General features: G+C 46.5%; 2 protein-coding genes across 5 annotated transcripts; one reads left to right on the top strand and one right to left on the bottom strand.

Annotated features, from left to right (window-relative positions):
• Window positions 1-54,732: 54,732 nt before the first annotated feature.
• On the top strand, window positions 54,733-83,094 carry SLC41A3 (solute carrier family 41 member 3). Of its 4 annotated transcripts, XM_009821379.2 has the most exons (11): window positions 59,020-60,041; window positions 65,606-65,713; window positions 66,540-66,611; window positions 67,423-67,567; window positions 69,694-69,840; window positions 71,186-71,194; window positions 71,954-72,098; window positions 72,818-72,897; window positions 74,712-74,846; window positions 75,658-75,806; window positions 78,225-79,149. In XM_009821379.2, exons 1-11 carry the CDS (start codon window positions 59,847-59,849, stop codon window positions 78,408-78,410), a joined length of 1,371 nt encoding a protein of 456 aa, XP_009819681.1. In that variant the 5' UTR covers window positions 59,020-59,846; the 3' UTR covers window positions 78,411-79,149. The 4 variants fall into 4 exon arrangements, with proteins under 4 accessions (XP_009819679.1, XP_009819681.1, XP_059679105.1 ...); XM_009821377.2 differs by lacking the exons at window positions 59,020-60,041; window positions 71,186-71,194 and adding an exon at window positions 54,733-55,035; XM_059823122.1 differs by lacking the exons at window positions 71,186-71,194; window positions 78,225-79,149 and adding an exon at window positions 82,695-83,094.
• Window positions 83,095-87,004: 3,910 nt separating this feature from the next.
• Window positions 87,005-119,420, bottom strand: CHST13 (carbohydrate sulfotransferase 13). The gene is made up of 3 exons (XM_059823348.1): window positions 119,327-119,420; window positions 91,414-91,496; window positions 87,005-87,863 (listed from the first exon to the last, which is right to left on the bottom strand). Exons 1-3 carry the CDS (start codon window positions 119,418-119,420, stop codon window positions 87,018-87,020), a joined length of 1,023 nt encoding a protein of 340 aa, XP_059679331.1. The 3' UTR covers window positions 87,005-87,017.
• Window positions 119,421-143,171: the final 23,751 nt, after the last annotated feature.

Raw genomic sequence — 143,171 nt, 5'->3', positions numbered from 1 at the left:
ACCAAGTTCGATTCACACAAGCAACTTTGCCGCTGCAGTATAACATTGTTTTGTTTTTTGGAGGAGAAAAACTTCCCACCTGTTTATTGGTGAACATAGCAGAAAGCTTGTATTTTCCATGTCCAGTGCAGCAAGTGCATATCTGAAGGCAGTACCCACAGGGACTGGTCAAGTACCTGGTCCCAGCACTGTTCACTGGCAGCTGTAAAAGAGGTCTGCTGAAGTATGTGGGTCAAACATGCCCTCTTGAGTTTGGAAGCCTAATGAGGAGAGCTTGGGACTGTTAGAGCTAAGGGACATCTGCATCAGAGGACTGTGATTTGGGAGGCTGAAGTCTAAGGTTCAGACTGTGGTGCTGGGTTTGTGTAGCTAAATCTTGGTTTTTTGTAAAAAAAAAAAAAAAAAAAAAAAAAAAAAACAACACAAAAAAAAAACAAAAAAAACCCCAAACAACCCACATATATATATATTTGGTCTTCATCTTTATTTAGGTACTGATCTCCAAGAAACGCCATAGTTATCTGCTGACTGGGAACTCTTGGTCCCACAACTGAAAGCTCCTCTTACCTAGGGGAAAAAATGATGCCTGATTAGCTCTTTTAACTTGGGTTGTTATGCCCAGACTGCCAAGAAATGTACTTGTGAGGGAGGCCTACTGCATGCTCCCTGGTTGCAGCCTCAGGCTACAGCCTCCTGTTATATCATCCCCAAACACTAGGCATTTGCCTCTCCCGTGGAGACCTCATGTGTGGGTTTGCATCTGTTGCAGGTCAGACATGCACCTCTCTCGCATGACGGTACATTCAGGGTTAGTATCAGTGTCAGAGGGAGGAAATTCAGGGAAACGTGCATTGGCAGAACTCATCTGGACTGCCCAGAGCGAAGTGGAGATTGAGGCTGCAGGCTGTGACTAAGAAGTGGCTGCATCCAATAGAAAGGGGAAAATCTAAAATGTTATCCCCCATCTTCCTGTTCACGGCCTTTCCTAAAGCTGGCACAATCTTAAAGATAACTCCAAATTTTACTCTAGCCCTTAAACCAGAAACCCCTTATGTTAGAAGGGCCATAACAGAACACTCAGGCGGTTGTTCCACATCTGCTTTGCTCTTGTACAAACCCTTTCCACTGCAAAGTTTGATTTATGATCTATGCAGAAATCCTCATTTGAATCCTACTCTAGCATTTAACCATGCAGTACTTATTTGTTTGTAGCTCTTTCTAGGAAGGATCAGTCTCATTTAGCCTTCAACAGTCTGTCTTTGTTAGCAAAGTACTCAAGTCATCTGGATTTCAGCTGTTGCTCTTTTTTTTTCAAATTATTGGAGACATAGCTATCTCCAGAAAAACAGAACATATTGGCTGTACAGAGAGCCCATTGTACTGCCCAATCAAAGAGAAACTGCCACCATGTGAAATGAAACATGGCCTGGGGCAAGCATGAATCTGGTATATGCTGGTGTTAGCAAACTTGCTCTTAATCTTCCGGAGCAGAAGCAGTCCATAAGTCAGCTAATGATGAGTTAGGGTCAGCAGCTCACTAACACATTTTGAAATAAGATAATAGCATTTTGGAAGGATAGTGTGATTTGATTTGTGACAAACAGTACAGGTATTACTTTATTGATTTTTTTTTTGGGGGGGGGGCATCCCCTCTGAATAGGTAGTATGCATCTATGAGTTTGTAACTGATTACTGTGTACTTACAGAGTTCAAAAGAAATCAGGAAGGAAATGTAAAACAATAGATGACATAAGCAGCATCGTTGCTTGCGTACAGTAACTGCATTAAATAGCTGGGAAGAAGAAACTTCTTAGCTTTAGTCCTGGTAAAATTGGTTTGCCTAAACTGAAAAGCATGAAATGAAGCACTAAACTCTTTTATAACCTGGCCTAGAAAAGGAAGGGGGTAGTGCAGCGAGTCCAGCTGTTGGTAAGGCTGACAGACTTACACATCCTCTCACAAAAACACCAGAAAAACATGTGTTCACACACCCTCTGAGTGCACGTAAGGCAGGCTGGCGGTGGTGTTCATGACTGCAAAGGTGAGATTGTGAGAGACCAAAGAGTAAAACCTGAGTGTTAGGGTTTTTACTGTTTTCACTTATTGATCTAAACGCTCAATACCATTGGGGGAAAGGATAAATGCTTCTGCCGAGGGAAAAGTCTGGTTTTGAGACAACTTATTCTTCCTGTGTGTCAAAGGGCCAGAGGCCTTATGGCTACCACACCTATGGATCCATAGTACCTGTGCGTTCAAAAATGGTGGACGCAGCAGCCTCCAGGGTCTTTTCTAATAGTGAGGTGCAGAAAGTTTGGTGTGTTGTCTAGGAGGGTCACTGAGGGGGCTAAAATAGGTCTGAGGCACTGTTTGGTTTCTCTTGAAGACAACCTCTGAGAAGCAAGTGTAGTGTATAGAAGAAAGCCCCTATGATGGATATGGTTACCAAAGGTTACAGTGAGGTGGCTGACTCGGTGTGGTTGCGTAGGAAGAAAAAATGGACCAAGAAGCGAGCTTTGACGTCGTTCAGGAAAAATCTCTTGTCCTGTACAGCAGTGAAATCTGATGGATATGGAAGGTGCAAAATGGAACTGGGTAGGAACAGCTTGAGTGTTAGGAGTTTCATCATGGAGCTCTGAGCTGCATGTCTTCTGGTGTGCTGCTGCTTTCGTGTGGAATAGGCTCTCTTTTGGGGCCCCTTCACTTAATTAATGGCATTCAGAACCAAGTTGTCAAAAAAAGCTACAGCCAACAGAATGTATCTGTTCAGACTGTTTTCCTGGAATGTCCCTAAACAAAAGCTAATTCCCTGGAGGGAAATACTTTAGTGTCCTTTTGCTCAGAAATCATCAGATTTCAGTCCGTTCTGAAAACCCGTAATTGTAATAAAATTATTTGTTCCAAAAGATACTTGGGTTGTTTTCCACCCTGCTCAATGAGATCCATATTCCATGGCACTGACTGTAAGTGAATGGTTTGAAGATAAATGAATGTCATGTCATGAATGTGTTTTTACTTTGTCACGGGAAGACACCAGCCAATTAAATTCTGAAACAAGGGATTTTTTTGTTTATTTTTTTATTTAAAAAAAAAATATATAGCCATATATGATAATCCTATGGAAAAAATGTCATTTCTAACCATGCTTTGATTATTACTAGAGTAGTCTGAGGTAGGAAAGGAAGTTAGGGACAGAACGGTTTTATTTCCAACTGAGACTTTCAAGAGTCTAAGTTTCTATCAGTTTATTCATAAGTTAGCAACAATTTGGATTCATTTAATAAGATGCTTAAATTACTTGCAAAGAAGTGTGAATATTTCTTTAAATAAGATGGTGGGGGGGTGTGTATGTGTGAATGTTTAGTTTCTAATTTGTGCATCCCACCCCAGTCTCTGTAAACTGGGATGGAGATTTGAGATTATTAGTTACAATGCTCCTTGCTAGTGTACTGAAGGGCCACTTTACAAGATGCTGTCCCTGTCATCTGAAAGAGAGGAAGTGGAGAGCAGAGGTAGAACTCATTCAGAGCCAAATAAATATCGCTGTAAAATGTTTAAGTCATACGCTTCCTGTGGGCACTGCAGAGGCAGTGAGCCTGGACGGAGAGTGCTGAAAGAGATGTCTTTGTTCGAGAGTGCTGATATGTGGGAAACATTAGATTAAAGGGGAACAACAGAACAAAACCACTTGAGAAATGTCTGCTGAACAAGGAAGAAAGAGTCCCCAAGGTAGGTTGTGGGCTTGTTCTCAGTGCTCGTCTCAAGCTGCGATGGGCGTCCACGTAACTTGCTTGAGTCAAGTTGCCTGACTGATGGTAGCAGCAGCTGCACTGGAAGCTGGAGGGAGACTGAAAAACCACATAGCTGCTATCACATGACAAAGACTGACGTGTTAATTAGCAGGCAGGGGCTTGGGAATGAGCTATGGCCTCCCCCAAGGTTCCCCTCCCTCATACCTGGCCTGACCCAATTTCCTTTTTGCCTGACCTGTAGCGTAGAGGGGAAGAGTGGAGAGGAAGAGGAGACCTTGTCCCTCCTCTCTCAACTCTAGGGTATGTTCAAGGGCCTTGTAGAATCAAGGTCTTGAAACAATATTTAAGTTCAGCTCCAGGAGACCTACCTACTGCACCTTTTTTCTTTACCCACAGTAGATTGCTGTGGGATGTGAGTAATGTGAACCCTGTGTAAGTGTGATGGCCAGTGGTTCTGAGATAATCCAGAGGGGCAAGGATATAAACTGGAGGCAATTTAAAACCGTAAGATTAAATCCCCTGTTCCTCTCTGAAAAGTGGAACTTTTATATATTTGGCTTTCCTATTCCCCTTTGCCCTCACAGATCCAGCCTTGCTAAGGCACCCGCAGGATGAGGACAATTCCCTACTCTGGCTTCAGTTCAGCTCAAAGTAGAAGTCCCGAATGAGGTGGCTTTTTGTTCCATTTCTTCTAACCTGAATCAGTCACGAATACTCGGAGCGACCACTTAATCAGGGCTCCTTTGTGGTTTCAAAGGATAGTCTTCCAGATTTAGCATGTTTCCAAATTGTTTTCTACTCTTCTATTCTTGGTGCCAGATCATCTGCCAGCTTTGTCAGCCAGGATGAAATGTGGATAGTGGACTCTAGGCATTTTCATCCGAAACTTTCAGATAATTACAAAGTAATAAGTAGATAATTTTCACCATCCTTGGAGAGTTAAGTTTTTACAGTTGCTGGCCAGGCTTTTTGATGCAACAAATTCAGAAAAGAAAAACAAGTTTCCTCATGCTGAGGAAGGAGAATCTCTCTCTAGTTTTTGATGGCTAACCAGTCTTGAATAAGAACCGTGTCTGACAAGCATTCAGATACAGCAGTCGTGTACAAGCTACATGTTGTTCAGTTTGTAACTCTACAAATCAGGACTCTGAAGAAACTGCTAACAGCAGCTGCCCAGATTTCATTCGGCAGCAAAGTTGGAAGATGAGGAGGTAATTTAATGGCAAACCTCTTTCTTAGCAGCTTGAGGGGCTCCCTTTTGAATTGGATCCTGGAAATAATTATTCTGGCCTTGGTAATGCTTAAAGATAGATCAAAATATAAGGAAATAAAAACGAAGGGATTGAATTGAACTCAAATCTTAGATCCAAGCTCCCTGAATTTGGGGATTGTTTGGATCTGAATCTAAACTGTATGTCTTGAATCCACTGGTGATGGAAAAAACCAATAAATGGTCCTAACAGCCACTAGTTACTTGTAACAGAGAACAACCCTGTTTGTTAAATGTCTGAGTTCTGAGTACACTGAGAAACCATTGTTTTACATGAATTTATCCAAGTTATTAAAACATAGTTTTGAGTATTCTGCATTGACCTTCGAAGCAACATACTCTAATTTACCTATTACCACGGTGGTTCAATATCTACTTTATTAGTTGATTTTTTTAATACTTAATTTTTATTCTTGAGTTATGATCTGAAAGTGTTAAATCCATGAAGGAAGTGGAGAGAGCTCGACAGTGGTCTGCCAGCATGGCATCACTTAGTGAGTACTGAATGAAGGTGGGTTAAGGACTTGATTCAAAGTCCCTTTACAAGGCTTTTAATCAACTTCAAAGGACTTTGGGTTAGTCCCTTTTTTCCCAGTGAACTATCTAAAACTACAGAGCCATTAACAGCATAAGGTGCTGCTGCACTTAAGTGACAGAAATGGGCCTTAAGGAAAATGAGATTGTGTATATAGATGGGCAGGGTGCTCTGACAGCTTCTGTGAAGTTTTGCTTCTTTTCCTGTTTGAAGAACTCTCTTTCTGATACCCCTCAGTGAAGGAAAACCAGAAGAAAGTACACCCAATGCAGGCTACCAACAAAGCTCGTCAACCTGCTAGTGCAGAGGTGCCTCTGTTCTGGTTTCTGAGATAAGGTTGCCCAGCTCTGGTTCAGTAAGCGTGCCAGAGGGAAATGAAACTGTCACTGTGTTTTCATGCTGAATTTGGAGTTGTTCCCTTATGTGGGGATACTGTGGTAATCTGGTTTCTCTCATTTGAAAACCGCTACTCTACCAGGCTGGGAGGAAAGGAACGAGGACCTCCCAGGACTATTCTCATGCAGATTCTTGGTACAAGCCAGTGTGTTTTGCAGTTTTCTGTAGACTGCCTCAGCACTCGAGTGCTGAGGCACAGAGGGGATCCCTTGTGCAGGGGAAGGTGTGTGAGAAGGTCTGCAAGGCCTTACAGAAGACAAGCTCCTAACACCCACCCCTTCGCACTCTCTCAAAGGAATGGGAAATGAAACAAAACAAAGAAAAGGCCATCTCAGACAAGGCTGTCAAGTGAACTTTGTTCTTCGCAGGCAAGTGTGGGCTGGCAGGAAGGAGAAAAAGCAAGTTAAAAAGATTTTCCTGATGTCAGGATCTGTTGGCTGAAGCTGGTGGAGCAGAACTACCTTGGCCTCCCCCAGAGCTTGTTCCTCAGGTAGGTTAGGGTCTTCACAGAAAACTGGTGGGAGAGTAGGTTCTTATTTTAAACCCTTGTGGGTATAGAGAGATGAGTCCTAGGATAACTTTGACATTTCCAAGGTCTGCAGGTGTGGAGAGGGTTGCCATGGGAGTGTGGAAGATAAGAGGAAGTCCTTTTTCTTGTGCTTCAACCTCCTTCACACACTGTGATTGCTACTGTTGGTGATGGTTCCCAAGGGAAAAGCATCTGCCTTCAGGGCAAGGGCTTTCCTTGAAGGGAGAGATCCGTCTATGGGCTGGGGTTTCAGACAAGCAGGGCCTCTCCAGCTAATCCTGACTGAGTTTAACATTGAAAAATGGTTTAATGACAGTGAAAGCTTGCCCCTCTCTCATTAACCATATGCTTGTAACAGGAGGCATGAAGTAGATTAGCAAAAGGGCTTTAACATGCTAGAGGAGGAAGAGACAGGCATTTGCTGCTGTGGCTAGAAAAGCTATGATATCTGCATGTTTCAAGGGTAAAAGTGACTGATTTCAGAAATGTCTGTTCACTTTCTTTTCATTAGTTTTCTTGCCTTGCCCTGAAGATCTGCTCCAATAAAACGGAGCATCTTAGGGCTTATAAACATAAGGAGGTCAGAAGAGCATGAATAAGAAACTGCAGAGAAACAGAATGGGGAGGGAGGGAGGCAAGAACATTGCTTTGCGACTCTGTGGAGAGTTTGACTTCAGGAAGGAGGAAGCCAGAGGAGGTTCAGACCCTGAGGTGCGGCTCAAAGTTGGTATCATTGTGTGGATGGTATCCTGATGTAGCTGCTTGGAAACATACTGTTTTGAAGGTTGGTGCTGTAAGAGCTTAAAAACTGTGGTCCTGTCAGCTGTCTCGCTTTTGGAACCAAATTGTCAAGAATGGTATTTGCTTTCCAGCTGTGAGGCTTTAGGCTATAGATCAGTGTTGAGCCAAAGAGGAGGGTGATATTGACCTGAAATGTGGCCACTGCATCTAGTCTTTCCTTGAGTATATTGTCATTTTAAAAACATAAAAATGACTGTGCTGAGGACATGCCAAGGGTCCCATCTCTAATGGTGTCCAAGTGCATATTCAGGGAAGATCAGGAACAGGACAAACATACATGATAGTCTTCCCAAGGTAGTCTTACAACATTCAACTATTTTCACTGAGAAGGTCTTATGAGCCTTCTGTGGATAGTCTAATAAGTAACCCTCAGTAAATCTTTTTCCTAAGTAAACTACTTCCATTGAGCCTGTGTAAACTTTTTACACTCAAAACATGCTTTGGCAGGGAATCACATAGGTCAGTTACCTGTTGTGTGAGGAGCCACATCCCCGCTGTGTGGAATTGGTCTGTCTTCTTCAGAGATAAGATATTTATGCTATGTCAGGTTGGAGTTGTCTTTTCTGTGATGCTGTTAGGAAAACAGTCTGATCACTTCCTCACTGATTTCACTTTTACAGATGAAGGAAAGATGTGATACAGCTCCAAACTCAAAAGCACTCTCAGTTCAGGGGGCTTACACCAGTGGGTTACGTGCAGCTTGTATGAAGAGTGAGTCTGTTAGACATAATGGATGATCTGGGGAGTGAAATGAATTGAAGGGGATGGGTTCTGGCAATACAAAAACTTTGCATCGGGTTTTTAATTGCTTTCCTTGTGTTTTCCAACTCTTTCCATTTCTATTCATAAGACTCCTTAAAAATGAAATCATAAATTTTCTACTTGCCACAGCCAATATCAGATGTGTGCAATGGCACTGAAGACTGGACCCAGATCTACTGGTAGATAATTAGATGCTAATAAGAAAGTGACTTTTACCTACCTTGGCGGCTTCATTTTTATAATTGCTCTGGTTGGAGCTGCTGACACAGCAGAGCTTGGAAAACAATAAACCATGTGTCCTCTTAGCGGGAAGGAGTGGTCCTGTTTTTATAGTGCATCTTAAATGGCCAATTTTAATTTCCTACAAGGCTTAGGAGGGAGAGCAGGATATGAATAATTGAGAGCGGAAAAAAACTAAAGCCAGGAGGAGATGATGTCCGAGAGAGACACAGATGATGCATGCAAAGACTTACATTGTGAAATTAAGCACTGGTAGGTTTAAATGAGAAATTCTGAAAAGCATTTTAACTCTATGATCAATTAGACGAGAATTGTTTGTCAAGGAGGTCGCTGAGGGCTTGTCAGAGAAGTGTTCAAGTAGAAAAATGTGGAAAACCACTTCTCTGCTCATCTGCATCCTCCTGGTGTGTCTTGCTATGGCTAAGGAGATACTTGCTGCAAGTAAAAGATAACATATGGAATACATAAAAAGGAATATTATACAAACCACCTATAAGCTACCTGGAGAATTCCCTGCCGCCTCATCCCATTTAGGGTTCATTCAAAGAAAGGAGTAGAATCTATTTGTCGCCACTGGCAATACTTGTAGAAGAGGACACACACTACTCAGCGGAGTGTGTGCTGTCAGTGTTGGGTACTGACGTCCATACAGAAGCTGACATGTTGTTATTCTTGATGTTCATGATCTGATCTGTAGAAGGTGTCTGTCATCTCCAGGGACTCAAAGGTTCACCCTTGTCTAAATGTTCTTACTGCACAAATAAGCACATTTAGGTCCATCCTGGATATTTTTCAAATTTTGGGCTGGATTCTCTGCTAATGTAAGTTGTCAGTGTTCAACAAAGCCAGGAGGATTTACAGCAGCTGCGGATTTGACACTTCTCCCTAGTGACTGCCTTGGGGTTCAGTTCTGAGCTTGACAGATTGAGTGGTGACTCCTGTGCTCTTGGGCCCTTCTGTGGAGAGGTATTTTAAATTCTCCAATTCATCATCTTCCTTAGAGCTAGACAAGAAACCAAAGGCTGACTTTCAGCCAGGAGGCTGACTGAAACTATGGCACTAGTAAGCCAGAAAAAAAAAAAAGGAACAATCAAAACAGACTTCTGGATAATGTAGAAAAAGAATAATTATGAAAACTGAAAACTTGTGTACTAAAATGTGTTTGCATGTTGAACTTTTTTCACCTGTATGCTCAAAAGCACGCAGCTGTTCACCTCCACAAGAAGGTGTGAAAATCAGAAGGGCTGGAGTTGACAGTTACCATATGCAGATGTAAATAACAATGCACAGTGGAAAGCAGAGAAGAATCAGGCCTTGTCAGTTAAAATATTTCTCTGGCCCAGATCATGGGAGTTGCCAGCAAAGGAATTTGTGCCAAATTCAGTAAGCCTCTCTAAGAATGTGATGACTGTACTCTTCAACCACTTACACTCCTGTAAATCACCAACATCTGATTAAAAGACAATGAACTTACTGCAGTGTCAGCTCAATTGAAATAAGAGGATTAGAATATTTTTCAGTTTTCATGGGTATCATTTCTGCAAAGAAAATTCTGAAATAGATGATGCAGGGGAGGAAGACACTGTTGCAGACAAGAAAAGATCTTATTGCAATTTCTTTATTATTATTAATTGCACCTTATCTAGCCTGAATGCGTTTTTAATTCATTAGCCTCAGTCAATCTTCAAGTACATTTTTATTATTAGAATGTATTTCAAAACTGTCCTGTATGTAATTTTGTGTGTTTGGTTTGAGTCAGCAGTTTACAGTTTGTACAGAAGTAACATTTGCAATACCAAGTCCTAGAGGAATTTTTCAAGACAACAAGGTTGTTTCATATGAGCAGTTAAAAAAAAAATCAAAAAAATTACAAACATCTGTATTTTCTCGAGGGAGACGTAGATTATTGCTTACAATGGTGTGGGCTGGAATGTGCCTCTTTCAGCTGGATGAATCCGTGTGCCTTTGCCAAGAAAGTTTTACATTTCCCTTTTTCCTCGGCTGCTGTATCCAGCCTTGGCACTGTATCTACTTATTATATTTATTTCTTGGATGTACTGGTTCCAGCTTTGGCATTTACCACATTTCTGTATTTGTCTCCCTACCCCCCTGTCTGACATCATTCAAGTGAGATCAGGGTGGGAAAAAACCCACAGCTTGGAGAGTCTAGTCAGGTATAATAGTAAAAATAGGAGCTTATGTAGTGAGAAAAATGACAGACAGTTGGCTATTATGAGCAGGCTTGTTCTCCAGGAGTTTTGCCATTGTTTTCAATGAGATCAGGACTGGGCACTTGGCTGCAATGAGAAGTGGACCTGGGCCATGTGGTTTTTCATCCAGACCTTCCCAAAACTCAGGAGTGTTTAAATCTGGCCTCCCCTTGGTGAGAACATGCAATGCTTGGATGTACATGTGCATGAGTTGATTTTGAACGTGCCATGTAGGCAGAGCTCTGGCGTTAACATTCCCAAGCAGAAGCTTGCAGAGGGATTGCAATCGTCTTTGGACTTTGAACAAGATGCATAATAGTGTAATCTCGTTGTGTCTTCCTTTTTCCTAGCCATGCTTGTCCCATGTAAGGGCCAGAGACAGTGTGGCTCACTGTAGTGTCTTTCCAAAGCTGTAAATATCCAGCTGTTATATAAAAAAGTTGGTGCTTAATACATTTTCAGGAAGACAATTCTCTATTTGTGCTCATTTCTTGAACCCTGCTCCTGTATAGCTTGTATTCAAAGAGTCAAGACACAAGGCTATTTTGTTAGTCGCTCCGGATTCAATACAATGTTCTTTAATGCAATAGTTATTCTTGGTCTTGGCCCTTCATAATCTTGATTCCATTTATTTAAACCACTGTGAAAAATCTGGGAGGCTGGCAAATTGTGTTTCTTAATTCCCTGATTCATTTTCTTTAATTTTTTAATAGAGAAAATGAAAAGAAAACAAGCCTGAGAATTGATATATGGTGTATACCACAGCCTCTTTGGATGGGTAACATGAACCTGTCATACACGCCTCAGATATAAATCACTCTGCACCACAGGGACATTAAGACTCTTAGTACAAATGTACGTGTTGGGAAATTGTTCTGCAAATGTTACATGTACATGTGCAGTAGGTAATTTGCAAATCTGAAAAACTTGGCTTGTTTACATCCTCTCTGAAGTAACCCAGGGTGCATGATCCATTTTGGGAAATGGGCTGCTCTGCCAAATGAAGCTTTCAATTAAAAAAAAAAAGTCAGTTGGTTGGTATTGTAGCACAAAATGTCCCAACCTGGTAAACTTTTTGTTTAATTTGGAGTTTATTTTTAGCACTCATGAATTAATGAGACATCTTTTTCTCTCTGAGGGTGGAGCAGGGGATTCTCTATGTGGGCAGGGGGGGCGAGTCCTGGCACCGCTTCAGTCACCAGTACAGGGCATGGGGGAGCATGTGTCACCTGCTGAGCACGTAGTGTAGAGATCTCTGTTCAGCCTCTAGAGACTGACTGCTACAGGCCCAGCTCAACGAAACTGGACTTCCAGCTTGAGTTATAGTGACGAATGACTTAAACTCTAAAGATCTTGCTTTGATCCGTGATATGTTGGTCAAACTGAATGTTTTTCTAGTCTTTTCACCTAAGATTTATGTAGAGGTGTCTGCTTCTGTGCAGTTCAAATCTGCCTCCAGCCTGAAGCCCTGAATGCTAAGCTTCATTTTGGTGTGATTCCCCCCTAAATCAGATAGTTTTATTTGAGAAAAAAATAGGAGGAGAATGATTTTGTGAGGGTTTCCTTGCCCGGAGGTGCCAGTAACTAGTAGCCTGTAAATTATGGTGCCTGTGGACCAGCTGAAAGCCTGGTTTCTTATTTCTGAGGGAACTGCTAGAGCCAAAGGCTGTATCTCTGGGTAGACTTCCTGGGATATGAATTTATCCTTATTTGATGTGTACACAGTTGAACATGCTATCTGCAAAGAAGAATAGCATATGTAATAATTATAAGGGAACATGTCTAAAAAAGAAGTCCAGATCCAAGGATGCAATGAATGAAGGAGTGGTTAAAGTGCTTCTGAAGTATTTGGATGATTTAATGGGAGAGTAGTTTAAAAATGGTTTTATCTATTCATTGCTATCTACTTATTTACCTGTAAAACAAGTATGTACCAACCAGTAGTAACAACATGATTGCTTATATGGTACCTTTATGCTCAGCTAACATGCCTATAGGTTGAATTGTTCAGCGCACCCCAAATCATGGGGAAGTCAGAGAGTTTAAATGAATGTCTTGAGTTTAACCTCTTGTGTGATTGCAGGCAAGGGCAAGGAAGCCAAATTGCGATGTGAGTACCAAAGGTGTTATGTGGTTTTTAAATGCAGTCCAAAGCCATATTTTCTGTTTTATGGCTAAGTGAGGACTAAGTTGGTGGCTCAGAGGTTTTAGATGTTGATAAGTTCAGCCAGCAAACAATGCTTTACATGCAAAAAACCCTCTTGTGTGGTCATAGATGTTCATAAGTAGATCAGAGTTTTACTTGGCATGGCTTTAAGTTCAGGCTAAAGCAGTGTGTAATGTGATATTAGGAGGAAAAATGGGGTTTTGAGAGAGATTAGATTTCAGTGAGATTTAAAATACTTCATCCAGTGATTTTAAGAACCAAAGGCTTTTGAATACTCTTTTGCATGCTTTAACCTTGAGTGATGCATGTAGACTGTAGTGTTTGCCTAAGAAAATGTTGTGTGGGGTTGAAGTAGTTCCCCTTTTAGATGTGTAGTCATAAAGACTTACTCTGTTTGATAATGGAAGTTTAATAATATCCAAACATGAATAACATGCTGGATTATTTGCATCAAGGGACTATAATAAAATTACAATTCAGTACCTGTCATTACAAAGACTGAGCATGAACTGATGTTGTGATAATAAAAAGACAAAGATTTTGGTTGCAGCAGAAATGGGGCAAATTCTGGCAGGCTTTATGGTTTCTAGAAGATGGACATGTCATGAGAGGCTGGTGTCCTTTGTCTGAGTAAGTGCTGCCTATCTCTATCAATCTACTCAAATGCCTACAAGTTAAAAAATAAAAGCAATTCGATTTGTCTGTGATTATAAGGAAATCGCATACAGATAGCATTGAAATTATGATTATTCAAAATACCCATAATGCCCCAGTGGGGACCTGTGCAAGGAGTTGGACTTTAAACCAACAGAAAATGTTGAAGATGAGGGAGAACGGTGCTGCTTTTGAGTGAAGTAGGAAGAGGAAGGGAACCTGCATAAGAGTTGTTGGTTCAAGGTTTCCTTATGTCCTTGCCCACAGAGGCGATCCCCGGCTCTCTCAGTATAGTCACTGTTTTTGCATAACCCAGCCCTTGTCCATGCACAGCCATAGTGACTCCAAACTGTTAATTATGTTTTACACACCCAGTAAAATGCAGCTAAGCTCCCCTCCATTCCCCCTAGCACTGCAGATCCGGTCTCTCATCCTTCGTGCTCCCCACACCACCTCACCCTGGTTACACAAGTCAGCCAGCGAGCCAAGAGAAACCTCTGAGCTCTCTGGCTGTAACAACAGTTGGTGGGAGCCAGGTTTCTGCTGTATCGACCCTCCAAGGGATTGGGCAGGCGGGAGAAAGGGCCAGGGTTGGGGCTCACAGGGGCTGCTCAGTTCCTGGAGCTGAGAGGGACGCCCTCTCCCCAAACCCTCCTGTCGGAGGAGGCTGCGTTGGCAGCCTTTGCAACACGAGGCCACGGGAACGTGCTCTGAGTAGAATCTGTCATTTGGGACCTTGATGGTGAGGATCATGGTATGTGAAAGGGGAGTATTGAGGGTTTTCGGATGTGTGAGTAATACCCGTTCACCAGCTCTGGACTGGTCTGTATCTCATTTTAGCTGGTTTGTATCCCCAGGTTTTCCGTCATGCTCCAAGTCTCTATTAACAAGTGTTTGTTTATGTAGTACTTGCTCTAGGCCACTATCCGCCTAGCAAAACATAATGCACAACATCTAAACAAAGAGAGTATGGAGGCTAATTCATTCCTGATTCAGGGAAACAAAAGATAAATTCTTAAGTAAACTAAGTTTTCCTGAAGCTAAATAACTCTTCCCACCTACTTTCTCTCCTCTTGTGCTCCTCCCTGCATACAATAAAATAGCCACCCATGAAACATGCAGCCCCATTGAAAACATAATGGGCTCAGTCAGGGTTTGGAGAAGCACCAAGAGGTGATCTTCAGGCCCTGCTGAGGAGGATTTTGCTGGATGCTACGGTAACACCATCTCTAGAAGGGAATGCTGTAATGACACAGGCCAAGTTGGCCACTGTCCACTGGGAGATGGTGCTTTGCTTGTCCTATTAGCTGAGCTGGGGCATTTGGGCTGGTGTGTTCTCAGAGGTGAGCTCAAGCCCTAGGACTCAGGTCTCCCTGGTCTCTCTAGCCTTCTGCTCTCAGTGGATGGAGAGGCTCCTTCAGTGGATAATTCAGACTATATAAATCACTGTCCTCTATTGACTTTCCTATCAGAGGGGCATATGAAAAGCAGTTTCCTTAGCTGCCTCAGTGAGTATCTTCCCTCAGGATCAGTCTTCGCTATTGTAGGAGCCCAGGACAGGGGATGCACTCAACTCTAGCATGTGCTATGTGTCAGATGTCTGTGGCTACCTGTGTCCATGCTATGTAAAGAAATGCCTGTAACTCTAACCTCTTCTTTCAGCAGCAGCTGACACTGGGATTTTTCAGAGAAGGATTTTGCCTGCCTGACACTAGCCAGAGAGTAGAGAGTAGGCTGACACTAGCCAGAGAGCAGGCTGGTCACACCATGCTCGACGTCTTCAGTGTGGGGTCAAGTGCACATCCCTTCCCTCTGCTTTACCCCACAGTTCCCCTTAACGCTATGCTTGAGTATGGATTTATATCCCCAAAGTATTTCTTCAGCTCTCTGAGAAAGGCCCGTTGGGTAATCTTTACTGGTGACTGTAAACTGGATAGAGCTGGGCCTCCTGGGCTCTTTCCATTTGATTCCCTATGGGGCAAACCCTGAAGGCCTTTCTTCCAGTTTCAGTCAATCCCATAACTGAGATTTCTCTTTCCCAGATTTGCTAGTATCACTGTTGCTGGAGGGTATTCATTAGCTGAACACAAGATATTGGGGCTGGTCCAGGGATGGCTGGGTGAAATTATATGGGCTGTTTTATACTGGGGCTCAGAGAAGAGAATTTGTTTTTTAAAACGGGTTCAGTGGGAATATCACCTGTCAGCATCTGGCATGTCTGCCATGTCAGTTTGTTGGCAGAAACTACGAACAGGACTAAAAGTGCCTCTGATTTACACCACTCAAAACTGATACTGTTTTTTTAGCATTACAGGATACACAGGCGGAGCTAAAAAGCCATTCTGGAAAAAAAGTTGAAGTTAGATATTTTCTTCCTACTCATGGGAGCTGAAAACTCAAGCTTACTGTAAACAACCTTGGAAAACATTTTATGTTTCCAGAGTTCTGAATCCAAACACTTCCATGAAGCAGTGACACAGTTTGAGTGTAACACACTTCTTTTCATTAGTATATTTTTTGTAATAGATGTACAAGTTTTAAAAATTCTCCTCTTGCTTTTAGGGACAAACATCTCCCTTCTCAGAGCAGATTTCGGTCAGAAGTGGGGAAAGGGAAATGTGTACTTCCTTAAATAAATACCTATATGTGTTTTTAGTATTTCTGGGTATTTTATTTTTCAAGCAGAAGCTTGACTTTTTTTATAACCATCGTTTAGTACTACGGAAAATGTACAGAGTTGTTTTGGCTGGATGGAGCAAAGCAGCGGGTTAAATTTTAGCACATTTAGTAGCACAGAGATCTCTCTTCTGTGAAAGACAGGATTGTATTATGTAACAGCCTGGCTGCCAAATACTTCTGTTGGCAGCGGTCAGCCTTCTATGCACCATTGACATCAAAACCTAATGAGGTTTGATCCAGAGAAGGGATTTGAAAGGACGTCTTGTTTTTCTTCAATCTTCACAAACTGAACTTGTTTAAAAAGGGGGAGGAAAAAAAAAAAGAAGATACAGAGTCTTGTTTGATAAACGAGGAAAAATAGTGTGTTTTCTCTGAAGTTTTGGATGTTTATTGGTTTAACAGCTATTGCTCAGAACAAGTCGTTTCTATTTATGGTGTTTATCATATCAGCTAACCTTGTGTGATGGATTGAGGGGGCTGGAGGTCAGGCCTGCATGTTCCCTCCACAGGGGCTTTCTGACAGCTTACCTTAGTATCTCCTGTGCCTAATATTTACATATATAAATAGTCATATTGACCATTCAATAAATATGGGACCGAACAAGTGTCCCACTCCCTATAATGTGCATGCTAAATAAAATATATCAGGAAGTAAGTGGGGACAAGAAATACAGGAACATAACAAGACAGCATGCAGGGGTAGCGAGCTCCATGAAGGCTGCCACAGTGCTAGAAGCAATATAGCATGACACTGTGCCACAGGTAATAATCTCTTGCTGAAAATCAGGTCTTACTAGCTTACCTAAAAACATAAGGGATATCCTACTGCGTGAGAGCAAAGGTTTATCTAGACTGACATCCTCTCTGACAATGACTGGTAACAAAGGCTGGAAGGAGGAGATCAGGGAGCAGGGCACGTGTTGAGTGGTCTGTCCCCTGGTACAACACTGACCAACAGGTTAGCCATATACCAAGTTGGAGATTTAATAGACTGTGACTCTATGAATGTGTTTAATCCCATTTTGAACTCATATCATGTGGTCACAAGCTCCGCAGTTTGTGTTGCGTGGAAAACTTTTTCCTCTGTTCTGTTTCAAATCTGCTCTCGGCTTACTTGGACCCAGGCTACTTTCTCCAGATTGCTGTGTGCAGGAACATGGGAACACACCAGTTCATGCGAATGTGGAGCAGCTTTAGATCAGATATCTCCTTTTCATGTTTCTATTGCAGTGCAGACATAGCCAGTTTTGGCATAATATGAGAAGGTTTCAGCTTATGAGCTTGCCTCGTCATTGTCATGTTTTAGGGTGATTTTGTGGCAGAGTTGGTTTTAAGTAAGGATTTATGTCAAGAATGAGGTAGATTTAGAGATGTTTATTAGAAGCAGCTTCCTATGAGGTGTAGTATAGTTTGTGCATCCATGGAAAAAGGAAAATGAAGCTTCTAATTTGAAATAAATTGCAGAGTTGTTGCCACTAGCAAAATGGAGGCAGGAATGAACATATGGGTAGCATATTTAATATTTTACACAAGTACAGTGCTTGCCTTGGAAACGTATGGCAGAACATATTCACTTACCTTTGCCTCACCCAGGAAGTTTGATAACCTTTTGTTCATTTGCCAGTGGGGAAGGTGGTATAACCAGGGGTTAAATACCCCAAATGAAATCACTGAACAAGTCAGTGGCAGAGCTGGGATTTCAGTCCAGGAGCAATGTCTTTCAGTTACATATTTAGTCTCCTGCCTGCATTTCTCTGGAAAAGTATTTCTGGTCACAATGTTAGAAGTGTTAACTGAAATGAAGTTTGACAGTTATGCTTGCATTTCTGCTTTCATCTTGAAAGTTTCAGGGCTCTCTTGCCTGTTCAACAAGTCCTGTCAAAACTGTTTAAGAGAAAGCTATGGACCCCAGGATTATCATTAGTTTTTTCTTGTTCAGTGCTTCAGCTGTTGCCAAAGCTCTCTGATGATGGTCGCATGTGTAGGAACAGAAACATGCTGATAAAGTGCAACTTTACTGTCTGTGCGTGTTACCAATGGTACAGGAGTGGAATGTGAATGATAAACAGCATTGCCACATGACAGACTGCATTTTGCATGCAGGTTTCAGCATCCACTTCTCTCCCTAGAATAGCTCCCAGTCTGCTAGGATCCTGAGCAGCTACAAAAAGCTGGTTGCTTATAAGGTAACCTGTTAGAGGAATGAGGCTGTTTTCTCCTCTCTTTTTCTCTTCCCCTGGATTTTCCTTCCAAAGGCCCAGCATGTTTCAGATCAGTAGTGTGCCAATGAAAACATACCTGTATTTAGAAGTGGGATATAGTAAAAGTAGTCTGATATCACAACACTGGAGATTTCTCCTGTTAGGAAGGCGTAATTATGCTGAAAGTTTTCTGGTCTAGCACTGTAATGTACAGAGATGTTGGGACATACACTCAGAAAGAACCAAGTAAGACCCTCAAGCCCTGACCTGATTCGGATTTTTTGAAGTACACAAGTTCACGTGGCTTTCAGGGAACTGTAAGTCTCGGCATCCGTGAAGACAATGTAAATTAATGAAATAGTCTTCAGACAGCAACTCAGAGGAGGGACTCTAATGATGAGCCATAGGGCAGTGACTGATGGGTGCAAGAAACTGCTGAGTCCCTTGGAAAAGGCAGGATGTGCAATTGCATCCATTTTGCTATCACATCCATCTCTACTTTATTATCCTGATTAAGATAGGGATAAACAGACGGATTAGCAGGTTATGCTTGTATATTCTGAAAAATTTGGGTTTAGTGAGTGTACCCTTATTTTAACAGCTCCTGCATTTGTAGGAATGGGTTGTTTTAACATCATCATTTTCAGGCTGCATTCACAGCAGAAGATCTTGGAGTAGGGAGGCATGCTAGCATTCATGCCCTGTTTGTGGTTTCCTTGAGTTTGTGTGTGGGTTTAGTACAATCTCAAGGAATCCACACTTGGATTGTGAGAGTTTCACAAATAATCATCATGGAATGGAATAATTTTGTAGTTAAGTCTTGTTGTCTTAGTGAAAGTAGAAGTTGCTCTGAGGACGGACTTAGTAAAACCAGTGTTGCCTAAAAGCCTGTTTTAGCACCCCAGTTTGGTGTGACTCCATTGACTGTGAAGGAGTTGTATTCATGTCAAAACATAGTGACAAGAGGACGAATCACATTCTGGAATTTTTAATAAAGAAAAAATCCACACACAACTTAAGTTGGAGCGATTTATAGTGTGAACCTATTCCATCAGGGGCACAGTTGAAGAAATAAGGGTGTCCTCTTGTTTACAGTACATGGGCCAAAACCAGAGAGCATGGTGTCCAAATATTTTTTCACAAACTTGGCATGACACCCTATTTTTGATGCTGCTTGACAACTAGACACTGCTAATTAGTTATATTAATGTATAGTAAGGCAGAAAAAATGTTGGCTTTTGCCTGGTAATTAATCCAAAAATGTTGACATCTGTAAAGCCTTTACAAGAGGTTATTTCAATACATGTATTGCAGCAGAACATGACAGGATATTTGCATAACACCTTGGATGTGCTCAAACTTTTCTCAAATACATATATTGATGTGGCTACCATGGGCTTGGGAAAGCGAAGGAAAAGCACCAGACTGGGCAAAGCCCAGAATACAGGTTTGGCTTCCAATATCTGCAAAGTAGCTTTAGACAGTGCCCAATTCTCAAGTCAGGCGGTGTGCCTAGGCCCCAGTATTTTGTTCTGCCCTTGTTCTGGGAACATGGCACGTCCCAGAAGCCAAGGCAAACATGGTGTTCGCTTTTGCTGGGTTATGTTTGGCTGGCATTTCCTGAAGGAAAGAGCTCAGGAAAATAAAATCTTAAATTTTATTGGGCTTCATAATAAGAATAATAGCAGTTCATTAAACAGAGCAGTTGCATTTCACCCCTTTACTTCTGAGAGGCTAGAGGGAGAAAAAGGCAATGTGTGTTGTAGTGGAGAGTAGAGATTAGTCCTCTATCTATCTAGCAGAAAGTAACAGTTTACGCAAAATTGTTTTGGGAACAAACTGCATATTTACTTCTGTATCTAAAAGCCTGGCTAGGTAGCCCAGAACTTGGAAAGATTTTTTTCCTGTAGAAGCTATACATTACTTAGTTCTGTCCCTCAGCCATTTAAAATGGCCACTTCGTAGCATCTGGCTTCCACAGGGAGCCAAATGCAAGCCGGGTTGTTTCCAGTACCCAGGGAAGTCAATAGAAGGCCGCCATTTGTTTTTGATTTGGGCCTCAGACAAAGCAACTGAAGGGGGGGTATATTATGTGGCACCTAGATTCATGCTGATTTGTTTATTGTAAATACTGCAGAATGAAAAGAGTATAACTGCAGGTGAATTCTGTGCCATCTGTAAATTCATGTCTTTCAACAAGAGGGATACAGTAGGACATCTGGAAAGGACCGTATGTTCCACTAGCAAGACCTGTCTACCTAAATCTGGGGTGCGGTATTTCAGTTCGCCTACATGTCATCAGTTGAATTCTCAAGATCAGTTTAGCCACTGGAAATACCTGCCCGTTCTCCCAGATGTGCTCTGTGTTTCCTTTTGCAGTGCTTTGTCATTTAGATGCTCCCAGTTTTTACACAAGACTTACCTCTCTGAGTCCTTTGTGCTTACTATGTGAGGAACCCTGGATGCAAAACAAAAAAACAACGAAAAAAAATTGGGTCTTGGGTAATTAACGACTATTTTTGGATATTTATGGCTATGGTGTCTCTAGAAGTGTTTGCACAGGAAAGGGATCGGAAGCTAAATCCAGTAAAAGATGCAAACACCTTTGCATTGTGTAATTGTCCTTGTAGCTATTTAAATCCAGTATTAACAGCTCCCTAAGGGGCAAAAACTAAGTAGTTATGATTTTCCTATGAGCTAATGTAGGCAATTCTGCACTGAGCGTGGTGGCTTTCGTGAATCTCACTCTTGTACATGAACCCATCTAAGATCTACCCATAAGGTCCCCAAAAGTAGGCACTACAGTGCTGGCCTTTGGTCTTGGGAAACAAAAGGTAAAATCTTTGTGTTTAGCAAATGTAAAAAGAGGCAGGATAGTAGAACTGCAGTCTGGCACTGTGTATTCTGAAAGGAATCACAAATTGATTAGGGAAGCTGGTTTTTTATTATTATTTTGGGGAGCTGCCTTTAGCAGTACTATGCATTTATTCTTGGAAAGGTTTCCCTGTTATGATGTTTCAGGTTAGATGCACTGAAATTAAGTCAGACTTTCCTCAGCCATATCTTCTGATTTTCAAATGAAATCTCAATGTATTTGTAGTTGGGGGGGGAAAAACAAACCCAGCAGCGACAAATTCTTCCCTTCATGATATGACGAAGGATAAACTTTTATTGGTTTATGGGTTTGCTTCCCCCTTGTCACTTGGCCACATCTCAGAGTCATAATCAGTACCTTTTAACACCAGAATGAAGTAGATTTGCTCCATATGTTTCATACTGTATATTGCTACACTATCTGCTCTAGCTGTGCCCATAGCCCAGTGACTCCCATGTCAATGCTGCAGGAGCCAGTAAATTGCAAGCTCTTGGCAATAGCAGCAATTATTCCCCCTGAAAATATTGCATTATATTCCCTGGCAAAAGAAACCATCTAATGGAGTACAGATGATGTGAATTAATCTTTGAATAAGCATTTAATTTGTTGGCCAAGATCTGATTGCCCTTTTTTGTAGTATTCTCATAATGAACATAAAAAGATTACAAGATTTGTGAATGTAGTCAGTCCTCTGGAAGCTCTGGCAGCTGGCTCAGCTTTGACTTCATTTTTTTTTTCCCTTAGTAATTAAAAACACTTCTACAAACTCAGAACCCAACCATCATTAAGAGCACTTCCAGAGCAAGATGTAACATTCAGAACTCCATCACCTCACTTAGCCCCTTCTAGCCAGCGATGCTGAAGAAAAGTATCCTTCTGAGAATTTGTTTGACAAATGGATTTCTTGCACAGGTCATTAGAATTGAACAGGTTGGCTTGTCTACAAATATATGGATTAAAAGTATTGCTATAGCTGAGATACAGGACACTTAAATTAATCCCTCCTCTTGGGTAAACCCTGCTTTCATTAGGCTCAACAAAGGGCACTCTGCAATGGACTAAAATAAATCTCGCCCCCAAACCATTTCCAGAGTGATGTACAGAATGGCAGAGAATAGATGCTAGTAATTACATAAAGCTTGGGTTAAAAATACACGGAATATATTTGAATATTCACAAACGCATTAGCAGAAGACGAGAGGAAGACCCTGTGGCTTTCCGGACAATGGAAGGGTCTTGCACCAGCAGTGCATTTGCGTCATGACAGAGAGGAACTGGGAACAGAGGGAGTGATGAGAAAGAGAGGAGTAGAAAATCCAAAAGGGTTATTTTGAACTGGATCCCAGAAACAATGGGGTATAGATAAGATGTTGCAGGCAAGGCTTGAATCAAAGACTTACTGGTGAAATCAATGGGCTGTGGGTCCTGGCCTGGATCCCACTAGCACTGCATTAGACTCCATCCTGCTACATGTGGGATCTCACATTCCTGATGTAGTTGAATCTACAAGGCTACGTGTCTCCTCTGATCAGGATGGGGCTAGCCCTCGTCTTGCCCTCCTGCACAGGGCGAGAAGGTTGGAAATGACATGCTGCACCTGGTGGGGTCTGTGTCATGGGCAACCAGGGAGGGTCCATGAGAGAAGGGGAGTTTGCTGTTCTCCGTGGCCAGAAGTGATCGTGGCCTGAAGGAACGGGGCTGGAGTCTGGGCCGTGGCATTTAAAAAAGGAGGCGGTGACAGGAAGATTTGCAGGCAACAGATGTGGAAGGAGAAGGAGAGTTCAGGGACAAGGAAGATGGTGTGGTTGGTTCAGGTGCAAAAAGAAGGTGGCTGGAGACAGGGTGGCGGGCACTGGGCCATGTTTGAAAGTGTGCTTCTCAAACGGCTGTGGCTTTTTTTTTCATTGTTATTGCACGTGGCAGGTTGGCACAGTTCGCAGCTGCGTTTCCAGCTGGGGGCTCTTGGTTGCAGGGGAAGATTCTCTTCTTGAGCACATTTCTGCAGGGCTGGTGTTAGGAGGTGGAAAAATACAGTCTTGGGCTAAAGCCAAGGAGTGGAGCAAAGATAGCTGAGTTTTATTTCTGATCCCAACACAGGTGTAAGGTTTGCAGGAGTCAGTTAACCTTCCATTTCCCTTAATGTAAAACAGAGTAATAGCCTCTTCTTATCTAAAAGGACATTTTAAGGCTTAATTCCTTAGTAAAGCACTTCTGTGGTAGAAGCTGCTGGTGAGAGGTAGAAAACTTTTGAAAGCTATGTTCACACATCCAGGAGTTCTGTCTTTGACTTTTAACTCTACCCCAAAGGACATCTACGTTTTTGGCATCTGCACTCCTGTTTTACAATGTTTGTGCAAGTGTTGTGTTTGCTGTTTTCCTGCTGAAACTCACGTGACAAGGTCAGATGGCTTCTTGTCTGATCCAGAAATGTCAGGCTGACTTTGACAGCAAACTGCAGCAGGGCCCAACGATGGACGTCAGCTGCCTTGTTACAGATTTCCCCGCTTTGTAGCAGAGTGCTCACATATGACACAGCTAGGTCTGGATTCAGGGCAGTTCAGCTGACAGGTAACTGAAAACATTGAGGAAAAGGAAAACAGAGCAACCTTTTTACAGCAGTTAGGGTGACAATTTACCCATTCCCCTTGTGAATTTCCCCTGAAAATTCCCAGAGCATATCCTGCATGATTTTCAAGGATGCTGAGCACTCATGTTTCCTTTTGTTTCCAATGGAGAATCAAGCCGTTAATTTTTTTAATGATAGACTGACTTCTAGCGAGAAACTGCAAGGAGGAGAAATGCAATGGGACCGTGACTTTCACAGATGGACGTGATGCAGGAAAATCTTAAACCTTTTGAAGCCCTGTTTTTCTATTAAAATCAGCACTTTTCATGTTCATCAGGGTCCTTTTCATTCTGCAGCATTATGGGAAGGAAAGAGTAAGGTCAATCCAGTTTACGTTATGCACTTTGCTTTGTGTATCTTGCAATTTTATGTTCACCATGTACAGGACTCTCACAGATGGCTGTCCTCTCCCAAATATGATAACAGCTTTAAGTACCAACTAGTCACTGTTGTGTGTTTAGGAGTGGTCAGTGTCCTCCTGGGCTGATAACTTCAATAGATAAGAGAAGCAAACTGAGCCAGAAGGAAGCACTTTTGTTCCCATTATAAAATGGGAGAGAGAGGCCCAAAAATAACATGACTTGCTTGGGATTGTGCTGGATGTATGTGGCAGAGCTGCACTATAACCTAGACCACTGCGACCTAGCATTTTAACTCAGCCACTGAACCGTATTTGTTCTCCTCTGAGGCTTCAGCAGTGGCTGATAGTTTTAAATTATTGCTCAAACAGGTTGATTAAATTCCAGCTATAAGGATCTATTTTGCTGTTAGTAGAGCTGGTGAGAGTTTCTCTGGGATTCCTCGCCCCTCTCCACCCCGCCAGGGTTTGCTGTGTGCAGTTCTATATCCCTTAAGTTTTCCTTGAAAACTCAGATTCATTCAGTTCCATGAATGCACGATTCACAGTGGAGCTGACACGTTTCATTAAGCTCAGCACATTACACAGAGGCTTGGCAAAGGGTCCCTGGGCTTTATTCAACCCAGACAGACCGTGTGACCAGCTGTCACAGATTGTGTTGTAAAATTAGAATAAAACCATAAAACACAGTTGAGGGAAGGGAAAAAATCGACCTTCTCTGGAGACAGCACTTTGAGCTGTGACAAAAGATTCACAGAACACATCAGACACAGACACACACAAAAGCTTTGAGCAAAACTCAGCTGGTTTCATTTTTCGTGCTTGAACATTATGCGATGGGTAGGTGTCACTGTATAAAGGATTCACCTTGAGTTCTGCTTTTAACTTTGCTGTCCAGAGGACAGAGTTTTTGGTGAAACAGTGTATTCTTTTAACCAGGCTACAGGATTAAAAACAACCTGTAAAAATATTGTGTCTTGCTGTACTGCATTAGAGAACAGTGTAAGAATGGACAGTTGTGCAGCCCTTTTCCATAAAGGAACTAAAATCTGTTTGTATTCATTAGATCTGCCAGAGTCTGTGTGAGGTAGACAAGCATATTGGTCATCCCTGTTTTGCAGAGTTCTCCTCCACGCCCCACCCCCAGCATGAGGCAGCATGTTGTGGGATTCTTCACCATACAGATGCATCTGGGTATGGTTTTCCTGGGCTCCTCCGGCCTCAGGGCTGTTAAGTGCCCTAACTCCAAGCAGTGGAAAGCTATGACCTCTCAACTCCATGTAAGAAATGTAGCTGAGTGGCTATCACAGTGCATTTAATGCATGGGATACTGGATCAAGAGAGAGGGATCTGCACTGCAAGTGTTTCGGGCATCTTTTTGGGGGAAATCAGGCAAGAACCAGCTGATGCATGAAGCTTGTTCTATCTGATCAAATGGCTAAAGAATCGTTATAGAGTTGAATTCTAAGACTCTCTACTGCATTTGAGGGTTCACTTGGAGGCACTGAAGGATTGATTTGTTGTTGAGTGTCTGTATTTTCTCTTGATGTCAGATGGAGATCTTGATTGTCTGAAACAGGAGTCGTTGGATTAGTGGATAGGAGGAAAATGTGGCCTAAGTGAATTGGCCACAAACAGCAAGTGAGTAACAAAGGTGGAACAAAACTTCTATTTCCTGACTTTCACCATTGAAGTTTAACTACCAGGTGTAATTTTTTATTGTCACCGTTAAGTAATTGGATGATGTATAAGTAGGCCATAACTTTGGGAGAGAAATAATTGGAGACCTCAAGGCACTGATAGATGACTACTGTAGATGCTAACAAAATTAGTTAATCAACAGTGATGAAATTGTATCATCCTTCAGTAAGTGAAGCATGCAACTCTGCGACTGGAATCTGTTCAGTGCCTGCTGTTTACCTTGATTCATGCCAATTTATAAAATGGGTTAAGCTGTTTCTGTTCCAGCATCATGTTCTCAATGTGAGAGAAAGCTTGCCTTATGAAATGCTTCCAAGTGAAAAATTCTGTTCCGAGGCTCATTACTCTCTTTTCTCTCTGATAAGGATGTGCGGTTCTATGTCCACGCTGAATCCTGACCCCTCTGGAGCTGAGATGGTAGCAAAAATGTCTGCAATGTGGAAATTAAATATATGTTAAGTTCTCATTTTTTTTATGTTTAAGAGTCACACATAACCTTGGATAGAACAGCTCCTTCAGGGCATTAACAGGCATCTGCAATGACTCTTCTATGCAATGCTCTCAGTTGCATTCATCTTTTAAAATTGGGTCAGTATGTTGAAAAGGCAGAAAGATGAGGCTGCTGAGGTGTGTCAGCACAGTAAATGAAGGTTTGTGTTCAGGTCTGTTCTCTGTTGGACTCAGAGTCACATTAGGTCGCTGTTCTGGACACTGATGCAGCCCTAGTACTGGAGATGGAAAGCCCCCACATGCTTCATGACAGCACTGGCAATGCTCTGGGGTGGATGAATGGATGGATTTGGGCCTGGAAAAGGCCAGGCAATTCAGCTGCTGTAGCTATCCTGCATTTTGCTCTTCCTAAGCATAGTACAGATGCTTTGGATCTTATTTACAGCAGAGCTTATTAGGCTAATCCTGCATGATTCACCGTGTGGGAGCAGATGTGGCTTTTTGTAATATATAGACAGAGATCCCATTTGCAGCATTATTTTGTTCATAAATGCATAAAAAACCCCCACCTCTGATATTGGGAAGCAGTAGGCTGATACCTGAATCCAAAGAGAGCATCTTGAATGCAAGTGTGGGGCAGCTGATAATATGAGGAGAACTAAACTATGATCTTGGGGTTTTAACTGACTTATTCATAAGGAGGTGGCAATGTTCAGCATCTCACAGGATTTAACTCAGGAAGGCATATCTGGCATTTCCCCTTATTTCTACTGTGCTTCTATAAATCCGCAACATAAGATTTTTTTTTTATAAAGGTATTTTTTTATGGCTTTTTGAAGAATAAATCTCAGGTACAGCCCTTCTGTAAGTCATGAGGCACATTGACACACACAGAGACACTTTTCCCTAAGGAGCTATGGGATTTCACAGCCCTTTTTTTTTTTTCTTTCACACCCCCCCTTTCCAGCTGGGGATCTGAGGAACAAGGCTGTTTGTCAGGCAGCGTTTTTGTCTAAAGTGGAATGTGACCAGCCTTCCCAATGAAAGGCTTTCAAGTGGGCTGTGTGGGGGATCTTACAGCAAACTTGCTCTCACTGCAGTAGTAAAAGAGTGGCTCTGGTATAGCTGGCCTGGCAAGGCAGATACACAGGAGCAAAGGCCTCTCGAGGGAGTGAAGCCAGCTGGAGTGTCCTCTTGACTGAGCAAATCGTAAAGGGAGTCCTTATTCTGCTGGGAAGAAGTTGTGGGATTGGCTTTACTCCCAGCCTCTGGCAAGAGGGATGTGTCTGCGGCAGGGAGAGGGTTTTGTCCCTAAACACTGTGTGATATGGCTACGCTCCATCTGCAGGATAGGGCTTTCTTGCCCTGTAAGGCGACTAGGGGAGACAGACTTGAAGTGAGAGCAGTCCTAAAATTGCTTCAGTGACAACATGAGCTCAGCCAGGCCCCAAATCTGAGAAAGACGGATGTACCTTTCTGCTACTTTTCCTTCTCTCCTTTGCTTGTTCTTTGCTCTCCCAGCATTTGCAGAAAAGCCTTCAGGCTTTGCGTCTTACTGTCCATTTGCTGCTCTTTATTTTTCTAGGCAGGTGTTTGTATTGATTCTGATATAATCAAGTGGTTATCGTCATCCTCAGACCTGCTATTAGACATTTTTAAGTGCATAAAACTGTCTGCCTGATGTGTATAGTATTGCATCACATGTAGATTCAGGTGTTTTGTTTGCAGCTACTGAAGCATCTTCCCCAAATAGGTAATAGATGCGTTTTTCCCTTTAAACAAATAATACCTTAAAGGAAAAAGGAAAATGCTAGTGCTGCTGTTCCTTTGGGTTTTTATATCCTGGAGGGCCCCTCACCAAATAAACTACTACCAGGCTGGGCAGGAAGGTTGAATCTTCAGAAATGTGATGGCTTAGGCCTTTTTAATGCAAATCCTTTAACAGAAAGACCTCGTATGAAAGCAACATCTTTAAGTGCATGCAGTTTTCAAAATCTGTTAGCTTGAAGGGTAGTTTAGCTTTGGCAATTGGCTGTTGATATGACAATTATCAAGTTTTCCATGGTAGTGGCTATTGTCTTCAGATTAAAAAAAAAAAAGTCATACTTCTGTTAAGCAGGGATGCCACAGACTCAGTCTAGTATATGTGAACTTACTGATTTCTAATGGACTTTAGAAATTGACTGCTTTCTGAAATGAGAATTATCACTAGCATTAAAAAATACTTAAGATTAAATTCTGCTGTCAGTAAATTCAAGGTTTGAATATAGAGAATGACAGATAGCACTTGACTTACCAATTGCTATCTAGGTAATAATCCCACTGGGCAAAAATCATAGGCACAAAAGCATTTGCACAGGCCTGCTGTGGGAGTAAGGTATCGTTAGATGTGCAAGTATCCCTGTAGCCCCCTAAAGCAAGAACACAAATCAAGGTAGGGCAAATGCATGGGAAGCCATGAGCTACATCCATCATTTAGCTTACTGTTTCTGTACCTCAGTCTTCGCATCTGCAATCTGGGAACAAGTAGCTCTGCACTTCTCAGAACTGTTGTGAAACTTCATGGATGAGAATATATAGAATGATTTGAGGTCCTCTGGCAGTGGGGTGGCATATTATTAGAGTCAGAACTGGGCCAGATATTGAGTTCATGCATGGACCCTGGGGACCATTGCTTGACTCAGATGCTGTAGGTAAATTTAAATCCATGCCACAGTTGCTACGTCTGCAGAGAATGGCTGTTTTCCTTTTAATCTGCTATTTTTCAATGGGTTTCCAGCCTTTGCTAGCCTGTCTTTGTGAAATGAGTTTTCCCCATTCAAAAGCAGCAGTGTTTTATTTTTGTTTTAGCTGTGCTTGGGAATGCAGAGCAATTCAATCAAGAGGAAAATACACCATGAAAAGCTCTGAAAGCCCTGAGGTCAAGGATCTGAAGTTACCCACAATATTAATGACAAACCAGTGGCTGCACCATGGCAACGGACAGAAGAATATGTGGCGTGGAAACCATAAGTAGTGTAGGGCTTTGAAAGAGCACAACCGGGAGAAAAATGGAAATTACATGATGTTCTCTCTGTTCTGTGGTAGGGCAGCCATGTACAGTCTAATCCCTAATGTTGGCAAGTCCAAGACTTTCAAGAGGGCCCCATAAGAGATGGAGAAAGGAGTTGAAACTGGAATTAAACTGCTGAACAATTTTATTTAAAGGGGAAAAGGTTTGGGTGGGAGCAAGTTAGATGAAGTTCATTTTAAAAAAAAAAAAAGGATGCTGATGCTATGGGATCTCCATGCCTGGATTCTCCTCTGGGGTTCCCTGCTGGGTCCAAGTGAGTCACTCAAAAACCAAATGTTGGTGGTGGACTTGATTAGAAATATGAACCTCAGCTCCTTTGCCAGAGCTGGGAATTAGTGGCGATAGGTTGTGCTGTTGACTTCAGAGGGTGTTGAGTTTCCTAATTAAGAAGTGAAGGGATTGTTTCCAAAAATGCCTCTAGATAGAATAGCTTGTTATTATTTACTTTTAATAAAAGGTTATGTTGCTGTGACCATCTCTGCTGGCTTGTGGTATGTGAGATAATAAGCAGCTGAAGATATGGAAGGCTGAACTGTCCAGCTCTTGCATCACATGGCAGTGCTAGGGAGCAGGGAATGAGGCAGGGAGAGAGATGCAACTTTCTTCCCCTGTGGGGCCCGATGAAAACTGCAGTTCCTATGCTTGTAAGTGTGAGAATTATATCAGGAAAAAAAAGCCAAATAACGTCTCTAATGGTGGTCCTGCAGTAGTCCTGGTCCTATTGTCACCTTCATTCTTACTAGCAGGTGAGCCACTGATGGGAGAACTCTGTCTGAAACATGGGATGCTGTTTTACCTTGAAGAAACCCGCTTCTGCTGACTGAGCAGTGTGGCACCCCTGGTTAGTTCACACCAGTTTGTACTGGTCTAGTTCAGGCTTCGACAAACATTTTTCATCCAGCAGCAATGACTGCAGCAAGTCCTTGGCAGTGGTGAAACCAAGCTCTACAAACCAGTGATGATCCACATTACCACAGCTTGGCTACCCCAATGATTCTATGAGTAAGTGTGTTTTTGTCTTTGTATTGCAAGGTGTGCTGAATCCTCCATCTAATCCTCAGGTGGCATTATGGCTTGAAATCAATGCTGGCAGTTGCAACTGCGTATTATTCTGCTCAAATGCCTTTTTTTTCCTCTTTGGCTGTATGAGAACTTCAGTCATATAACTATGCACGGAGCTTTATATACATGTGGTTTTTTTCTTTTCTAAACCAAGTCCCGACTTTTCAGAACACCAGTGATATAGGTAGTGACTCAAAACCGGGTCATGGTAAACTGGATCACTGAACAGCCTGCAGTTCTGTGTTGCTGTAACATCTGTTGCTGTAGCATTTGTTGTGTACACTTGCAATCAGATGACCTAATTCTTTTTGTGTGAACAGAGAGTGAACTTGGGCAGGGAGAGGACTGAGATTTGAGGAAAGCCCTGTGCAGGAATCTGTCCATTGAATCTAGTTGGCTAGAGGAAGTTGATTGCAACAACTGAATGAGAAGAGAGAAAAGAAGCATATAAGGCTTGGGGGGAAAAAAGGAGGCTAACTTAATTTGGAAAAGGAAATGAGCAACAGAGGAGGGCAGTGTGACTTTGTGGAAGAGCATTAAAGATCAATGAGGGAGTGGGCAAGGGAAGGAAAACCATCTGAAATCGTTTGGACAGCCTTAAGATAGTCTTAAACTCTTTGAGAGGTGTTTGGACATTGCTGCAAAACTGGGAGTTGTACAAGTAGCTGGCTACATTGAAGGCTAAATGCAATGCTGATGTGATGGAGGGAGGAAGGTAGCAATAGTGGGTGCCCTGTCTTGTTTTAGCAGAGAAAGTGGGGAGGAGGTTTGTGTAGCATCCTTGTCCTCTTGTGCCTAGTGCTTTCTCTGAGAGCTGCTTTGCTAGTCAAACCAGTTATTGAAAACTGAGCTACTCTCCCCTCAGAAATGGCCCAGATGTTGCACTTGGACTAAGGAAGTACAAATCTGTGCCTCTCTGGCTGCTTTCTTGTCTCCCCTCATTAATGTCTTGATATTTCTCAAGGTGGCTGGGTGGCTCTGGAGCCACAGCTGCCTTATAAGTACAACTCCTCACGTGCTGACTATGTCACATAACCAGCAGTGGGAGCCTGTGGGGCTCTGGAGGCTTCTCTGTGACTTCAGATCTATCTGGAAGTAAACCAGAAGGGGGCTAAGTCTGCTGTCACTGCATGCACAGCCTGGTGCCAACACACAACAGAGCAGTAAGACCCCAGTGGAGTTGCTGTCCTTGCCTGCATGACGTATTCCCAGGCTTGCAGAGTGATATGGTGTGTCTTGCAGGTTTTGGCTGTGCAAAACTTTCAGTATGCAAAGGAAGGTTGGCCACTGCTCCTCCAGCTGTTCGTGTCAGTGGTAACCCTGTGTGTGATATCAGAAACAGCAGCTACAGATGGAAAAATCACCAAAGTGCAAGTCGTGCTGACATGCTCAACACCTGACATCAGATTCCTCGGAAACGATCCTGAGGAATCTGGGAACCGTGGCACATGATGGATTATTTCTGGTTTGGCCTGTCTCCTCCATGCAGCTTATTTCTGTCAGTCTCTGCTCTTCTTGACAGCTGGGGCGTTGTGGAAATGCAGCTCGTCTCTCGCTGCCTTTACTATTCCTGCTCTGCTAACAGGCTGGCCTAAGTCTGAGTGTGACACACACTAATGTTGATCATATGTCCTGAGGTGACAAAGTCTTGGAGTACAGTCTGCTCTGTTCTTTCCAGCAAGGATGCAAAAAATAATCGTGCATGTTTGCTGGAAGCAAAAGGCGTGCTAGAACTCCAGCCGTTACGTTCCTTCATAGTTTTTTAAGCAATTACACACCAAGAAAAACAGCTTGCCATGAGTTACAGAGAAGAGGCAGATGTAAAGCCCATTGCTATCTTCTGATTCCTGCCAATAAAACCTGCAAAGGCTGCTTCCAGCTCTTCCTAGCTCACCAAGGGGCATATTCCGAGCTCTTCCGTCACAGTTTTTCCACTGACCCTGTTGTTGCAGAATCAGATGTTAGCAATCTGCCCAGGCAGTGCTGGGCAGGACTTGCAAATTGTGGAGCACGGTGTCCCCTGGATACCAAGCCCTCTGCAAGGCTCTCAGCACTGTGCAAGTGTGGGGTGAGACACAGGGAGACATGTTGTTCTGTGTAATCAGCCTGTCAAATGCTAAATGCTCCCGGCTCCTCGGTGCTGCCAGTGGGATTCAGGATATTCAGTACCCGGTGCACAGAGTGGCTTGCTCAGGTCTGACAAGAGAGGTTTTTACTCCAGGCTTCCTGTGATCCTACTTTAGTGTGGGAGGGATAGCTTGTTTCCAAAAGGCTCAAAGAACAATACTACCAACTTCATAAAGTTCTTGGTATTTCCTCTAACGATGTCTAACAGCAGGAAAACCTGTCCAAACCTCAACCTGAAGCACAGATACAAAAAAAAGCAGAGCCCAAGCAAAGCTGCTGGATGATTCCACATCTGTAATGGGTCAAAAAACAGGGCTGAAGCCAAGTTTGTAGTGGCATTTCCACTCTGGATCCACGTTTTCTTTTAGAGTCTTATGTTTATATAACCTGAGTATGCTTGTGGATAGACTCACATAGGCTGTGCAGCAATATGTTACTGAGTAGCTATTTTGTATAGCTAACGCTGGTGTCAATATTAACTGGTCAGTCATCTTTAATAACACTGAACTCTCACTTTATTCTGCCTAGTAATTTATTTCAAGGTCTAGGGCTCAGCGAAGGAGTCAACCCATCTTTGGGCTCATTCTCTACAGGATGGTGCTTTTCTGTTAGAGATCCCACGGAAATAATGGCACTTGTGGGAAGGGTGATTTCACCCTGAGGATTGTCTGAATCCCTCTTACACAGGCAGAAGGAGCAGAGCAAAAGCTTTGGTGGCTTCCTGCTTTGGAAAAGGAGGAGATCTCACTGCAGAGACCGCTATTTTCTGGGCACCAGGGCCAAATTTGTTCTGTTAGAGAATCTGCTCTCATAACGCGTGAGACCTTCTAGGTATGCAAAGAGGGCAAGATGAGCCATTAGCTCTTGCAACAGTTCCAAAAAAAGAGTGAAAGTCCTGTACTGCTTGTTCACAGCCTTCCTGGTGTTTGCACAGGGGAAGTCTAATGCCATTCCCCTGCCATATTGTTTCCCAAGAGTATCTGCCAAAGAATGCCTGATGCAAAAAATAAACCGTGGCAAGTGCTGTCTGTTTCCATTACTGTATGGGGAATGACTGACTTATGTAACATGCAGCATGAAACCATTGCTGAGATCAAATATAAATATTGCTCTATTGTGGAATGTACTGGGAGCATAGTTGACATTTTTGTGGCTGATGAAAAATCAAAGCTCATTATCACTCCTGAGGTTTACCCTCTCTGTGCGTGTTTGTGTGTGGGTCTGTCTATTTCTGTATATTAAAGGCTCTGGGTCGAATCCTGATATTCCGAATCTATTTTTACTTGGTTGCTACTCAGGCAAAACTTTCATTGACACTAATTGGAAAGCTGCCTAAGTAAAGGCGCTGAGGGAGTTGAGAAGCTGGCTGTAACTCAGCTTGATTTTTATTTCTGAAATTCCCTTTCTTGAGATTTTTCTTTATATTTTATATACTTGCTAATGCAAGTTTAAAGCTGGTGTGAATTTACACTGCACCAGTGGAGCCGAACATTGATTTTTATGCAGCTGGGATCTTTTTGCTCTACATTTGGGATAGGTGTCCTGTGGGTCTGTACTTTGTAGGACTTTCCCCATGGAAGGTGCAGGGGTCTGAGGGTGAAGCTAGCCAGATGGCAGTGGAGCTGTGCTGACTTGCACTGGCATGCGATCTGGCATGCAGAATATTTATCTTTTTTCTTTTTTTCTTTTTCCCCGCTCATCAGTGGAAGCATTTGGAGTTTGATGACAGGGATTCAAATGAGTCCCCTCCAATCATAAAGCTCTCCCTGCTTTTTTCCTTCTAACCTGCTGCTTCCAAGCTCATTCTCTCTGAACTGCCGCCACTATCTTACACAAAGGCAGCAGGTTGTCATTTGGCTTGGAAGGCCCCGTGTGAAAGACACCTGGGGAAGAACTGGCTTGTGGAGTGAAATGCATATCCAACAGATGAAACAATCCTCTGGCAGTGCATTGAAAATGTCTGCCAGGTGGGAACTCTGAACTGGGGGCAGTCAGAAAGGAAGATATATTTCCTTTTATCATTAGCTTGGTTTTTGATTTTAGACTTGCTAAAATCATGCACTTGCTTCTCAGGAAGAATTTATTTTGAGGAAAAACAGACAAGTCCATCCTGGACAGATGGTGGTGCAAAAAAGGGTGGCAGAGAGGTGTCATGAAAAGAAATGGAGGAATGGATGTGAAACAAGGATGGAGAGAGGGAGTATGTCTGATACAGGCTCAAGCAAGTCTGGGAGGAATGATGTAAACCAGCCCCTGAAGTGAGAAGGGGAGCTTGTGGTACATGAAAATCGTGTCAACAAGAAGAAACTTGTGTGAGTACATAGGGGCTTTCTGCTTCCTTCAGTGGCACTAATGAGAGTTGTCAAGTTGCAGCTACTTACTGGACACAGTCAAAGGCTTTGTTCTCATCTTTCTCTCCACACCCTGAGTTCCACTTTCCTGGTGCTACCACTCAAACTAGTTTGGAGTTTGGGAACCTGGGACCAACCCACATAATTCCTTCCTTACCAGCCTATGACCCAGCCTGTGTTTTAACTAATTAGGTCATTTTCTGGCTATTCCTAGAGAGTGTGGGTAAGACCATGCTTTGGGCCACAATGCTGGTCATGGAAAATAAGCTATGTTCTCATTAATGCTATGTGTTGCTATTAGGAAAGCAGTGGTGGGAGAATTGCCAAGGGCTTATTGCTGTCTCTGCAGAGAAGAGATTCACGAATTGTACTGTGACACTTAGTGGAACTCACAGTCCTATTTGCTGGTGTCAGACCTTTGAATCTCTCCAGAAAAGGGATCTATCCACATTATGCTCCCACACCCATTAATCATGGGTACAGAGAGGTGACATCCTGCCAGTACAACCTTTGAGAAGAGGTGGTGAATAGGTTAGGAAGTAAACAGGTTGGTTGTTCTCAGTGGTATATGAAGCTCTCTGGGGATAGCAGAAGGAGGACTGCTATACTGAGAGATGCTCCTGATGAATATTAATCAGCACTAACAATGTTTTGCAAGCTTAATACACTTTAAATGAGTTGTATATAGTGCTCATTATCTGGCCAGTTTACCCCAAGAAATATGTTGGGTCACTGCTGTTCATTTCGATGCTAATCAAGTTTAATATACACTTAAAATGCACACCCTGTTTAAACCTCAGCTTACATTGACGATGTGAGTAGACCAAGAAATTTCCTTTTTGTCAATCAGCTTTAAGGTCAGACTTCAGGTTTATTATCCTCTGATATGGCAGGTTATCCCAAATATTGGCCTAGACAGCTGATTCAGCTGCAAAAAGATAAATTTGGCCTCAAATGGACCCCTGAAATTCTGGGGAAAGCGTGCTGCCTTTCTTGGGATATCTGCAGAAGCAGTAAAATGCAGAAATCCCTTGTATTACAAACCTTTTTCGTGAGGTTGCTGATTGACTATTTAGGAAACCAAAAGGACTGAGTAATTTGGATAATTTTGCATAAGAAGCCTCTCATGTTTCTCAGCTTCATTCATTACTAAACTTAATATGTAATTACAGTTAGGTAAAATACCATTAGCCATTAATTCCCTGTTACTGATGGAGATGGAATTGATTTACCATTTCTAAGTGTCTTTTTTCATGCATGCTTCTTAAGGCCTGAGCCTCCAGAGGAGCATCTCTGAAATATCTCTGTAGAGCAGGAAAGCATGCTGTTCCTAGAGCTGGGCTGGAGTTGTGACACAACCTAAACAATTGGTATTTAGGATTTTGGTTCAATTTCTCATGTTTTGTGACATTTGAAAATGTTTAGGAGACCTCTAGAAGGCTCCCAGGATTTAATGAACTCCCCAGCCAGGTGGTTTTCCTGGTGTGGGGATTGTCAGCATGACTTTATATGTAGCTGAGAAGCTCTAAGAGCTTTCGCTGGTACGTGTTTCTGCTCCCTAGTTCAGGAAGGGAGAGATGGGCGCTCCATGCAGCAGAGAGCTAAAGCATTTCACGTGGGATTATGTGTACATTACAAGGTCTCTGTTGTAATCCTTGGCTTCCGCTCTTATCTTTCCAGGGCATATCTGTGCAGGTGGGAACAGGCAGAGCTAAGTGCTCTGCTCCCTGTCTACAAGCTGGCCAGACACAAGCTGGTCCCGGTCCAGGTGCAGTGCCAGAACTAATACTCCCTGCCCTGTGGCACAAGGATGGGCAAAGAGAGAGAACATTTATCTCTGTCCATAGACACTGGCACACCTAACGGCTTTGCAAGGCACAGAACCACTGGAGGAGAGGGATGTTCAGGAGTGTGGGCAGCCCAGGAACATGCCCACAACTACCTCTGCTCTGTGTTTTTACTGCAGGGTCCTGCACATTTGGTGTGTGAAAGCACCAGCAAGTAAGGCAGTGTATCCAAAGTGAGTTTCTTTGCTTCCCTTTAAGTTCTGGATCATTATGACCTACCTTACAGTAGTACTGTGAAGCTTTGTTTCTTAATATTTGCTGGTTGGGACAAGATTCCAAAAGGAAGGTGTTAGGAACACCTGTGTGTATGATTCCAGCTTCAAATCCAGATTTTCAGGTCCCTGAGGAAATGCAAGGGAAGACATGCTTTGCATTGTGGGGCAATGACCAGATTAATCACCCCCAAGGAATGACTTTGCCTTCTTAGGCAGCCCTTTTAACAGGGTAATTTGATAGAATGACAAGAAGAATCTTACTGACTGGTGCTAGAGTAAGTGACTCAATATATATGCATACAGCTATGATTGATATACTCTACACGTTCAGGTGTAAGGACCCCCATAGAGCTTCAGTATCGAGTGAGTCTGAGTGCCTGTGAGCTCCCGTTCCTTGTGATTTGTCAACAGAATTCATGACTGTGTCCGCAGACAGTTTATAATGATATATTTGACATGCGTTATTATAAACCACAGCTTCAGGCCTCAATGTATACAGCAGGCTTCCTCCAAGTCTATCATTTAGACAGATCAACCCAACATTGCTGCAAGGTCACAGCTATTCAGGAAGCTACATTAACTACAAACTGACACTTAGGCTGAATAAATTCACTTCATCCAGTACTGGGAAAAAATCACCAGTTGTCTTTGGATAATGAGGTGTACTTGATAACAGGCTTGTGACTGCCTCTTCACTATTTCATGGTCGTCTTGCCTTGATTTTCTGTTCCTTCAATTCTGCAAGAGAAGATGGGCCCCTTGCTTTGTTTTGAAAAGAGCTAGTGACATAATGGAGACCAGATCACAGGACTAAATGAAATGATTCATAGATTGCTAGATGGTAAGGCCAGAAGGGACCATTATGACCAAATCCTCTGACCTGCATAACATAGGCCAGAGAATCACATCCAAAAATTCCTGGAGCAAGTCCTCTATTTGTATGGGAGCTATGAGGATATCTTTTAGAAGAAGGGTCTTAACTTAACTTAAATTACCGCAAATGATGGGAAGCCTCTCTGATTATAGTAATTGCCATGAAGCTGTGACATGTCTCTGCCCCCAGCCAAAGTGCTCAGGGCTCAACTATGACATGATCATTTTACACTGCACACCCTTTCAGGAGGAGAAGTTCAAAGCAGAAAACAACAGCAGAGTTTCAGAGAGGAGATGGCTATGAATTGACTATAGCTCAAGAAATCAATGCAAACTCTCTATTGAAAGGAAGGAAAGGAGATGGGTTAAGCTAGATTTTACTGAGATTCAGGAGGTTATTTCAAGTAATCTAAACAAGGCTCTGATATAAGTAGAATAGCCTCCTGTTGGTCTTGAGCTGCAGACAGTGCAAGGGGCACTTTGAGATTGCTCCAGTCCAGCCCACAATCTAGTAGGTGATTCACAGGGGTGCATTGAAAAATAAACGCAAAGCATAGCTCTCTGCACTGGGCAGAAAAAGGCCTGAGGGTGTTTTGCCCTGGAGTGAGCTTGATCCTTTTTCAAACAAATGTGTGACATGTTTAAAAGCAGAGGGAGGACTGGACATCAAATGCTTTAGAGCCTGACCCTGCTGGGGGATCTGTTCCTGCAAAATACTGGGTATCCTCAAGTCATTGATGAGTGTGAAAGCCAAAGCTCTCCAGCACATAGCAAGATCCGCTCCTTAATAATAGTGGTGTGTCAGGCAAACTTCCCCTGCCTGAGCCAAGAAGGAAAGCAAGCATCTTCTCTAGGCATCTCTTGTACTCCAAGACACTCATTCTGTATTTCTCTATGCACCTAGTTTGATCCTCTGGACAAGAAGCTTCAGACTTAAAAGAACCATAGCATAAGCTCCCACAGTGCCTCTGTTCACAGCCTGGTCGTTTTGCAAAGCGCTCATTCCTCTCACAGGCTGCTCAGAAGCTTGGCTTTTCTGATGGCTCATTTACTGGGAGTGTGCCTGACCTTTAAAGGGTTCATGTTCAATTACCCCTCTGTGCCGCTTTTTGGTCACCAAGCCAGTACCTCAAACAGCCAAAAAGGCAGTGCAGCTCATGAGGATGTTTCCAGCCAAATCCCTTAGCAAGAGGGAAAAAAGAGACATGTGGGTTGCTCAGAAAGCCACGTGCAAAGAAAGAAGTGATCTCTTTAGGAGTATCCATTCACACCTCCCCTCCAGCTTGCCTCTAGGTCATAACAACACCCCTTTTAAAAAAGTTTTTATTACCACTACTATTGTGGTTTGGGGATCTAGCAATAATGGAGTCTTTAGGGCAAAATAAATATAAATCTACCTATCAACCCCATTGACTATCTTCCTATGTAGCTTGCAAAGATATTGCATGAATAATTGATGGCATGGTTCATACTGTGCCATTGATTAGCTAGCCGCTGACTGAACCATCCACCCAATCCTTTGAAGATGAAGTGCTGAATATTTATTGTCATCATCATAATTCTGGCTTTCAGTTCCATGGAGAAGGGCCAACCCTGAAACTCCAGCTCCAGCCACCCCAAACATGGGTGTTGTTTGGAAGCTGATCCACGATCGGGTTCCAAGTTTAGCAAATCTTTATCATGGAATGATTAAAACCCCAGGTGTGACCATCTTGGGGTCAATCTCTGGCCTCACTGGAATCAGTGGGACTTTTGCCAGTGGCTGGAGTTGGAACCAGGAGTGCAGACTTGTGAGGTTCAAGATAGGATTGTATTTACAACTTGATCTTACGTCCTTACTTAAGCTTGGGCAGGAGGAGAAAGTGTTCCTCAGTTTGTACCCTTTCCTAAGGACCTAAGTAGAAGCAGCTAATTAAAAATGTTGCCTTCAGTGTCGTCTTCTCAGGCAATGGGGAAAACTTTATGATCTCCTTCCCCATCTTCTACCCCTGTGGTGTACACATCCCCTTTATTGGATATTTTTACTACAAGTGGTTTAGCATGTTAGCCCAGTATTTCTGGAAACTTGTAATGAATTTTATTCTCTGCAGGACATTTATCCCTGTAGCCAGAAATGTCCCTCAGACAGCAGACTTTCACTCTTTCGGGAAATGCATGAGATCAGATGAGGGTGGGAGTCCTTTATGGGGCTGTGTTATTTTGAGGACCTCAACTGAAGTCTCTTCTCTTGCTGGCTGTAGTCAGCCTTATCTGGCAGCATTGTCCTGTCTTGGGGCAAGTTGGGTTTCTCTGTCTGAAGAAGAGTCTTGTATTAAGGTGATGCTTTTCTTCCTCATGTCGATACACAGAGGCTGGAGGTGGAAAATAAAAAGGGCTGCTGCTTGCAATCACCCCTGTTCCTCTTGGACCTGCACTGTTGCCAAACTTAGCGTGTCTGTCAGCCACACACACTGCCAAAACACACTCTCAGCGGCTGTGTGCTTGGGAACGTAGGGAGCTGAGGGCCAGCCCTGCACCAGCTGCAGAGCAGCAGCTGCCCGGAGGCACTTTGTGCGCTAGCTGCTGGGGACCACATCTCGTTGTGGTGTGGCGATGCTCGCTACAACCACAGCTTTGGGTTCTGACATCCAGCTTGCTCTCTGCAGCACTGAACCACATTAATCTGCCCCTTCTCACTTTGTACACCATTTGCAATGTTTTTAACTTCTGATGAATTCTGAGTTTGAGAATTAGTTTCTGTAGGCGTAGGTGAAGGAGAACTAATACACTGAAAAATGAGTGATTTAAGAAAGTGTCTGTACTACTTCTGGAGAGGATGCACTGCCAGTAGGCATAGGTGGACAGAGAACTTTCTCCTGCCTGGAACAGGGCAGAATATTGGGCAGATGATGGCAAGCAAAGCAGCTAGGGGGCAAGGGAGAGTAAGTGATCTATTTTTTACTCTGGCAAACTCTACCAAGCAGTATCAGTATATCTCACTGTGTGCTTTACTTTTTCCTTGCTCTAAAAGGATCTTTGGATTTAACATTGTGAGCATGGGAAAATGAGTGCTTAACACTCAGATTTCAGTGTCTCCTTGCACAGAATCCATTGGAATGTGCAATAGACAGTGAGCCGAGGCACTTATTGTGCAAACTTTCAGGATTAAGGCTTTAATGTGGGCAAATGCTGGGCAGATTTCCCTGGAGCAGCTCTCCCAGTGTTGCTGTGAAATGCAAACTTCCCTGCATAGCTGCAGTGCTGAGATATAAGTAGTTATGCCAAAATAGTTGTTAACTAGATGAGAAGAAACCCAACTCAGTCCTCAGGCACAAGCTCTGCCAAACCCAGAAGCCACTTGGCAGTGGCTGTAGTCTGTGGTAAAAGCCTTCCTCATGTATGAGCAGAGGTGGGCAGTGAAGCTAGGCTTTGTTTAGGGCTGAAGATTTTTTCTAAGATTCATATTGTTTGATTACTGCCCTTTAAAATTCAGTGTTTAAGGCAGATTCCTTCCATAGTCAACAGAGAAAGATAAGCATTTTAACTGGGTCCTATCTGAAAAGAAGTGTTTAAGATGGATTGGATGAATTGCCCTCTAACTCTCTTACATTCCTAATGTTTAATGGGTTTGATCCAGCCTGTTTCAATTTTGATGTATGCAGTCAGGGGCTTTAGACATTAGTCAAGTTACGCTGGGTTAACAGTGCTCACAGCTCAGATTTTTCCCTCGTATCTGTGAAAGGCAAAGATTTATGTAGCTCAGCTGATGTGCAGTAGCTCAGTAAACCAGAGCAATTCAATTGAGTATCTGAGAATGAGAAATGCAGTTCACTGCAATTTATAAAATACCCAAGGATGTATCTCCAAGTGCTGATAGTTTGTTACTTTCAGGAAGTAATTAGTCAATATTTATCATAGCTAGTCAGGAAGTTGTGGAGTGGGAAGGAACTCGGAAAGCCATCTCATCCATCCTCTGCTGTAGCTACCTGTGTGTAGATGTTTATGCCTTTAAAGATCTCAATTACTGGAGGCATGCTGGCCTAATGCTTCATTATCTGTGTAGTTTGAAAGCTGCTCTTAATCTTAAGTCCAATTTCCCATGTCTTTCTGGATGCTTGTTAGCATTTCAACATAGATAATTAAACTAGTGTATTAATGGACAACAAAATAAACCAAAAATTCCCAAGGGATGTTTAAGTGGGCAATAGAGGAGAAGGGAGACTTAGAGTACATCTGCAGATACAGCCAGATTTTGGTAGTGACAAGGTAGTGACTGTCTGCTGTGTTAAAGAGATGTTTTAGGAGGAGCTTTGTTTGTGGAAGTAAGGTTGAAGCATTTATCTTTTTCTTTTAAGCTAGTTTGCTTGAAAAACCTGCCAAGGACTTTTGAAGGGCTCTCCCAGCTCAAGTTAATTAAATATATTTGATTATACAGTGATCTGAAAAGTAAGGAGAACTTCAACAAGATCTTTTTTTCACCTGTACAAGACTCTCTCTGGTACTTTTTTTTAGCTTTGTGACCTGGTATTTGTTCAGTTAGAGTGATAGTCCTCTGGTGTTATAGATGGGAAGGAAGTTGTTTTAATGCTCATTCACAGCCACAGTTTTCTGGGAGGGTGCAAATTCTTCAAAAGCTCATTAAATTATTGCCTTCATTCCAGACTGCACCCTGCAAAACATTTCCCCCTGGTCTTAATGTCACCGTCTGTTCAGGCTTATTATTACACAGCAGATCACAAGATGTAATGTACTACTAATATTGCTGCTGCAGGCTCCAAACAAACTGTCACAAATATGGGAAGCTCAGGGCCCACATACCTATTATGGTTCTCATTACTCCGAACCACTTTGCTGCCAGCTCAGAGTTTCCAGGTAGTGCAGGGCAGGGTCCATTCACCAGAGTGTCTCTCTCTTGTGGCACAGGGAGGTATTAAACACACGTTACTCAGCAGATTGGTTCTTGTTATTAGCTAGGATCTCCAAACAGAGAAACCTGTTTTTCTGTCATTTCAAGGACTCTGGTTTTTTGCTTAGCACACAGATACATAAATAGATCTTGCCTTAAGATATCAAAGCTGTTTTGGGTCCTATTTGTGTCAGAAGCTAGCTACTAGTGGAATAAAAATCCATAAATACAATCTCTCATGTGTCTGCAGCTTTTTTCACCCAGGTGTTTGAGAAAGCTTTACCACAGACCATGCTTAGTTTTTTAGTTGTAATTATCCTGGTTGCAAAAATGAGAAGACTGAGACCCAGGAGACTAAAATGCTGCTCAAACTAGCAGCACATGTAAATCTAAGCTTTGCCTTGCCTCCTCAGCTTTCTTTTTCAACAGCTGGACCATGCTGCCTCTGAAGTGCGCAGCAGTGCCGATATCCTTCAGGGTCATATCAAAGCTTTAGTAAACAGTTTAAATAGCTATTCAGCGTATATCGTGTGCTATGACTTCTCATTGTTTCTGAATCTAATACAAACCACTCACTGCTGATAGAGGAAAGCAATAGTTCTGCTTATGGCCAGAGGCACAGAGAGGTTTGGGTAATACTGAGGGTACAGATTTCTGAAAAGCCAAGGCATGTGATGGCTACTCTCAACATGTTGGTATGAGACTTAGAGGCAGCACGTGGGCTGTATTCCTGTGGGCAGGCTCTTGACCCACACTTGCAGAACTGACACATGCACTTCTTGCACTCCGGAACTGAGCGTTTCCATGCACAAAATGAGTGGTGGCATGCAAGCAAGAACGTGCTGTCTTTTCCCCTTGTCCAGGCTGCAAACGAAAAAACAAGATTTCCTAGAATGATACTTGTCTCTGGTGTTGTAATGTTACATATGTACACTTGCATGTAATTGCACTTCTAAGCTACTTTGATGGAGTATACGGGCTTGCCATGTCAGGATGAGACCTCCTTGCACAGTGGCGTATATGAACACTCCAAGTTAGAGTCTGAGCCTGGAAAGATGTTCCTCGTTATTAGGGAGAAGGGACTTGACAAGAAGAGATCAGGGAATAATGGAAGGTGATACCATTGAGGAGTTAGAGAGTTTAAACTAGGAAAATTTTTTTTTTTTTCTGTTTGGAGTCTTCTGCTGATACGTCTGTAGCTTTGCATAAGTTAGATGGAACTCCTTGTGTCTCAGTTTCCTTAAATGTGCCACAAGGGGAATGCAACCCAAGTTGTAAAGGGAGATCTGTGTATATTTTTTTTTTTTAGCCAAGTATCCCCAAAGTCTTTCACAAATAGAAAGTCGGGTTCAAAACAAGCTCAGCTGGTCCGGGTAGAAGGAAATACACAGAAATAGTGTCCCCTGCTCCTGGAATGTACCCGTGTCTGGGACTGAATGTTACAGCAGTGCTTTTTCACAGCCTGGCACAGCAGTTCACAACAGGGTAGAGATATCAGGCAGTACATACCTTTGAAGAAGCAAGGGTGATCCAAATTTGAAGAATGTAATTTACCCAAGCTGGCGCTGGGAGATCATCTGCATAACGAGCTTTATTCCTTCAATCTGCACCCATGTTTGACAGCCCTCTTCTCAGTGTTCAGTGCCTTTGTGCAATGGTGGCAGAAGGCTGATTCCAGAGACACTGCATTGCATTGGCAGGGCTGGTCCAGAAGCAGCTGTGAGCGAAGTGTCTGCCTGCATCCAGCTGTTGTCTGCACATGGGCATTGCAGCTACTGAATCGCCTGGCTGGATCTATCTAGTGACTTTCCAGCCATAGGAAGTACTTAGACAAACCTACTTTGAAGTGTGCATCCCCCAAAAGATGTGATGCAGTGTTTCTAACCTTGCTTTTTAGATGGGAACATGCCCTTGAATTTGGCCTCAAAAGACAGAAGTGGTCTTGTTATAGTATCATAGGACAGGGGTTTGTGTGGTACCTATGGCTGCAGCACACAGCATCAAGTGTATTCAAACACTAATTTTCTTTTTCAAAATTAAAGAAAGACTCAGCAAAACCTTGGAAGTTCCTGTCTTCCTTTCCTCCGGGCTGTACAACCCTAAGTCTGGATCTTCTGAGGTGTTGAGAATAAATTAGCCCCTCTCTAAACAATAAATAATTGTGCTATCAGACCCTAGATCTGTGGAGGATTAGACCTAGAAATATGGTAAGTGTAGTAGCTCATACTCAAAAAAGAACCCAACAAGTCCCCAAGCCTAATACTGCCAGGGTTAATCTGCTGGGAGCACTTTCTATTAAATATAGAAACCAGTTTTCCATCTCACAAGCCAGTTATAAATAAATACCTTTTTTTTTTTTTTTTATTTCAGGAGAGCCTGGCATGGCCCCAAATGAACCTGATCAGCCTCTGTTGCAGAGCTGTAACAGGCAGCTGCAAACCTAGTTAACACATGAAAAGGCTGACAAGCTGCAGCTCAGCTGCAGAGCAGGGTCACAAGGTTTTCCCCTCGTTTCTCTCTTCTTGTAGGTTAGATGCTTTGAGCAGGGCTGCAGAGGCTAGGGATGAGGTCTGGCACGGACCTTAGTGTTTGTCCCCTTCTTCTGCCTGTAGGGGAAAATACACTGATAGGGAAAAGAAAAACCAGAGGGAACTTGGTGCTTTGCTTGGTCTGTCAGAGAAAAGTCATGACTGAAATAAAACTGAAAGTGCTGAAGAAGTTGTTGCTTGTGGTTTTCAGTGAGGAGAGTTTGTCAGATTTGGCCTTGCACAAATGAGTGATACTGTGAGCAAGAGTTTGCAGGTGTGCAGGCCTACAGCCAGCTGCACAACCCAGGGAAGGAGCATGTGAGTGCATGGTAATTGATGGGGAGAAATAAAAACTTGGTATTTGCACTGTCCTGCAGTTTGAAAGAGACTGAGTCTGGATCCATAACCTGCCTTTTGGGGCTAATAACAGCAGAATCAGGACATTTACGTAACATTTATCATCTTTTCAGAATACTATTTAACAAATAATCTGCTTGAGGAAGCCTGTAAATTTGTCGAGGATCCTTGGATAGAAGGCATTATTGAGGGAGAAAATATGTCTCTATTATTATCATGCTACTAATATGTCTTCCCTGCTGCACAACCCACAAACAGATTCTGCTCTTAAAAGGTAATCTATAACAATTCTGTATGTATGTTCTACAGCAATGGTAATAAGTTGCTCCCCCAGGTGACCAAGGATTGGCTGAGTAAAGAGCATAATATTTGAGGGTGTTGTGGGAGATGCACTGGTGTGTGCCCCAATCTTGTTCAGACATGGAGTGGAGAGAAGAAAGGCCACATGCATAAGGGTGGAAAATGAACAGTGGCTTGTGGCACCAGTAATATGGGCATAGGCAAATGGCAAAATCCTCCTTGCTCTATTTCTCCCCTTGCAGTGTTCTTGCGGGACACTAACTAGGAGAGCATGCCTCCTAGCACAGGAGTATACTGGGGACAAGTGACCCTCACACTAGCCATAGCAGAAGGCCTCCTCTGGTTAGGGAGAATATAGCTACGTTCCTCTCCAAGAAGGTTTCTGCTTGAGTTTTTTCTCTCATCAACTCTGTCTCAGAAATACAAAGCATGCTATTAACTCAGTCTCAAAATCCATGGAGTTGGGTTGAGCTTGATGCCTCCCATAATTTCCAAAAGGTCTAAATGCTGTCTTACAGGATTTATGCATTGGGATGTTTGGGGATTACAATGCATTTGTATAATAACTATGTGCAGTTTGCATATGCATTTGGCAAATCTTGAGACAGGGTACACAGACTGCACCTGCCTTGTTAGACAATGACTTTGAAAAGGTGCCCCTGAAAGTCTATGTCCGTAACTATCCTTTTTAAAAACCTCTTTTTGGTAATGAATCTGTCTGTGCTCAGTCTTCATAGTCCTCTTTAAGCCCTGTGTTTTCTGCTAAGAGCTGTAGGCTTGGGCAAAGCTTGAGGCCATTTCTCATGGTGATCTCCGGGACACCTGTCAAGCAGGACCTGGACTGAGACCAACAACTCATTCCAGATGCCACCAAGCAATCCTTAGCTTCTAATGACTCCTAGCCATTACTGCTCTGGAAACAACTATAATTGGTAACTTGGGAGTGAAGGGGCTGCTTCTTTCCTTGACTAATCTCCTCTGCTGTTTAGACCTGCCCAAATCACTTTGCATACCTTGTTTTGCTGAATAATATTGCTTGGACTTCCCAGATCCTTTCTCCAGAAAGATTCAGCTTTTCTGAAAAGAGTTTGGACAGGAATGTTTGCTGCTGTTTTCAGCAGCAAACAGCTAAGAAATCAGATGCAAAGATTCCTAATACAGATCGGCAAAAGGCAAAAATGAAACAGTTGCCTGAGGAAATATCCTAACAAATCAGAAAGACGTTTCAAAATGATCATTTGTGAGTCACTTAATAAAATCACTTCAGCACAGCTGTGCCCTAAGGAATAACCATCTAGATTTAATTCCTCTTAAGAGGTATTTATCTGTGGGGAAAGGATGCTGGATGAGAGCTTTGTTCCTTTTCCTTGGGGGCAATGATACGGCTTTGAATATATTCAATGGTTCCCAACATTCTGCAGAACTGAGTGGTTTAGAAAGATGATTTATTTTAACAGCTACAAAAAACATCCAGTAAAAGGATCACTGCCTTATTTTAAGATACCATTCCCGGGCAGAACTGAATGGCAGAAATGATGCTCCTGTTACCTACTTTTGGAACTGCTCCATCCCAGCAGAAAGATTTCCTACTGCCATCTCCATCATACTCAAAGCACCTAAAAAAACAGAGATGAGGGTTACCAGTCATAAGGCTGTGTCCTATATCAAGACACTTCAGATGTAACATATTCTTGAATGGTTCTGCAAGTTATCTTGAAGTGGTCACTACAAACTGGGAACCAGAGAAAGACTGAGTACTGCCAGCTTTTACCTCATGTTCTGATGTGCACTACAGGGAATGAATTTCAGTGCTTAGCATAAATACAGCTATCTTGTTTCTTGGCATAGGTGCAGTTATGCTAAATTAAGCATGCTGACATGACTAAGAATAATCATTCATCGTGATATCCTATTGAATTTTCAGGGGTCAGGAAGATGACTCCCTTTTTAATACTAAAAATTACATTATCTGAATGGAGCATATCTGGTGTTGCCATTAGTAAATTTGGGAGATGAAGCAGACTGAGTAGCTGCTTCTTGGTAGCTAGGAAAATTCTCTCCCTCTTACTCAGTAGCCTTGGCTAGGTGTGATGGTGAGAAATGGATTCTGCAGTGGCAGCAAAGAACAGGGATGTTCCAGGAGAATGGGAAAAAGGCTGTGATATGTATCACCATTTAAGAGAGCTTATAAAGTGTTGTTAGTCAAAATAATGGAAGAGCTTAGAGGTGACTCATGAATGAAAATAACTGGGTAATTAGCAGCAGCGAATATTTATTTAAGAAAAAAAGCTCCCTTCAAATTAGCCTACTATCCAGTTGGGTTGACAGCTTACAGGCAGTAATCTATTAATTGGCTGTCAGTGACGCTGTAATACACTGACGGTTTCCTGTTGTACATGCAACAACCCAACATTTTAGTTATGAAAACCCACAGGCCAGTCTTTAGAAGCCTAGAAGGGCTAAAATAGTCACTAGATTAACAAGTCTTCTGCTGGTGCAGATAGGTTTGGTTCTCTCTGGATTCAGCACTACAGCCCAATATTGGGCCCCATTCAGTAGCATGCTATTTGGAAGGATCTAAGTTAATTGGGGTGAGTTTTAAGGAGAGCCACATGAGTAATGGAAGCTGGTCTGCTTGCCTAAAGGTGAGGGACTCGAGGAGAACCACAAGAAGGGAAAGGGCAGTTTGGAAATGAGCTTATATAGTCATAAAGATGTAACTGTATTCAGGGACTGGAAGCTGAAATGGGTCAAATTCAGCCTCATAAAGAAGTGCATACTGGATGAGTTCTTAACCCTTGTGAGTGATTCTCCTTCATCACTGGCTGGGTTTTTTTTTTAGGTCAGGTACTTTTCTAACAGAAATGCTACAGTTCAACCAGGAGTTAATCTAAAGATGTGCTATGCCCTTTGAGTCACACAGGATAACGGTCCTTTCTGGCCTTGCAAGGTATCAACCACAAGTGGGCTGAAACTACAGGGTTCCAGTCTGGGATCTGAGCTGGTGAGGTTTGGGGTTTGGGTTAAATATAATGCGAAATGAATGCATTATAATGTGTTTGTTCCTCTCATTTTGCCTCAGGACACTAACTGTGGGAAAACTATGAAGCCAAACTATGTTTGGCTTCTTCCCAGGCTCAGGCAGTAGCCCACGTCTCGGACATGTGATGGCACATGAAACATTTCCTGCTCTCAAGCATTCCTTGTTGGGGTACCAGATGTGTCTTTCCTGCCATGTCATATAGAGCTACACCACTAATTCAGTGAAGGTAGCAGTCTAGCAGCACAGGGCTTGGTGAGGAAGGACAGATTCCTTAATGAATGTCTGTGTTTCCCTCACTATATTGCTCACGATAGCTGGGAAAGCCCAGTGGTGTAAATATATCCAGAGGTGGAAGACATGCCTTTGGTCTCATTTGCCATCCTGCTCTGGGAGTGTTGTGAAGCGTTCCCATTCTGTGTTATCAGTTTCCATGGGAAGGGGACTGTTTGTGAGAATAATAACCACGTACGCAGAGGGCCTGGGTGTGCATCCTTGGAATGAGGCAGCTGGATCCCATCCCTGGCTCACACTGGCATTTTCTGTTGTGTGGCGGCATTGGCACCATGAAATGTCAGGTCTCAAAATGGAAATGGCCCGGCATTGTTTAGGACCGGTTCCAGGAAATGCCTCTTGGATAGAAGCACTCTCTCTTGCTGCCCCTTCTCCATGACCGAGTGAGGAGAAGTATCTAAAATAGGTCATTGTTATGCACGGAGAGAACCCTGTTCCCTAAGCTCCCTTGGTTTCCAAGTAAATGAGCTTTGGAGGTAAGTTAGCAAAAGAGGCTGATTCATTAGCAGCAAGGGAAATCTGTGCGTTGGAGGGGTGCCCAGCTGCCCAAAGGGATTTACATAGTGACATGCTCCTCAAATCTTAACAGAACAAGCTGAGTGATACACACGCAGGCTTGAACTATATCACAATCACATGCTTGCTAGGCTCATTTCTTATCTCACGGGTTTCTCTGGAGAGTATCAGTTGCTCCAGTCCCTCATAGGGTTTTAAATTTGTAAGGGAAGCATTCACAGTGAGGTATCTTCTAATGTGAGAAAATTCTGTATGTGTGTTCTTTCCCAAATTAGGTCACCTTGTAAGGCAGTTCTGGATGGAGTTTGTCCCTGCAGTTATAGAGGCTGTAAATAACGTATGTGTTACAACATGTTTGACGGCATTCCATTGCACCATCACTAGTCTATCTGAATATCATATCCCAAATTAATAACAAATTAATTTTATCTGCTGAAAGACCCTAACTGTCACCCTTCTGTCTGGAATGAGATCATTTTGGGCAGCTATTCACTTACAGGAGGAACAGGGCCAACACATTCTTCTGGCTTGATTTACCGAGGGCAGGCTTGTGCACAGAGATGAGTGCTCCCCTTTGTCAAATCATCTGGAGTGCAGGGAGGAGAATTTGGTCTTTCTGGAGCATCTTCCGCCTCTTTGTTGGTGTGTCAAGCGGGTGTGCCAATTAGTGCCAGTGATGAGATGGGCACTCATCCACAAGATCAGAAACAGAAACCCGCAAACTGCTCTCGCACAGGACGCTAAGCAGCTGTCGGATTATGAAGATCTCTGGCCCCTCCTGACCTGGGCCAGATTTGAACCATTGACCTAGAAGTGAAAAGCTTGAAATCCCTGCACAAGCCACAGGATAAATAGGACTTGCAGAGCTGCCTGCCCTCATTCTGCATTCAGTTGCTGCCATCCAGTGGCAGATGGGGAGTGAAAAGGCCTCATGCAATATAAATATCTTGTCCTTAGGAGTCTAGTGTGTGGGAGAACCTGTGCAAATAGTTCTCATCTGCCTCTAAGAGTGCTGGGGAAGCATGGTGATGTAGGCTGGCTTTATTCCTCTACAGAGTAGTTTGACAAAGGCCTGGTGTGGTGCAAGTGAAGTAAGATGTGTCCCACTACAAAAACCAGATCTTCGTGCTGCTTTTGCTCTCCTATGCTGGGTTATTTCCATATATGAAACCTGAGTAAAAGTCGGTGATTGTAACCTGGCTTAACAACTGTCCCAAGGGCAATGGTAGCTGAGTGGTGGATGCCTGTGGCAAGGGGAGGTGGCAAGAGAAAGCAGGTAGGAGATGGCACTTCAAATTTCTCTGAGTACTGCTGGTGCACATAAAACATCTGCACTTTCGAGAACTTTGATAGAGAAAGAAAAGGAGGTGGAGACTAGAACAAAATTAACTCAACTATCTGGAAATTATTGGGTCCGAAGGCTAACAGACAATAAAACTCACTTTCCTTCAATACATAAAGGAAAAAGCAAAGGAGGAGGAGAGGTGTCTCCTTCTCCGCCTTGCCCAACTCCAGGAAGTTCCTGCTGTATTTTCTGTCTCTAAACCCCCAGATTTATAAGGTGGTAGGTATTCATCATAGATCAGTTTTGCACTGCCTGTTTCTGTCTACACACAGACCTCCAGATAATACTTTTAAGCCACACTAGCTAACATTGTCTCACGGAGAAAGGTTAGAGATTGTGTATTTCTTTATGCATCCCTGCACTGCAGCTGTTGGGTCCCATGATGGGACTGCAGCCCAATGAGCCATGGAGCCTTATTACAGCCCCAGTGGTGACATGGGGGCTTGCATGGTGCAGCAGTCAAACGAAGTCTGTCACCAGGGCTAACTGAAGTCATAAATCAAGCTTTATATTTGAGAAATATCTCCAGTAGTCCCTAGTCACCGAAGAAATGCCATTTTATAACAGGAAACTGTGGGAAGAAAAAAAAGTCCTATCTCAGGACAGAATACTAGAAAAAGCTGTAAAATTTTCCCCTGCTTGGCTGAAGGAATAGTTGTTGGAAAGAAAGTCCAGGAGCAAGGCAACATGGAGGAGAGGAAGGGAATAACAAACTTATTCTTATTTTCCTACTGGAGGAAACAGTCTTTAAAGGCACAGTGGAGAGAAACTGGAATGAGCACAACGAGTCCTCAAATGCCCTTGTAACTGCTGGTACTACCTGCACATCTGTGGGAGAGCAGAGAAAAGCAGCACACGTGAATTCTGGCTCAATGGGGGGATAAAACATTGTCGCATGAAGTTGCTCAGCTTCTTGCCAACAAGCACTTCCCAGACTGCTGTGAGCAGCTGAACTATCCTATCTAAAGAGTCACAGGAGCTCTGTTTGCAATCAAGGTCCAGCCACCATTCCCTTACGTCAAAGCCAGGATCTATCTAAACACTGCTGCTGCAGTTCTGAGAAAGCACAGCTTTGTGCCGCTGCTGAAAGTCAGCCTTCTCAGATATGTACCCACTGGTGCCACCAGGGATTTCAGATTGGTACATGAGGGCACGGTACACAAGCCAGGTGGTTATGTCTCCTTCTGCACACAGAATGAGATCTGGCAGGGTGCTGGGAGCTCCTGTTGTAGCTGGTGGTCGGACCCAGGTGGGAGATCCCTTGTGGAACGGTGACATTCCTGAGCTGGAACCATTACCAAAATGCCCTTGTCGCTCAAGTTCCCCAGGAGACTTTCCGCTTGCTCTGTAGATATTTTTCTTTGAAGCTCAGTGGTAAAGTGATAGCAGAATACATTTAACAGGTCTAAAAATGTCTTGGTAAGGTTGCTAATTTTGTAATCCACGTCTCTTCCCCTCTTATTTCTCACAGGAAAAACTGCCTTCTGACCACTCTCAGGGAAACATCAGTTGCACTGAAGACATAAAATTACACCAAGTGAGCGGAAATTTAAGCCTCGCCGTTACAGCAGTGACATTCAACGGTTAACGCGCACCCTCAACACGCAGCAGCTGCAGGGTTTCGTTACTGTCACTTACAAAAACCTTCAACTCCCTTTGGTGTGCCCTGCTTTGAGCCAGAGCTCGCAGGCCCAGGGACAGCATTTTATGAGTAAGAGCCCTTTAGCGTAGCATGACGTCTGAGAGACTTCAGCAGGATATAAGATTGCTCTGGTACTGAGGTATGATTTAATATCCTCGATTGTTCTGGAAATTTGAAAATTTGAGCTGCATGATTCAGGAGACTTGCATGAGTATGGTTACTTCAGTGCCTAATGAGATTTATGTGCTTAAATGCGATGGATGCTGTAATCACATTTCTAACATGCTGATTCAATATTTGGGGGGGGGGGATCGAATCAACAGGAGTTTTGCTGTGACTGTGGTGGAGGCAGGCTTTTGCACTGGAAGCTTGCAACACGAGCTCTTGCAAATGCTAAAATAAGAAAAAAAACCACCGTAGAGGAAATGCCTTTCCTCAGCTTATAATTGCAGCCTCCTGCCCGCTCTGCCCGCGCTGAACGTCGTCGCCCTTTCCGGTAACATCCGCCACGGGCTCTCGGGGCGGCAGGAGGCCCGGAGGCTTGGGCACGTCCCGGCGGGGCAGCAGGAGCTGCTCCTGGCACCCCGGGTACCCCGGGCGCTTCCTTCCAGGGGCCGTCCTCCGTGGGAATCCTCCAGCCCCCCACGCAAGCCCTGCCCCGCCCTCCGCTCCCCGAGCTGTCCCCTCTGGCAGCTGGGGTGCAGAAAGGGGTATAAGAATAATAATGATGATCGCGTAGCGGGGCTTGCAGCAGCTGCCGGCCTGCAGCGAGCGGCCCGGGCGTGCGCCCCGGTGCAGGCGCGGCGCTGGGGCAGGCCCCGCGACTGCCACTCACGGCGCCGCGCCGCCTCCGCGGCCGGGGGCCGGGCTCGAACCCGCGGCCGCCGCTCCCCAGATGTGGAGGGCGCCTCCCGCGTTAGCATCGTCCTGGCTGCGCCCGCGGCCCTGCGGGCAGAGCCCCGCGCAGGGCAGAGCCACGGGCAGGGCAAGGAGCTGGTAAGCGCTGGGGGGGGCGAGATGGGGGCCGGGTTTCCTCCTCGCACAGAGGGGGACTTTATTTGCTTCCTCCCCCCGCCAGCCGTGATTGGGGCCTCCTAGCAGTTTCCTTTGCTCCCCAGGTGTTGGGCAAGAAGCGAATTGATCCTACCGGGGGTAGTGCAAGGGCTTAGGGTGTTAGGGGCCCATCCTGAAAGTAAGAGCATCAGAGAACATCTGCCAGCTGTTAACCCAGATGAGTGCTGGCAGGAGGTGATGGGGAAAGATTTGGGGCACTTGCCTGGGCCAGCAGTGGGGCAGGCAGGATGAATGACAGTTTTGTCAAGAAATGAGACGTGATGGCAGGAAAAAAGTGACGGGTAACAATTTTGCATGTTGGTTTTTTTTTTTTTTCTTTTAAGATGCTGTACGGTCATGGCAGCTTCTCTGCAGATGAGTCGCATAGTGCATGTGTGTGAACCAAGGTGCGAAAGGAAGAAAAAGGATCGAGATTAGAAAGAAGATCAAAGAATTATCTTGTTATTGAGGAGTGGTGGACAGTTAGCTGTACTATGCTAGGTACTAGGTACTATACATAGTACCTACCTGTATTACGCTACGTATGCTAGTCCTTTGCTGGACTGCAGGATGCTAGGATGTGAACTGCTCCTGTTTAATGGCTAGGGATCAAACCCTAAAAAGGGTTGGATTCTGCTGGGCTCCGCAGTTCTCATGACTCCCAGTGTGAGAGCTGATGGGTCCAGAATTCATGCTGTGCGCACCACCTTCTGCATCCTTCTAGGCATTCTCAGGGTGAGAGCCAGGATGCACAGCAAGTACTCCAGTATGAACACAGGCCTAGGAAGAGATACAATTACAGAAAGGGAGATTGATTTGACATTATAGAAAATTAAAGGTAAACTAAGTACTAGTATTTGGGTCAGCAGAGCATCTAGGATTTTGGGAATAGGTGGTAGTTTGCCTTCAGGTTAGTGGAGTGGACAAAATACAAAAGCGTTTCCTGTCTCTGACCCATCTGATGCCTCTTTTTATTATCTCATTGTTTCTGACACTGTTTTTCAGAAAAACTCTGTGATTCAAGAAAGCCACCATGAAAGGTGAGGAAGTTCGGCAGAGGAGAAAAGAGGGCAGGACTAGGAATGGAGAGCGATCCAGGCACAAAGCAAAGAGCAAGGGTAAACACAGAGAGAGTCGACTTGGCAGCCAGGAGGCAGAGGATGTCTCTCTGCATGCACAGCAGAAGCTGTTGGCTGAGGAGAAAGCGGCCATGGCAAAGTCGCGGGAAGAGTCAGCCATCACAATTTGCCTGCAAGTGCTCCTGCCATACCTCCTAGCTGGGCTTGGCATGGTCTTGGCAGGCATGGTTTTGGATTATGTTCAGGTAAGGGAAAGAAACTGATCTGATGTACCTGGCATGGGATAGGTGGGGGACTTCTCTTCAGAGGCAGGGGATTTGCTCTGGATATAGCAAAGTAAAGGAGGATTTGCAGCAGTTTCACAGGCCAACATGTCCTTCAAAATCAGCTATTGTGTACTTTTGTGCAGCTCTCAGAAGGCAACGTGTGGTGTTTTTCTGGCCCTTTTTCTCCTCTGGAGATAAAAGACAATATGCTACTAAAGAGCACGCGAAGGATCTGAGGCATCTATGTAAGGAAGGTGCAGTTCTGTGTAAAGATCTCACCTTGGTCCTGGAAAGAGGGTGGCTGAGCTGCAGCCCCAAGGGCTGTGGTGGCATAGCACTTTCCTGCAGTAGATACAGCTGTATCACTCCTGGATGTAGTTCTGAAAGTCCTGCATCCCCTGCTTCATTGTGCAAGGAGCCAGCCAACCCAGCACTGTTAACGCTTCATACAACCAGCCCAGCCTGCGCACCATATCCTTTTCTAAGGCCTTGTAGCAGATGATTCAAATCCTTCAGTCTTCTTCAGGTCTGATTTCTGATTCTGTGACAGTCAGGACCAGACCTTTCCTCCTATGGTGCAGCAGTACAGAGCTTTAAGGTAGTGGTGAGCACCTAATTTTTGACGGTTTAAAGCTGCAGTTAATTTCCAGATTATAAATCGCTATGCCTTTTGCACTCTAGGTGACTCTTACTGCTGCATGCCTTTTTGTTAACCCTTGCTATTTGACTAGCTAGCTGTTGGGTCAGACTGCCCTGACCTATCTGATACAGTGACACTGAAATGACTGTGCTTGCGTTGACAACTTTTACAAATCTGGAGCTTTGTTCTTTTACTATTAGCCCTGGGCTGATCTCCCTAAGCTAGAAGAGCTACAAAGACTTCAGAGTGACACAGTATCCTTAACTGACCTTAGCATGTACTCAGTACCCAGCAAGAATGTCTAGTCAGATCAGAAAACACCAAGGCAAATCCAGAACCCAGTGACAAACTACTTGTCTCCTTAGGCATCATTCTGAGAGTCTTGAGCAGCCACTTCCATTTTTATTTTTCAGACTGTTCAGACCTGCCCATTCCTATGGATCTCTGACATTAAATGCATGTTACCTCCTATTGTGAGATATTAAAGCATGAAACAGGTTGCAGATGGGTTTATGATGTTGAAGGATAGTTTTTCTTTCCATATTCTTCCTTTAGAGTATTTTTTTTTCTAGGAAGGACTGGGCCACTAATATAAACAGAACGTGAAGCAAACCTCATACTCCTCTGAAACTGCAACAGTCTGGTTTCTGGTTTATGCAAATAAAGAGCTCACAAAGAGCTTTCATGTTAGTGCTGACAGCCTGGGAAATCAACCCATGCAACACTTCATATGAAAAGCAGGCCATTGACAATTAGCACAGTGACTTTTCCTGCATGGTCATGGACTACTTGAGCGCGTCTCATCGTGGACTCGCTGCTGGTAGGAACTGCCCTTCCGTTCTAAGCCAGTCCTGGCCTCTGCCCCTGCTGCTGTGGCTGTTTCTGTGGGGCAACAGGAGATGCTGCGAGGGTTTGGACCCCAGGCACTCTCCATCTGCTTGCTCTTAGTCTCTCCACATAAGCTCTCTTCTCTGCCCTTTCCTCAAGTGAAGAAGAAAGGAGCAAGGTAAGAAGCAAAAATACACATCCTGATCTGACAGAGAGCTAGCAGAGTCAGGAGTGATAGTACTCCAACAACTGGGACATATGGTCCCTGAAAAGCATCGTCCTGCCATGAGTCTAAGGTGTCAGAATAGTGCTGTCTGTTGCTAACACTGTGGTGTTTTAAGAGCACTCACTGGTATCCCTGTCCCTTCTTTGTGGGGATGATAAGGTATGTCTGAAACGGTGTTCTTTGGCACTTGTCATCTTTCTGTTCTTTTTTTGTACTGTGGCGGTGGATGGAGGCCCTAGATCAGGGTCAGGGCCCACCAAAGAGGCTGTTTCTGCTCTGGCTCCTCCAGGGCAGTGCTACCTGTTGGCTGGTTTGCAAGCATAGGGATACAGTGTATTTCTGTGCAGAGAAGGGCAACAGTGTACCTCCCTGGGTTTTGCCATGATGAGTGGTGCAGCCGTGAGGTGGTTTGGTTTTTTTTTCCCAACTAGTTATAATCTTTTCCCTGCTGTTCAACAATGCTCTCTTTTCAAACCTGATGCATCTTTTTGTGGACAAATATGGTATATCTCTTTGCCAGGAAAATATGATGCATCTCTTTGCAGACAAATATGGTGCGGATCTTTATCAGAGGCTCCTTAAATGCATAATAAAATGACCCAGTGTACACACGCAGGTCACCTAAACCAGCTACCTTCTCTGCATACTGCTTCATCGGTTGAAGGATTTTTATGGTTCTTGCTTAGAAACAGAGAGAGCTAAAGCGTGATAAACTCATAAACCCTGCCAGGATGACGCTTTAGTACAGGATGTGTTGCTGCTGTGGTTTTTAATGGCATTTGAGTCATTTAGGCTCATTAATATTTCCTTTACATTAATGTTTCTGCCTGTCACCAATCTAGTTGGCAGATACAGTGGCATATGGGACAGGTATGCACATTATCAGACCTTTGAAAACCTGTGGTAGTTGTCCAGAAATTGTACTTTATTTCCTTGAAGCCTCTGTGAGTTTCTAACCAGAACTGGGCCTTCATGCTGTCATTTTTCAGTTCCTGGCTGGTATAAAGAGGTTGGGTCATGTGTGGTTATTACAGAATTTTTATTAACCTCCCTCTTCCAGCTATTGTGGGCTTTTTTTTTCCAGTTAGATTAGCTGAAATGTACTCCCTTGTTAGCTTTCAGCTAACTGGACCATTGTTAGGTGCAAGAGACACACATACACACCAAGCCAACTGGGAGTGGAGAAGGCTTTGGGGGCTGTACTAAAATATCAAGCGAGAAAGCAGAAAAGGACAGTCTCCCATCTGTAGCTAGGGCTTGTTTTCCACCCTGCCATGCTTGCAGAGATCTGCTGTGCCATCTCAGCCCATTAGGCTTCATGCTTTAGTTTGTGTGAATTCAGACCAAAAGAAACACACCATCCAAATGGCTGAGAGCTTCCTCATTTCCCTACTTGTCTGCAAGGCAAAACTATGTCTTGTTCTGTCCAACCCTCACAACGCATTTAGCATCAAGCTGGGGACCCTGTCACAAGGACAGAGTCCACAAGCCATGAATCTTTATGTCTCTCTGCAGAGAATGTCAGGGAAGGTGTTGATTAGTACAAAAAGTGTTAGTAAGGTAATGTAATTTAAACATTGAATTTGAACTGGTCTGAGAAACCTGTCTCTTTCGTGCCTACCACTGAATACTTGCTTTCACTTGTTTGCCTTCACTGGGGCATGGCTGGATTTGAACCTGTGGTTGAATAGTGAAAAAGCTCAGTTGCCAATGTACTAAACCAATCCTATACCCTTCCATCCTAAATTGTGCTTTTAAAGCTTTTTGACCCTCTGATCCAATTAGTTTGCCCAAATTAATTATTAGAAAGGAGCCCCAACAGAATACCCTGACTCCCTTCCCTGTATGCATGACTTTGAGCAGAAGTCTTTACTGAGCAGGATACAAATTCTTTGGCTGTATGTGGCCATGATGCAGCTCTGGTTCTTGACCTTGTGTTAGCTGTTTGACCATGGAGACTCTGGGGTGAGACTCACTCTCTCAAAGACAGTATCTTCCTGGGACTATGCAGAAGCAGTGTGTTTCACTTTAGGACAGGAAGGGAGACCAGCTCACAGCATGCCATGGAAACGTTCACCCTTTCTCTCCCTTGCCTGCTGTGTAGTGAGATTACAGAGCTACCTTAAATAAGCTCTGGCTATGACTCTTATCTTGGCCTTTGCAAACTAGCAGAAAGTTGAAGTGATGACAGCAGATAAGGGTGTTCACTTTTGAAGCTTATTGGCTGGTTCTCTGGATTATTTTTTTTTCCCTGAAAGCCAGTCATTCAGAGGTATAGCTGGCAGAGACCGATCGTTACATCCCGCAGAGACCATGGAGGGGACATGAGGGGCTGCGGTCTGGAAGGGCAGATCTTCTCTCACCAGCTGGCTTAGCTGTGTCACTTGCCTAGGGATGAGACCTGTGTAATATCGTCAGCCATGAGAAATGTGGACTCATGTTTTTCTTGACTTTTCTTCACCTTTAAGGAGAGGAAAATGGATCCTGGTTGTTAACTGCCCACCTCCTCGGCCTTGGGACAGTGAGAAAAGTTCGATGTTGCTTATGGTGTCAGTGAGGGAACTGGGACCAGTTCACAGCAGGCTTACATATTAAACCATCGTATCAAAGGCGAGCCGCAGTCTGACAAGAAATGTAACCTGAGGAGAAAGGACACTAGTGCGTTTGAGCACGCTGAGGGATTCTTGCATGACCTGTCACTCTTTCAGTGCTGTAGCCTGAGCAGGTCTTACTGGTTTTTACCGAGTTGGTGGGAGCTGAATGGGGTGTGGGCTGATTTCTATTCGTCCACAGACATCTCTGCAATCTTCTTTTCTCTTTTTTAATTCCCCCCTGGATATAAATCGGAGAAATAGTGTCCGTCAAGTTTGCTGCCACCTGGGCTCAACCCAGCTGAATCAATTTTGGAGGATACCCTTGCTGCAACCCTCTGGACGTGCTCCTAGGAGGAGGAGAAGCTAAAGCAATTTGGCATCATTGCTGTAGCTTGAGGAAAAACATTTCTTTTGACTTCGAAGAGAGCTACCAGGAGGATCTGTGTGATGTCCTGATCTCCCCCCATTTGCCCTGCTGAGCATGGGGTAACGGTGTTTGACCATGGTGGTCACCCAGTTACAATTGGAACTGTGCTTCCATGGCAAGAAACTGAGAGGTTTCACCTGCAAGTTGACCAGGTCAGCCAGTGGATTTCTCCCAGAGACTTCATTCTCCATTGCCTCCCAGATTTTCGTGCCGTTCCTTCTGGCTGGCTTGGGCATGGTAGCTGCTGGCCTCTTGATGGATGTTGTTCAAGTAGGTACATGTGGGTAGGCAACTTTGTAGTGAGAGGGTGGGCTAATTCACTGACCTTGAGTATTTGTGTGGTTTTGTTTTTAATGTGTGTGGTCCTAGCAGCCAGTCAACAGGATGGCTGTAGGCTTTTCCTGTGCTAGAGAGACACTGTCCATCTTCTTTAGATCAGTACATGGGCTCCTTGTAAAGTGGGATAGTGGCTTTCAAACACTGCTCTCAGTGCATTAGGCTGGGTGCTCCCTTTACTGTATCTAGCTAAACGCTTCGGTGATGACTGCTATGAAGCAACTGGGATCAGACTGCAGCATATTCCCCTATTGCATGATATTATTTCTTTCCTTCAAAAATCGCTGATAAGGAGATCTAGGTCAGGGTTGTTATTAACTACCTGTCTCACTTAGAGGCAAGTTTATGCTTTCAGTTCTTTGCAAACAACCTAATGTAATCTTTGGTCTAGAAGGCATTTAGATACTGTGATGAGAAGCATGCCAGCATAAAAAGATTAACATTGCCTACAAACTGAGTGCTTCTTGGCCAGATTCTGAGGTGGGTGTAAATTTGGAATAACTTCCATTGACTTCCAAGGAGTGCTGCTGGATTTACACCGTTGTGCCCACAACCAGAATCTATCCCATCTGTCTTTCCCTTGTACCAGTGGCACAAATAGAAATGCAAAATTTGATCTAGTTTGGGCATCTCATGCCAGTGGATTTACAAATCAAAAGGCTGGCAGAGTTTCCCAAGGATATATCCTGCACTCTGAGCTCACTGGAGTACATTGGATTCTCTGGCACTAGTACCACAGCAGGAGCTAAATATGGATACTTGAGTGTTTGGAAAGACAATATCTTGCTGTTTTTTCTTGCATTGGAAGAAACAAAGGCGGCAGAAAAGTTGAATTAAAAGCAATATGAGGAATATCAAAGAAGGGTTAACTGGAGTGGCACATGCTGTTGCTATGCTGTGTTTGTCATCTCCACCTTGTGCTGTGCTTAGGCACAGACCTGTCTGGCAGCATTACAGAAGTTCTCAAACTATCCAAGATGTTATGTTAATAGTTAGCAGTTATCTCAGAGAAGGATAAAGACATAGTACATACCCACTCCATACCTTTGGCAGGTGAATAAGTCTTTGTCTAAAAGAAATTGAACGCACTTGCTAAGAATTGGGCTCTGTTCAAAAATGTAACTGTATCCAAACTGATGGAACACACAAGCCATGTCTACCTACATTGCATGTGTTCTTTAAATACCAGAGTGCAGTCTGCTTTGTGTATTTGCTCACGAGACTCTTAGAAATGGGGTCATGCATGAAGCACAATAATAGGAAGTGTATTTTTTGGTGAAGGCGTTTCCAACTATGTTGAAATAGAAGCTATCAGTGAGTGGGTTCAGCTCCCAGAGGAGGGAGCTAGTGCATCGAGAGTCACAACTGGCACAGGAGAGATGTTAGTGAGGTAATCTGCCATGGTATCAACAACCCCATATTTAAAAACAAAACCAGTAGCTGGGAAAGTCCAGAGATCTTAGCCATTAAAGGCTTGGGTTATTCTTCTGTGCCTTTTTGTCTTTGAGCTGCTTATTTTCAGCTTTAATTCCTGCAAGTGTGAGAGCTAGAAACTCACTGTCCTGTCCAGCTAAAACCTGAGACTAAGTTTGTTTGCTTGAGGCCAGGTACCATAAGACTCATATTGGTAATCATTAGGGCTCACGCTACTGAAACTACAGGTTTTTCTAGTCCAAGAGTCTGTGATTTGCCCATTTTTCAGGGGATGGTCTGGCTGAGGAATGCTTTTGCCCTATTTGCAGTCACTGCAAAACATTCTTAGGAAACTCCTTGTCTGCCTTTGGCAGGGAGATATATGGGCAAGCTCAAGGATGCTATCTAGAGCATACATGTGAGTTTAATGGTGCTGCCCTTGTTTTGTTACATACAAGATATCTTGAAATAATGTGGTTCTGTGTTGGGAGTCCAGCTGGCTCTCTCATTTGCAGGGCTGATGTTGTAAAGAGAAGAAAGTGGAAATTGCTTTTTTGTGTCCTATCAAACTTTACAGGATTTTAGCAGTTTCTGATCTGTCCTGGGATGAAACCAAGAACTGTTGATGCTACTGTTAAAAAAAAAAAAAAAAAAAAAAAAAATCAATGGGAGAAATTTGTCTAGCCCAGTTGACTCCAGGGCTCAAACCTGGGTCTCTCATACTGTAATAAAAAGATGCTCAAAGAAATAGCCATTTGCCATTTTCTCTTCTTGATTGTGCAGGTGATGCAGTCTTTGTACAGGGCCAGTAGCATGGCACAGGTCTTTTCCTGCTGGATGTTTCTGCTTCTGCTCCAGTGATCCTTGGCCAGCTGGTCAATCCAGATTCTGGGCTGGCTGGCATTGCTGGAGACCTTGCGGGGCCCTGGCAGTGTTTGGCCCACTCTTTTACAGTAAGGTGAAGAATCAGGTTGAAGCTGGATGAATAGATTTCGAACCAGAGAATTCAGGAGGGAAGCTTTCCTTTCATCCTCCCCTTCCACACCACTGCAGTGGGACACAGTCCAAACAAAAGTCACAGACAGAAGATATCCTTGTCCTTTGTTGATAAAAGCCCATGAGATGATTAGCATTGAAAAAGATTTTGAATTAGCTTGTGTTTTATAGTCCAGGATCTTTGGATCTTTCTGTTGACTTGTTCAGGGCAATGGAAGACCTCTGAGGTTTCTTAGCTGCTGCTGTGGGAGGATGGATGCCCTGGAGACATAACAGGACATGGTTGGGACTGTGAGGACAGTGTAAAGAGGGACAGCAGGGCTAGACTGCAGCTGGGGAGACTGTCTCAGTACATCATAGCCTCTCTTCCTCTATGGGACCCCATGAGCAGATCCAACTGGCATAGGGACCAGCTGCAGTGGATCATGGGGTAACCAAGTTTGTTCAGAGCTGAGCTTTAGGGCATTATGGGGACGTGAAGTGGGAAAGAGTCTCTTTCTGGCTCAATGTTGCAGTGAATGTTTCTGTTCCTTCTAGGCTAGTTTTCATTTCGAAGGACAGAGACACTTCATGGACTTAATCCAGCTGTCTTCATTCAGGCAGCTCCTTGCCTGCACAGCTCTAAAGAGCTGTGTTCACCTGCTCCTCCAGCTGACAGTCCTGCAAGGTGATAGCACACGCATCATCTGTTTATTCTATATTTCTGCAGTCTCTAATGCAATGGAGTCCTGGCTACTGTGGTATAAATCATTATGAATCTGTCCTTAGGCTCTTGGGGAATCACTAATGAGACTGAAATGGAGGCAATGAAGTTAGCTTTTTCTATTAGTATGGTTGTGTGATTCTTTATTAATTGTTCAAAGCCTTTCAGTGTAATTATATGTAAGGCAGAGTCCCAAAAAATCATACCTCATATGTTGAAACTTCTGTTATGATGGCTTGAGACCTGCAAAATTCATCATGAACACAAAGGTTGGAGCTTACATTGATATAACAAAGTCATATTTCCCAAAGGTGACATGCACAGAAAATACAAACAGTTGAGTTTTTCTGTTGCTTTTCATTTATATGTCTTTTTACGTGCAAAATATGCAAGGTCTTAAATATGAATGTCTGCACACCTGTGTATTTTAAATGATTGGGGTTTTTTGCATTGTGACTATGAAGTCTGTTTTTTCTCCTCTTTCTTTTGAAGGTGTCAAAGATGTGTTTAGATCTTTATTCTTAATTAAAGAGAGAGGAGAGAGGGGGATTTGAATCTTTAAAAGAGATATCCGCCCCTAGCTTTTCTCAGGTACTTAAGTTCCATGTTAACAAATTCAAACAAAATTGTAGTGTGTCAAATAAGGTGACTATTCTTGTGTTGTCTGTTATTTACTCAACAGTAACTTACCTTTAACATTTTGAAACGTGCCTGTTTCCAGGTCACCACTGCCAGGAAATGTGCCTTTTTATACTGATAATAATGTTCTGCCTGTTATCTGCACCTCTGAGGGGTGTCTTGCATCACATGCTAAGGGCTGGCTCAGCCCCACTTTCATTCATCCTGACTCAGAAGGAAGCTGTGAGGTCTTCCCAGCAGACAGCTACACCACTGGTTTCCCACAGCATCTCATGGCACAGCCAGAGCAAAACACCGAGCCGTTACACCCTCTATATATTTCCCAACAGGCTGACAGCTGAATGTGTCGACATGTACTGAGTCTGTCCAACCTCCTGGATTTTCAGGTTTATAGAATCCCAATGGATGAGGAGGAGGTGGGCAGGGATCTGTTGTTCATAGCACCAGAATAGGGGACCATCATATCATACTAGCCAGTGGCAAGTCAGAATTAATGAACAAGTTGATCCTTTACATGACATGTAGCTAAATTATGGTAATTTTTGCCACAGGATGGCACATGTGTTGGAGGGGGGAGATTGGATGAGTAACTGAAAGAGAAATCCTTTGAACGCTGGTAAGTGTGCAGAAAAACCCCACCAGCTCAGTACCCTGTGGCAGATAGTTGTAGGCTGCAAAAATACACAGGAGAATTATCCCATCTACTTGTCATACTTGTAGATTCTTGTTTTATACACCTGAATTTGACTACTAGTGGAGATAAGGGTAGGTTAGATGGACCTTTGGTCTAACTCATTGCAGCTGCTCTTTTTTTATTGTATTCTGCTCTTAGATGTTGGGCTAGTTGGTTTTACTTCACAGTGAGCTGCTCCATTCTATGATTTCATCCTGATGTGAACCTCTCTGGCTACAGTGGGACTTTGCCAACATCCTTGAATGCACAGGGGGTAAATGAGTTATGTTCCAAGGCACTGTGTGGTAGATAAATTAAAGAAGACGTGTTAATCAACAAAGTTTCTTAAGGTTTCAGATCATTTCTAGTGTTGCAGCTGATTCAACAGCTTTGTACAGTTCAGCTTCAGAGGAGCGATGTTAATCAAGATATTGGCCCAGCAATTCAGGCTTATGGGATATCTTAATTCAAAATCCTTTTTCCAGCTGTGCTGGGAGCATGCTTGGTAACAGGAAGATTTAGGAACTGCCTGTGGAGAAGAGATACAAAAATCTCCTTCCCTCCCACCACCAGTCTTGGATGCTTAGTTAGAAGTTTGGTAAAATAAGACAGACACAACTTTTTGTTGTTAGAGCGTTTCCAGATCTTTGTGTTTATTCTTATGAGTCTGGATAGCAATAGGCGTTCCTGTATCTAGTGTCAGTACAAAGGATGGAGAGCATGCTGTATTTCATTTGGCTTGTGAAGCCTAATTATTTTTCATGTTGTTCTTGGCTAATGCTAAAGGCACATTTTAATTTGTGGCTTTCCAAAATCTTCTGCTGCCCTCAGGAAGAAAGTTCCTTCCCTGTTAGAATAGTGCTTTGCTGTGCATGAGATCAGACAGAATATTGCAAGGTAAAAATTGCTTCCTTCACTCCCAAAATGCAATCAGCCCAGAGCAGCGTCTGCCCCCATGTGCATAGCAGACACCTGTAGAGCAGGTGGTGAGGTGGGAACCCACTCCCCGTTGAAGCAACAGCATTGGACTGGTCAGCATCACAAACTGAGGTCGTTGCCTTTGTTTTCTTCCAGCACTGGGACGTGTTTCGGACAATTACGGAAGTTTTTATCCTGGTTCCTGCCTTGGTTGGCCTGAAGGGTAATCTTGAGATGACGCTGGCATCCAGACTCTCTACTGCTGTGAGTGTTAACAAGGTGGGGGGGAGGGGGGATTAGCAGGAGACGATAGGAGATTCTGCTTTTATATAACCACACTGTGTGTATGAGACATTCCCTTTTCTGCTAAGTAGAAACTAGTGGTGTGTCAGTGTTAAAATAATGTGTTTGCCCTCATTTTGTAACTGGAACAGAGAATTTCCGTCTGCACTTTGAAGGTGAATTAATCCCTGGGTAGCCAGCTGCTGATATCTGGGGCCTTGTGACATATGAAGGAGACAAAGCCAGGGCTCCACAGCTGTCAACTTCAGTATTGGATTGCTTTTCTATGGGTATTGATCCTTGAGAAACCCAGGGCTTCCCAGCAATCCTACCTTGGGAGGAGCAGACCGAGGCTTCTTGGGACCTGCAGTAGCTTTTGCTATTCTGAATTTGATTTCTTCTATCTCCCTAGGCAGTTTTGTTTACTTTGGGCTCTTTGTATTGCACGTCTTGGGAGAAATTGGAGCTTAACAGAGCAATTTAGGGGGAACGAAAGAGGAAAAATGGTTTCATTTGTTCAGCTTTTGGTCTGTGTGGGATGTGGTGGATGTGCCCATTCCACCTTCAGCTGGGTGCCCTGCAATGCCTCTGCACCTCCATGTGAGCCTATGATACCCCTGGGATGCTGGGCTGGAGCATGATGGAGATGTGTCAAGAGGGAAGTGCAGGGAAGGCTGGGAGATGTCAACCTGCGCTCGCCTCTCTCTGGCTTTAGCAGCCCCTTTTCCACAGGGACCAGGTGAAACTGCCTTCAGCAGCCACCTGTGCCACAGGAACAGGTTTTCAGGGTGTCTCTCTTGGCTCCTAGGCTAACACCGGACAGATGGATGATGCCCAGAAGCAATGGAAAATGGCCACCTGCAATTTAGCCCTTATCCAGGTGAGTCACTTCAGCTGAGAGAGGAAAAAGGCCCTTTCCTCTTGCTACATTGCAGCGCAACAGCATCTGTTGCCAGCAGTGCTGAATCCCGAGCTGTGGATTTGGGGCAGGTATTCTCAACAGAGCCAAGCAGAGCCCAGGACTTCACCTCCAATAGAGCTCTGTGTGGGCCCAGAGCTTGTAGTTTAGCTGCAAAACACATCTAGATATTCATTGCCTTTGAGAACAAACTGAAATAATGAAAAAACCTCCTTCTGCAGGGGGAGCTGCGGCACAATCCCTGTTTCACAACAGCCCCTAGATAAAGCCTGTCATTTACTGGCAATGTTTGGGAATCAGCCTTGGGCAGGAGGGGAGAGATGGGAGAAATGTGACTCTTGTAGCTCTTTCTCCTTGTTAAAATCCAGCAACCAGCCTAGAGGTTGCACGTGGCAAGGCCACAGGGCTTGCAACATTTGTCTGTACACTTTCCCTTATCTCCTTCCACAGCTTTCAGCTTGCTACGACTGCTGTGTTGATGGGGAGCCCATTTTTGTGTTGACCAGGGCTATTCCTTTGCTGATGGATGCAGTGTCCTTTGCTGAAATGTTATCTGCCCTTTGCAGGGCTCCAGAGTTTTTCTCCAAACTTTGTCAGGAATTTTTTTTAATCTAGTGGAGCCTTACAGGGATGCTGCTTAAATATGTAAGCAATCAGCATCTCCGCAAGGCTTTGCCCTCCTAGCTGTGTGGCAATGCTGGGGTTGCATGGAGCCAGGACTGCCCGGGAGCAGATGCGGATGATTGTTCACCAGCTGTCTTTTGGTCCCCAGGTCCAGGCCACCGTGGTGGGACTTCTGGCTGCTGTTGCTGCTGTGATCCTGGGAGCCATCTCCAAGGGCTCTGTGGAGCTGAGCCAGGCTGCCGTGCTGTGTGCCAGCAGCATGACCACGGCCTTCATAGCTGCGCTTTCTCTCGGTGAGTCGTTTTGGTTCCTCAAATCAAACATGCAGCACTCAGGTGCGGAAAAAACTGTCCCTTCTGCTAGGGAGGCACAGCTGACATCCCTTTGGTCTGGCACAGGGAGGAGGGATGCAGGGAGCATTAGTCCTATGTCTGCTGCTTTCACCCCCTCTGCATCCTGCCTTTGCTTCTCTTCTCCCAGAGTCTGTTGTTCACTGGGCTCTCGGCATCCACAGCAACAATCAAAATGTCCCACTTCACCTGACATGCAAAAAATGCCACATGCTATGTGTGGATGTGCGCACACGCTTTCTCCATGTGTGTTGGGTGACATGCTACCCATCTACCCTAGCCCTTTCCTAGGGCAGAGTGAACTAATGCCATGCACAAAGCAGGATATTGAGAGTCTGTTAGCAGACTACTCCAAACCACGCTCGAGATGGACTTGGGTCACCCCATACCCTGAGGAGGATTGTGGCCAGCCCTGTGGCTTGCCTGCTGTGAGCTCTGAGCCAGGCAGTCCACTCCCCTGGCTATTCCCCTTGCAAGGGAAACGTGATGGGGTGGACGGGTAGGAGCTGCTCTGTGTCCCCTGAAGATGATCCCTTTGTAGGTCTGCCATACGAGGGCAGCATGACACCCTGAATAGAGGGAGCTGGCAGAGTTGGATACAGCAAGTTTTCGAAATGAAAGGGGCAAGTTAGAGCAAGTGCATATCCTGCAGCTGGAGTCAAAGGGTGATTGTAGATGCCTTTGATGAAAAGTATGGGATGAGGCAGTTGTTAAGAGAGAAAACAGCAGCCCAGCTTTCATTAAACTCTTCCTTTCAATCTCCCTGCTTGGTGTGATACAAAGAGGCTTTGCGCTGTACTATCACAGGCTTTCAGCTAGCATTAGTTTCTTCCTTGGACATGGTCACAGGCAGCCTGTGTGTGGGTGTGCATGATGGGAAGCTGCTGTTTTTATGACCAGGGAGGGAAGCAGCATGAACTGTCTGTGCGAAGGGAAGCATGGGTGTCTGGGATGGCTTTTGTGGAGAGTGCCATGTTGCGTGAGGATGTGTTTCTGTATAAGGGATGTTGTATCAGGGAAGGTGCACATGTGGCATTTCTTAGGGGAGAACCGATGCTCCTGTGCACACTTGGCTTTGGTGGGCCTGTATGAACAGGCACAGAGAGATTGTGAGCTGGAGGGAACCACCATTTCTCAGGCTTCTTTTGATGCCTCCTGTCAGCCACAGAAGGACTTTGAGGAGATGTCATGTGTCTTGTCTCAAGGCTGCCCTTGCTAGTCACACAGCAGTGGAGGCTGACCCGGCAGGGTATATTCCAGGTGGCTCTTCCACAGGCTTGTGAGAGATCTGATGGCTGAGGGATTCCCACGTGTTAATCAGGGTTTGGGGTTTGTGCTCGTTAACTTAACTGAGCAAGCAAAACTTCCCTCCTCTCCAACAATGCTGAAAAGCAGCTGAATTTTCCATGTGCAGCTCAGAGGACAGGGGAAGAGAGGTGAAGTGGGCCACCTCCATAACCCCTTGACTCTGGAGCTGCTCACAGCACCAACACCCACCCAGTGCAAATTAAAACAGCCCCAAAGACTCTGGGACGTGAGGGGTCAGTCTGGTGGCCGGGCTGAAAAGCTAATTCAGGCTGCTCTAAGGAAGCTCGTTGCTCCTTGGTGGTTCAAACTCAGAGAAATTTTGGTCTAATATGGAAAATATCTTTGTGCTGTGGAAACCAGAGCAGGGGATGGCACCAGGAGGCTGCCGCATGCCTGCTGTGTGCTTATCTATAAGTGTGCTTCGTGCCTGGTCCTGCTTCAAGGCAGCAAAGATTAGGCTGCTCAGGAGGGGAGCTTCTACATTTTGGCTGCCTGCTGGTATCTCCTTTGATCCCTGGAATTTGCTTGTGTGCCTCTGGGCCTTTGGTGCAGTTCATAAGGGCAGAGTCATGCCCTTCAGGTTGGTGAAAGCAAGAGGACAAATTCCTGGGGATGTCCAATTTCCAGCTGTGTCATACCGCTATGGGCAATCTGCTTCTTGCTTTTCCCAGGCCCCACGTCCCTCAGGGAACCAGAACAGCAGCTCTGGGGTGAAACGCAGCAGGATGCGTTCTCTGATGCCTGCTCTGTGTCTTCTCTAGGTCTGGTGATGATTGGCGTGATCATCGGAGCAAGGAAAGTTGGGATCAATCCAGACAACGTCGCCACACCCATAGCAGCCAGCCTTGGAGATTTGATAACCCTTTCCCTGCTGGCAGGAATCAGCAGTACACTCTTCAAATACATAGGTACAGTGTTTAGCAGGGATTTGCAGCTCAGCAAGGGAGGGATGAATCCTTGTGAAATTATTGCAGGGCACTTGCCTATTTCTGGGATGTTTCAGAATGGAGGCTGTCATACCACTGGGGTAGAAAAATGACCAAAGAGGCTTTTTCCAGGCTCTTTTTTAGTAGCAACTGGAAGGCAGAGCCTAAGAAACACAACTGGGGTTTGTCAAAGAAATGACCAATGTGTATTGCATAGCTTTGGAACAGAAGGTTGACATATGTGACACTGACTTTGTTCCTGCATCTGTTGCTAGCCAAACATAACTACTTTCTGTGCATGGGTAATAGCAGGTCCTTCCTCACAAAGCTATTTCAGGGTTTTGGCATGTGTAAAATATTCTTGTATCTACTCGTGGAGAGTCGTGGATGAACAAGATATTATCACCTTGGAGGGAAGGAGGCAGTGCTGCATTGTTTTATGCTCGCGGGACTCTGAGTAGGAGTTGTGGCTATGGGGTTAGCTGTGCTGCTGGCTGGCAAAGACTTGGGCACCTGTTGACACTGAAAAGATCAAAACATGTTGCAACTTGGTGATATATGCCTGACTGTTGCATGTACAGTGCTAGGCTATTTACCATGAGCCTAACCTAGAATAGAACCAGGAAAATAAAAAGGTCCAGCAAACTCAATACCATTTGAAACCCAAACTGTTGCTTCAGACTGTGAGCAGAAGCAGTGAGGCAGCTGTTTTCAGTTTGCATAACTTGTTCCATATGCCAGCAAGTGAGGGAGTGAAGGAGCACACGCTGCAGGGAGAGGCCCATGAATCGCTTCCATCCAGTCCTCCTTGAGCTTCAGAGGTGCATTTTTTTTAATAGGCTTTTTCCATGACGCCATCAGACCTGCCTCTGTAAAGCTAGTTTGTCTTTCAATCGCTACACCTCTGATAATATCTCCTAGGGAGCACATGGTAGAACAACATTATAACCTCTATGGTTGTGACCAGGGAGCATTTGTGATGTTTTCAGAGTAGGTTAAATAGCTTCTTGAGATGGAAAACACTCAGCACACAGACACCTAGTCATTGGGAGCATGAAGTGAAGCAGGGAGGAGGAAGGCACTGTTGATGGTGGTTGAATAAATCCATTTCCCTCCCCAGTATGTAGTAAGGGACAGGTCATGCTGTGACAACTTCTGGGTCCTACCAAAATGTAACCTTCAAAAATACCGGTGAGTCTGTAAAGTTTGGAGTACTATGTGCCATCTGATGCAGCACCATCTCCTTCTGCAGAACACCCTTTTGCCAATGAAGATATTAAATTTTTCAAAAATCAACTCTGGTCCTTCCCAGTCCTGCATAATGGAGATATAAACTGTGCCAAAGGGTTGCAGCTTGCTTATGGGCTGTATGTGACAGAATGTGGCAGAACTGGAATGTGGAGACTGAAGTCCATTCATCCTGCCAGGCGTCTTTCTGTGGGCTTTGATAAGGTTTGATAGACTCCAGTGCTCTGTGTCTGCATTATTTAAGAAGGAATTAATTGCTTGAAACAACAAGGCGGGGGGAGATCCAGTACAGCAGCTAAGTTTGTCGTACAACTCATCTGTCCTAAATGACTCCAGGTGGTAAAGTGCACTGACAAAACAGCAGCTGTTTACACCCTGGTTGCATTTCAGTGCTGACTAAAGCCACACGTAAAGAGTGCATCGCTTTGTGTAAGAGCTCGATTCATGGAAGATATCATCACATCAGTGCTATCTCATCCAGGTAGCCTGAGGCCCTGGCAATATAATTTTGAAAAATGCATGCTTTGAGCCTGCTTCATCTCCCAGATTTTTGTCTTGCTTAGTTGGAGAAGGAATTAGAAACTTGCTCATCTTCAAGTATAACTTGCTTTAAATCCTGCCGATTTTCAAATAATGTCCTCTAGTAGTGGGTTTCAGGGATTAATTATGGATTTCTGTGGTGGATGAGGTGGTTGTGTGGGGAATATCTTGGTTCATGTGATTTTCCTGCTAATGTAACTCAGTCTGAGCGAGAGCTGTGCTGCCTTTCTTCCAGACTTTGTGCAATATAATTTTGGCAACCTGTGAAGCCATGAACATTTAATTCAATATTTCTTTTCCTTGCCAGATATGAAATACCTTTCTCCTCTGATCTGTGCTGTCTTTATTGTTATGATCCCTCTCTGGGTTGCTATCGCCAAGCAAAGTCCTTCCCTTGCTGAAGTCCTGAAATCTGGATGGCAGCCGGTCATTGTTGCAATGAGCATCAGCAGGTAAACTGAGGAACTGCTCCTGAGCCCACGTGTGTATGCACGCCGCAGAGAGATGCCGTGCTCATTGAGAGAGCCATGAAAAGTGAAACTGGAAGGGACAGCAGAAGAGTATTTGTCCAGTGCTTCTCAGCCATTGGTGGCCCTCCAACAGGCTGAGAGGTAGCAGATAAGGAGCCCCCAAATGACTGGAAAAAGCAAGTCATCATTTTAAGTCTCGCTTGCACATCCACGCACCGTGTGGGTGCAAGCCAGGAAACGGAAAAGGGAGATAATGACCATCACAAACAGTCAGACTTCAACCTCATTTTTTTCCAGCTGTAAAGACAAAAGACTGGTGAATGTAGAGCCACGTAGTTCATTCCCCCTGTGCTACATCTTTCAGACCCAGCTGAGGTCTGGGAGAGAATTTAAAAAAGACTACTAAGACCGGTACAGAAGTGTAGCAAAACTTTTGGGGAGGATGATAAAGCTTCCCTGGCTGCTATCAGTTTTGCTCAAGGGTGGGCAAGGAGGTCTTCCTGATCTCATTATGCTATTAACAAAAACTGTAAGGCTATCTGTTGGTGAAAACTGAGCTGTAAATGGAGTAAATGGGGAATAGTCCAGCTCTGGCAATGGAGAAGAAGCAGTAACTCATCTAAGTGTGCTGTTTTCACAGCGTAGGAATTGCCCTGGGAAGAGAGATTGATCCACCCTCATTGCCTGTCCTTTTTTAACAGCATTGGTGGGCTCATCTTGGACAAAACTGTAACTGACCCAAACTTTGAAGGCATGGCTGTTTTCACACCTGTGATTAATGGTAGGTTGGGCAGGGAGGGTTATATGCATGCTTTTATTTATACCTCCCCCTCCTCCCCAAGGGTTATGGTATCCATTGTTGCTGCTACACAGAGGTCTGTGTTCAAGTCCCTGCTCCCATCACAAGTGGAAGTGAAGCTACTGGTCCCCATTACATCCCTACTTATTCATATCTTGAAGCGTCTCTGGAGCAAAATAGCAGGCAGGGCTGAACAATACTGGCAGAGCTGTGGGAAGGGTTAACAGCATCTGATAGTTGTCTCTGAGAGCTACGTTGACACCTTTACTTTCATAACATCAAACCTACTAAGGATGTCACAATAAATCCATTTTCCCTGTCTCTCTCCACTCAGCAATTTGAGCTGTGCAATCATCCCCTATACAGATTGTTGATAAAGATTAATATATTAAAGATTATATGTGTGTGTATATATATTAAAAAGATTATATATATGGATTATATATAGGGATTTTTAATATATATCTCAACATCTTTTGTGTGTATATTTATATTTGTTTGATGCCTCGCAGTACTTTTATACACACACACCCCAGTACAAACTGCTGGGGATCCTAGCATTCCTGAGGATCCACTGGGTTATTTTTCTGCTATTGTAATGTTCTTGCAGGCCAGGCCCATTCCAGGGGAAACCCACGATCCTAGGGCAGGCTTGGCCTCATGCCACCCTCAAAGCGTGGTGTCCTCTTGCAGTGTCCAGGGTGTCACCCAGCTGTCACCTTACTGGATCTGCATAAAGACAGCCACCTTGCTGACAAACTCTTTCCAGCATGGTTAGCCAAAAGCCTCATTAGGAAAGAACGTCAACAGCAATTTAGTTGATCAATGTTTGACCCAGACATCGCTCTGTGGGGGCTGACGACCTGTTTGGCAGAGTTATGCAATGCTCCGTGTCTTCGCACAGGTAGCTCTTTATATTGCATGTGCAGGGGACTCCTGCAAAGCATGGCAGTGCACGATTCAGAAAGCTCCCATCTTGAGCTATGTTGAGCTAGTCAGTATTTTCACTTTGATTCCACTCTGGCAAATATCACATTTAATGATGGAGTATTTCCTTCTTCAAGAAAGGGAAAACATGAGAAGCCTGTAGGATCTGGCTCACCGTTATCTTTTCTGTGGCACTTCTACCCTGCAGATACTCAGGGTGGTGGAGGTTTGCTCCATAGGTCATCACCCCTCTATTTTCTGCTGGAAAACATAGCTGCTTTTTCATGTTTGCTAGAATTAATCAGTCTGGAAGGAATTAAGTACTTTTTAATTACCTAACCTATTTGGGCTCTGATTCATTCTCCTTTGATTCCTTCTCATTTAACAAGTGTGTTAGATGCCTTCAGACAGGCATATAATCACTCTCTGTGATGTTTGTTGTCTTTTAAACAATAATGGCTCTCTGGGTGAGTAAATCCAAGAAGTGGCCGTGAGCAGCATCTGCCATTGCCTGTGCTGCGTTCCCCAGGTGTTGCTCACAGACTGCGTCAAACCAGATGCAATTACATCATCTTCAGAGGCCACGTGGCATTTACAGCTGGTGCTGGGAAGCAAGGGAAAATGTTTCCAATAAAGCAGCCAGAAGGAGATGATCACTGGAGCCTTCCTGATTTTTAAGAGCTGTTCCTGCCAAGTGAATAGTGCAGCATCACCATGACATGTGGGGTCAGGTTTTCTCTTTCTCTCACTGCTGTTCTCAGTGAGCTTGTAAGTGAATGCGGATCAACTCACCTTGGGCTAGGTTTTAGACTGATGTTTCCTGCTGTAGTGAAGGTGGCTTACAGGTTTTCTGTGTTTTGTCCTCATAGGTGTTGGAGGGAATCTGGTCGCCATCCAGGCCAGCCGTATTTCCACATTCCTGCACTTCTGGAGCATGCCTGGAGTTTTGCCATACAAGATGAGGCAGAATTGGCCCAACCCATGCACCACATTCTTCTCATCAGGTAGACCTTGAACCCTAGGTGTCCATGTCTCAAGGCCTGTCATCACAGATAGCTCCTTTATCAAGCCTGGTTGGCGAAGGACTAGGTGGGTTTCAAAGGCAGAACTCCCTTTCCCCCTTACAGGGAAGATACTCAGATCGGAGAGGAAGCATCTTTGCAGTGGGCAGCTTGAAACAAAGCTTGTGGTATACTTGCTCACTGGCATGCAAATAAACTGGCCTTCAGGGATCACTAAAGAAAGTAATTAAAAAAGAATGTCAGATTTGATTTAACAGAAAATCATTTTAACCATGGCCAGCCTAGAGCTATCACCTGTGGACAGAGGGGTGAACAGAGCATAACCTTGCTGAAAATCAGCAATTACTCCATCTTCAGCAATGGATAAACGTAAGCATCAGCACAACTGGATTTGGGTCTGTTGTCTTTTTAGATTGCAGGTTCCTCTTGATTTTCTCTGCTAGGTTGGGAGTTACTGTTAAAGCAAACTAAAAATTGGGAAAGTGGTTTGCAGCAAGGCAGAGCAGAAGCAGTGGGAGGCAGAGAGCAGCTGAGAAGAGTGTTTAGGAGAAGTGGTGTGGATCAGCATGGAGCACGTCTTTGGCACATAGTTTCAGTGCTAGACAAAGCTGCTGGGCTGATACTGCAGATGCTCCAGATTGCTGTGTGATCTAGAAAAGGTGTTAGGAATGTGGTTGGTGGGAGGAGACAGTCCCAAGTCTATGTACGAGCATTAAAATATGCAGCTGCGTCCTGTCCTCCCCCCACCGTCTACAGCTGCTGTTGTCACTATTTCTGTCTCTGTCTTCTGCAGAGGTGAATTCCAAGTCAGCCCGAGTCCTGTTCCTCCTGGTTGTCCCAGGGCACCTTGTGTTCCTCTACACCATCCATCTGCTGCAGGGAGGCCACACGTCTCTGTCCTTCACCTTTGTGATGTTCTATCTGACTGCTGCTTTGCTGCAGGTAAACTCCAACATCTTATCCAAAAGGAGCCTCTCAGATACTGTGAAAACAAAACAGTCTCCAGGCTAAACAGGAGTCATGGTAGAACTTCCAGCAGTGGCCCACATTTCCGTTCATTTCAGGTGTGCTTCCTACCAAGCATCATGTATCTTCCATGGATCCAATAATATTTCACCCAAATTGCCAGGGTCTGGTTTCCCACATGAGCACGACTGCCCTTAAGGGTGAGTGAGGAGTCAGACATAAGATGAGGAACAAGTTATCATCATCCACTGAGCTGCAGTAAGTGTGCAGACACATACTTAGCAAGGAGGTACCTTGTTTGACCATGTTCACTTCTTGAGTCTCTAAGTCCCAAGTATTTCTAGACTGCCACTGGTTATCCCAGAATGGGTAAGTGAGAGGCTGTGAACCCCAGCCAGCAGGTTTCCCCACTCATTTTGGAAACCAGTTTCACGTATCACGGTGAAGACCTAGGGATCCCTCTGGGCAGCTCCATATGGGTCAAAAGTGAAGGGAAAACCCAGGCCTGAGAAGTTCATCTTCAGAAGTAAAAGTTCTGGGTAGGCAATGGGCAGTTCATCCAATGTGTTCTGTCTGTTCCCTTTCGCTTTTTTGCCTGCCCTGTAAACTTTGACATCTCACTCAGAAATGCATGCGGCTGTTGCTTAAACTCACAGAGGCTCCGACTTCACTTGCCCTTTTAAATCAGTGATTCATTAATTTGCAGGGTGAGGTAGCTGACTTCTCACTTTGCCTTACAAGCAGCCTTGTGTCTGTGGGTGAATTCCTTGAGTGTGTAAACAATCAGTTTTTCTCGACCTTTGCACAACCCTAAGCCCAGCAGCACAGCCATAGTTGTAAAGGAAAATATTTATTCTTCTCTTTATGCATTGAGGTAACTCCTCAACCAGAGCCAAGCATGAAAATACGCAGAATAAATGACAGAGTAAAGAGCAGAATCCCAGCAACGCCACTGACCCCGAAAGATTCCCATGGAGGCCAGCAGAGGACAATATGCTCAGCCTGGTTCTTTCTTCCCCTCCATTATACTTTATAAAGAAAGACAGAAAGAAAGAGAGGGGGAAGTTTGGGTCAGCTGGAGGAAGCCCAAAGAGAAAGATCATAGGCCTAGAAAACATGACCTCAGAGGAACGATTGAATGGACTGGGGTTAGCTAGTCCAAAGAAGAGAGGCTTGAGAAAAAGCTGGTTAACAGCCTTTAAACTACCAAGTTTCTGTAGGGAGGGACAGAGTAACATTTTCTCTGTGGTCACTAGGGATGAAACATGAACATGGGTTTCAAATGGAAAAAGGCAGATTTATGTTAGACCTTGGGAAAAAAAACAAGAACAGAAAAAAAAAGCCATGGGACTGATTGCTTAGAGTATGGCGTCTCCGTCTTTGAGGGTTGTTTAGCATAGGTTAAAGAAATGACCGTCAGGAAGGATGTAGGCATATTTGATCCTGTATTGACGCAGAGTAATGGTCTATATAAAACTCTTGAGTTTCCATCCAGCTTTAGTTTCTGTGATTCCGTTATTTCATTTGCTTCCCTCATCTCTCCTCCTCCCTCTCCCCCAACCCAGCTTGCAGTTTTCACCTTTAGAAATTACTCCTCTGGCTCTGGTTCCTGTTGTGCTGCAGTCTCCATGGAGGGACCACAGATGTGGGGTGCAAACTCTCTCTCCCTTCTTAATTCAATTAACTAGACAGTCTTTAATCTTTAACCGAAGTATTTTTTTCCTCCATCTGTTTATCAGAATCAGGAATGAAATAGGAATTAAAAGAATCACAACAAAGATTTTAAAACTGTTGAGATGAAAAAAAAAAGAAATTATTTTCTTTTTTTAACATGTCAGTGCTGCTTGGGATAACTTTGATGTAAAAACTGCCTCAAACTCCAGTTGTCCACTGAGACTTTCAGGAAAAACAAAGTAGACGTGATCTGAATTTCTAATGGAAGAAAGAAGGATGAAGAGAAAAAAATCTGGCTACAGACTTATCCTTTGGGGCTGCTTGTGTATTCACAGCAGCCCTGTTTCTGGTGGAGTGAATGGGAGCACTCCCATTCATGGCATGGGAAGTGGGAACCGTACCTTTGGGAGATGCTTTTGGTGTGGCCAGACTCCCGTTTTGGGCCACACGATGCTGCTGAGCAGTTCAAGCATGGTCCCCACACTTGAGGCTGGCAGCACGGGCCATGTCACCATGGGCGATGCCAGGCAATGCCCAAGGACGTGAGCCAGCTCCATCCTGCAGAGAAACAGCAGTTCTCTGGGGAAGGTGTTAACTCTCAGTGATGGCTGGTAACTCTGGTACCTTGGCCGTGGCCACGTCATTTTGGCTGTGAGCTGAGAGAGGCTGTGCATTACCTTCTTGCCACCTCACAGCAGGGCCTGTCTTGCCTCTCCTCAGGTGGGAATCCTGCTCTACGTGGCTGACCTAATTGTGCGCCTGATGTGGAGGAAGGCGCTGGATCCGGATAATTTTTCCATCCCCTACCTCACTGCCCTGGGGGATCTGCTAGGCACCGGATTCCTGGCCGTCTGTTTCCGCCTGGTTTGGCTTGTCCACGGCGCAGACATGAACCTGGGGAACTGAGAGACCATGCGCTGCTCTGCATCACTCGTGCGACATGGTGCTTTCCTCTGGGACAACGGGGTACCTGGCGATGACTGCTGGGTCGCCCGGCTGGATTGGGCCTTCCCTGCCACCCCCAATGCCTCATCTCTCCTCCCCATCGTGCCTTACAGCTGGGCTCGCCCGCCCTGAGGATTCAGCACCCACAGACTTGCACTCTTGCAAGTGAGCAAGCCGGTTTCAAGCAGTGCCTGCTGCTCACGCCTGCACCCGGCAAAGAAGGCGTTAAGGAGCATTTGGGCCATTTGTAATGAATGAGCGTTTTGATCGGTTTCAGTCCCTAGCACTGACACAGCCCACGAGGCCGCTCCAAAGCCTGCCGAGGTCACTGCATCTGATCCTGCAAGTGGATGTTGCAACCTCTCCGTCCGACTCTGACTTTCCATCAAGGGAAATTCTTTATTCGTCCCCCTTTTCTCTCCCGTCGCATCCCTGGAGGAGAGCTAGCAGGTCTTTAAACCTGTCTGCCCTCCATTGCTCAGACACTCAGGAACTGATGCAGTGAGCTCCTCACTGGCTCATGCTAGGTGGGAGGTTATCTAGGGATACCACCTACCTGCCCTGGCAGCATCACTGTTGTCTGACTGACAAGCTGGACGATTGCATTTTGGGGGTAGGAAGGTTTGTTTTTACGGTTTATGAAATGTCCAGTAGTTAAAATGTTTATAGAAACACACACACAAATAAAGTCGTTAAAAAAAGGTAATGCGGTGGATTTGGGGGTTGTTTTTTCTTGCCATGGCTCTCCTGTTTCTAGTTCAAACTCATCAGGTAGAACTTCTTGCTTGCTTCTTTCTCATCCGTTCAGGGTTGGACAACAGAATTTTAATAGGGCTTCAGGAAAATCAGCGTTTTCTAGCCAGGAGGAGCCTTTTGCAGCACACGTGTTTCAGGTTAGAATTAAAGCCCATTCCCTCTCCCATAGTCCCCATCCTCTCATTAACAATTGCTCTCCAATGAGTACAGAATCTGCGTGTGTGCATAACAACCGTGTTGGGCTGGGTGAGGATTTGGCACAAGGATTTTGCAAATGACTCCTTAGGTTCTCGCTCCAGGGTGGCTATCTTGTGCTACCAGGAACATGTCAGGGGGGCTTGTGGGCCCGAAAGCAGCCAATTCTCAATGAAATCGAAGCAGCACTAGGGTCCTCCAGGTAATAAGATACCCAAGAGTCAGGAGTTAAGGACGTGGATCAAACCTTTGAAAAATGCCACTAGGTCTCAACTTTAATAATAATCTGCCTTTGCATGTGTTGGAGGAGGGTAAGGGGGGGGTCAAGTCCTCCAGCCTGCTGGCAGATGCCTTGTTCAAGGACCTGCCAGCTCTTAAACACTTAAATTTGAGCTGTGTTGGGTGCCTAGTGACCTTGGGTGTTTCTTTGATCCTGGTGCTGCTCCAGTCTCCCAGAGCTGCTGCAAAGCTGAGGTCCCTGCACGGGATCAACACGTGGCTGAAGGTCCCTAACAGCAAAAGCTATTCAGCTCTGAGCTGCCAGGCATGGGGAAAAACACTCCCTGGAAAAAAATAAGCTATCGCCTCTCCCCTTTCCAAGCCTTTCTTCCTTTTTTTGTTACAAAGGATAAATTACCCCACACTGGCCGAGCTGGAGAGTATGCGTACACCAGCTTCATGGTGGGGGAGATTTCAGCATTCAAGGCTCACCTTCCTCCCCGTCTTGGGCCTCACTGCTTTATCTCTCACTGCAGCCTGTGTGCCGTCAGCTCTGCTTGGCTGCACCGCCATCGGCCTGGAGCACCCACGTGTGATAATTGCAGCAGCAGCTGAGGGGGCTTGCAAGGAACGCAAAGCAAGCGTCTGATTGCCAGTCCTAGTTTGAGGGGGCTGCATTAGGAGATACGCACGCACGTATTTTAATAACTTGAGCTTAGCATTTTATTTTGTAAACCTTTATTAGCTCCACTTTGGCACTGGCTTGAACAGTCCTGGCGAATAACTCCTTCTGCCTCAACACTGTCTTTTCTCCTCCTTGCTGCGTGTCCCCACTGCCTTAGAGAGGTCCTCTCCAGACCTTGATGCTTTTGCTGCTGGCATGAATCAGGTAAGGCTGGTCCTAAGGCCAAGCTGCTGAGGACACCCCAGCCCTCTGCAGGGTCCCAGACATGTGAAACTCTTTCTTTTAATAGAACAGATTTGCCCCTGCTCCCTCCAATCCCCCAAAAGCCCCAGACTGGAGCCCATGGCTGGTGCAGGCTACAAGGGACCCCAGTCACCCTCCTTCCAGCATCAATTCCCAGTGCCCAACACACGGCTGCTCCTCTGCCATGTGATTGCAACAAAGCCCTGACACTGGTGTGTTCCTTCATCGGGGGGTTTCTGGGCAGAGCTTGGCTTGTTCTGGTTGCCACTGTTGACAGAGGACATGGATGGGAACACATAATGAATGCCATCTGTGTCCTACTTGTGGGACCCAGCTGGGCCAGGGTGACCTATGCTGCACCTTGCCTACGCTGGGCTTGGGGGTTCCCCCCTTGCAGGAGGCATTGGGCTTACCAGCTGATGGGGGGAGATTACAAAGGGCACAGCAAGACCTGCTGTTCTCCAGGGTACCCCTTGGTGGGCAGCCAAGCATCAGCCTCGTGCCTGTGCACTTAGTGCAGGGAACACACTTAAGACTGAAAATTGCTTCCAGCCTCAAGAGAAATGATATAACCAAAGGAAATGGTTTCAATAAAAGGGGATTTTTTTTTCCTTTTCTTAAGGGCAGTGAAAGGCTAGTTATTTGGCTGTTCAGCCTGTTTACTCTTTCTCTTTCCTGCTTTTCTTGCTTTCGCTGTGCAAATGAGAAAGTGCCTTTTACTAACAAAGGTTGTATGTAACCCTGGGGCACGGCTTGGATCAGCATTCTGTAACTCCATCTGAACCTGCTTCTCCAAGAAGGCACCCCCAGCCCTTCCAGAGAGCAGGCAGCGCTGCGTGGGCAGGACACTCCCTCCCCCTGGCACCGGCTGCCTTGGTGGCACTGAGCACAGCCCCTGTCCCAGCAGGGCGAGAAGCCACTGAGTTGTCCAGGCATCGTTCCCCTTCCCTCCCCTTAAAAGCAGAGATTTGGTGCTTAAATGCCTGAAGGATCCTCAGATTTAAGAGCTTTCAGTACATCACAGCAGGCCCTACCTGGTTTTATGCTCCCCGTGTTGTATTGGAGTGATTTTGTTGGGGAGGAGATTTGAGGAGGGGGCTGCTTTCCTCCCTTTTCCTTCACAAAATTCCCATGGCTTCAGAGCAAACCTGTGTGGGTAGCAGAGCCCAGACGGGGTGTGGACATTTCATGGTGATTTCTGTCTTTAATCTAACCCAGCAGGAAAAGTCCCTGCCAGCAGCGGGTCTGGCTTCTTTGCTGCTGCGTATGTGTCATTACTGTGCCCAGCTTTTCACTGGGTTGTAGCCACCCCGCCACAGTCACCACCACCTCCATTTGAGCTGACAGTGACTTTTTTTTGTATTTATTCCTACGGCACCCAAATAAGCAATTTCCTTAAAAAGGAGGAGGTGGGAGAAGAGAGCTCCTTCCTTGCTGCTCCTTAGTCCTTTGGCTGCTGACCTGCCCATTTGGGCTCAGCACTTTACCTGGACTGAGAAACCCATCAAACGCTACGAGATCCCAGTCAAAGGCTTACCTTGTTTTACTCTCTAGGGGGAAATAAAGCAAATGTGGAGTGTCAGCAGGAGAATGAGACTGGCTGGTTTTGAATGAAGCCTAAATAAATAAATAAACTGCTTTGGCCTGGATCCTCCAAGCCCTGTGCAGCCATCAGCCAGCTGATCCAGGTTGTAGTAGGAGGCAGTGAAAAAACGTAAAACTTATTTTTTTTTAATCAATCACCCTTGTTTTTTTCCTTCACACTGTATTAAGCAGCAAGGTTTAGACTCAGTCCTGAGATCAGCCACTAGTTGTCCCCAAATAAACTAAATCTCAGGTTTATGTCAGTGCCCAGGAAGGGCATGGGACTTTGGGAGGGGGTGGGTGCCTGCCCTGCACCACCACAACACCAGCGTGTTGGGTGCTGGGGTGGCTGCTGGGACCTCAGGGAGATCCCAGCCACATTGGGGAGGAAGGTCGGTCAGGGGTTCCGTCATTCGTGATTGCAGAAAGGTTTCTCTTTGCAAGCAAAGAAGGGGCTGTCACCAGCCGTACAGACATGGGAGCAGGGGTTTGTTTTCAGGGACAGTCAAAGCATTTCTTTTTCTCCCCCTCAGCTTCCACTCACTGCCTCCATCCTAATACAGTATTTTTCCAGAAACTCTACTTTGTGCGAGATGCAGCATCCTTACCAGGGACAAGGGAAGTGCCAGCCAGCAAACACAAGCAAGTCTGAAAAGCCTCCTTCAAGCGCGACACTGCTTCCAAGACATACTTGAAAACACTTACATTTTTTTTTTTCCCTTCAATGGAAGTCTATTTAATCCTCCAGCTGGTAAACAACCCAATCTGTGGTGCACAGCAAGCTCTGGAAGGAAACCTCCCTATCACTGAAGCTCAGTTTTGTTCCACTGGAAGGACAAACGCAACAGCTTCACATGAGCCACCAGCGATGGGGCCAGTGGCTCCATAGCATGAAATACACACAGCACAAGCAAAGTGCCCGCCACGCTCCGAAGGCTGGAGCAAGCAGAGCTGTTAGTGGCACTCGGAGGAAGGGGTCGGCTCGACATTAGCTGCTAAGCCATGTTGGACTGTGGCAACGCTCAACATTGCAGGAAGGGGTATGTGTGTGTTTATATAATAAATATGTTGTTGTAAAAACAAGCATATGTAGACATACATAAACCAAATGGCTATTAAGTATTACAATCATATACAAATATAATCACTCAACATATAATATGTAAGCATAATCATAAATTCTGTTTATCTATTCTTGTAATACATGCTTTATATACATACACATATTACATATAATGCATGTATTATCACCTATAAATATTTCAATTATTTGCAGTAATTCTATTAGACATTATAGTATCATCATTATTTACATTGTATATGTGTGCACACATGGACATATCAAAGTGAGGCTGCTTTTACTTGTTTTTTGCATCCTTGGTCCTCTGACAGCTCCCCGGCAGCTCCCAAGCCTCGCCCCGAAGCCCAGGGCCAACCTGGCAGGGTGGGCGCTTGTCCCCAAGGCCCTTGCTGAGCGTGCCTGTGGTGCACTTGCCCCACGTCGGCTGCATGACACAGGCGCTCTGCGACTCTTTCTACACTACTTCATATGGCAACAGCCATGTTTTGTTTCTTCAGTTGGTCAGCGGGCTGCTCGAGAAGAGTCTTCACCTCTGCTCGTCATCAAACCTTGGCCGAAATGCAGCGCAGTACGCGGTACGTGGTCCTGCAGGGCAGCTGCACCACAGCCCCACTGCCACTAAGAAGCAGGGCTGTGATTTGGTCCCATCCGGCATCCTGGTGGTGCATTCATGCCCTTCATCACCGGACCACCATCTTCCCCCTGGAAACAGTCCCCGCTCACAGCGGGGTGCTCGGGCAGGGCCGAGGGGATGACGCCCGGCTCCATCCTCCTGGGGGGCAGTTCCCGGGAATCTCCTTGCCTTTCAAGCCCTTGTTGCACATCAGGCGCTACCACATTCCCAGTCCCCAGTAGAGGAGAAAATCAAATCCAGTTACACTTTAGAGGTGGCCTAGATTACCTTGATGTTTTTCGCATCTGGCAAGAAAAAGGGATGCAGTGAAACAGTTAAAAAAACCCCAGACCACTAGAAGCCCCTCAGGGAAATGGTTCCCAGCACCCGAAGTCTTTACAGGAAATTAAACCGCTTGCAGTTGGGATCACCAGTCACACGGTGTCCTCCTAACTCCGTTTTCCGCCAGTCCTGCAGCATTTGTCGGTGCGAGCCGAGGTTGGGTCGGGCCGCGCCTGCCGGGGGGGCCGGGGCTGCCCAGCGCCACGGGCGGCCCCGGGGCCCCGCAGCCCCCCGGCCCCGGCCCCGGCTGCTGCTCGGCTTTGGCACGGGCAAAGCGTTTCCAGGCCCGGAAAGCTCCAGCCCGAGCTGAAGGCGGTTGCTTCAGAAATACGAAGTGGTCATTTTCTCTTTGCATGGGCAGGTTTTGCTTCGGAAAGCAGTATTTAGGCAGGGTATGTATTTAAGCGAAAGGTATGACTTAAATGGGTTGGATTGTGGCTCTTTGTTGTGTTTGTTTTTTTTTTTTCTAAAGCCCAAAGGGGGATATTTCCAACGGTCCTACATGACCCAAAAGACACCCTGTTACAGACCAAATCTCAGCAGGGTATTGTAGACCATGGCTGAGGCTGGAGGGCTGCATTCACTCCATCCTCGTGTGGCTTTGCTGTTGTTTGGGGCACTGGGTCAGGTCTGATGGGGATGCCAGAGGACAGGCTGCCGATCAAACAGCCATGACAACCAGGGCCATCTCCAAATCGCCACCATTGTGGGAAGGTTAGAAACCAGCTGGCTCAAAGACAAAGCCTGGAGTGTGCCATTCCCTCGCTTTCACTCCAAAGAGAGCTCAAAGGGGCTCCCAACCAGCCAGATATTGCCTAAACGCCTCCAGACAGCACAACGGGGAGAGAGTCTGTGTGTCTGTCCTTGCCACTCCTGTGCCATCAGCTTTTAAGAGCTACCTGCAGGAAACAGTATTTAGGAAAAGAAAAAAAAAAGAAATCCATCCAAAAATCCATCCCTTTGTGACTCTGAATCTGACCCCAAATTATGATTCATGACCAAAAGTGATGAAAAGAGCTTGTGGTGACTTGAACAATGATTTTTCCAAGCAGAGACAATGCTAAGCAAGGAATGTGAGACTCCTGAGAAAGCAGGAGGAATGCACTCCAAGCCTAAATGCTGCAGATGAAATTTGTTGCATCATGTAATCTGTTTCTGTGCTTTGAGTTTCAGCTAGATGGGGAGATACTAAGATAGCACGAGAAAGGCCATTTCCGTGAGATCTCCAGTCCAGACTGGGGGAATCAGTCAGACTGCCAGTATGACCAGCAATTTTACTGACTTTTCTTTGTCATTGCTTTGCTAAACCTTATCTCCAAACGGAGCAACCAAGGAAGGTGTGTCAGCATATAGGTGCTGATCAGAGACAGAGAGGAAAAAGGTTAAGAAAACAGCAAAAAGTTGGTAGATGAAGACATTGTTTTAAAAGACCCTGAGAGCACTGGGCTTTTATAAAACCTCCCATTGTATTACACTAATAAGGCAAGTATTCACAGCCGAGCCAGCAGACACACACTACAGCAAACTCTATTACTGGTGTGTTTATTTACAAAGGCAGCCACCGACCCAAAGCCAAACAGAAAAGAGGAAAGACTGAAACATGCTTTTAAAGAAATACAGCTCCTTTGACTGGTTTTAATTTAAAATCCTAGGGTTGGGTTTGTCATTTTCTTTTGCTTTGCCCCCTCCTCCCCATTTCTTCTTCAAGAAATGAATTGTCCGAAGCCAGCCAGCCAAAGGGGAATTTTCCTCTAGGTGTCTCTGTCGCCATTTTTATTCTCAATTTTTTTTTTTTCACACACACACATATGCATACACATGCGCGCATGCACACACACACTCTCTCTTCTTCTCTGACCTTCCCAGTCCAGCATCACCTTTTCCTTACCATAGTGATGGCCTGTGTCCCAGCACAGTGCTCCCCAAAGCACTTTACAACCCAAACCTGCCCCAGCACCTTTCTCTGTCCCCTGGTGCAATGTGGCCACCCCACATGGGAGGCAGTGGCCGTGCATGGGAGCAGCACATGGTGGCAGGGGACAGAAGCCAGTGCTGCCAACTGGGTCCTGCCAGGCTAGTGGGGCCGTGGGCAGGACAGCATGGAGGACACGGTTTCATCTGAGCAGTGTCTCTATCAGCCCATACCTGCGGCAAACCTGCTCCTCTCTCTCTTTGGACTATTTTGCATCCCAACCAAGAGCACGTGGAAGGAGAGGAACAAAAAGCCCTCCAGGCTTTGCCAGGGAGAAATGCATGGTCAGTAACACACCACTGCCTTCTCTGGCAATAGGGGACAGCGCGGGAAGCTGGAGGAGGACGGAGAACAAGGCAAAAAGAAAAGGTGGGACCATTTTTAAATGAAAGGAAAAACTTACATTAAATTATTGCTTTATTTCTGGTTCTATGCAAGTCTCTGACATACTCCACCCTGCCCCCTGAGATGACATGTCCGCCCCCAAACAGCCCCGTAAGGAGGAGAAAGACCTGAAGGGATCCTGCCCGAAAAAGGAGCCTTCCCAAGACTTGGATTTACAGAGGAATCTCTTAGTTAAAACAAAGTTCCCCAGCCAACACAAGTCCTCCTACCCAGCAGTGTCCAGTCTCACCACCATCCCCTGTAGATGTTGAAGGGTGGGAGGGAAAGGGAAGGAAAAGCTCTAGCCCCAGTGTTTTGAGAGGTGTCCTCCCTCCAGAACATGCATGAACGAGGCATCAGGATGTGGAGCAGACCATAACAGAGAAGGCACGGGGGAGAAGTCAACCAAGAGATGAGCACAGGGTGGGAGGAGAGGAATTGTGGAAAGGTGAGAGTTACCCAGCTCTCCTTCGCCTCTCCCCCCAGCCCCTGCCTCATCGGATGCGGAGGTACGAGGGGATGGAGTAATTGAAGAGCAAGTAGTCCATTTTGTATAAATTAAAGAGTCTCCTTTGGTAGAAGGGGCTAATGTCCTGGAAGAACTGGGCCGTCATGTCGTCCGTCGTCCTGGTGGTCTTGGATGAAGATGGGAACTTGACGCTCGTGTCAGCCCCAACCAGCTGGAGGATGTAGTTGGCATCTTCGGCTAAGGTCTCGTACTTGCCCACCACGTCGTAGTGGACGATGCAGGGGTGGCAGAGCGAGTGCACCCGCTCCCAGTGCTCATTGAAGGGCTCCTCCCGCTGCGTCCGTGGATCCAGCAGGTAGTAGACGAACTCCTCAAAGCGCACGTCATCCCCGCGCTCCAGGGCCTTGTCACTGGGCTCCTGCCGGTGCCGTCGGATGATCTTGGTCCCGTACCGCTTGTGGAAGGCTGTGTTGTAGCTGCGGGTGAATTTGTTGCGGTATGCCGAGACCAGGCGCTCAAAGGGCTCCCGCACAAAGATGAACTTGAGGTAGCTGCGCAGGCGGTGGTTGATCTCGGGGATGCTGTACTCAGAGAGGGTGCGCAGGTTGGATGAGACGTGGGCCTCGTTGGCGGGGATTTCCAGTGGGTCCCGGTACTTGCCTTGCCCCGTCAGGACCATCATCACCCGCTTCCAGTTAGTGCAGGCCACTTTGGGCACGTAGCAGTAGAGCAGCCCATGCGTGTCATCCACCACCAAGTGCCGCAAGTCATCCGGCTGCAGGAGACGCCGCTTGCGGGTGTAACGGTTGCAGATGTTGCTCAACAGCTCCCGTCTCTGCTGGTGAACCGCCTGCAGTGACGACTGCTCAAACTGGGGAGAGAAAAATAGAGATGGTCACCAGCTTGCCCAAGCTAATTGTGGCCTACACACAACACTTGGCCCACAACTGTCCCCATTGCCTCCCCTTTCCTGGGTTTGGCAGTCACCCATGTGGGATTTTTGGGGAAAGCGTTGACTTTGAACACAACTTGACTTGGTGCATTTAATCCTTCGACCTGCTGGGGGCAAAAGAGAGAACAAAATGTAATGAGGAGCTGGATGAGGAGAAGGGGGGGTGGGAAGGGAAGAACAGGCGGTGCAGACACGGTCAGTAACAGAATATTTGTTACACCCCCCCACACACACACTGCTTACACCAGTCAGGGGGGGGCATGCATGGCCCGACCCCTCCAGGGGCAAACAGCGCAGTCCTTTGCTGGCGCAGGGCCCCACACACCTCCCGGCTGTGATGGGGCATCGCCGTGCTGAGCTGACGCGGGCTTGCTGCGAGCACAGCAGCCAAGAGGCAGAAACGTGGCACACAAGTGTGGGTATGCGTGATGAAAACGGCATGGGTGTGCTGCCAAGGAAAGGTAAAGGGAGACGGGTGGAGGAAAATGGTCTTTAATGCTGACGGTTGAACCCCGGGGAGCGGACGGGGAGCTGGAGGTAGGTGGGGTGGCAAGGCGTGATAGAGAAGAGCAAGGTACTGCTGGAGGTGGTGGTGGGGCCCTTCCTGAGGGCTTTGGGTTTCTTCTCCTGAGGGACTTTTTCCACACAGGCCAGTCTGAAGCCTCAGCTCTGGTCACAGTCTCCTTTGTCCACAGGGACAAGGAGTCCACATATAGTCCTTTTTCTTTATCCCTTTTGACCCTTGCATCAAGGCCTGGCAGCCGCTGCATTGGTTTCCCAGGATCCCAGAGCCCCCTGACCCCAGCTGAACCCCCCCTCCACATTTGGGGACATGATCTTTCCTGTCATGGTTTTTATCAGAAATCTCAAAATGTCATTAAAACTTCTGGGGAAGGAAACCATTTCCAGGAACTCAGAAGGGGAAGGTCCCCTCCTCCTCCTGCCCACTCCCTCCCCGTTTTGCTCACAAGGGTTGGGAGGTTTCACGTTCAGCCCCGAGGTCATCGCTGGGAACCTCCCAACAGCCTTATCCACGCCACAACCGCTAACGGCTTCACCGGCCGTTTGCTAACCTGGGGCAGCTCTGACCCCACGGAGCTGTTGCTCTAATGCAATGCAATGACCACCATGTCACGAGATGATGGTGGCTTCCACTGTGCGGTTGTGAAGACAGTCCTGCCGGCGTCACAGGGCGCCATGGCAAACATCTCTGCAGCCTGCAGAGATGTGGCAACCTCAAGATGAAGGGCAAGGACAGGCCACCTCCTTGGCCCCTACATCCTTGCTGCTGACAGCTATAACAGCTTAGGCATGCCAAAGGACACCCTTTGCCAAGCTTCAGGTGCACCTTCACCTGTTCCTGGGGGACCAGAACTTGTTTTGGGAGGCACCAGTGCCTGGGAGAGGCAATGTTGTGGAGATTAGAGTTTGAAAGCTCTTGCCAGGAGTTTGGATACTGAGAAAAACTGCCCATCCCGTGGATGATCCAGCAGACTTGTCACCTTCAGAGAGGCACTAACATCTGGGCAAAAAGCTCCTCCTGCAAGGGATGAACCATGCTCAGACCCTTTTGGATCTCATTTTCACAAAAGAAATAACCTTGTCCAGGTCACCTTAGTGACCACTTTCTCCAGGAACCTGCATGAGCAGTAATCAGAGACAGGGGCAGGAGAAGGTATCCCATCCCTGCTGCTTCCAAGAGAGAGGTGGTAAGGGAAAATGCTCAGACAGAGGAAATGTAGATCAACAGACTCTAACTGCCATCAAGATATGACTTTGACATTGTTAGCTACTTGGATATGAAGAAGATATAGCACCTAGGGAGGTGATAATCATAGCCGAAGAGGTGTTCTCATGGTACACCTCCTTGTGACACAGCCAAACCCTTCAGTAGAAATTCCTTTTGTTTGGAGGCTCCCCATCACCTTTTAAAATTGGAAACCCTTTTTGCAAGTGCGTAAAAAAAAAGAGGCACTTTAATAACGTGATTTTTTTTCAGGTGTTTTTCCCTGTACTTGCATAATTCAAAACTATTGGACCAGAGACACAGACAGACAGACACTGTCTGCAGGCATGGCAACAAATAAATGTGACTACTTTTCAACAGCCGCCTGCTGGAATAAGTGCATGTCTTGCAGTTATTTCAGAGAAAAATTACTCCCTTCATTTCCTTCGCTTTAAAAGCCAGAGAAATTAAGTATTACTTTTAAGGAAATAACACCACGACATTCCAGCAGCATTAGGGTTTGCTGGCATCGTGGCCAAGGAAGTCCACATTGGCCATTTTTCCCAGAGCAAATGTAATTTGGCTGCTCATAGACATAAAAGCATCAACCTAGACAGTAAGAGAAAGTGTCGTGTATGGGAAGGAGATCTGCCTCCAGCTGCAGTGGGGACTGCTAATGGGCATCGGGGAGGCAGCGGGCATGGCAGCCAGCTGCAGGGACCACCAGCATTACCCTCTGCTTCTTGGGTGCTGTGGAAGATGATTGCCCCGTGGATGTGGGGAGATGCAGGGCACATTTGGTGGCTGGGGCAGTTGGCCATGGCCCAGGCTGTTGCACTGTTTGGAGGGTGTTTTCCTGCAGGGTTTCATGCAGGGAAGTTGTAGGCAAGGATCCCTCTGCAAAGTCAAGTCTGGCTGCTTGGGGGGAAAACTGCCCGCCCAGGGGGAAACACAGCAGAAGGAAACAAACACACCTTTTGCAGCTTCAACCACAAACACCCAATCTCCCATACAGCTGCTGAGGGCAAGCGGGACACCTTCCCCAGTGCTGGGTCACTGATGCCGGTTGGGCTGCATGCACCGGGGGCTGGCCTGGGCAAGCGCTCCCTGCCTCAAGCAGAGACCATGGCTTGTCCTGCAGAAGACCATTGCACGGGCAGGGACCCACTAAGCCTACCTGGAGGGGAGCGTTTCCCTGCCCAGACTGTGCCTGGCCGCCCCTTTCTCAGCAGGTGTAGCTGGCACAGCTCAGGGTCACAGAGAGGACTGAGATGTCCTAGGATTATAAACCCCTCATGGTTGGGTCCAGCTTTATATATGTGTATATATATGCAGATACATATGTGTGTACATATATAGCATCCAACAAAGAAGGATCCATCAATTATTAGCTCAGAAAGTGCAGCAATGATGCCCTTCCTCTGCTATGATGGCCCAGAGTTGGCTTTGAAATCCTCGGATGGTGAAATCTCCTGGGTTTGCCCAGCTATGGCTCAGACCACCGGTAATGAAACCATTTGCCCAAGTACCAGCAAGGGCCATAAGCAGTTTTTTATCAAGAATTACTCCCCAAAGTGGTATGGTCTTTTCTTTTGGACATGGCCAGAGGTTCAGGCGCAGGGGACCTTGGAGGTGGTTGGAGACAGTGCAGCACCTCGCACACTGGAGGAGTGGAAGAAGGGGTCAACTCCCAGTGCCCCACTCCCTCTTCACCCCCTCATCTCCCTCTCCCTGACCCCTTACCTGGTCACTCTCGTACAGGGCCTGGAGTGGGCTGCGACCGGCCTTCCCCTGCCAGGTGGATCTCATAACCCTGTCTTCTGCAGCTGGAAAAGGAGAGAGAAAAATCAGAGGGGTTGGGAGGGGCTACTTCCCTCACGCTCTCTGGACGTGCCCAAGTTGGGATGAGGCAACGTCCCCCAAGAAGAGACAAATCCATTTGGCTCTGGGAGAAGATGCTCAAGCAATGCTTGTCCCTCCCTCTTATTTTTTAACACAACCTGCACTTAGTGTTCAAAAGGTCCAGACCTAACCTTTAAACAAATAAAAGACCATAAATAAAGATAACAGCTTGTTACAAGTTCAAGAGCAACTGGGAAGAGTTTGATCCATGTGCATTTGGGAAATGCCACTGCGTGCAGGCTGCATTGGCAAGGGAATGAGCCAGGAGGCGACAGGACCCCGACCAGCATTGCCACGGCTCCGTGAGGGGCAAGACAGCATCTGTGCTTGGCAGAGATAAGGGGCATATCCAACACCTGCAACTCTGTGCTGAGCCCCCACGGGCTCGGAGTTTGCATTTCCAGGCTCAGAGACACTGTCATTAATAGACAAATTGGTCAGATGCTTCATCTGACTGGTAAGTCATTTTAAGTTCTTATTTGCTATTTTTTTTTCCTTCCCTTCTAAACCAGCAACATCTCCCCAAGTGTTTGAAGCTGAAGACAGCCACCCAAGCAGTCCTTGCCCCTTCTCTGCCACACGGGTCGGCTGGTTTGATTTTGGAGGTCTGTTTGCAGCAGCACCAAACCCAAGGCCGGCTCTGGCCAGCCACGAATGCGGTGCCGGACAGCCAGTTGATGACAGATGCTCAAGTTCTCATGCTCATAAATTATGTAGGGAAGCAACTACCTTCCAGCCTATGCAGCATCCAGTTCAGCTGCCATCCCTCAGCCCCAGGGACCTGTTTCCAACACAGCGTGGGCAGAACCATGTGGCCTGGCTATCCCAAACCTAATGCATGGAGCCAGCCATAACAGGGGCACAGGCTCTCTCTTGCAGTAACACCTCCCAGCATCTGTCCCACCTCTCACCCACCCTCTGCTTCTTGTATCTGACCCTCTCCATTGGCAGAGGATGCCATGACAGTTTTCATACGAGAAGAAGCTTTCTAACCATGGGGATTGTGCAGCCCTGGAGTTGGCTTCCACAGAAGAAATCACACTGTGAGTTTTAAAATGGAAGATGATGTTTTTTCTGAAGGGGATGATAGGACATGTTGTTCGGGAGATCATGGCCTGGGAGGTTCTTCCAGTCCTCCAAGTTCCTGCTCCTACAGGGACCTTCTAAAATCTCAGAGGGACGTATGTGGTGGAGGGAAAAGCACCTCTCACAAAACCACTTCTGGCAAGTGAAGGTTTCTAACACAGGGGCTTTTTGCACGACAATTTGGGGCTCTGGATCTTTTTGTTCACTGAACAACACCAAACAAAACCAAATGTGTTATACAAGCCCCAGATGGCATCTTTTTAACCAAAATAACCAGAAGGAAAAATTCAAATCCCATCTTCATTTTCATGTGCTTACATTTTGCTTAAATGAAAACTGCTCCAAAGCACAAAGTCACCAGGGTCTAAGCTAAACATTATTCATTCCTGGAGCTGTAATTAGGGGGAAATGACTGCCTGACCTCGCAAGATTTCATCAGCAGTGCATGTACGCTTGCGCATTCGTGGGAAATGACACTTCCTGCCGCACTGGATTGATCGAGTTGTGACTCAACGAGAAGGTACAGTTTCTTCCTCAATCCCCTGTATCAGTTACCCCACAGGAGGGTGAAACAGCATCTGTGCTAACGAGAGATAAGCGGAAGATCCAACGTACATAGCGCTGGGCTGAGATGCTTGTCCCAGAGGAGCCCCGTTTCACATTTCCAGGCTCAGCCCTCTGCAAATGACAGGGAATGAGATCGACCTTGAAAACTCGACTCACTGCAGCTCAACTCTGCAAGCAGAGAGCATTAAACTCAAGTCCCTTTCCTGGCCGGGGCTGATAAACTCCTGTTTGATTTAAGAACATGACCCCACTGTGGGCTGTCTGCAAGTGCCCTACACCGCAGCAGGCACTTGTCCTATATTTAGTAAAAGCAATGTGGAGGCGTTTGTTTTCGAGATTAACACGTGCATCAACCAGAACCTTTCTTACGAGGGACATAAGCAAACCCCGGGTGGTTCAGGCTGTCCTGAAGCTGCGAGAAATGCAAATTGCTCGTGCTGGCGCTACACAGGGGTGCATGGAAATACCATCCCAGGGGAAAGCTTCAGTGCCCGGTGCAGGGTCAGGTCACGGCCTGGGAGGAGCGGGCTGACTCGGCAGGAGGCTCTTTAGGGTGAACAAAAAGCAAATCTGCAGTAAAGCAGGGAGTGAGCAGAGGTCGGGCAGGTCAGATCCATGCTCTGCCTGCTCTGGGCTCTGCCTTTCCGTGCCTCTGAGGCAGAGGAACAAGCCTGGCCAGGGACTGCTGCACCTCGCGTGACTCTTGCCAACAGCCCCAGCAGAAACGTTGCAAAATGGATTTCCTCCAGCTTTTCCCCAGCGCAAGATATGGCAGAGAACAAGGCGTCTTCTCCAGACAGCAGCAAACCCCCTGGGATCCCCGCTATGCTCATGCTGTACAGGGTTCCAGAAAAAAAGAGGAAGAGAAAAAAAAGGAAGAAAACCTGCCAGGCTGCTCCTGTGCGGCTGGAGGAGCCCGGGAGCGCTGAGCTGGCAGGAGGAAGATGCCAGCGCTCCACACTGACTGCATCTTGACAGCTTTTGCTCTCCAAAGCGATGACACCATCCCCTGCCCAGGGCGCCCGCCAAACCCTTCAGAGCAAACGTCTGGGCCAATGGTGGGTTTTTACAAGGCTCCAACTACAGAAAGTACCCCCCCCAACCCATCTGGTTGTGCTACATGCAGTGTCCCAGGGAGAAAAGCAAACAGGCTCCTGGCTGGGCCACGAGGATGACTTTTGAAGACAGTGTTAAACCCTCCGGCAGAGAGATAGATGCAGCAGCTGCAACCATGTGCGGCTCAGCACAGCACCACGCCGGCACCGGTGCATGCAAAGGGCAGCAGCCGACCTGTGTGCCCCGTTGGACCAAAGCGTCCTTCCTCTTGCAAAGCTGGGGTCAGAGCGGCTGCAAATGCCTGCGGCCGGCAGTGTGCGCTTGAACAGAGACAAGTCTGGGCCGCCTGTGCCCAGACCATCCCTGAAACACCTGGGATCACCCGGCAAAGCAACATTGGCTGTCACAGCGGTAGGCAGGCCAGGGCTGCTGCAACCTTATCGCTCTCTACAGCTACCTGAAAGGGAGTTGCAGAGAGGTGGGTGTTGGTCTCTTCTCCCAAGTGACTAGCGACAGGACTAGAGGAAATGGCCTCAAGTTGTGCCAGGGGAGGTTTAGGCTGGATATTAGGAAAAATTTCTTTACTGAGAGAGTGGTCAAACATTGGAACAGACTGCCCAGGGAGGTGGTGGAGTCACCGTCACTGGAGGTGTTCAAGGAATGTGTGGATGTGGCATTGAGGGACATGGTTTAGTGGGCATGGGGGTGTTGGGTTGATGGTTGGACTTGATGATCTTACAGGTCTTTTCCAACCTTAGTGATTCTGTGATTCTGTGACCTGCCTGAGCCAGCAGGAGACTGTAGACGGTGATTTAACAGAGTCCAGCCCCTAAGACCAGGCTTTGCCACCTAACACAGCTCTGCCCCATGACCCCAGGCTGTGGCCATCCCTGTTCACCATCCCTCAGCCCCAGCACCTGCAACATCTCTGCTGATGCACTCCTCTCCCAGTCTTCCCCCTGTCACCAGACCCCGGGTTCTCATTGTGCAGCTCTATGAACACAAAACCCCTCATCCCCGGCTGCTCCATTCCAACCACCTCATCATGCATTCCCACAGTGTGCTGCCATCCTGGGGTCTCTCCCCATCCTGTCCCCTAACTGCTGTCCCCATCCTGTCCTCGCCTTCACCGCCTACCCCAAGCAGGCAATGGCCCACCTCAGGAAGGCTGAGCTCAAGGGGCTCCACAGCTGGCTGAACTGCACAGCTGGAGAGGAAACCAAACATGAAGGGGGAGCCAGGGAAAGGCTTGATTCTTGATCTGTGCCTGTTTCTTCCATCAGATCTGGGATACAGCCCGGACTGCGAGGAGGAGGAGGAGGGAGGAAGGGGGCAGATGGGCAATGGCATTTACACATCCCTCTTCTTCCACTCATTCATGCTGACAGCAAGTCAATCACCCCATCCCCTGTACTGTTGGCTTACCCATCCATGGAATGCTCCCGGGAATCCACGAAGTTTGGGACAGCCAAGGAATACTGAAATATATGACAGTGTTGAGGGAGTATCATCAGAGTAAAGTAATGGTTCATACTGCATTTTGGCACCATGGCCCTCAGTACAGCAGGATCTTCCATCATGGGGGAGCTGCCAAGATCTTTGCATCCTGGCTTTCCTTCTGACTTTATAGCTTGTTACTGAGGTTCCCAGATTCCACCACATGCAGTGGTAATCCTCGGAAATTTAGCATCGCCACAATTGCATCTGAAAGCAGGGATGTCACTTAGCCAAGGTGTATCAAGTTTCTAATGGGGAGAAAACACCAACCCTTGGCAAATGCTGGATCACCATTTGGATAACAAGTATCAAGACAGTCTATGTTCATGATCCAAATCCAAAATGTTTTTCACTGAGATGGGCAGAAGGAAGGATGAAGCAAGGGAATGGGAGTGATGCAGAGCAAGAGACTGAAAACCCCATGCTAAGGCAGTAACATTGACCAGAAATCATGGAATAAGATGAGCCTGAAAGAGAGCTCAGGTGCATTTTGGAGTCTCCTGTGCTACAATTGCTTTCAGTCTTTCCTTTGGAGCTTAAAAAGGCAATACGCTCCCTCCCTCCTTTCCCCCTACAGCCCAGATTTTAGTGCTGTCCCATCAAAACTGAAGCTATTCTCTTGCAGCGGTGTGACATCAATACCGCAGCAGGATCCGGGGTTTCAATGACTTGCCAGCTCTCTTTGGAAAAGGGAATAGATTTTAAAGCTGTGAATATTTAGGTGTACTAGCTGATTTCAGAGACAGCCAGACATGTGTGAGGTGAGGGAAAGACTTGATCATGCCCATCCCAGACTTCTGGAAGCACTAGTGAAAGAATTTGCTGTTTTGGCTGCAGAGACTCTTAATTACGGAGGGAGGTTCTCTACAACCACAACAGCATTTCCAGCACCTGAATTGAAGAGTTTGGCTAGGAGACAGGATTCAAGCAGCAACAAGCCTGCTAGGTTGACAGCAGCATTACCAAGCCTTTACAAAACTGAAGGAAAGAAAACAATTAAAAGATGTGGGTGCAAGTGGATAGGGGAATAAAATCAACATGGCATTTACTAAGCGCAGCTTATACCCACGCAGCCCGATCTGTCAATAAAATAAGCCGTTTCTGTAGATCAAACACATGTGGTAGATCTTCATCCAGTTATACGTAATGCATGAGATATGACATACCACAGGAAATAAGTACTTCAAACAGAGAAGATGAAGTTTGAAAGGTGAACTGTAAAGGATACAAGCAACTGGAAAGCGGGCGGCATTTAAATGGGAAATACTGGGCAGAAGGCAGATTTCTAGTAAAATATCTCTAAGATTGGCTTTGGGATCAATACTTCAGGAATGACTTGACATAAAAATAGAAATATACTGATGACGGACAAAGCATTGAGAAAGGCTGCCATGGCAAGAAGAGACTGAAATGCCAAACAGGGAAACTAAAGCTTCGCCCTGGACCAGGGGAATGGAAATGCAACAGAATTTAATTTTGCAATGTTGGAATTCCGCAGTTTCTGCTACTTTGCTGCTGGAAGTGGCAGGAGGTCCCAGATGCATTAGTTCTGCACTATCAGCTGCCAGTGTGACAGTCATAAAAAAAAGGCAAATGAAGTCCTGAGACTATCAGGTGAGGTATTTGCCATAGCAGCAAAAAAAGCCTGAATACTATTATCCATAGCATTGGCAACCCTCACCTGCAGCACTGACAGCTCTGTGCTCCTGGGACCAAGGCAGATCCAGAGCTGCTGAAAAGGGCTGTGAGGCAATCGGGCAATCCCAGGACTTGCTGCCCCATGGGAGGCTGCAAGGGCTGGATGTGTGTACGAGCTGAGTCGGGATGTGATTGTGCCCTGGGAACAGGCCAGCAGAGAGGGACAGGGGGAGTTTCACATGCAGGACATCATGCCCACTTGCTCATGTGCCAAATAGGAAGAGGTTTGGAAACCCCAGATCAGCAGGAGTCTGGTCAAGATGCAGCAGGAAGAATCCCAACTCCTTTTGGGCTGGAGGATGGAGCTTTCAGGCATTTTCCAGGCTGGACCCTGGGCCCACAAGGAGCCAAAAGCTCCACTCATGGTCTCCAATACAAAACACTGGAGGGAGTTAAAACCTGGAGATTCAGTGGTCTCCAGCCAAGGGAAGTGAAGAGAGAGCACGCATGCTTGCATGAGAGTATACACCCCAGGGGCCCCAAGGAGCTAATCCTGACCCCACCACTGTCTCCCTGCTGCTGTCTCACAGCCCCAGCTTTGCTTCCTGTTGTGTCTGCGCAAAACCTAAAAAAAGAGAAAAAATAATTGTGGTGCCTGGCCACCCGAAATGATCAGTCTGAGTGTTAATTACAGCCTGCGACTCCCAGCGGGTGAGTGGGATAGGTGCTTGTTTGTCCTGTAGGAAGACCCAGCTCTCAGGGCAGCCCCTCTTGGGGGGCATCTGAGAGATGCTCTCTCTCAGACCAAAAAAAAAGCTCTGAACTTGAGGAAGGGGCGTGTGTGAATCTATCACATTTGTGATAGATTTGTGATGGATTCCAGATTTGAACATAGGAAATTATATTGGTGACACAAATTGACTGCCTGGCACACACGGCACATGCACAGCTGTGCAGCTGAATTGTATTTATAGGATAAAGAAGAGTTTATGGTGGGAAACAAATAAGAACAATATTACCACTTTATATCGAAGGGGAAACAACACCCCGAGCTCTATAGTGTAAAGGGATCAGCACGTGCTTAAAGTCAGTCACTGGAAGAGCCAGAAATTAGGACCTGGATCTCTTTGTGGGCACAGCAACGAGTTTTTCCAGACTTTGCTGGTTTTGACTCTTCTGCGTCACCTGTCATGGGTGATGAATGAGTGCTTCGGTCGTACCGGTGATGGCTGACTGGTCCCTGACTGTAGAAAGGCAGCCCTGCTTCGTGAAGACAGGCTCCTCGCTATTAAAATAACTGCACCCAAGAGACACGGAGAAGGATCCTGCCATCTAATTTAAGAAAGGATATTGAGACTGCGTTATTCAAAGCCAAATCCTAACTGCAGTCACTGCCTGCTGAATCTGTCCAATTTTCGATTTTAACATCCAAGAGGAAAAATAAAAAAGAGAGGGAGAGAAAAAAAGAAATCAGAGCTTGACAGCTAGATCCAGACGGATCCTGCCATCTGAGCTCAGTTTTCCCGCCTGGTTTGATAGCAAAGCCTGGGACACACTGCCCGGTTGGCAGCTGGACACTTCGACTGTGTGAGGATGGCCCAGGGCACGGAAGCCAAGAAATGACACGTGGAAGCAGCAGCCGAACCCCTGGGCAGTGGCCCGTGCTCTGCATGAAGAGCTGCCCTGTCTGGAAGGATCAAAGCTATTGGGTCAAACAGAGCTGGTCTCATGGAAGCAAAGTTTAAGTCTAGGAAGTGCTGGCTTTTATGCTTGGGCTTGTACTGGTGGAGAACACATTTGCTTTATTTCCACCTAAGCACAAGGGTTGATTGTTGTTTTGTTGTGGTTTTTTTTTTTAAAGATACTTTTCCAAACGAGGGTGATGTGGGATCCCAAACACTAAAATCCCCCACAAAACTCCAGACCCAATGACTTAACACTGCTGAAGGTAGCGACCTTTGTTTGATGGAGAAGAGGACCAAATCAGCGACTGTTTGCTTTCTTGCACGCTGCATTCAGCTGTGAAAAAGTGTGGCAATTCTGGCATTCACATCCTTACGCATCTTCAGAGCTAAGGGTGCACCTCTGGGAATTAAAACCAAAATGCATTCCTAGTTTTATTCTTACAGGAAGGTTTTGATTTGGTAATGCAAATTTTTGGCTTCAGCAAAGAGGCAAATCCAATCTACTTAGATTCCTGCGACTGCTCATTTTTACTGCACCTAAAAAGCCGGGGATATCAACAACAGAGGCTGAATTAAAATGCTAGAGAAAGAAGGAAAATAGATCTAACAGAGCCACATGCTTGGTTTGCTTAAATGCATCCTTCAGCTTTGTGAATTCAGACACAGCCACCTCCACTGGGGAGCTGCAAGTGAAACGAGAAGCCGGAGGTGTAACCGCCTGGGCCTCATCCAGGTGTTTGCTCCCAGAACCAGCTCAGTGGCTCCATGAATTGCCCTGAAAAACTCAAGTCTGCTTGAGCATCTTCTCTGCCAAAGCTGAAGATCCCCCACATGCAATGGTGGTGCGGGGAGGGGGAGGACACGGCTGCTGTGTGAGGCCACATGATGAGGGGGCGACCACAACACAAAAGCGCAGCAAGACTTGTCCTCTAGCACGGCCCCACAGCGCCTTGCCGTCTGCTCAGCCGGCAGCGCCTGCTTGATTTGCTGTTCTTAAAGACGGTAAACAAGACAGCAGCCCTTGTCCCCCGACACACTGCTGTGTCACACCGGCTGCTACCTCCAACGGGTTAGGTGGGACCCTGCCTCTCACCGTCTTGCAGCACCGCTGGGAAAATGTGTATTCCCACGGCTCACAAGGGAAAAGGGAACATTCCAAGTACTTTGGATGTGGGGCACAGGACTTGAGACCATAGTGTGGGAAATCTGGGGTGGATGGCAAATGCCAGAGACCTGGCTGAGGCTGCACAGGAGAGTGGCAGTGCAAACACAGGAGCTGTACTGGGGAGAGCCAAGAGCATCAGTCACACTGATCCCTGAATCCGCAGGACATGACAGGCGCCATTCTGACCCCAAAAGTGAAACAATAACACAACAACAAAGACCTCAAGCATGCGCTTGTTCTGCAGTGCAGCCCCAACCACTGCCTTTCTGGGCAGGCAGGGGGTCAGCAAGAGACCCAGGGGATGCCCGATGTGTTCCAGACTTGCCTGGCAGCCTCCAGCCCTCTGCCAAGGGCCCGCAGGAGATGCCGGGGCTGAGCGGATTTGGAAGGAGCTCTCTCACTAGGTAGCAGGCCAAGTTTTTTCCTACATCTCCAGAGCTGAGGTTTGTCCCCTAGACAGCTGAAGGCTATCTCTGCACTTTGTTTACACGCCGGTAGTAGGAGATTGTGCCCCTTGGGCACGCTCCAAGGCAGCAGGCAGCATCCATGCCCTGTTCTGGCAGGTACACTTGGCAGCAGAGCACATACAGGACTAAGCATTTTGGGGAGACGGAGCATTTCAAGGTAACAGCAATATTCAGACAGGCACAAGCAACGGCAAAAAGTAACCAGCCCTATGGAGAACAACCAGAAGAGATGTTTGCTAATCTTTCCCGAGGCCTCTCCCGCGCACAGCACTGCTCCCCAAGCAGTCGCATTACAGAAAAGAGAGCTCAGATATCAACCTGTGATAGCCCCAGCTGAGACGACCTCGCACAGCTTCCACGTGGCAGACAACAGATCCCTTCGGAGTGAACGCTGTATTTGACCTCTTTTGTTTATCCTGGGGCTGTGCCAGCAAGTGGTGAGCAGGAGGAGTGATGGAGGGGAGCTGGCATCAACTCGCAAAACTCTGTAGCTCTAATATTTACAACACAAACATACGTTTCTTGTTCCAGACCCACATCCCCTGTAGCTCGGGAAATGCCCCTGTCTTTGCTTCTCATTGCATGGTGTTTTTCTCCCCAGTTATGGCTTATTCATCTGTTCTGCCTTGTGACAACATCTTCTTGGAGAGGCTCCAAACAGACACAGGTGACCATTCATTCCCATCAGCAGGTGAGCAGTGAGTGACTCCTGTGCAGGAGATTATGTGGACATGGGCAACACGTTGCCTCCTAACGCAGCCCCGTGCAGTGTGGTCACAGGCAGACCCACCGCCGTCCACCTCCAGTATTCCCCCAGCCTATTCCTGACCTATTCCAGCCTGCCCTCTACTCTGCGGGCCAAGCCTTGGTAAAGGCTGTCTGGCTCTGCATTTCTCTCTGCTGAGGTAGAGGTGGCATAGAGACTGTCGGAGACATCTCTCTCAGCTCACTTGTTAAGGAAAGGGAATAATCCTCCGTTCTCTGTCAGACCTGCCGCTGCCAGCTCCTCTCCCATTGCCTGCAGCAGAGCGACAACCTGGAGCATCCCAGGGAGCAACAGGACCTTCCCCTTGCTTGCTCCAGAGCATTTTCAGGCATTATAGCAGAGCCAAGGGGCAGGATACCGCTGAACTGACTAGCTAGGGACGGCTGAAAGAAATGCATAGGGTGCCCACACATCTGTTCCAGGACCCAACTAATGCCCCGATCCCATACACCTCTCCCTGGAGGGACAGGCAATGGGAGCATTAGGAACAGGACCTCCAAAGGGCTGTACCCCAGCAAGTGTCCTGGGGCAAGTTCTTCACAGATAACCCAGCCAGCCTAATGTAGCATATCAGAAGGGCAGGATTAGAGTCACTGTTGTGATCCTGCTTCCTTGAGCAGGTCAGCCGTCAGGCACATCCCTGTCCCCTGTAAAACCACCATGTGATTTAATGGCATCCCTCCATGTCATGAGCTGAGCCACAACCCTCAGGCATTGGCATGGGACCTGGAAGCTCAACTGTCCCTTTGAAACTACTGGATAAGTGTCTTCTCCCAACAGCACTGCACCCTAACTCTCAGGGTCAGAAACTGCCTCCAGGTAGCTTGGTTTTGGGCCACACAACTCTATTTTCAAGCAAAGCCACCACCTGGATTTTGTCAGCGCGGTTATCGCCCACTGCAAAGCCCCATCTCCAGCCAGGTGCCACCTGTCACAAGGAGCATCGCAGCAGCTTGGAAGCTGTCACTGGTGTCAGATCCCGCCAGGAGCATGGACAACCAAAATATGTCTGTTCTTGCAGGGCTGGGGAGTAAAACACACACACGAGTCTGAAGCTCATCTGCTTGTCCATCAGAGGACTTAACGAAGGGTATCTAATTTCTCTTACCATTACAAGACTGCTGCTATGAGTTTGTATAAGGCTCAACAGCACCCACACAACATGGTGGGCTGGAAGACACGTACCTGTTCACTTTGGGGCCGAGCAACAGATCATTGGAAGTTTTGGCTCAGGTGGTGCAACACACCCTTGTTTAGAGGTCCTGCTGAATCAGCCAAGTACAGGATCGTGCCCAGAGACACCCTGGTACCAGCAGCCCAGCCTGCCGGGACTGCTCCCCATAGGAAGGGAGAATGCTCCAGTCAGCAGTTCATGTGGTCCTGACTTAAAGCTGTTTCATTCAGCAGAAATTAAACCAACTGAGTGACTTGAACTTGGCTGGATCAGACAGAACCAAGTCCCAGCGGCACAGGGATGCTTGAAAGCTTAGCTCAGGCTTTTTTCCCACTGCTACACATTTTCTACCATCCCCCCTAGCCCTTTTGAAACAGCCAAACCAAATAATTAACCCCCCTGCTCCCCTCACCTCCCAGCACTTAGAAACTGTAGAGGGCTAACCAGAGATGTGTTGCGAGGAGGTTACCCACAAAGCTAAGGGAAAAACCACAAATAAAAGCAGCTTGGAGGCAAACCTGAGCGGGGCAAGACAGGACGTGCACATGAGGTTTACACAGAGAATAGCCCACGTACAACAGGCACCACAACCTGCAGCAGTGAAAGACAAATCTCCTCTCCCATCAGCTCAGACGGATGAACCCGCACACATCTGCACATGGGAGAAAGTGGTCTTGCAGCACCACAGGCACCAGGGACACCTAGAAGTGATGTTATAGCTACCATGATAAAGTACCATTCCAGGGCAAGACGAGGGCAGGGTGCAGAGTGACACAGCAGATGTGCAGAAGATGAAGGCTGCACAATGGCTGACCCTCTTCCTCTTCTCCAGTACCTGGCTAAAACATGCCCCATCCCCATGGAGCCGATGCAGGGGTCCTACCAGCCCCTATCACACAGACCCTCCTCCCCTGGAAATCTTCCCCCTTTTCCCCAAATGACTCTTTTGGCTTTCTGGGAAGCTACTTAAGGCTGACTCCGAGAAGCCACAGATGGCTCTTGAAGGGTCATGGGGCACCCCATCCCCAGCACCCATTTTCAGCCCACATCTCTGTTGATGAGGCACCGCCAGTACCTCTTTCCCAGCCACGTTCCTCAGAAGAGGTACCACAGGCAGTGACCTCTGAGGCGACACTTCCCATTCTGAGGAGGCCCAGCTGCACAAACCTCCTAGACAAGCGGGAAACAACCATTTTCCAACCTCCTTCCACCAAATGCACAGTCCACAGCTACTATTCCCTGGGACAAACCCTTCTGCAAACCTTCCATCCTCAAACCACACAGTTCCTACACAGACAGAGATCTGAAGGTATTGGGGATCCCCTGACCACACTGTTACAAGGTGTGCATGGGCTCTCCCCCATGCCCAAGATGACTTCCTCTGGGAAGGAGATGAAAGGAGGTGTCACCCCCCCAAAAAATAATACTCTTGTTTGCAGCAATCACCACCTTGCATGTTCTCCAGAGTCCCAGGGCTGTGTGGCACAACTGGACGGTGATGGCAGCCAGGCTCCCTGGCACTAATGACGGTCTCCCTCTAGCCAAGAAACACACTCTAAGAGAAGACAATGAGTCACTGTTTTACATGGGATAATTCAATGGACCGCACTGCCTTTAACAGGAAAACTCATTCACTTTTCTTGGGAAGGCTGCGGTCCATGGGCAAGAGAGGGACAAGGGGGTGTGATGCCGCCAGGAAATGCTAATTCAGGGTGTGGACGAAGGTCCTAAGCTGTTCTCTATGGAAATTGATGGATGGGAAGAGCCACGCAGAGGGCTGAGTACACGTCCTGCTCTTGTTCCAGCCAGACAGGGAATGGACGAGCCTGCCAGAAGCAGCAGTGGTTGTGGTGAACGTCTGGGGGTGGAAACGCACAGCCTCAGGGAACTGAAGCGGGACCAAAAATCCAAGCACACCTGCCTCCACCTGTATGTGAGATCCCTGATGTCTGTATGCAGTTGTCTGCTGTCTGGGACCCTGTGCCTGGGGCTCACAGGATGGGAGTGCCTCTGGCACACGTCATCGGCGGACGGAATGGGAGGAGAGCTGCATCACCTGTCTAATGCTGGGGCACTTACACCGTCCACGAAGTGAAAATCACTCCCAGCACGGGGCCCTCATGCACAGAAATACGAGGGCAGACAGGCTTAAGAATAGCACAGGAGCCCTAAGTGTATTAAATGCACTCACACGGTTTCCAGCCTTCTGGCAAAAGGCAGATGGATGTTCCCTGCTTCCTCGGTGCAGGGTTGCCATGCCCCTTGATGACTGTCACCTACCCATAAACATTTCCATGCTTGATGACTTATTCTGGATGGAGTAAAACTGCAGATAGAAGATCTGGGGCATTCATTCGGCCTCCAGTGCAAAGTGCCACCAGCACTAAGTGCCACCAGACTTCAGGTTTCTCTGTCTGGATCCAGCTCAACACAGACACATTGACTTTCATAGGAAAATGCCTCAGCCCAGCCTCCCAAATGCTGTGGCAACCTTTGTCGGGCAGGCAGTGCCACTGTGCCAAGGAATGACGGCAGATGCCTCCTGAATGGCTGGCGAGACAGAGGCAGCAGCCTTGCAGCTGACCTGAGCTCCTTCCCAACCGCAGTCTTCTGCTGACTGTCCCCCTTGTCATCTTCTTCTGGTACCCTCTCTTCTAGCTCAAACATGTCCCGACCAAGATCCTAACCAAGAAGCACATCTGAACAGGGCTTTCTGACAGGTGACACACAGGGCTGGCACTGCCATTACTACAGAAATGTGACAATAAAACCTATTTCATGACATCACCCCCTCCTCCACTGAAAGGATCCAGAAAATACCTCTCAACAGGCAGCTTCTTCATTCTCACTCCTCAGGGTCTGCTGTGCCTCTGGCACCGACTGTGGCTGGAAACGGGATGCTGGGCGAGATCAACCACTGCCTCAGCACAGCCTGCGTGCCCCATTCAAGGCCCCATGGGGCGTGGGATGGGAGAGGGCAGCGGTCCAATATTCAGAGCTATTTGGATTTTTCTCCAAACCACTAAAAAAGAGGGGTCTCTGCTGAAAGCGCTCCAAAGAAACACGGCAGGCACTGCTGACAATGTAATCTCCACTGTCATTTTCTACTAATCCTCTTACAGGAACTGGTGCTGACTTTTCACCATCCAAGGCATGCAAGCGCTCCCAGCCGCTGCAAAGCTAGCATGACCCTGCGTGCAGCCCCCCGCCAGCGCCCTTCCGAGGGGCACTTCTCAGCAGGCTGCTGGAGCGCTTGCGTGTCGAAAGAGACAATGGACTCGTGTGTGTTTCGCTTCTCGTGCCTGGACGACAAACCCAGCCCACAGAGCTTCGTAGTTGCAGTACAAAGTCAGCACTCTGCAGTTAACACTGGAGCTGAGAGACGATTTAGCATTAATGCGTTTGCAGCCAACTCCATCTTCCATATGCTGTACACAACTGCTCAGACAGCAGCCACAAAGGCGGCTAGGAGATTTGAGGGGGTGTTGTCAGATGTATGTATTTTTTTAAGCTGCTACAAAAAGAACATTAAACTCCTGACGTGAGACTGGGTCTGAACATCCTGCACTACTGCAGATTTCTACTGCATGTCACACACACTGGGCAGGAAAATAACTATCTTTCTAACTTTATTTTTTGCCCTTTTTTTTTTCCCCTAACAGGAGACTGCTCAGCCTTTAACAACAGCCTGGAAGACACTCCTGAAACCTGAAATCCCTGGACTGTCCAGGCTTCAGCCAGATGACTCCTGTTTAGGGAGTGCTGGCCGTACCCAAGCCAGCGCAGGGACCTGCAGTCACTGGTTCCAGAAGCGACTGTGATTCAGAGATCTGGCTGCTGGACATGATTTAAAAACCACTTGAGCATTACTCTTGATGCTCAACATCCTAGGAGGTTTACTTAGGAAGAAGTTATTACCATTGCCATTAGGAAGAAGATACTAAAATTACATATGAAAACTCCTTGTTTTCTATAAAGCCTCATGAAAGCTCTTTCCTCTCTTGACTCCTGCTTTCTCGCACAGCTTACTTAGCTTTTATGGTTCTGAAGGTTAATTTTTCTTCATTTCTCACCGATGGCACCTCTTGGACCACCACAGTGTCACCACCCATACCCAGGCACAGGGGCTGGCACAGCTGCCCCTTGACTGTGTGGCTCCCTCCTCCCCCTTGGGCTCTGTTTTTCAAGGAAGCCTTTGTTATTCCAATTTAGTCAACTTGAGTCAAGGATCAGCCAGGGAAACTCTAATCAAGTGATGGAAAAGGGTGACAGCTATAGGATTAGCTCACAATAAATTATGCAGAGAAGGAAAGAAAGAATCCAGCTGCGTCAAGCAACCTGCCAAATGCCACAGCATCGTCTCTGGGGATCAGAGCAGGACCAGAGCCAGCGGCAGCTGGTCTGGACACTCTGTCCTGTTCAGTGGTTTCTCCTAAGCCCACATGTGCCCTTGGTGGCAGGAGGCTCTGGTCACCTGGCATCAGTCCGAGACAGATGTCCCGAAAGTTTACTAGAAGGATCACAGGCATTTGAGGTGGTGGGATGTATTTCATTGGGGCGACGTGCTTAGCTCTCTGCTGTCACAAGGAATGCGATTGAGATCTTTACAGAAAACAGAAAATTAACAGTATCCAGCAAGAATATGACCTCTGTGAGCAAATAAAATATCTGTGCACGAGCACCACGCAACCTTCTGTTTTCAAATGGTTAATTCCTCCTACAAGCCAAGCTAGAAGCTTTCCAAGAGCAATTTCTCTTCCCCATTATGCCTGTCGCTCTCCTGGCCCTGGCTGGCTGCTTGCATATACAATGCAAGCCTGAACTGCCAGCATTTCTATTCCTTGTCAATAAACTCCTCCTTTCCAGTCTGCTGCTCGACACGAATTGCAGCAGAAAGGCTTGTGCTGGCAGTGCCAAGGCAGAGATCCCTGCTGGGATGCACAGGGGCTGATTTTCAACTGGCAAGGATGCACCAGAGATCCACGTCTCCCCTGCACACCCGCACACTGCAGTGGTGTCCGTACCCCTGCAGGCTCCCATCGTAGGCACAGGCTCAGGCTCAGGCAAGCCACAGCTGCAGAAAGCTCTTGGGCTCAGACAGCCGTATGGATCTACCAAGCCAAGACCCCATCTGCATCAGCCTGGTGCCTTCTGCTCAGCTGCTGAGGCCATGGCAGGCCAGGGTGCCAGGGGATCAGGCTGGACTTGCTCAAAACCTGCCTGCAGTCAGGTCTGATTCAGGCAGATGCTGTTTGTGCCCTCTGCACATATGCTACTCACACACATACAAGAAAAAATTAAGTCTCTCTAATGTCGTATGGATCAACGACTTGCCTTCTGAATACATTTCAAGCCATCTTGTCAGCTCCACGCATCTGGAATTGATGAAAGCCCCAAGAAGCAGATCTTGGAAAAATGCACACTCAGCAAACTCTTCCCAACACACCACCTGGCACACAGCCACTCCCTCCCCAGCGTTGTTTCACGGCTCTTGTCCCTCTGCTCTCAGCGGAGACAGCTGAGGGTCTGTGTCCTGCCTTTCTACATCACAGCACGTCGTTAACCTGTGAGACTCACTGCCACAAGATACAGAGCAAGAGGCTTTACAATGTGTTGAAGAGATGCTTGAGCTTGCAGAGGAGGACGGGAGCTAATTACAGCCTGCTGGAAACTAGGGAGAACCATCTCCAGCACATAACTTCTCATCACATAGCTCCTTGTGCCTACTTCTGCTATATTTAGTAGTGGGCATTGCCTGAGGCCACCAAAGAGCCCTGTCTCCCAAGCCAGCATGTTTAACAGAGGATACAAACATCTCCAGTGTCACTGCAGCACTGAGACGCATCACTGGTGGCAACTTGTCTGAGTGGTTGTTGGATTTATCTCCCTGTTGCTGGTTAAGCCCTGAGAATGGCTGTTCGCAGCAGGTGCTCTGAAGACATCTCTTTCATTTTTACAGGGCATGAGCAGGGTCTAATTGAGACCTCAGGAAGAAGGGAACCAGGAATCTAGCATCTACACCCCCCCAGCATTGGCCATTCATGGGAAACTGAAGCAAAACTCCACCAGTTTTGTTTCAGTCTCACAGTGCCTGTGTCTGCTGGTCCTATTAAGCTAAAGGGAAATCAATCTCTCCGATACTGCCAGGAGTAAACTTGGAAAAGACCCAGCTGTGAATATGCTACCCCTGCACCCTTGCCAAAAGGAACGGCCCGGCTCTGCAGATGTGTGCAGGACTGAACTTGCCGCCTTCCCGTGCCATGGAGAAACATGACTGTGCAGAGACACTCCCCATGGCCAGGGGAGGGGGGGCAGAGACGTGTGCTTGTGGGGCATCACAGTAAGAACAGGGATGGGGAACTGCTGAGGAGCTTCTGACCTCTAATTAGTTTATGCTGATTTCCCAGGCTCCTGCCTTGAAGGAAGCCCTGTGGAAGAGGGGAGCCAGCCCCAGAGACACCCACACCCGGCAGCTCCAAACAAACATCACCTTTGAACCTTATGTCAACATTACCCGTCTTCCTGCAAGGTCGGTAATTCACAGCACAGAGCAGTGAAGCAACATCTGGCCAGAGAGCAGGCGTGGGTCAGGTTTCGTGTTAGCCGCGAGGTTGCAAATCCCCAGGGAGAGCCGCGCTCCTGGAGAGACCACTCCAAGGGATGGCTCAAACCCGCTGCCGCTGCTCCGTCCCCGGAAGGCCTGGGAGAGCAGCCAGGAGATGGAGGGCTATTAATCAAGTGGAGTTTACAAAGAGAAAAATAAGCTGTGAACACTGTTGTGACAAGAGGCCAGGACTCATGGCCTCAGCGTTCCTCCGTACCACAAGTGACAAGGTAACGGGAAGGGACCCACAGGCCACGACGTGCCCTGTGCACTGCCGTGAAGGTCCAAAACATTCAACGGCACATCTCCACGCACTCGTACCATGGGTAGAGTTGCCAACACCTGCACATCTGCCGTGCCCAGGCTAGAGGCTTGCTGATCTGCCACTTGAGCCACTGCAGAGACAGTGCCACCTTCAGAAGAGACTTTCTGGGGAGAAAGCAGCTTCAAGTCCAGCTGGATAATGCTGTGAGGGAGTCTATGAAAATTAAGTCCCATTATGAAAAAGCTGGGTCTCACCAGCATTGGTGCTTCTGCAGCACAGCAGGTCTCAGCACCTGTGCTCAGCGACAGTTTATTTACATGGCCACGTAACAGACTCATCCGAGCACAACACCAGACTCGGATCCGTGGCAGTGTGGTTTGCAGCATCTCCCAGCTGTGGAAACAGCTTCGCAATGTGACACACCACCATGAGGCTTTGGTGACGGCAATCAGGCAGAGCAGCACCGCTGGAAACACTGAATGCATTTGTCTTTCATCACTACAATGCATCAGGGAGGATCATTGATATGGTGGAGGGAAAGCAAGACAAGCTAACAGAGAGGGAGGCAAACAGGGATTGAAGGAGCCAGGCTGGGCTGTCCACGGGGCTGGGAATGGCTGGTGCTCGGGGAGCCCAGCTGTAGGTGCAGGAAGCTCCCGCTGCTGCGCAGGAAAGGACTGGAGACTGCACGGGTCAGTGTATGCAACTGAGATGGCAAAAGTAGGCAGACACTGAATCCACATGCATTCGCACCCTCAAAACCAGGTCTTCGACCATTTTTAATAGCAAACGGTGATTTTCATCTCAGTATAAAGCTGCCGAAGGATGTGGGTTATGCGGCCAGGCTTTCCTGCACGGGTAGATGGTGATGAGCCACCTCAGCTGCGGATGTAGCTGCTGAACCCAAGGGTGACAGAGCTGCTGCAATACTAACCAGCAGGCAGAAAAACTGCTTTCTTCTCCCAGGAAAGACCAACTCCCAGCTCTTCCCAGCCAAATTCCCATCAGTCTGCCTGCCCATAAATTTACAACTGTTTTATCTAATCAAAGCTCATCCAAATATTAAGGCTTCAGGGGCACTATGGGGAAAACACGAGCAGCCAGGCCAGCCAGCCTGTTCCTCTGCCAGGCTGCAGGAATTCCCCACTGGCTGGCTCAAGGCTGGACACCTCCATGCCCTAAAGCTAAACCTGCCCAGTGCCATTCCAGCAACCTAAAGGGAATGGATTTGCGCAAGTTCAACAGATTTTGAATTCCTTCTCCAAGGCAAGGAAGATCTGGTCTATCTAGAAACAAAATTCAGGCTTCTGCAGATCTTTGCCTCTAAGCCTTCAAAAGGTGGGAGCTCAAAAGGGTTACAAGGCAGGGGTCTTCAGAAAGCATATTCACCCCAGCTACCCAAGTAAGGGCTGCTGCAACGGGCCTGGGAAAAAAGAAACCTGCTCACTAGCATTCAAAAGAAATGTTGGGGGAGAGCTTAGCTTCCCTCGCACTAACCTGTCCACCAGCAAGCCAGCATAAAGATGTCCCCACATCCACGGGTCCTGCCTGGCTGGGTGGGTCAGCAAGACAGCACCAGCTTCAAGACAGATCTCTGATGGCACGGCTGGGGGTCAGATCCCACGCAGTGCTCTTGCACAGCCGTTCACAAACTTTTTATACCGAGAGGCCATTTTTTAAGCAGCTGCCCAGGGCGAGTCACAGCAATGCCTGGGGCTGACACTGAGATGCATTTGCCAACTGCAGGGGAGCGTGTGTGAACGGGGCAGTGTGGTGTGTTTGCTTTTTGCAATCACTGTCCCGTCTGCAGGGCTCAGACTGTAGGTCTGACAATATCCCTTGAAAGCACACTTCAGGGCAATACTGTACTCTGTCAGATTCAGCACAGCGAGAGGGTAACAGAAATTTCGGGGCTGTTAAATGGTGGGGTGGCAGTCGAGGATATTACCTGCTGCAGGTTCATCTGGCTACGAGGTCTCCTTGTCTTGCATGGCTCCATGCAGAGGGGAACAGGCACTGGTGGCTGCTGAAACCAACCTTGCTGCCTCCTGCAAAGGCTGTAGAAGTCCCAGTGCCTGGCTGGTGCTGCTGCAGCCCCCGTCTGCTGACCAGCCAGCACACCATGTCTGCTGACAGCACGAGGCTTGCGGTGCTGTTGGCACGGGGGAAAGTTGGGCATCACTTCTGCACAGGACCCGAGTCACACAGAGCCACTTCTCACACCATGTCCTTCGGCTCCCCTTCCGTTCCCTGTTCTCATGCATGCCGCATGCTCGCTCAGAGCATCATGCTCTCCTTCTAACACAATAAACGAAGCATCGGCTTTGCTCCATGGCTCATTAAAACTGTAAGAGAAACAAAATCAAACCACAGGTCCTGGTGCTACCTCCTATACTGGCTGATCTCCTGTGAAGGACATGCAGAAAGAGGAGTTTAGCTGAGCAGTGGCCGCCCCGCTCCTGGGGATGCAGAGCAACCCTTTCTTCCCACCTTTGTCCATGTAGGGCTTTGACGTGGACTAAGATTTTGGCTTCCCAGTGGAAGCCACAGCCAATTGGGAAATGGAGAACAGAGCGAGTCCAGGCTGCAGAGGAGACATTTGGGAGTTAAATCTTATTTATCAGAGTTCTGCAACTGATTTTACTGGATAATTTACTGGAATTACATGGGGTGCAAACCTGCAGCACAGCAAGAACTGAGTTGGTCAGAATAAACCTCGACAGCCAGCAATGAAGCAAGGATCCCAACACCTGGAGATGAGCATCAGGGAAGGGGGACATCCGCACAGGGCAGCAGTGTGTGTAGGGTGCATGTAGGAATACCTCCCTCCATCCAGCCCTGCTGGAAGGGTTTTACTGCTAAGGAGGCAGTCAGGTTTGAAGAAGGGAAAAATTAGAAGATCCATGTGAAACAGTGGAGAAATCACAGAGTTGTAGTTGAATATAGGCCTGTCCCAAAGCTGCAGATCCAGACAGGAGACAGAGACAGGGTGTCCCAGTTTACAGCAGTGCAAGCTCTGCAGATGCAGGTACACGTATGGGAGAGAGCAGACTGGTCTGAACTGGAGAGGCTGGGAATATGGGGTTCAACTCTCCACTGACACCAGGCCTTCTCTCCACTCACGGATTACTTTACTGGGGGAAAAAATAATACCCCCAGCTCTTAGGGTAGCTCTATTTGTCCCTCAGCATCAGTGCAAGCCGTGCAGCGAAGGCAGGACCTGGGCATGGCGATGTTCACCCCAGGCCTTCCAGGCCACCGGAGCTACTCGGTGAGATGTTCCCTCCCTCTCTGACCACTAATAGTCTTTAACTGCCTTTTAACAAGGAAAGTTTTGGGCATTTGCCCAGCTGTGTCTCAAAGCCTCAATGTGAAACATCCCCTCCTTAGCCCCACAGAGGTATTTGGGGAGTTAAGCTCTTCTCTGGGTACTCCGCTCTGAGGGGGAGTAATGGGAGTTAAGCACCTAATGCCTTTGTAGTTTCTTGGCTTCTGATAGCGAGTCCTGGGAAAGACAGCTGTGTTTGCACTGGGATTAAGATGGAGGGTTTGTCATGCTCTCCATTTAGCCGCTTGTGAGAAGCAAGGACTAAGAAAGAAAATCCAGCACTTAATAAATCCCAGCACCCCAGGAGTGCCCTGGCCACTGCGTGAGCGCTCGTCTCCCAGCCTCAGACCTGGCTGATGACCACCAGAAAGTCCTTCCTGCACCAACACAAGCAAAGGTCCTACTGCTCCCTGAAGATGTTTTTGTGGAGTCCTTTTTGCAGGATAAATAGGAATGTTGGGGTTTTGGGAGTGGAGACAAAGCAGAAAATGCAGGTTCAATGTTCTGCCAGAGTGAAAAACCCCGGGTAGGATGCCAGAGGGATGTGGGGCCAGCGAAGGCTGGATGCACCTGGCAGAGCCACCAAAAGGCGAATCTCTCCTGCAGGCACAGAGTTAAGTCCCGGCATGCTAAACCCCCTCCTTCCCCTCCCAAACCTCTTGCAAGTATCAGAGATTCTCAGGAAACCGTAGAAAGCCAAGAAGGACTAGAGAAAGCATTCCTCATGAAAAGCCTGGCCCTCGGGGGCAGGTGGGCTTCATTACTACCCTGCTCTCAGCATTGGACCAGGCAAATTTTTCTACCCTGAGAGGCCAAGGCTACAGCATTTCAGGTCTTCTTCAAACATGGCAGATCAGAGGACTTTCCAGCCCCTGTTGCCCAATGCCTCAGCTGACAAACGTCATTGTACTTTGAGCACCAGCTCCCCAAAGGGCAGAGGCTGCATCCTGGGCATCACAGCGCCGTGACCAGGAACCTGAGCCAGGCAAAACTGCCCCAGGACAAAAGCAACCAAACCAAACCAAACCAAACCAGAAAAACCAACACCATCTCAGAGGGTGTCTTAGATTTCACACCCCTGCCCACGCTTGCAGCGTTAGCCAGGGCGAAGGCAGCATAGCCCTCTGGAAGGCTGAGGACATGTGTCAGCCAGCTGCAAACACAACCCAGTCTCAGAAAGCCTTCGCTGGCCGAACCGTGCTCACGTTCCAAGGCAGCACCTGAATTTCAGCCTGAAAATACCTTTAAAGAATGGGGAGGAACTGAGGTCTAAAATAGGCTCTTTCCTGTTCTGAAAAAAATATCCCTGGTTTGTAAAGGTCTGCTAATACCTAAGTGTGTAAGTCGCTCCATTCAGGCGAGGTCTAGGTGCATTTGCAGGTTCAGGGACTAGTGCTCTGTGGGACCTCAGTCAAATACTTATAATCTCTATAATCTCTATCACTCTGTAATCTCTATAATAATTTGTCCCCCCTGAAGAGAAAAATCTTTAAGCACAAGGTCAGAGCTGACTGACAGTTCACAAGAGCAACCACTGATTTTGGATGCATAGCTCAGAAAACTTGAAAGGCCAGATTTGCAACGATCAGAAGCAAGAACTTCTCCAGGACCTGCTGGTGCTGAGAGATGCTGGACTGGGCAACAGAAACCATTCCAAAGCTGGCAGAGAATGGTGGCAATGGATATCTTCCATTTCCACCATGGCATATCAGAGGGCTGCTAACCACACCAGAATGATGAGGCAGAGTTTCCTGCCTGTGATATGAGCTACATGCTGGTGGTGTGGCTTCTGGCATTGCTGCCCATCCTCCTGTAACACCCCAGTCCTCCTCCCTTGGATTGGTGAAGTGGTACCTCCACTCCAGGAGTGGCTGGAGGGGGCTTTGCTCCGTCGGTGACCAGAGGAGATCCAACTTCTCGATGCAGAAGCAGATAAGGATGGAGAAAGGGACCTTGCTGTTTCCCCGCTCAGAAACCTTTCTGGAGCAGTATCACAACCTTGGTGCTACTACGACCCCGGTATCTCTTGCTGTGAAAGAGTCAGATTGAAGGTTGAGTACGTGTAACCCGCAAAGCCCTGTGGGAGTCCAACAACTCACGCTGATAGCAGGTCATGAAAGAATGTGGGGAGTGCAGAAGCATTAAGCATTAAGCGTTAAGCAAGTGCTAAAAAGACGTAAGAAGCAATGGCTGGATGCTACAGTCGGACAGAACCAGAGCAGAAATAAAGCAGTATTTTGAGATTGAGGCTTTTTCCTTCTTTCTTATCGGAGAAGGTGATTCAGTGCTGGAACTAACTAGAAACAACAGGAAGCAGAGCACTCCCCATCCCGCTGGCTGCCTCTGTGCACGGTCTGCCTTTGTCCCCCACAGTCACCTCCAGCACGCACAAGTCACTGGACTTGATACAGGAAGGATGGGGCAAGAACAGAATAGCCCAGCTCTTATGCAAGCATCTCTTGGGATTAGACTAAATGAGCTCACCCTCCCTCCTTGCCTCAGGCTCCCAAAGGTGCCTCTTCTGCCAAACACTTCTGGGATTGTCCCCTGGACTGCAAGGGCACTTATTCTCAAATAACACTGGTCAGAGATGGAGGCCTCGAGAGGGGGAAGGTTATGTAAAATGCTTCATATAGCACCCAATTGCCTCTCATTAGGAAGTATGTTCTTTTGGGACAGAGGAGCTACTTATTAACTGCTTAGGAGACTGCAAGTTCGTGCACACATCCCTCTGGCCCCTCACTAGTGGCCTGAAAACTTACAGCTCTCTGGATGTCAGTACAATTTTCTACTCACGGTTTCCCCGAAAGACCTACCATTGGGGTGGCCCCACAGCACTTTTAATTAAGGTCTGCAGAAACCGCAGGCGCAGATGAACGCAGGGCCTTACCACCTGCCACTCACCTCCCTCTGCCTCCTTCACATGTTCTCCTTTCCCTCTACCCCACATCTGTACCAGCATAGTCATCCCCAGCTCCCCCCCACTGATGCTAAAATCAGTGAGGTTCCCCTGAGAACAGCAGTGACCAAAGCTTTGATGTAGACGAGTATCAGCAGCCTCCAGCATTTACTGCTGTGCCAGTCTAGACACACTACGACCGGAGTTAGATGAAACAATGGTCTGAGAGCCCCACTGCTTATTCCCACCTTCTCTATGCAGAAAAATGTACAGTGTGCAGAAGTCAGCACAGCCACCACTGATGATGCGCCATCCCTGGAGGAGACAGCAGAGGAAGATCAACTCAGAAGACGGATGACAGTCATGCCAAGGCCAGGCGGGATCTCCTGGATGGCTGTGGGTTGACACCAGTACAACCAAGTCCCCCTGATGGACCACGCCACTCCTGGCACCAAGCTGAGATCACGTGAGGTTTGTCCAAAGCTGAGCGTACCTGCCCACATCACCAGTCCAGATGCAGGAGGGCCTGGAGATGCTGAAAAATGACTGCTCCAGCCAAACTCCACAAATACCCACTGTGGCAGCCTCTGTAAACTACTGAGCACCACTTTAGTACCTTCCTGTGATGCAGATATTCTGCCCCTGGCCATGTGCCTGTCAGCCTGTAGTGAGAGAGCTGAAGGCCAACCGGACAGACAGGTCATCACTGACTTGAAGTGAGCACGGGGCAGTCCATGGGTGCAGCAGCACCCCACGGCCAGTGGAGAACAAGGACTACAGCCCCCCATGACCGCTCATACAGCCAGAGGCAAGGAAAGCCAACATAAAACAACCGGGGATATGAAGTCAGTGCATGCTCAAGCACACAAACCCACATGTGGATGCTCTCCCTGGCGAGCACTGAGACTTGTCTCACCTCTCCCGAGTGCCAGTGAGGTCGGCAAACACACCCGAGCCCATTTCTGCCTCCAGGAGGTACAATGGGGGATTCTGCCACCGACTTCAGTTCAAACAAATTCAGCCCAGCACCAAAATAACCAACTCAGCGGCATTTAGGAGCAGAGTTATTTCAGCACACGCTGGTGTGTGGGTGTTCCTAAGGCAGAACAAGAAAGCCTTATTTCAGCCAGCCATGGAGTTCAGTGCAAACCGCTCCAGCGCACAACTGCCCGGATGGAGTTAAAAGTGGGAAATGCAAACGGAGGAGTTAATTCCTGCTCCCCGAGACGAGTGAGCCCTTAGCACTCTCAAAGTTAAAGGTTTCTGCTTGTATCGTCTTTCCTCCCATGTTGTACTCCTTGTCCTGGTCACAGGATGCTTCGATCTCTATGTGCTGTTAGCAAGGATTCATTCAGCATGTTACACGTAATGGACTGTGAGTGGCCCAGGAAAGGCGTCCTGCTGAATCCTCCTAAGGACAGAGAAAAGGATCTGACTGCTCCCGGGGGAAACTCATAGCACTGCTGCTTTTTCTAGCATTTTTCTTCATTATTATACAGAAACCAAATGACACCAGTCAACTAGAACTCCAAATAACCTCAAGGCAACCATCACTTTAAAGATGGCATGTTTGTCTGCAAATTGTTTACCTATTATTGTAACTTGTAACTTCTAAAATTCAAGTAATTGGCCTCAGCTTGCTTTCCCCTGGGATAAAAAAAAAAAAAAGGCAATTTTTAGCTTGCTGCTTTTCTGTATTTGGTAATGACCTTTCCTCTGCTAATGTGAGTTTTTCACAGAACTAAAGAGGAAAAACTGTAGACTGAAAAATAATAAGGGAAAGAAATGGCACAAAAATGAAGGCTGGATCCAGGGAGACACCTATGCGGCTAGAAAATAACCAGAGTTTAGAGAACATGAGTATCACTTTAATTCCCCTCTTTTGTGAACCTTAAGGGGCAAATCCGCAGAGGGTGTTTACCACCTTCACAAATGGGCTTCCACTGAGTGACAAACACCGCCGGTTTCCAGCAGGTCAGGATCCCTACCCCAGACCTATCACCATCTACAGGACCTTTCAAAAAATCACACTTGCCCCGTACCAAGGCAACAGATCTGCAGCCTATTAAGGATGTTGCAGTTCCCAAAGCCTCAGCTGGCCAGCGCCTCTCAAGGGAGCGTTCCAGACCCAAAACCCCCAAACCCCTCATGAGATGCCATCACCATTACCATCACCTGGTTTGCTCTGAGCTGACGGGAACTCTGCGTGAAACTGGGTTGAGATCATGCAAGGGATTAAAGTCAAGTAAGCACAGAAAGTTCTGCTGACTCAGACACGCAGAAGTCTCCTTTTGAAAACCAGAGTCCTGAAAAGAGACACATTTTCCAGTCAAATACTAGAAAGTGAATCCAGTGTAAAAAGCAACTGTCTCTCTGTCAGGAGCCCTGAAGCTCAGAGCCGATTCAGTGTTGCACTTTTTACTGAACAGTCCCAATACTAAAATAAGATGCATATATCGTTTCTTTAAAAAAATTTACTAAGGAATACAATACTGATTGTGGTCTTCTGGGATTTCTGAGTTCATTTGACAAACTTCACATGCTCTCCTAGAAATAACAAATGCTTGCCGAAATCTAACTCCTCTTCAATCTTGTTCAGCCAACAAGTTAAGCCTTTTTTCACTTTTAGGAAAAAACACATTAAAGTGATGGAGCAGCCCCTATAAAAGGAAAATCGCATTTCATTTAGTCCACACTGATAAAATTCCACTAACATTTCAGTCAAATCAGTCTTCTGAATTTTAAGATGTAACTTTAAAGGCCCCATTGATGGATTGCTGCTGTAATCAGAAAACATTAGTACATTGTTAAAACTACAGGAATTACCCAATAACGTCTCTTAGGAAAGAGGAGCTAATTTCCCCAAAAGAGCAGAAAGCAGGCAGGGAAATAAATAACCCCTCTAGTACAAAACTGTTTATATTTTAGTTACTACTGAATTGTTTCCCAATGTGGAAGATATTTCTGAGAGCACGCACTAAAGGAGTCCCGGAGCAATCCAGCCAGACTCCCCAGGACTTTTAGCGACCGCGGGTGTGAAATAGGCACTTGTGGCACAGAGCAGCTCCTCTCTCAGTCCGAACCCCAGCACAGCCTCAGAGGGACTGCACGAAGTTGTACGCAATTTCATGCGCTGCTTTCACTGAAGGCAGGGACACTGAACGGGACAGGCACCCAAAAGAAGCTCGCTTTAAAAATGAAGCACGAATTTCATTGCAAAACTGCAGCGCTGCGGCGGTAGGTCGGTCACACACTGCAAGCAAACACAACGGCGAAGTTCAGCGGTCCCAGCCGAGCAACGTGCAACCTCCGGGCGAGTTCACCGCCTGACCCGAACTTAAACTCCCCCGCGGGTCGGCCCGCCTGGACCAGACCGGCTCGCACCGCCACCGGAGTGATTTTAGGAGCCGGCAAGGGGCTGACGGCGGTGCCCGGCGCCCCGAGCCGCAGCCTGCCCCCGCGATCCGCCCCACCGACCGGCCGGGCCCGCCGGGGGTCCCGCCGAGAGTGCCGGCACCCCGCGCCGAGGCGCGGAGCCGGGGGCGCGGCGGACCCACCTGGGTTGAGGCTGCTCTGGAAGTAGAAGACGACCAGCAGGAACGAGCCGAGGCAGGCGGCCAGCGCCAGCCGCGGCGCCCGGCTCCGCCGCATCCTCCGCCGCGGCTCGGCGGCGCAGCGCAACGCCCCGCGGCCAGGGCCCGCCGAGCGCCCGCCGGCCCCGCGCCGCCCCGGGCGCTGCTCCGCTCCGCGCCCCGCCCCGCCCCGCTCCGCGGCCGCGGCCGGGGCCGCCTCGCCTCGCCCCGCCGCCGGCAGGAAGTGACAGCGGAGCAGCTCAGCCGCGCGAAGGGGAACTTGGCCCCCCGAGTGCCCCGCAGCGCCGGGGCTGGCGCTCGGCGCCCGGCGGCCGCGGCGCGGCTCGCCCCATCCAGCCCCGCCGAGCGGCGGTGGCAGCAGGAGGGGGAGCCGCGGCGGGGCCGGGGGGGCGCGGTGCTGGTGGGGTTTCCTCGCCCGGTGCTGCGTCCGCTCCCTGCCGGCGCTCGGGAGCACGCACTTCCCTACCAAACTCGCGTGATGGCTTCAAAACTCCTCGCAGGGGAAGGGAGAGTTACTGATGTGCTGGCAGGGCTGGGGAGTTCCCTGATGGCTTTTCTCAGCACGTTCAGGACTTCGTAAGCATCACAAAGTTTCGTGGCCTTAAAATATACCTCTTTTTTTTTTTTTTTTTTTTTTTTGGCTAACCCCGGGCCCTGCAGACTTGTAACTGAAAGCAGCAATGCTTCTGACTAATTCTAACTGAAGCAATAAAGCTATATAGAAGGAGGGCATACTTTTCTCCTAATCTCTGCATGTTTTTGGAAAGCAAGCGTGCAAAGCTCTCTTACCACGTCCTCTAACCTCCAGGCTCTGTAATTGCAGGCAAAACAAGCTCTGAGCTTCTGTTGCCCCAGTTTTGAAACAGCAGTAATGCTGTTGACCCACCTCTGTAAAACACTCAAGATCTACTCAAAGGCCACTTGCCAAATTAGAAAGTCAGGCTGAGAGCCGGATTCTCACTGACAACAGTCAATCACTGCTGCTTTCTTCATCCCTGAAATACTTAGCTTTAAGAGGACAGCTCAAGGAGGAGCCACTGAGAATGACAAAGAAAGCCTGGGTGTGTGCACATGCTGGGCTTCATTCTGCTCTCATTTAGGGCACAGTAAACCAGGAAAAGGAATTCATTGCAGTGAAGGAAGCTGGAATGAAATAAGAACCCGAGCAGTGCCTTGCAGGCCACGCTGAGCTATTGCCATGGAATTAGACAGCTCTTTAAAGTCCTTGTTGGATGGTCTAGCGAGGGGCAATAGAAATGAGACCCCAGCTGAGGCCCTAATATACTTACACCTCCTTGCAACGACACAGCACTGTCTGCAGTAACCAGTTGGAAAGGTAACCTCAGCTCCTGACTCCTGTGCCTGTCCCATGTGGCAGGGAGGGACAGTAACCCCTGCCACCGGGCAGTGAGGCAGGCAGCGCTAGGGGAGAGTTGGCAGCTGCAGGCTCGGAATGGCTCTGCAGGTGCAGGCTGCGCTTTGTTGCAAGTGGTGCAGCAATTTTGGCCCCCTTGGTGAGTGTGCAAAGAGCTGGGATCTGCCTTACATGCTAAGATGGGCTGAGAGACCCCAGGGACAATGGGACTGGCTGAGTCCCGGTGGGGAGGAGGGGCTGGTGTGTGTGAATACATCTTGATATCTGCTTAAAGGCATTACCCTTGTAATGGGGAAGCATTACAAAGTGAGACCTCCCTTTATTTTTGTTTCTGAAGAGGCTTCCAACAATGTCAGAGGGGAATAAAGACATAGGGGTTTTGTCAGCATTAGAGGAGACCAGAGCGGTTCTCTGGGTGTCCACTACAGCAAAAGGGACGTCTGGCACTGCTGTCCTTGAACCTTTCAAGGGAACAGAGGGAGGTTCAGAGACAGAAGGCATGTCCAGCCTGTGCAGTGGGACACTCCTTCCAGTAGCTTTTCAGGAGCTGGAACGTGCACTCAAGACAGTAGGTAGTTTTTCACTATTTGTATCTCCCAGTACTGAAACACTGGAAAATATGGACCAAGGCTCTCAGAGGAGCTAAGGAAAATAATCTTCCCTTTAGCCCAACTTCTCTGGGTTCAGCAGAAGAAATAAAAACAGTGCCCAGTGACCAAAATTCACCCACAGTTGGGCATTCCTTTAAAAGAAAATACAATAAAACATCCCAGTTGAAACTCAGACACTGACCTGTTGAGTCCTGCTGACTGCTGTCTGTATTTCATACCTGGAGGGCAGGGCCAGGGCCATCTGTGATCATATCAGATATGCAAGGCTGGTCTTCCAACAGTCCGAGGTGAACGTGCTGTTCAGATCTGCGGGGCTAGATGAGGTAAGGGGACGTATGCCATGAAGATTTTATAGGAATCATACTTGGGTTCAGCTGCAAATATGATCGGCTCCAATGCTAAAACACCCTTTTTTAGAAGGACAAACACATTTTCAAGGGGGAAGAGGTACGTTACAGCAAGAGCTGTTGGGTGGCAAATACACCAGCAGCTGAGAGGTCAGGGCTTTGCTGTTGCCTATTTCTGTGTGTCTGACAAATGACCCTGGTCCCACATGCTGGTGTCTCATACCATCCCCCTTCCCCTGCAGTCCCACCATACAGAAAAGAAAGAGCAGCCCCAGCCCATAATCAGGCAATGGTGGCTGGTGCTTACCTGAGAAGAGAGGTCACCCCAGAAGTGTAGAAGGACAGAGGATTAAGCTCAAGCTGTCAGACTCCCAATTTATTATCCTAAGCCTATTTCTAATGGAATAATCAGATTCAGTCTGCATTGGAGAAGCCCCCTCCCTCCCCACCGGTGACTGGAGAATAACTGAGGCATGAAGCACACATGAAAATACAACTACTCAGCAGCACATATGAAACGAGTGTGGCAGTTTTCTGTGGGTGAGCACTGAGCCTGGCTCTCTTAATTTGCTGCTTTGCCAGGTTAATTGGAAGAATTTAGAAATGAGTATTTGCTAGAGACTGGCAATGGCTCCTTCCCTCCCAGGCTGTGAACTCCCCGTGGAAGGGCCACCCTGCTCCATGTCTGAAGGGTGCCTCGCACCATGCGGTTCAGATCATGGCTGGAGCTATTTATGACTGTAAAGGCCATATTGCTAACCAAGAATAATGGTCAAAAGGTACTAATAACACGGTGTGGAGGAAAATTATTTGTTACTGCCGAGGCCTGGAACTGCATCTGACTTGTAGGTGAAGAGGGAGTGCTTTTTGCCTGCAGAAGGATGCTGTGCCTTTGGTGCAGTGTATGCTTGATTCCATCCCTGCTCATTAGCAGTGCTCGTTACTGTCTTCTCAGCAGGTTTCTCACAAATGCCTTGCTGTTTCCCAGGACCTTGGTGCCACTGAGTGAGATTAACCCCAAGCTTTGGTCTGATGACCATGTTGAATGGAAATTAAACATCAGCTAGTTTCAGCTGGAAACTGAGGAATCTGTTGAACTCCTCCCCAAGTCCTGGTTTTCCAGCTACTGTGAAAAGGAGCCTTTCTAGGGGCTCTTTTGCTTTTGCACCCAGTTATTTAATTGTGGAGCCTGAATGCCACGGAAATAGTTTACCCTGGCCTCATGCTGGTGAGACCTCCACCCTGGTAGCCAGGCACCTGTGCACACTGTATTTGCTGCCAGAGCCCCCAGATTTTACCAAGCTAGCAAAGGCTTGGGCAGATTGTAGGGAATTATGATGATGCAGTACAGGCTTTCTTCAGAAACCAACATCTGGGGAGCTACTTACAGAAACGACCGTGGGTAATCTCCTCTCTGTTTTCTAAGCACTGCACTAGACATCATCCTGCCTCCAGGATGTCCACGAGCCCCAATGTGTCCTGATACTCAATGCTTTGTTTTAAATGTTACGGCATCACCGTAATGTGTCAGCTGTGAAGGGACCTTGCAAAGCCCCAGCTCATCCCCTACTTGAGCAGATGTACGTGCAGCTTGTTCTGAAAGTTTCACAGAGGTGGACACCCTGTGATCTTGACAAGCAATCCCTTCCAGCTCTACAAACCCTTGAAAGCTTTTCCTACCACCTTATCTGTACCATCCTTGTCCTAACTGGAACCCAATACATTTTGCCCTGAAAGACAAGCAGGGCACCTCGTTCTGTCACATTTTTGCACTAACCAGGAAAGGTCAATTCTCCTAATATCACTAAGCTGGAATACTTGCTTTCTCAAGCAGTGCATGGATTGTCCACCATCTCCTGTAGTCCTTTTCACCTGCAGAATGTGGGTTTTCAGATATTATTTCATCAAAACACTAGTGTTTATGTCCACTTCGCAGAGATTTACAACAGCCGTAGTTCAAAGCAGCAAAGAATCACGCTGGGGTGGACTTTTCACCATTAAGTGCTGGCGTAAATGTTTGCAGGCTCGGTATATAAGAGAAAGAGGTTGGATAAAAGGTAGAATTTACATTAAATACCTCTGGAGAAGTAAATGGAGAACTAAAAGTACATATAATAAAACAAGACACTTAGTGGATCTTTTAAATCTATGGCCAGATTTTGCCCCTTGTTCAGACAAAGTAGCACTGATGCCTTGAGAAATCTCCTTGGTCTCAGGGGGACAGGGCAGGGAGTAAGCAGCCGATCCCAAAGACATTCTTCCACACCCTGGGGAATCCTGCTGATTTGGTAGGTATGACAGCGTACGTTGCCTAAAGTTAAACAGGTTCCTACTCCCTGTCAGAAAAAAAGGATAATGCAAATAGCATCTGGTCCTGAGTAGTTAATATTGTAACCTGGCTAATTCCATAGCTTGCCAACCTTTCTGTTCCCAAACAAAATGCTAATCACTTCCCAGATATCCTTTTGCAATTATCTCCTGATCTCCTGGGAAATCTCCCTAGAGACCAAGAAACTAAAAACTGGTCTCTCTCTTCTCATCGTGAAATGCTGGCCTCTGTCAAAATAGATTTCAAGAAATCATTCATTTAACTTTCTTGCTGCCACAATTAAAAAAAAAGGGAAAAAAAGCAGCAGCTGTTTTCTTTTAAAAGCATCAGTGGTGATGGGAGCAGACCAAATTACAGGCTCTGAGGATTACCCTCTGCCTGCAATGCTTGCATCTACTGGAAATGCTGTTGATATGATAGAAACTCCCATCAACCATTTTATTCAGTTGTGGCAACTAGGGACCGTGTTTGCCTTTTGTACCAGGCATTTATTTTTCATTAGTTTATATACTGTTACCAGCTGGGAGCTTGTTCTCTGCTGATGTCTGATTTAGAGGCTCTCATGAGGAAGGGATGTGATTTACAGACACACACTGGAAAGCCAATTGCCCTTGATCTTAGCACAGTGTTGGGAACAGCAGTTACTTCCGACAGCAAGAGCAGCAAACCTGTCAAGCCTCCCACTAGAAGTGCGAGACTCCTGCGGTCGGTGTTTGCTTCGTGCTCTGCTGTTTCTTGCGCATTCACAGCAGAAAGCCGCAGCCTCTCTCCCTGCTGTCCAAAGCACCAGCCGCAACTGGTCAGCTCTATTTGCCATCCCTGTAACAGCTACACAAAGAGAAGGGGATGCTGTAATGTTGCTGCACGGCTGAGGTGCGAGCCAGAGCCAGCTAATGACCTTTCTACTCAAGGGAACCCAGTAAAGCCCTGGGGCAAGCTACCGCTACGGTCCTGCCCGTCATATGTCAGTGCACAGCAGATGACTCAGTACAGTTTCTCCTGCATTGCAGGGAAACACAATTCAGAGGGAGGAGATGGAGAGAAGTAGTTTTTCTATTGTGTCACGGAGATCTCCTGTGAGCAAGGCTTTGCACAGAGCAGGGACTTGTATACTCGGTGCTCTTTTTTAGAGTCTGGTTATGATGGCTGGGAAAGAGGAGTCTGAGCATTTCAAGCACAAATAGGTCTTGCAAGAAAACCATATGTTTCAAGTTTCCCTCTGGAGGTGGGAATTTCTCCCTCTCATTCCTTAAGATGTTGCCTCCTCCGAGAAAGAACTGTATCTGCAACATCATGAGGGCTCTGAAGGGAAGGGTAAAAACTCCTGAGGCAGGGCCCATAGGGTTTTACCTGGCTCACAAATACCTGCCTAAGAGCAGGTACATTGCCAGACTTTTCATAGGACCCAAATTACCTTCTCTTGCAGGTTTCTTAGGATTAGTGGCCACTGAATATTAATTATTTAGTAAAAATACCTTTTGTCTCATTCTTATCTTGTGATACAAATCCCAACAGTTAACACCAAATGCTGTTGCGGGGAAAAAGAAATACAAATAATCCTATAGTTATATACCCACATCCTTCAGGGCAGGATGGACTCTCAAGGGCCCATGCCTATAATTCTTTGAACAGACAAAAAAACCTGACTGCAGCCTTCGCCTTGCTGCATCACCTCACAGTGCGGCACAGCAATATCTAAGTCCCTGGGGGATTATGAGCACTGCCTTACTGCCTGAGTTTGGGATCAAAACCAAGTCATGGCCGGTCTTCCCCAAAGAAAACAGGCCCTTCTCATCATGGCCAGATCCATGCCAGGACTGGGACATCCTCTCTGGGGATGTGGTGCTTCCCTGGTGGAAATGGCTGGGCTCAAACTGGTGAGTGGAGATGCCACATGCATGCCAGCATGTTTTGACTGGGTAGTCTGGTGGCAGTAGCGCTGGAGAGCATCCATGTAAACAACAGCCAGGCAGCCCGTCTCCGGAGCTGCTGTTAGCTTCTAGGAAAGCAGAGCATGCACACAAATGTCTTTGTTTCTAGTATTGCAGCAATGCAAACAAGGTACCCCTGGTACTGAGGCCAAGTAACAGGCAGTGGAGGAGCTGCCAGCTTTTGTTACACTGATGAACATCTTCTAAAAATAGTAAAAGCCGCATAAGCACACTACTGAGCTCCCGTTCCCTGCACTCATCATGTAACATGGGGATGCCTTCCAGCTGTGCACCAGGAGAAGTGACTAACATCTGTCCAAAGTTTGTTTCAAAACCCCTTCACAAAACACTCACTCACTGTACACAGTCTTTACTCTGTGAGCTTGTGAGAAGAGTTGTTTTCATGCACACGGATGCAGAGACACCTATTTTGCAGGCATGCTGTCAGGAGCACAGTTTGCATTTGGAGTGGAAGATGGGAGAAGCTTGTGACAGCCCTCCTCTCCTGAGGGGGGTTCCTGCCTTCGTCCCCAGGAAAGCCTTTTCCCAGACAGAAATCCTTTGGGTGAGGCAGGCAAAGGCTAAGGAAGGGAAGAGGTTTATTTGGCAGAGTGGCTAACTCTCAAATACATCAATACGAAAAACATCAAGACCCAATGAGTTGAGTTTTATTACCTACTCCCCTGAAGCTCTTCTAGAACAGGAGAAACTAGCCTGCGTCTTGGTTTCCTACCATCTACAACTGGGGGCAACACAGCGGGGAGGCTTCATTACTGGGTAACACCAAACCTCAGTAAATTGTTGTGGCCTTGCTGGGGTATTTTGGGAGGCCAGTGCTTGCAGTCCTTGATCTGTTAAGCCTCTGTCTGCATTCAGGTCCTATTGGACCTCCCCAGCAGTGGCAGGTAAGATGTGCACAAGACCATGTGCTGACCTTGCTACCATGGTTCCAGCATGTCAGAATTAGAAATTCTCTCCTTGGAGCCTGTGCACAGTTTGCTTTCAAAAGAGTCCCAAAATGGGGAAACAGGGTCTTGGAGATGCCATCAGGAGATCTCTTCATATTTCAGGGCAATTTGAGCACTGTGCTTTTTAAACCATTTGGCTGAATCTGGTGATAACTAAGAGGGAGGGGGTGTTTTCCCACACAGGCACGGCGCCTTTGCTGATGTATTTGCAAGCCCAGAATTGTTAGTTTGAAGCCTGTAATGAAAAGGCCAGATCTTTGGCTGCTGTAAGCATTTGCTCAGAGACTGTGTTCATTTTTATCCCAGCCAAGGGACCATGTCCAGGAAGTGTATACATGCATTTGATAGAAATTTGTTAACAGCATGCTTTTATACCTTCACAAAAGGTATAAAACGGATTATTCTAAGTTGAGCTTTATTTGCTTGGAAGCGTGTGACTCAATAGCACAGCCAAGCATGGTATTTTAGGAGTAGAGCAGGTAGCAAAGACTGCTCAGTAATTTCTGTGAAAAGTCCTGTTTCCTGGACTTCGATCTATTTATGTTGACTTGTTCGTGACCAGAACTCCAGGAACAAATGATCTGGTCTTGTAATCTTCTACATCCAACCAGCCAGCAGCCAAGATAGGGCACGAGAGAGAAACCCTAGTTTAAGTGCCTTGTCTGGGAAGTCCCGTTTCTTAGCGTAGCAGCAATAAGCACAAGATTATGATCTGGGGTGTTTCATTCTCCAACTCCCTAGGTCTCAGCAAAGGCAAATTTGTCCCTGAGAGTGGAGTGAGGGGATGTACTGTGGCAACAAGTGCTCAAGGCCAAAAGAAGCAGCTCCTCAGCCTGGCAGGGCATTGCGTGCTGGAGAGTGCTCTCTTCCCTGCAGCATTCACTTTGCTGCTATTACGCACACATCCATCTGAAGTGGCTCCAAATACAAAGGGGAGGAAAAAAAGACCCAGCTTGTAAATAACAACATAAATTGCCATCAGTGGTCAGAGCAGTGCTATAAAAGTCTCCTCAACCACAGAATGAGCATGCTGAGAAAGTTCCCTTTCTCCTTAAAAGCTGGTCTTATAGGCAGAGACAGTAGTCCCGTATATTCTTGTCCCTCTCGCATCAGGGAAGCTTGGGCAGGTCTGTCCCTTCTCCCCTCATATCCTGACAGCATAACCAGACCATCCAGAAATACTGACATTGCTGAGACTTCCTACAACGAAGCAGCCTGGCCCTGGAGGATGAGGAGAATGAAAGAAAATAACAAATGGAGCAATGTTTCCAAAGAAACCCGTGTGACTTAGGTACTGCCCTCACTGACCACATTTAAATGAGTCTTTAGGTTCCTAAATACCTTTAGTACTGCTGAAGCATTCCCTCATGACTGAAATAAAGTCTCTTGTTTACCGAAGGGGTACAATTAAAATCATCATCATCATCTAAATTCCATTTATGAGGCTGTACCCTGCACGTACTGCCATAAAGTCAAACCCAGGTTTGTTACTGCAATTTTAAGCATAAAGAACTAATTGCATGTGCCTAGACATGACGGGGCTGGTCAAATCCAATCTAAACAGCTTCTATTTCATGGAAACCCTGGCTGAAAAAGCATATAAATATTCTTTGTCCAGCAATCGTCCATGACTCTCTGTGTTTTCACTATTCTAGGAAGCCTGAGATACTATTTTTATTTAGACTAAAAATAATAAAGGCTTTTCTCCAATCCTCTGGGTGCCCTAATTGAATTGTGTCTGCATTAGTAAACTCCAGCACTGCTAAAATCAGTCAGTCACCTACCCAGCACGTCTAGGAGGCATATCTAGGAGGCATGGTATCTGCCTCCTCCAGAAACTCTACCCAGAGGTGTCTTTTGCAAGAAGTTTAGTCCTGGAAAGTTACCAAAGCAGCTTAGTATGGAGTGGAGAAAGCACATTCCAAGTCTCTGAGCCACTGCAGAGAAAGCCCAGCTGGCTGGCTCCTCTCTTTTATAAAGAAATCTTTCAAACAAGGACTTTGGTACAGTGTTTGCACAGCCCATCATAGACAGAGGGGACAGGGCACTGGATTTGCAGCTGGAGTTCTTATTACTATCACAACTAATTCAGGAGAAACAGCCCAAGTAGCCCTGCAGACTGCAGCCGAAACATAGATCAAAAGATTGCAGGTAATGCCTTAGCCTCTTCTTCCAGATGTTAATCATGGAGTGATGATTCATGAGTTTCCGCATCATGTGCTCCCAGAAACTTAAGCCTGTGAGTCCCAGTCTTATTTTCCAAATGCTTTTAATTGCAGCCCAGTGAGAATATGCCTGTCACCCTACCACGGGCAACCCTGGAGGAGGTACCGGTATGACCTACAAGGTGACCTCCCATTTAAGCGCAAATAGTCTGGCTGTCTGAGTTACTGATGCTCTGCACTGCTCAGGGCATGACCAGACTTCCTCTCAGAGCACTTGGCTTGTAATGTTAGCACTGCTGAAAATGTTAAAGAACAGTCTGACTGCTACCAAATCTATATATTGATGGCAGCTAACTCCTGTACTTTTTAAGCAGTTGCTGTATTTCCAGCTGGTTGCAATGAGTCAGGCTCTACCCTTTTCAGTGTAGCTAAAATAATCCACAGAAACACCCATGAGCCTGACCTTCTCTGAAGTTTGCTGTCGGGGTGGGGGGAAGAAGCTAATTCTTTTCTACAGATGTTCTTAGCAATACCATGATTTCAGCAAAGCCAGAAAGAACTCAAATGCCTCTCTCACCTGAGGAAGAAAGCACAGTCATATGCCTTCCCCAAACCTTCTTTCCAACTAACAGTGCAGCCAGTGTCATTGAAAAAAAAAATTTAGAAAAAAAATGAAGCAAATAGTAGGGTTGGAGTTTTTTTGGCTGTTATTTCTGTGGTTAAAGCTACAGCTAAAAGCAGCAGTAGCAAGTTACAGCAGAAACTGAATATGCTACTGTGCAGAGGTTCAAGTCAGTGAACTGCGCAGTCTTAAAAAGAAATTGGGTTTCAAACTTCAGAAATTAATTTAAACAAAACATGATTATCTCTTTCAATGGGGGCATGTTCAGAAAACACCAGCCGGATACAGTACAAGACAGCTCAGGCGTATGCTGCAATGTTTAAAACCTGAAGCAATGAGAACTGCACTGAAGCTTGCTCTGTTTTACTTCTGTTTGGCATCCTGGAGCTAACAGAGTGGAGGAGCTTGAACAAAGTGCTTCAGTCAGCCTCTCTGTGGCTTATGCCCTGAAATGCCCCTGCCCAACAATTCAGTACTGCAGTCCTCCAGTCCTTCAGAGGGTTCTCCCAAAGGTGAGATGGGGGAGTAAAGCCACCCCCAACCACCTGGTTTTATCAAAGCAAGACTAGGAACAGCTAATAATTAATGAGGAAATAAAAAAGTGCTGCTCAAATTTCAGGGGTGGCAGAGAAGCACATGCTCTGAAGGAAATATAAATCAGTACAGTACTGCAACATGGCACTCATCCAAGCTTGCATGGTACGTGGAGGCTGAGCCCCCCCGTTCAGAGCTCTCCTTTGCACCACGAAGCTGGTGAGATCCAGTGGCTGCTGCTGTGCATCAGTCCTGTGCTGAAGGGGGATCAAAGCCCTCTGGGCTGAAAGCACCGAGCTCATGTTGCTTTTTAATGATGTCCACAGAGCATGTGGAAAAGCTTCATGCTGCCCAGCAAAGCAGCTGTAACTGTGCACTAAGATAATCAATGAGAGGGAACCATGATCATACATTATCTAGAAATATGGCTGGCCCAGAATATAAACTCTGGCTCCATGCAAGGAAAAGATTAGGAATTGGGGGAAAAAAATGTAGTAAAGCTATGTTATTCTGACAGTTAATTCTCATCCACACTGCAGTGGAGTATATATGGCTTTACTGTCCTCTCCCATTCTGCTCTCTTAGCTATATTTCCTCTGGTAGTTGGTTTGTAGCCAACCAAACTATTCCTGCAGAGCCCAACAGAGATTCATCGTGGTAAACCAGCCAAGCATGCAGTCAAGGCTAATGCTGACTTTCCAGGACCTCCTCTCAAGATTTCCAAAGCTTGACAAAGTGGGCATGACTCCATGGATCTCGTGAGCCACTGTTTGACTACACAGGAATTTATAGTTAATGTGGTCACTACAGCTTTAGCTGAAGAAGGGATATACTTTACTAGTTAACATTTTCCAATGAAAACTTAATTGGACTGTGCAGATGCCAAGAAAAGAAAAACATTCTCAGATGAAGTCTCTCTAATATATTCTGCAATCAGATAGGACAAGTGCACAGCAGAGAGAAACCTAATCCTAAATCCCACCCTTTGTGACCAAGGCTAGGAATGGCAATGAACGACGCAAAGCAAAATCTCTTTTCGAACGCAGTGTCTCAAACACCTGTCCTACGTTCAAAGAAGTCTGATCTGCATGTTGACGTTTGTGAATGTGACAGTGAAACTTAAAAAATTACTATGAGAAGACTATAAAGGAGAAAGTATCAATCAACAGCAACGTGAAACCACTTCATGTGTTTCCTTAATGTGTTAAGGTTGGACTTGATGATCTATGGTTGGACTTGATGATCTTAAAGGTCTTTTCCAACCTAAATGATTCTATGATTCTATTATATGAAATAATGGCTGAATAAAGGAAGAATATGTAACAGCTGAATGAAATTTTAGACTGTACAGAAACACTTGGCAGTGCTAAAAGTATCAGCTTTTCCTGCACAGAAAAGTAGTGCTATTTCTATATGGACTTAGCCAACAAAACTGTCCATCCACTCCAGCTTTTGAAACAATTAATCTAATTGAAACCAGAGCGGGAAATCCTGCTGGGGAACCAAATGCTTTAAAAACAGTACTTTGGTGAAAGATCCAATGGCGGTGAAAGCAAATGCACCTGACTTTCTGGGCTGCGCTCAGAGAAAGCCCCCTTTAGTTGCAGTGACAGATGTGAACACCTCTGTTCTCCTGTACCAAGCCTTTCTCGCCAACTTTAAATCATGCAAGGTGTGTGTGGGGGAAAGTCTTTCCTTACCTAGCTTCAGAGATCTGTTTTTCTCCTTGTCCAAAAAGCCCTTCCACCTGCCTGCCCTCAAGAATATTGGCTGCGAAATCAATCATCAATCTGAAGAAACCTGAAGAAACCCACTTAGCACAAGCTAACTAAAATCAGCTCATTTGCCAATTTCAGGGAGGGCAAAAAGGTACATCTGACCACATGAGATGCTCTCGTATCACTATCCCCCAGTTCAGGAACAAAGGACAGATTTGCAAGGATTCAGCCCTGCCACACAGAGGGGAAGGGGAAACAAAACCCCACATGGATTTGGTGAAGAGAAGAAGAGAGGGGACAGCAGCGAGCTACTCGGCTTGGATGGTGGGAGAGAGGACAGGAGCAGGGAAAGCAAATTATCCAGGAGACAGACTGTAACAGGAGGCAACGAAACAGGCTGTGATATTACCATTTGTTTCATACTGGCTCTCAGGACAGCCCAGCCTGACACCAGAAAGCACATCCAAGACATGACAAGTATCAAGTCCAACGCATGTGGGTGGTAGAATTTCTTTTACAAAAAGGAGAAAAACCTCCACCATAACCCAGTAAGTAGTAAGAACAACATTCAATAACATATCTCCTTAGTCTTGGTCATAGAACAGCTGAAACATTTTTCCTGAAATTTAAAGCAAATTAATCAGCATGAAGCAGATGCTCTCTGGTTGGGAAGTTTCAACCTAAATAGTTGCAATTTGGCAAAACTATAAGCAGCTGAAATGAATGCTTGTTGCTGGAAGTGCTAGTCTATTTTAACAATAGGTGGTGTACCTGCATCACTTACCATATGCAGAAAATCTAGTATTGCAACGACAAAGATGGAAATGAAGGCTGATACTGTTAATCACTAACACCTAAAGCATTGTAAGAAACTCAGGGAAAGCGGCTTTTTCCTTGGAGTTGAGAGGTGGTAATTTCACCCACTCTTGCAGAGAAAACACAGGTTGCTGAATTTAAATTTTCATAGATCAGAAAAAAGCCCTCCAGGTGGTTTCTAATCCATGCAGTTAACTGAGCCTATGAATTTTGAGACCCCTCAGATAGACAGCATCTCATTTTCCAAGCCTTTTTGAAAAGCCTAATAAAGATTAAATGAGCAGCATTTTATTACCCATTCCACCACAGAGTGGAAACATCAGGGGACACCACTGGTTTGGTAGACAGGTACTGTGGCTTCTCTGCGTTAGAAACTTGAGAATGAAGGCATGGGTATAGTTTGTACAAAGATGTAGGCAGAGCTGTGTAGGGAACTGAGGTTAGAGAAGGAGATGATGGAAAGAAGTGGTGTGCAGGAGGAGCACACAGTGGGTGCACCAGCTACAAGTTGGATTGACAGTTGTGTAAAAAGGGATTAGTATAGTGACAGCATCCTGGGCTTTGAATTTAAATTCTTCAACCATATTCTAGGTGAATATTATAGCTATTACTTAAGCAAGACAGGTTAACTGTCCAAGTAACTTCAATCACAAAGAACACTGAAGACTCACTGGGATAGATGTTTGCAGGGTGATACCCTTTGGGATCAGACTTGTATTCAAGCACATCAAAAAGATGTGCAAAAGAGAGTTCCCCCCGAGGCATCTCGTCAAAGTAACAGCAGTCTCCCAAAGCCACGCTCACTGTATGGTAACTGTTCCCAGTTTACCATATTGCATGAGTCCTATGTAAAACCAAAAGCGAAGCAGCTGTGAATGCAGAGCTCTGCTCACATATTCAGCAGAACTTCCCAAAGACAGCACAGGCGGCAGGAAAGCCCACTGGCCCAGGGGTGTCAGCAGTTTCCCCCCACACTTCTGCTTTGGAAAGGGGGTACTCAATGCTTCATGGCAAGCTCCAAAAGGGGTTTTAGTGATGCCACTATAAAAATACTTGATTCAGAAGAGGCCAAGTTGCCAGACAAGTTAATGCCATGGGGAACACGATGCATTTATGGCTCTTTATGGCAAAAAGCCAAGCATACAATGAATCTTGAAAGCTTTGTAGGAGCCCCATAAACGCTTCTGTGTGCTGATGAGGTGAGAACATGGAGCTCTGTGCCCTACCAGTAGCCACAATTTCCTTTCCATTTAACTCACTCTTTAACCAATTACACATTCACTACCACTTTAAACCCTCTGTTGCACATTTGGGTCTTGTAACATGGACTTCTAAACCATACTATCCTCTTCCAAATATGAAAGCACAACAACTGAACATAGACAAAGTAGAAAATAAAGAAAGCCATTACTAGAAAGGCATGAGACACACTTTTCTTCTGGAGGCATGTTCTCACTAAAACTTGCATCAAGTTGAAGTGACTTGCCTGTGGTGGAAAAATAAGTCTGTAGCAGAGCAAAAGAGAGGATCAAGGTGACTTGATTCCTAGCAGTTTACTCCAAAAAGTTAATGTGTTCCCTCCTAATCCCCATGAAGAGAACCTTCTCTGTGGGACATCCAGGTTTATTATCAAACCAGTCTCCCTCTCCGACCTCCCTGGAAGGATAGTGTTGCAGCAGAGCCATGTGCTCATTGCTGAAGGACAGTTTCTGAGGATGAAGAGATATCACTGTTTTGAGAGTGTTGGTGTTGGCAGGTGATTCCTGCCTGTCCTGCACCCTGTTAGGGCAGCAGCGGTCACATGTTGCAGGAAGACAAATGGTTTCAAACACATGCTCCAAAAAGCACCCCATGTTGTGACAGAGGACCCCTCCAAAATGAAATCCACTGGGAAACCCCTGTGCTGCAAGTTTACACGCTGCCATCAGAAACAGCCTGCTCTTGGCTTGTACTAAACACCCATCCCATTTGAGTATCATGGACCTGGAGGGTTTTTCTGGCTGTTTTACTGACCTGCAAAATTGCCTGGAAAGGGTGAGGCGAATCCTCCTGCAGCACAGTGCGTGGATGGGAAGGGATGCAGGACTGCTTGGAGCAGCCAGGCAAGCTGCAGTCATTGTCTCCAGGATGTTTTCAGAAGACAGCAGGTTTTGCTGTGAAGGAAAAGGAGAGAAAGAGGGTCGCAGAGAAGTCAGGCGTCTGGCTGAACCTACACAGGTACCTCTACAGGCATGTGAGGGTAACACTGATCTCCGTGTCTATGAGGTGAATGGAAAACGTTCAGCCTTCTACTAAATTCTTTTTATCTGCAGATTTATTTTATTTATTGAGTGTCTCTCACAGTTCAGGAGTATACAAAAGAGTTAATTCAATTTACTTTGAAGTGCCACACTATGGTACGAAGTATTTCATACACAGGAAGGATTAAAAGGTTTCACTGAATTGAAAAGATGAGTTACATTTGATTACATTCAAAGGGTCCAGAAAACAGAACAATGGGAGGAAAATAATTTTCCATAGGTGAAAGGAGATAGAAGTTAATTATCTCTCACAGTTAACTTACAGCCTCTTACACTTTCCGGGTGTTAATGTTAAATCAGCTAGACTCCTGCCAACTTGTCTCCTGCAAGATACCTTTAACTACTAATCCAATGTTTTTTGTTCCATGCAAGTTCTTTTACTCACACACCTCAGCATGTGAGTTCACTTTAAGTTCACTTTCAGAGTAAAGGGTGAACCTGTCACTTTGCTTCAACTTGCCCCAGGAAATATTATTTTTTCAGTGCAGCAAAACACAAGCATGTGTGCATAGCCTGGGTTTTTATCATTTTAGAATGTTTGCCCTTGTGCGCACGTACAATTCAATCCAAACAAGCTCTCACAGTGGTTTTGTTCTCTATTGTAGCACACAGGCCAGCCTGCTTGGATATGCATTTGGACATTATCAGAGGGCAGACTTTGGCCTGTTCAGGACACTGGTTGAGAGGGTCCCTTGGGAGATGGTCCTGAAGGGCAAAGGGGTCCAGGAAGGCTGGACATTCTTCAAGAAGGAAATCTTAAAGGCGCAGGAGCAGGCAGTTCCCATGTGCCGTTAAGAAGAGGCGGCAGGGAAGACAACTGGGCTGGCTGAACGGGGAGCTTTTGCTGGGACTCAGGAAAAACAGGAGAGTTTATCACCTTTGGAAGAAGGGGCAGGCAATTGAAGAAGAGTACAAGGATCTCATTAGGTCATGCAGAGAGGGAATTAGAAAGGCAAAAGCCCAGCTAGAGCTCAATCTGGCCACAGTTGTAAGGGATAACAAAAAGTGTTTTTACAAATATATTAACAACAAAAAGAGAGCCAAGGAGACTCTCCATCCTTTATTGGATGCTGGGGGGAACATTGTCACCAAGGATGAGGAAAAGGCTGAGGTACTTAATGCCTTCTTTGCCTCAGTCTTTAATAGACAGACCAGGCATCCTCAGGGTATTCAGCTCCCTGAGCTGGAAGACAAGGATGGAGAGCAAAATAAACTCCCCGTGATCCAGGAGGAAGCAGTTAACGACCTGCTATGCCACCTGGACACTCACAAGTCTATGGGGCCTGATGGGATCCACCCAAGGGTGCTGAGGGAGCTGGCGGAGGAGCTTGCCAAGCCACTCTCCATCATTTATCAACAGTCCTGGTTAACAGGGGAGGTCCCGGATGACTGGAGGCTTGCCAACGTGACGCCCATTTGCAAGAAGGGCTGGAAGGAGGATTCAGGGAACGACAGGCCTGTCAGCCTGACCTCGGTGCCGGGGAAGATTATGGAGAGGTTCATCTTGAGGGCACTTACCGGACATGTGCAGGACAACCAAGGGATCAGGCCCAGCCAGCACAGGTTCATGAGAGGCAGGTCCTGCTTGAACAACCTGATCTCCTTCTATGACCAGCTGACCTGCTTAGTGCATGAGGGAAAGGCTGTCGATGTTGTCTACCTGGACTTTAGTAAAGCCTTCGACACTGTCTCCCACAGTATTCCTCTGGAGAAGCTGGCGACTCGTGGCTTAGACAGGTGCACTCTTCGCTGGGTAAAAAACTGGCTGGACGGCCGAGCCCAGAGAGTCGTGGTGAATGGAGTCAAATCCAGTTGGCGGCCGGTCACAAGCGGTGTCCCCCAGGGCTCAGTTTTGGGGCTGGTCTTGTTTAATATATTTATCGATGATCTGGATGAGGGATTGAGTGCTCCCTCAGCAAGTTTGCAGATGACACCAAGTTGGCGGGAGTGTTGATCTGCTCGAGGGTAGGAAGGCTCTGCAGAGGGATCTGGACAGGCTGGATCCATGGGCCGAAGCCAATTGTATGAGGTTCAACAAGGCCAAGTGCCGGGTCCTGCACTTGGGTCACAACAACCCCAGGCAACGCTACAGGCTTGGGGACGAGTGGCTGGAAAGCTCCCCCGCAGAAAAGGACCTGGGGGTGCTGGTCGACAGCCGGCTGAATATGAGCCAGCAGTGTGCCCAGGTGGCCAAGAAGGCCAATGGCATCCCGGCCTGTATCAGAAATGGTGTGGCAGCAGGAGCAGGGAGGTGATCGTGCCCCTGTACTCGGCACTGGTGAGGCCACACCTCGAATCCTGTGTTCAGTTTTGGGCCCCTCACTACAAGAAGGACATTGAGGTGCTGGGGCGTGTCCAGAGAAGGGTGACAAAGCGGGTGAGGGGTCTGGAGCACAAGTCTGATGAGGAGCGGCTGAGGGAGCTGGGGTTGTTCAGTCCGGAGAAGGGGAGGCGGAGGGGAGGCCTTGTTGTTCTCTACACTTACCTTAAAGGGAGTTGCAGAGAGGTGGGTGTTGGTCTCTTCTCCCAAGTGACTAGCGACAGGACTAGAGGAAATGGCCTCAAGTTGTGCCAGGGGAGGTTTAGGCTGGATATTAGGAAAAATTTCTTTACTGAGAGAGTGGTCAAACATTGGAAGAGGCTGCCCAGGGAGGTGGTGGAGTCACCATCACTGGAGGTGTTCGAGGAACGTGTGGACGAGGCATTGCGGGACATGGTTTAGTGGGCATGGGGGTGTTGGGTTGATGGTTGGACTTGATGATCTTACAGGTCTTTCCAACCTTAATGATTCTGTGATTAGAAATGAAATGTTGCAGAGAAACTGGCTGAATTTCAGGAAAATGAGGTATTCTTCCTGCGGAGCACACCTTCACCATGAGAGCAGGAGCATTTTGCAGAGATGCAGCGAGCTTTCTCCCCACGCTGGGAATGCTCTAACCCCAAAAGCGGCACTTTCCCAAGGATGCTCACTGCAGCAGGAGACCAGGTCTGGTGCAGATCAAGCTCAGGCTATTATACCAGGGTATTTATGTCCAAACCTGCTCAGGACGTTGCTGACTGACATATGGAATAATGCCATTTCTAGTACAAAGACAACCTCTAGCTGCAGAGAGGTTATGCTGCTCCTTAAAGAGCAGCCAAGAGCAGAGTGTGCTCTCCGCTTTCCCTAGCCACCCACGAATGGTGGGAGCGTCTCCCGCCGAGCGCCCTTCTGCATCTGGGGGGACTGAGCCCCCAGCAGCTGTACCGATGCCACACTAAGCTGCCAAGTCTGCTCAGATCTACAAAGGCACCACATACTCCTGAAAACATCCCCTGCACGTGTCTGTAATTTTGTCTAAATTTGCCCTTGAACCTTGTGGGCATTGTAGGCTCCCCCCCGCCGCCCTTCCAAAGCACAGTGCAGACAAACACCCTTTTCATTTCATTTAAGGGAAGGAATATATATAAAAGCCCTAATACAGAGGAGCACACTTCCTTCTTTGTGCATGGGGAGCATCAACTGGAAAGAAGCCAAGCAATTACTGAGTCCTGGAAGAAAAAAGCAGCAAATTAGTTACCCTGAAGAATTACAAACCAAGGCTAAAGGAGATTTAAAAAAAAAGATAAATCCAAAGAGGCGTAAGACAGCTGTGGCAAAGCACCCACCCCTTGGGAAAAGGAGCATTTATACCCCCAGCAGTGGGGAGTATAAATCCCAGCCACTCGCTCGTCAGCACCGTGGCTATAAGGAGTTCCCCTAAATGTCCTGTGTAATGCTTGCCGGCCACTCGATCACATCAAGCTGAGAGGAACTGCATCAGAAGATGTATGGCTGAAATCAGCCAGAAGTAAACTGTCAGGGCAGGGATGTTTCTCTGGAGGTCATTAATCTGCTGATTACAAAGCCTGCTGACTGCCAGCCACGTCGGGTGGACTGGCCTGCCTCTTCCAGAGCATTTTCCATTGGCTTTTGACCCAGCTGATCTTTTACACAACCTAAATATTTCTAGTATTTATTTCACAATGCTCTTTTGAATCTTAGTCAGTGTGCACTATCCTTGTTTTGGGTGTCTCCTCCCTGCTGCCATTGCAGAGAAAGGGAAGGCTCCCTGGCAAAGACCGATTTGGTGTGCAGATCCTCCATTTCAGCTTGAGCAATCCTTATGAGCAGGCCATGGTTTTCTCAAGTATATCTGTTACTCAAGCTGACCTTACACTTTCTGCTGGCATTTTGCTTTTTGGCTGTTTTCCCCCATCTCTGGACTTGTTACAAGGAGTTCACTGACAGAGCAGGCTATTGCACAGCCTTCGGGCTGTGATTGACCGTGTAAGATCACAAGACCTTTTTGTTATAACCCCTATAAATGGGGGAAAGGCATGGCTTTGAAGTAAAGAAGGTTGTGGGTTTTTTTCTTGAGAACATCAAATCTTCTGGATCAGACAGGCCTTGCCCAGGGCATTGTTCCTAGAAAAAGGATTGTTTTAGCTTTAACCTCAAACTGCACCCTGAGCAGTAACGGGCTGTGGGTGCAGATCTATATAAATTCCTCCGGCTGAGGTTTTAGCTGGCCAGATGCAAGCCGGCTCCAGGCCAGAAGCCATTGGGCTGCATACGCGTGGCGCTAAGCTCGGCGCTGCGGGTCGGAGCCCTCCGCAGACAAACACAGGGGTGGGAGTCGACTCCCCCCTCTCCATCCGAGGCTCTCTCAGTGTGGAAGGCTGCCAACATCTGGATGGGGCATGTTTGCTCGGCACAACCTGCATGCCAATGCAGCTTGGCCCCTGTCCGGCCCGATCTGACACTGGCAAGAGGGTCACGCCTGCCTGTGGGCTCAGCGTTATGCATTTTTATGCTTTTTTTCTTTTAATTTAAACGCAGATCTCTTGCAATTTTACTCACAAACACTTGGCTATCAAGCGACTTGTGATTTCCAGTGAATTACTTGCAACACCATCCATTCAGGGGAAACACCAAAAAATAAATCAGCAAAATTTGCAGGGTCACTTGCAGCATCTGCCACGTGATCCCAGCTGCGGAGGAGGCGTCTCACTCCTTTGTCACTGTGCCTTGATGCCAGGGATCTAACAAGGCAGCTGAGAAACTCCAAATGCTGTGTGAAGCAGGGTTTCATTAAAATAAAATATACCAAGCACATTGCATGTATTGATTTGTAATTCTCACCAGTGGTTGTTTTCATAAAGTAATTGCAGATGCTTGCTCTTGTTGCTTGCAAAGAGAGCAGTCAAATCTTAGTCTCTCTTGCTTAACAGCCTCTGCATCAAAGACCTCATGAGAGGTTTGGACACTTTAAAAGGATCAGCAATTATCTGTGGTGCTGGCTTTGCATTTACTTTCCTTCCATATTCATGCCAGCAATATTTTAGCATGCATATAACAGGAGGAAGCAAAGACTGACAGTGGGGGATACAGCTGAAGTGAAGCAGATGTCTTTTAAATTCAGAACACATACAGCACAGAAACACTGAGAGATCGAACACAAACTAGAAGTGAAACCAGAAAAAACGGATTTTATACTTAAAACTGAGCACTGTAGAAAGAACAAAGAGCCTAAGTGGTGCAAAACAAACTTATTTTTAAAAACTTTTCACTCTGAACACCCTAGTGCATTGCCAAGTAGCACAGGTAAGGAATTTCAGTAAATTTAGTTTTATGTCGACCATGTCCCTTTAATTATCACTTTTTGGCACAGCACGTAGGACACCTCCAGGCCAAAACACAAGCGATGTTGAAAGTACAACAGTTCCTTCCCTTTGGGAATGGAAGTTTTCTGATCGTTATGTAAACATATTTGGACCTATTTTTTTAGAGATTCATCCCATTAGCTATTATAGTATTAACAGTGAGTCACAGAACCTTTTGCTGACGTTTTAAAACATGTAATTTAAGGTCAGAACCTACTAAACTTCACCAAGCAAGCTGACCTGATGTGAAACAGCCTTACTTGCTCCAGTGGGATGGCTCTAATGAGCAAGGGTTTGCAACATGTGCTCTTAGATTGTGAACTACACAGAGCCGCTTCATTTTAATTGCAAGGCACTGGCACATCCAGGCAAGAGCAAAACATAAGGATAAAAGAGCAACTCTAGAGAAACAGCAGATAATTATAAAATGAAAAAGAACCAAGGGTGGAGAGTTTCTCTTTTTCCTGGTTGATCTGGGAAACTTACTCAACCGAGGCAGCAACCAGTGGTCATTAGAAAAGTGCTGTGACATGCAGGCAGTTAAAAAAAACTCGAATCCAAGCTTTTACAATAATCACAGACCTGAAGACAGACATTCAGCTTCTCTTGGAACAACTCTCTTCTAAAAGCAGACCTGAAACGTAACCCACACGCCAGAGGCTATCTTTGGTACAGAAGCCCTTCTGGATAAACCAACGCAATGAGTTTCTTGGCAGTGGAGCGGAGTTACTTATAACTCTGATTTGGCTTTTGCACAGCACAGATGAGGACATAGAAAGAGGCAGGCAGGCTGGTGAGACTCAGCTGCTTCGTTTTGCTGCAACTCACAGTATTTTGTGAAATTTTGATCCATAAGGATTAGACAACTGCTGCCTCTCCCACACTTTAATTTCACTTGGCTTTCAGAGAAAGCTAAAAAAATGGAAATAAAACTCAGATTAAAACACCGCTTCTGTTTTGTGCATGTGCCCATTGGCTCAAATCACACAAAATGGTCAGGTTTACCTGGGTTTGATAGCATGCCAAAATATCAGCTTGCATGTTTTTCCAAAAAGCTTGTGAATTCCCTGGCCGCTTGCACGGCTGTGGCCTGGCTGCTGGCTGTGTGGCAGAACCACACAGGTTTTACACAGTTTTGCTTTTTGCTTGCATACGTTTCTATTAAAGCTCTTTCCCTACCACAAACCACAAAGGATGAGGCAAAGAGGAAAAACTCCAAGGCTGTCAGTGATACTGTTCTTGAATAAGGTGACATAAGTCTCGCCTACAGAAGCTTAAGCTTAATCTCTGAACAGGGACAGCAGAAAGGCTGGTAGACTTCAAAATGAGCTACAACAGCTGTGTTTTGGTTGGCCAACAACTGCTCTCCGCTTTGGCTGCGGCTGGCTCTGCTCATGTGAACAGGGCAGATTATTAAAATACAGCATTCAGCAATGCCATCCTTAGAGCACTTGACAGAGCAGCCTTCTCCTTTGTATTTCACTGCTTTGACTGAATGTAATAACAAAGCAAAGCGGAGTGGTAATGTGATGTGCCCGTGACAACAGAGTCAACGATAATTGTACAGTGCTGTCCTTAGTTCAAAGCAAAAGATACCGTTTACTGGCTTAAAGTGTGTCTTTTTGTTTCAAAAATACCTTCTGGTAGGGAAATGCATGCCCTTCTGTCTGTCTGGTTTAGCTGCTGGGTTTAATTGGCCGTATTTTAGAGCATAATAGATAAATCAGCAAGACATGGCAGAAGTCAGAATAAATCAAGCTAAAAAGCTTTTCATAACTTACCAGTCACCACAGAAGGAGAGAAACTGCCAATTGTCCACAGTAATAGGCTATGCTACTAACCTGAAGAGTAGCTTAAAATAATTAAGAGTACCAAAAAAGAAAGGGTGTGTATACGAGTGTGTCTGCGGAGCCACCCCACCCAGTACAATGGGAAAAAAATTAACTGGGTGGACCTGCATTCCCGTGGCAGCTCAGAACGACTGCACTTTATATTTCTGTGCCTGGAGATACACATTTTTTGCACATGATCATAAATGATGAGGCAAAAGAAAAGCTTGAAAAGCAAAGCAAGACCAAACAAAGTACCCAAGAAAAAAATGGAAATGATTTGTACGACAAGATAAAGAGCAACTCACTGTGTGTTTTCAGGAGTGCTGGTTTTCATCTTTGCAGTAATTATATCATTTATTAGGCGATGTTTCCTGTATGATATTTAGAGTTATTGTGGGAGGATGTCATAACATCCATGTTTATTAGATAACTTTTGGGACCTTGCTGTGGGAGACTATAAGAGAAAAGAATGAAAGAGATAAATTGTCTAAGAAAGGTCAAGTGCTCTGTTTGAATACGAAGGGCACAATGCACTTAACAGAGACGGGAAATAACCACGCAGTGCCCTTTTTCCTG

This window comes from Gavia stellata, chromosome 12, assembly GCF_030936135.1.
Source record: "Gavia stellata isolate bGavSte3 chromosome 12, bGavSte3.hap2, whole genome shotgun sequence".
Taxonomy (NCBI): Eukaryota; Metazoa; Chordata; class Aves; order Gaviiformes; family Gaviidae; genus Gavia; species Gavia stellata.
The sequence above is the reverse complement of the archived record's forward strand: the minus strand, read 5'-3'. Positions and strand labels throughout refer to the sequence as shown.

Excerpts from the sequence above, each read along its gene's own strand:
- SLC41A3 (XM_009821377.2), top strand. The coding sequence starts at position 54,745 with ATGAAAGGTGAGGAAGTTCGGCAGAGGAGAAAAGAGGGCAGGACTAGG. Across the intron at positions 67,568-69,693 it reads CATAGCTGCGCTTTCTCTCG|GTCTGGTGATGATTGGCGTG; the intron begins GTGAGTCGTTTT and ends TGTCTTCTCTAG. Across the intron at positions 72,898-74,711 it reads TTTCACACCTGTGATTAATG|GTGTTGGAGGGAATCTGGTC; the intron begins GTAGGTTGGGCA and ends TTGTCCTCATAG.
- CHST13 (XM_059823348.1), bottom strand. The coding sequence starts at position 119,420 with ATGCGGCGGAGCCGGGCGCCGCGGCTGGCGCTGGCCGCCTGCCTCGGC. Across the intron at positions 91,497-119,326 it reads CCAGAGCAGCCTCAACCCAG|CTGCAGAAGACAGGGTTATG; the intron begins GTGGGTCCGCCG and ends CTCCTTTTCCAG. Across the intron at positions 87,864-91,413 it reads CCCTGTACGAGAGTGACCAG|TTTGAGCAGTCGTCACTGCA; the intron begins GTAAGGGGTCAG and ends TTCTCTCCCCAG.